Source organism: Hoplias malabaricus, chromosome 2, assembly GCF_029633855.1.
Source record: "Hoplias malabaricus isolate fHopMal1 chromosome 2, fHopMal1.hap1, whole genome shotgun sequence".
Classification (NCBI taxonomy): domain Eukaryota; kingdom Metazoa; phylum Chordata; class Actinopteri; order Characiformes; family Erythrinidae; genus Hoplias; species Hoplias malabaricus.
Genome location: NC_089801.1, coordinates 30576102 through 30697997, shown reverse-complemented (window position 1 = coordinate 30697997; position 121896 = coordinate 30576102). Strand labels below are relative to the sequence as shown.

Sequence of the window (121896 nt, the reverse complement as noted above, 5' to 3'; positions counted from 1 at the left end):
GGCGTCAGTGACCGTGTCCTCTATTTTAGAATTTTTTTTTGCTTTTTTATTTTTTTCAACACTCGATCTTAGGTTCTCTGATTTTACTGGGAGCTTCACTTTTCAGACATGACTACCTTCACATTTCATGCTGTTTTGTTTCTTTATCTTGCTCTTTGTCTCCTAGTCTCTTCATCTGAAACTCTTCTAGCGTTCTCTGAGTTTCTCATATTTTTCATCTCATTATCAGCTTTGCTTTTGTCCTGCTTTCTCTCCAAGGTTTCATTCCTTTGTTCACATTTTATTCTATCTTCACTACTCCAGGCTCAGTGGAACTGCTCTTTAATACAGCAGAGGCTACAACAAAAGGCCGTCATCCCTCCTCCCTCCATTTCTTTCCTTTAAGTCCTGCCTCCTTAGGCTATGATTGGCTGGATTTCTCCCGCGTTCCGCACCGATAGGCGGCATGTTAATTAACATGAGCCACTGTCCAATCATAGAGCAGGATAAACAGATTTGTCTGGGCTGGGGATAGCTAATACTTAGAGAACAGGGATTTGCAGAACCTTTTTTTCGCCGCTTGATGGCGCTGGGAGCAGCGTTCCTGACAAACACCAGAGGCGCATCAACGGCGGCTCCGCGCCTTGATCTCTTTTAGTGATCAGTTACTGAACCGACTCATCAGAACTGACTGTTATTTATTTGAATGACCCCATTCAACGATTTGATCAAATTTCAAATCGAGTTTCTTGTCTCACTCATGAAACATATAGACACTATTTGAAAATATGTGTAAACATAATTTGTATTTAAGTTTGATTATGCTCATATGCTAAATTGTTCTGTGTGATTTCTCAAATGAGGAGCCAAATGTTTTGAAATTTTAGTTTAATACTGAAAATACTGAAACAAAAAATAATTTTTACCCAATATAAACCTATATAATTATTGTAGAACTATACTGAAATTTGTGTTTTTACTAAAACTGCATTAAATTATTTCAAAATGTGATTGAAAATAAGGAACAGGAATCTTCTAATGAATAGATTAGTTATATGGCACTTTTGATTCAGTTGAATATGTGAATCGGTTCAGCAGATTTGATGAGTCTGTTGAAGAGAATGACTCGTTTAGGAGGCGGACATCGCTGGTCTGGTCTGGCTCTCCACCACAACTGAAAAAGACAGAGAACCAGGCACAGCTCTTCTGTTGTCTGCTCGGGTTTTTAACGTTAAACTCTCGGTCACCGCACTCTTTACACCATGCCGTCTAACCAGAATGTACAAGGTAAGTGTGTAGACAGTATTTCGTTATTCCCTGTGTATATTGTTGCAACGGTCGTCTGGTTCCTCTGGAATGCTGCGGTGTGGTCTCTCCATAGCAAGTGCACCAGAAAAAACGACAAAACACCTTAAATATGTTGTAAAATGTCATTCTTCTGCAGGAGGGAAGGCGTTTGGATTACTGAAAGCACAGCAAAGAGATAAACTGGAAGAAATTAATCAGGTAAAGTATATGTGTCTGAATATTTCATTATTTCTTTTCACTCTGAGGTGATTTTTTTGAATGGAAAGTTAAGCTAACGGTAGCTACCCGGGCCTTGACCTTTCTTTATGTGTTTAATAATGCGGTTACATTCGCAAAATGCCCCGAAAATAATCCCCGAAATGACCGCTGAGCTAAACAAATCCTCGCATTTCAGTTGGCCGACATTTACTGTTAGCTTAAGGTCTGGTTGTAATGATTTTCTATTAAATATGTTTATAGCTTTCGTACACACTAATACTGCGTATTATGCCGTAAGAGTAGAGCACTCAGAAGATTAATGGGTGTGTTGCTCACATTTGTTCCAGTTCCGCTCACATTTGTTTCACATTTTTTGCGTCTAGAACTGCAATAGAGGTTTCACTGTGATCACAGTAACACTCCCACTCTTCATGAACACGAGTTTTAGATGGGCGTGTAACCCCAGGAAAACACGAGCAAACGTGGGTTATTTCTTGCGCAGGAATGAGCAGCACTACTTGCTGATTTACTTGCTTGCATTCTCAGTTCCCACAAACTGGCCAAATTCAGGAGACAAAGATCTATTAAGATGCACTGATCATGCCTACAGCTTGGGAGCCCCACCCTGCAATTTCACAGAACTGGTTTCTTAGGTTTGTGATAAAACAATATACATTTTTTTATTTGAGACTTCATTTGGCACACAGCAGATAAACAGTGCAGATGTTCAACCGTGGTGTTGACTGTTTATTTTGCTGATGAGACGTCATATAACATACAAACCACAACACACTAACACACTTGTTAACCAGGTACAAAATGTATTTATTTTTTTAACAGCAGGAGGCCTTTAAGATCTTAGATGTTAAGAAAACAAAACTCCCCAAATGGCATAATTAAGATCTCAAAGATTCTAAACATTTTACAATGACGCCTTGTACGGAAGCTCAAAATAGACCTTACTGAGTCATTAAAATATATTGTTTTTTATAGTTAAATTCTTATTTTTGAAAGTTATTTAAGGCTATCGCAGTATGAAATATGTATTTTCCTAAACAGCACTAGAAACATTCTATAAATCTCAAAACACACACTAACAACATGATAAACCTGAGATCAGATTAAATTTTTCTTCATGGTTTACCCATGAAAAATTTGCCATTGCTTTAATCTAAGGATGTGAATGTAATTCCTGACATTTCACACCCTCAAAATAAACAGAGTTTGTTCCTCAGTAAGTTGCCACTTAACACTCATAATGGAATACACATGCTTCTAGTCTAGTGAGTTATACTAAGATTAAAGCCCAAATATGCACTATGTACAGTTCAAATAGACATCAGGCATGAGCTCAAAAGTACTGTACACCTTTATCTGTTTTTGTTCTCTCTTATAGTTTTTTTTTTATGAGCACCTAAATCGATCATTTGTTGTTTGTTTTCTCTAATGTTTTGTTTTCTTGAGATTTTGGGTAACTGCGTGTCGTGATCTAAATAACAATCATCAGATCAAATTTATTTTTATAGTGCGTTGTACAGCTAAAAATGGCACAAAGCAGCTTCACAGAATTCCAGTAAAGGCTAAGTTTTAACATAATAATCTGAAGAAGACTGAAGGCAGGGTAAAGATGCAAATTCATAATTCTTGGCTTTGATGCATTGGCTCTTTAGACTGAAAATTACAAATTGATCTTCCTAAATAAAGTATTCAAGTCAAGTATTTTTTTTTTTTTAATTCTATTTAAAGATTATATTTGAAACCAGTATGCTGATCAGAGATAAAGAGATGCCCTTTCTTCTCTGGTTCAGACGGGAAACAGGTGGCTGCTGGACCCAATGAAGAGCCCCATTGTGTGAGAATTTCTCTCCACCCCACACTTGGACTGGCTTTCTGCCTTTCACTCATAGCCCCCACTGCATCAGATTGGCACTGTTTTTGGTCACGTTAAATCCTCAGAAATGTAACAAAAAATAGGGCATTTGTTTTAGTGCTGATACACCATATGTCCTGAAGTACCCTGTCACCCGTTCAGCTACTTTAAGGAGCACCCATTGCTGGCAGTAGCATTCAAATGTACAAGCAGAGCTTAAATTAATACAATGGAAAACATGGGCAACAGTATGGCAAAAACTCGAGCAGCTGCACATGAGCCTATGGTCTATGATTGAAACTTCAGTCTGGTAAAACCCCTGGAATCAGAAATATTAATGGTTATGTTAGTCTTAGTTATACATGTTTGATAACGTGACTGCTGGAGTCAGTACAAATCTGGACATAATAGTGATCCATTAGATATACTGCATTGTTTGCATAGAGGATATTTTCACAATTGATGCTAACCTTTGTAAAAAAAAAAAAAAAAAAAAAAAAAATCTCAGTCTGCTCATAATAAAGTCACTCAAAACAATGAGGTTGACATTGGGCATTTTCACATTTTTAGAATTTGTTACGGGAAGAAGTGTGGCATACATTTTGTTTGTTCTCTGAGAATATCCTGTGTATCCTAGTTCATGTAAATTATAGGACTTATTAATAGTTATGTGTTGCTAAAATAGCTTCTAAATAAAGGGGAGAGGAAATGAGCAGCTTTTTTAAAACAGTTGGTTAAGGTGGTAATTTTAAGGGCATATACAGGAGGTCCTCGGGTTATGTCAGTCCTGAGCTACGATGTTTCGTGGTTATGACACTTCTCCCATTTACTGTATAAATCCTTGTTTCGACTTAATGGTTTTGCGTCGTAAACGTCGTAATGCGAACTTAATGTTTGGTGTGCGCGGTGGAAGAATACACACTTACGCAGCTTGATAATCAAGCAGCGTAGTGGATAAGTGCTTACAGTATGTTATTTACGTACAGTATGTATGTATGTTCCAACTTACACCGAAAATCGGTTTACGACGTGACGTAGGAACAGATCAACGTCGTAAGTCGAGGACCTCCTGTATTGAGATTAACCATACCCAGCTTAGATCTGTATTTAGATTTTGGGACATTTTCTTTTCATGGATGTAACGTCAGGAAACTCCAAGACAAGTGGTAAGACTGGGTCCCCAGTATCTGTTACCACCAAGGGCATGTTGAATAGTTTTGAAGTTGCTGTTCAGTTTTCTTTACACTTGCTAATTTTTATGGCTGTATATGCGAATGGTTTGTTTTAGGGTCACGTTAGTATTTGATCCTCCCCATTTTGCATTTTTTCCCCTCTTAGCAAGGTAATACTGAAAGTAGAGGTATAAACCTGATCATGCCAGTTTGCCCAGTTTTACAGTTGCATGCACTTAACAGAAAAGAAATTAGGGATGACCCAATACCGATACCTGACAGTCAAGTATCTGCTGATACTGATACCAACCCCATCTAACTTAACTACACAATAGGTGCCTATAAATCTTAGTATTTACAACTTCCACATTTTATAGATTTTATTTGGGAAAAGCATAATCTTACTCAACAGCGTTACAATTGTTCATGAAATTCACATTTCAGAGCAGTGAAATAAAAATAGCACAGTTTAGAAACTGAAAATACTTTTGAATAAACTCGATGTGGTTACAAATAAACATTTAGTTCACAGGTGTTAAATTAAGTGTGAGTGTTACATTTAGCACTGACAGTGTTGATTTAACAAGGGCAAATTTGCTGTGATAGCAGTGAAAAAGTAACAACATTCCATTAAATGCATCTGTTTAGTGGTACTAAGTACCAATGAGTGTTTCTTTACAAGGTGTTTAAAATCATGTTTGGTTTAAAAAGATTTTACAAACAAAAATATATATGTATACAGATATTAAATAAAATAATCCTCTAAACAAATGCCTCCAAAATCTATGTTCATTTGCTGATATAATGTGGAAAAAATATTGGAAACATTTCTGAAGTTTCCTTTTGAGATTTTAACTTTGTAAACATGGGTGTTTCCTACACATAGGTTTTTACAGCTTTTGACTTTTTTCTTCTAAAGTGTTGCAACTTTGAAGTGACACTACTTTCAAAATCTGCGGCTTAGTCATTAAATATTTATGACATAGGTGTTAAAACACAAGTCAGAGTTTTCTTCCTTGCTGTCAGAGGTAATTTCCCATTAGCTTTGCCCCCTACCTACACACACATGCCAGACAGTCTAACTATTATTACCAGTAGATTGACCAGAGGAGGATTGGTCACTCCTTGTGAGCCTTGGTTCCTCCCAAGGTTTCTTCCTCAGCTGGGGGAGTTTTCCCTTGCCACTGTCGCCCCTGGCTTGCTCACTTGGGGTTTTTTACATTTGTTTTTACATTTCATGTCAAATCTTTGTCTTACTGGAATTCTGTGAAGCTGCTTTGTGACAACATCAGTTGTAAAAAGCGCTATACAAATAAATTTGATTTCATTTGTGTACAAAGAAAAAAAGAGTATAAGACATTTTACAGTTTATTAATTATGGTGTATTCAGGTTAATAATGTCAAGCTTCAAAACTATTTCTTTCTGTGTGAAAGCAAAGGTTGATATCCCACTCTTCACATATCCAAAGTGTATTTGCTTTATTTTCTCTGCATTATGCAATACACCCAGGTCTTTCAACAAGCACTAGCCCAATTGAAAATTTGTTTGTTTTTAGTGGCTTAACAATGATACACTGTTTTTAGTGCTTCATACACACAAATATGAGCTTTTAATTAGTATTTGAATGTGGCATAAAATTTTTGAATATTACTGCCTTTATTTCTATTTCAGTTGCACTCTTGTCATTGCACAGCTGAAAGAGCTAAAATATGCTAATGTACTACATAGCATGAAGGCAAATAGATTTTTCTTACTCATCACAATCCTTCTTGCGATCAAGTCAGTGCTTGGTGCATAAAAACAGACCAGCCATGTGTTTACAGGTGTTCTCACTGTCTCCCTGCCTACAGGAGTACTGACTCCAGAGAGTTAGCGACATCAGTAACTGCTTCATGGTATCAGTGCCTTCTGTAGCTGATACTGGTACTTTTGATATGGTATCAGCATTGGTGCAACACCAAAAATCTAACCAAAAATCCCAGCTTTATATCTAAAGCCACATTCCTAAAACACACAAACATGCACCACTGTTGGAAAGCTACACTGACGTTTGCCCTCTGGCATTATCAGGCCTCTTTTTGTTGGAAGCCATTTCTACCTCTCTCTTTCTGGTCTTTAGCAATGCAAGCATTTGTACATGTCACTGTCATTATTCCAGCCTTTAGCGGTGCGTGTGGTTGTCTAAGTGTGCGTGCATGTGGAGGCTCTGCACATCTGCACTTCAATACTTGTACACGCAAGTAAATTGAGCAGGGTAATATAGATTGATACACAGGTAGGTAAGCCATCCAATCATTCAGTCTGCTTGAAAAGATTGGACAGGTTTTATGCAGTCTATTAATGTTGAATGTTTTTAATTTACTGATGGCTGGATGTAGTGTTTCCAGAATATAACAAACTGTTTTAAGGCAAATCACCTACTCTGCCTTTGTGTGAAGCTGTGAAAGATTTCACGGACAGACAATTAAGATCTTTGAATATGTTCTTATTTAAAGGCGCTGATGTTCAGTTGTGCTGTGAGTCATCTGGTTGACACGTCTTCATGTGGTTACATTTTTTTTATTTTTTTTTATTTTTTTTTAAATGTTGTAAAAATATTCATCATGAGGATGTGGGTGTGGACAAATAGAGCTAAAAGGTTACAGCCAAATATGATTAATAAGCATGCATCAGCATTAGTCATGTAAACATTGTTTACATGAACTTTCCCTTCAAGGTTCTCTAGCCCATAATCTTTGTGTCCAGCCATGCTTACTCAGCATGCTGTAATTGGGTGATTCAAAGATGAGTGTTTTGGTTGTGATCTGCTACGTGTAGTCACTCTCCTTTTTTTCCCCTCTAATCGATTTTCCACTCATTGTTCTGCTTACGGGCGTGCAGGCTACTACAGACAGACACTTATTGATTCTCTAGTAGTTATACGCAAATGTCCAAGTAGACTGTCACTGGGCAGTGGAGCTTTCGGTCGACACATGATTCTGTGTGGAGAGAAACATCAGCAGTGTCTTATAGCCCTCAACTGTCAGATTGAATCAGTCTGCCATCATGGGCATAAATACATATTTGTTTACACACACTCCTTCATATATTCACATACTTTTGCTTTATGGAGTTAAATTTTCTTGCTTATTTACAATACTGTGTGCAGATTAATTACATTATTTAATTATGTAACAGTAAAAGTGTAGAGGGCACACAACCTGGGAAATGTAACCATTTGCCCACCAAATCTTTTTGGGTTGAACTTTCAATGGGAAACAAACAGCAAATTCTTCTAATTTCACCCTAAACTGTGTTAACGCATAATTACTGCTACTCTGGGGGGGGAAAAAAAGAAAATATTTTTGGGGTGTATCTTTTCCATAATAAAATCGTTGCCTTAAATTGAGGGGAAAAAATGCCATGTATTGAGGAGGATGTCATTTGATTATGCATCTGTATCTGTCTGAAATCTCTTATTTATTTTAATTATTTATTTATTGTTACAATTATATAATGCCTTTCTAGCTACCCAAGAACACTTTACAATCAGCACTGCTCACACACCTACACTGGCGAGAAGCAGCAGTAAACTCAGTGTGTCCTCAAATGCTGTTCATCCAAATAAATTTATGCTGAATTTATATTGCTGGGTTATAATATATTTGTTTTCATTTTTATTTATTTGGGCTGGTTTGTCTTTGTCACATGTTTCTGAATGTGTCCATTACAGTTGTAGTTTGTTCTCTGTTCATTTTATCCTTGAACCATTCTCTACAAAAGCAGCTGTTTACAAATGTTTAAGTCACCCGCCTACTATGAAATCATCTGAAATCAATCCAATATGCCTTACTGTCTCTTTCTCTCTGTGTCTGTGTAGGAGTTCATGGAGGATCAGAAGTACAAGGACGAGGAGGATTTGGCAGAGAAGCTGGATTCCTTCAAAAGTAAGAACCGCAGGGGCTAAAAGCTTGTTAGGAATCTCTTAGGATATGAACCTCCTATGATGGCATCGGGGAAGTGGAGGAATGTGATACTTTTGTATAATATTCATATGTGCGTGACATGGTGTTTATACAATGGTAATCGATGTCAGCAGAACTCGTGTGTAATGGAGGGCGTGTGATTTAGTGGTCTGTGGAGGGGCTGTCTTGGCGTGGTCTTGCAGGAATCCTTCCTTGTCCTCGGACTAAGGATTTTTGGAGAATGTGTTTTTGCGGGGAGTGTGTGTATGACAGTGAGAGTTCGAGTGCAAGAGTGCAACTAAAAGCTTTCTGCCTCAAAGCTCTAAAGCCAACTATTTTCTTCTCATCTTTGAACCCCTCTCCACCCCACCCCCCTTTCCCCTTGGATGACCTTTCAACTCTAAACCCAGGGGCTTTCCTCTTCTTGACTTGTTTACCATCCAGCCAAATCGTTTTTGGGTGCATGTGCTTATGCAGGCATGAGGAAAGAGAAGTGAAAGATGCTACAAAGAAAATTTTAGAGAACAAACTTCAAAAGTGCAATTGCTGAGGAAAAACAAAGTTGGAACAGAAGTGTGTTGGAAAATATAATCAAGGCTGGATGGAGAAAATTGAAGCGCTTCTTCTTTTGAGTATAGTTTGTAGAAATGTGGTCTGTCCTGCACTCTGATTCTGTCTCAAGCCCTTAAGCTCACCACTGTGTGTTCAACCCACATGTGAGTGTGAGTGAGAGAGGGAATGAGGAAACATACCCTTGAGAATTGCAAAGGACAGCAGTTAGAGATAGAGAACCTTTGTTTTCCACTGTGCCAAGTAACAGGTTTTGAAATACTTGCTACTTTTTGTCTCTAGTTTCAGAGAGTGAACTTTTAAAACAATTTTAGCAGCATTGGATTTGTCAGCCTCTGTTTTATGCTTTTTCACGTGAACTCTGGAGAAGTCTACAGAAACTCCAGAGTATCAGGCCCGATGATGTCCTACAACTACAACTGTATTGTTTTAATTTTCACCATATTTGACAGAATAATAGTTCATTCATCTATTTTTATAGATTTAGTTATATTTTCCCCACACATTCCCTGAGCCTTTAAGCTTGGATTGAAATCGATCTGCAGTTATTCTCTCTCTCTCTCTCTCTCTCTCTCTCTCTCTCTCCCCAGCTTTGCTGTGAATAGTCATGAGTTTGAGGGGCGGGCACTAACAGCGGGACCATTGTAACCCTCTCCTACCCATGACCCCTCTCTCACGGAGACACTGTTACTAGAACTCATGGCCACTCCAACAGAGCCCTCTTTGTGAGACAGAAGCAGTCACCAACAGACGGATGAACAGAAAGCATAAACATGAGGCTGGATGAAAAATCTGTACCTTCATTAAACCACAGAAAATTGAGTTATGATGCACAAAGGACATATAAACCTTTAGGCCTGGTGTTCTGGAGAGTTTACAGAAATTAGAATGCATTGTATGTCCTCATCATGGCATATTTCTAAGTGAAACAGGACAATTGGGTGGGATGTAATATGGTTTAGACATTTTAAAATGTCTGATTTTAAAGATTTTAAAATGGTGGTTTCAGTATTTAAACGGAGAGCCTTGGCACAAAAATGTTGCTGTTTTCTGATGTATCTAGCCTCTAATCTAACATGTTACAAGTTTGGTTGTCCCCATGTAGTAGTGCTAGCTCTGCACTTTCTTCTTGGATACAATGAGTAGAAAAAAATGAATCTGATTGGACAGTTTCTTTGGCAAATGCAAGAATTTAACCCTTTTTTTTGTTTGTTTGTTTTGCTTTGTTTTTGGATTAACCAAAACAAATTTAGCTGAAATTTACCCCATTCTTGTCTTCAAAGAATTCATTATATCTGCTTTTAAGGTCTAGAAGGCACACTGGTTATTTGTAACAGAACTCTAAAATCACAATAGTGATTAAGAAGCAATTTGATGTGCAGCCCTAGTACCTCAAAGAAGAAATGAAAGTGTTGTGGAAACTAGTGAAAAAGGTCCTCCAGTTGGTTACCCAATACAGCCTGCACAAATGCATAATACAAAAGTACTATCCCTACTACTGAAGTTGAAACCAGGCTGACATCTTTCCCCCTGCTGTGGCCTGCTTCCTCCTGTCAGGCCCTCAGCTGTCTCACTAATGACCACTTTACTCTCACATTCACCTGTTGTTGGCAGCTGCCTGTGTGTGACTGAGAATATGCATGATTAGAAAAAAAGCTCAAGCCCTTTTTTAGCATTTAATGAAACACATTTTTATGTTTTTTTTTTGTTTGTTTTTGTTTTTTTCAGATAAATATGCAGAATTTGACCTGAACGACAATGGAGAAATTGGTAAGTCTATGCATTATCCCCATGTGTAGTTGACTCTGTGAGCATCTAGCTTTTGTGTTCATTGTGAAGTTGATACTGTAAAGAACAGACATGAAACCTGAAACTTTAAGCACATGCAAGCTAGGGAAACACAATAGACCTGAGAAGACTATTGAGTGTGGCTATAGTTTCTGTAAGAAATCATTGCACACACTGTATGACATGCTTCCCAGTCCATATCATGGAGTGCTTCTGAGCTGTTTATTTCTCTTTTCCTGCTGCCTCACACCTAATGAACAGCTTGTTAATTGCTAAAGGAGTTAACTCCCTTATGTGGGGAGTTAACTCTGTTTTATAAGGTGTCTGTGCCTTAATTGCTTCTGGCCCTGTACAGTAGCAATATTGAACTCCTGCTTTTTTTTGGACCTAAAACAGAACAGTTTGATGTACCAACATATTTATCAGGAATTTTCCACTATTTGATTTGAGGTATTTGTTTTGTTTCAGTAAATAAGTTCTTTCAAAAGTAGCATATACATGTAGCTACACATCTTTCACTAATATTTGTAGATAAAGTGATATAATTCCCATGGACTGTTTACTAACAGGTTATGTTTTTAAAATGGAATACTTTTTCCTTCTGTTGTCTTGGTGGACCTCCTTGAAGTGCTGGGTCTTTGCTATAGTGGAGGTCATTCATGTATTTTATTTTCCTAATAACCAGACATTCTAATCTCAAGATGCTCTATCCATATGTATATAGACATACCGATAACCTGGCTGAAATTGTTCATATCAGTTCCAGTTCATTTCAATTGGCTATGTTCATTGAACATTGAACATGTTTCTAAATGCTTTTCTGTGATGTTAGGTGTTTCTGTCTAAAAAAAAAAAAAAAAATTAAGGCAGAGTTACATTCTATAAAATACATACAGGAGTAGATTTTTATATATGCATGACATATGATGACCTGATTTAACTTTATGCTCAAACCTACAACCACACAAACAGCAGATAACGGTCTTATGCTTGCACTGTGTGAACACATGATGCAGCAGCTGCAAAAGCCAAATGTCCATGTACATTTGGTTCCATAACACCTGAGCTCTTCATAGTGACCCTCGTTTTAATGCTGGTGCTCTACTGTGAGTCTTCACAACACTGTTCAAGCACTTTTGGAATGTCTAAACTAGAGAGCAGTGCCTCCTTTTTTGGTGCTCTTTCATTCTTTGGTAAACCTTCATTTTTGGCTGCTTTAATAAATGAATGGTGAAAGTTTTTGTTTGTCACAGTTGCTCTGTGGTCAAGACTAATGTAAAATGCACATTTTAGCACTAGTTGAAACACAACAAGCTCTAAAGATTTCTGAATAAATGTTTCTTAAATGTGGTTTCTATTTCAGAATTCATACGTTTGTAACTGTTGTCTAACTCGGGAAAATGAGATTGAATAAAATTGATTTTATTTAAATGTTTGTTTCAGAAACGCCAATGAAAGCACGAATCTTTGTCTGATTATTACAGAACATGCTCACTGCCACATGTTGGCTATAAAGCAATGCACTTTGCTATAATAGTAGTTGCAGAAGTAATGGATAACTTTCATAACTGTGCTAGGACCTACAGATTGCAACATGCAAGTGTTGAAGCAGACCACGAGCCTGTACATGTGCATAACATAATGTTGTGTCTGTTTGGTAACAGATATGATGGGTCTGAAGAGAATGATGGAGAAACTGGGAGTGCCCAAGACACACCTGGAGATGAAAAAGATGATTTCAGAGGTGACCGGTGGCAGCAGCGAAACCATCAACTACAGAGACTTTGTCAAGATGATGCTTGGCAAACGCTCAGCTGTGCTCAAACTGTAAGTTTCTGGTTGTGGGTTCTTTAATAAAATGTGTTGCAAGGCCATCTCATGTGTTGCCAGGACCTGTTCAATGTGACTATTTTTAGCATGTCTGTGTGCTTAATCGTGTCAGCAAATCCACTGCAGCATATCTCTGCCATTATCTCTCAGTAGGGGAGAGGATATGATGTGACAGTGGGTGTCATCACCACGATCACATGACATTCCTGTAAAACCTTAATTACAGTAAGCTGTAATTGGGCAAGAGTCATTGTGCCTTCTGTGTTATAGACTGCACCTTCAGATTTTTTTATTTTTTATTATGACATAAATAGAACCAGTTTTGGGATATTGACTACTGGCATTACTAATATTACAGATGTCTGCAATATGCAAATTGGCCTACAAACTAATCTCAATGTAGCTGTTAACTTGCAATTTTTGTTTTTGGTTCATATAGTGCTGTCTTAATTTTTAAACACAAAACATCAGTTGACTAGTTTCAATTTTCCTGTTTAAGACACTAATCCATAATCATATTTCAGCTTTCAATCCAAAATCATCCACTGAAAACATGCAGCTTGTCCCACATTAACCACTGTGTCTTCATAATCAAGTGCATTTAACATTTCAACTCTAGAAAGTTAAGATGGCAAAAATCTTTTTCTCATGTTAATCCTTCCATAATCTGCAACACACTAATCATCTGATGAAAGGCAATGCTTCAGCTCCAATAATTATGTATTTATTTAATTATTTTTTATTCCTATTCAGTTGGTTCCGAATATTAAGGCAGAGTTAACTATTACCCAATGATTCAGTGGTGGACTATGTTTATAGTTGTTTATTTGTCGCTGACTTTTAAACATCACGAAAAAACAAAAATGGTTCTATGAGCTTCGTAATAGAGGTAACTTGAATTAGTCTTTCATTTCTGGCTCTGTTTCACATGCAGTAAATAGTGTACCTGATAACATTGGGGAAGTCACTTTAGGCAACTGGTATAACGCCAAAACTGAACTTCCCTTCATGTGCATGTCTGCAGTGTAGGCCTATAGATGTTAGATTAGATTAATGATTTTTCCTGTTTTCGTTTACAATCTTAGCTTTAATTGGAAAATGAACTGTTTATGACAAAGAGAAAACAATGTCTACTGCATCTGTAGTGACCAAGTGTACACAAACATGCATGTGAAGGTACATGTCGATACCTGCCGTCTAAAGTGATATTCTACTGTGTTCATCCAAAATTGATGTATTTTTTTGTAGTTTACAGTACAAATTGTGTCCTAAATCACCCTAAAAGGTCTGGGCTCTTTTAAGAAGGTATGTCTGCAGTTAAAAGACATGTTTTTACACAAGATTTGACTGTGTGAGTGTAGCTCTAATACTAAATTAAAGAAGTAACATTTGGAAGTAAACTAGGTTTTTCAGACCATTCCTTTAAAGGTTATTTACTTGACTTTACACCCTTTTGAGAATTCCATAGCCCACATTGCTTTCCTCAACAATATTTACATCTTTTTGGCCACTACATAATTGTTTAGGTGTTTTTGTCTTAAAATGAAAAAAGCATACAGTGAAGTTAACCCCCACAGCTTTAGCCTCAGACTCCAACCTCTCACACACACAGCTCTTTAAGTTATGTATGCTGCCATGGATGTACTCCAAGTTGGCACAGGATTCCCAAATGCACCCCTCCCCTCCATTCTTCTGTTTTTCTTTCCCAAGGGGAAAATGGAGGAAAAGAATAAGGTGGAGACAGAGAACAGAAGCTTTAGTTCCCCAGTTTTGTTTTCCTTGGTGAAAGGAAAAAAAGACTTGGCTGAAATTAGTCAGGGAGGGAAAAAAAATGATGAAGTGGTGCCAAGGTTCATATTGTAGCACTGCTTACTGTTGCAAGTAACAGTAAGAGGCTTTTGAAGTTAGTTTTTGCTGCATTCTCAGACACTGACTGACTTTGAATATATGGATATATACACTTGCAATTTGCTAACAAATAAACAGATTTAATTGTGTATTTAAGAAAGAAAAAGTCTTTTTGAAAACTTACTTTAGTTATTGAATCAGGTGGAGTATGACTGGAAAGGATGAACAGAATGGTGTCTTAGGCACCTTGTCTTGCTGTTTTGTTTTATTTAAAGATCATGATAAGAGACGTGATAAACGTGCTTGATTATAAATAGTTATTCTGGCAATGGTATTAGCTCAGGTCTGCCTGAGAAAACTGCAGTCCAGACTGGAGTGTTGGTTTCTGGTGCCGTGGTTCACCACCTCATCCACTGGAGGTCTTGTGTCTAAAGTCTTGGGTAATGCACTGTTGCATTGTTTTGGTTTATTCAGGATGTGAGACCTCAGGCAGTCAGGTGGTTTATAGTAACTCACACAGTGAAACTGACTAATACACTATATTTTTCTTTTAGCTGTTTAAACAAGAGTAGTTTTCCTAGTCTTTATGAAACAATTTATTCTGAAAGCAAAGCTGTTGTTTTTTGCATCAAAATGAACACACCTCAGTACTTTAAAACTTTTTTTTAAAAATAAAGCAAATGCATGCAAATGAGGTAGGCAAATCAAATTATTATTCATACCTTCCTCTCCACATCACTCTTGAAAACCATTTTTTCTAGTTTAGTAAATGTTGGTAAGCTGGGGTTCTGCACATGGCTCATTCTAATTGGTAGCTATCAGCTTTCTTCTGTTACTACTTTGAACAGTTTATCCCTTTAAGTATAAGCCAATAAGATAAGGACTGACCACTCATGATACTGGTAGCTCCTTCTCAAATTACTGATGCAAGAGTGAATAGATTCATTTATACTACACCTCTACTACTTAATGATTTCCAAATTAATGATTTACCTTTTTCACAATCAGTCCCCTGGCCCATATTTGGGGCCATATAGTATGTCAGATCACACTGTAAGCAGAGTGAACTGGGGCAGAGAGGTAATTTAGGACAGCTCTAAGTAGTCCTGCAGTGCTGGAGGGCAAGCAAGCAAGACTTTTCATCTATATACAGACACTGACACCAAAGCTACTCTTGCGTGCAAAAGAAATGCCACTATTGGCAGTCATTTTGACGTTTTAATGGCTTCAGTTCTAGAAATACTAAACTTGTCACAGCTATTTAAAAGAAAAAAAAGTGACCTCACTATAAACCATTTCCTTCAAAATTAAGCCCTGATTATAGCTTTAAATTTAGACCCAGCCCCTCAATGTGCTAAGCTCTGGGGAAGTGACCCATATACTGAAACCAGTTAAAATACATCAGTGAGGTTTTTGCAAAAGAGAAGTAACATGCAAGGGTGGTCCATCATGCCCCCCCCCCACAGAGTCCACAAAGAAATGACATGTTTAAATGATATGGGAAGTGTACAAGGTTTACATTACACATATATGATATTGAAGTTATTGGTTATTTATTTATGATACCATTCTCTAAATGTGTCACAAGTTTACTTGTCTGTTTGCCTTTTTCTTTTTAAATTTGGTCATGCTCTCAGCTCTGTCCTCCATAATTTTGCATACTGTGTGTTGTTTTCATGTTTCACACAGTCCTGCATTGTTGTAAATATAATTTCATCCACAGCTCAACCATTTTTATCTATGCACTTAATTTTACAGTGGGCAGAAAATGTTTCAATTTGTAGTTGCATGTTCAAGTAAAAAAAAATAGTCATTTTTATTATCAGCATACAATTATTTTATTGATTAGTGGTTGCAGTGAACTAAATGTTGTGAATATGCTGCTAGCCATTTGTCCAGATCAGGCTTCAGGCTTGTTAAGAGCTTAACAGATTTGTAGAGGTTACCAGGAAAGACAAGACAAGACGTGTCTCGGAATAGACCTGTTAGGACTTCTTCATTTCTACCCCCTCATTGACTTCATTTCCTTTCTCACTATTTATCTTTAAAAATGTTTTTACTCATATGTCCTTTGTGTTTAGCCAGAGATTTATTTTTTGGTAATGACTCTTTCCACAGACCTTACTGTCTATTGTCATACCAACAGACTGTTGTTCTGTCTTTGCTTCCCCTCATGTTATTTCAACATTACTTTCTCCTATTTGATTTAGTGGTTCTTCTGCTAATTTCTGTGGTTTGGGTCAGTGTTGCAACATGCATCCTACTTTAAGACCTCTCATGTTGTCAGTCATTGTAGGTTCAATGTGGAAAAAAAATTAAATGAAGTAGGGAAGCTTGGACTGTGTATTTAGCAAGGAGATCATTTTCCTCACCTGAAAGTCTGAAGAAACAGCTGACTTTGGCTGGGTTCCATTCAATGCAGAAAGGAAAACAAACCCTTTTCCATTTTCCTTCACCCAAATTAAGAAGTAATGCAGAGATAAGATGGCAGGGGGAAAATGGTTCACACACATTAACCCCTTTTGTTTAGTGTTGCGTTCAACCTTGATAAGCTTTACTCCCTTCATTAAAATGCAGCAATCTAGCAGCAAATTAGTTTAGAAAATGACCCATAATATCATGCTGGTTCTAAAAAAGCTGGTTTAAAAATCCTTTGAAATTTATATAATGTCTATCTTCCCGTTTTTAAGAAATTTCTAAATAGAATAATTGAGAGAGAATTTCTTCTGTCAGTCTTCATAATCACTTAAGACCATTTACTACAGTGGGATCATAATCTAAAACATGTAATTTCCATTTGCCATGGCTTAAAATATTTTGGCGCTCTAATTTTGAAAATGTTATTTGCAGAACTACTTTGGCTTTTGTTTCTGAAAGGTATATTTTAAGCATTAAGATTAATATCAAAAGAGATGTAAAGGGCTCCTTGTTCATCCTGTACTGTACTGTAACAGACTCTTTGTAATTTGGAATCAGATTTGTTTAATGTTGGGAAATACCAGATTTACTGATAAGTTTTACCTGCTAAGACATGTTTGTTGTCCAAAAATGTGCTTCTTTACTCGACACAGAATTACACTGTGACAAGTACATGTTCTCGCCAAAATCTGTGTCGGATTGTTAAATAATTTTAGAGAGATAAATTATACACATCCAGTTCATTACAATGTTTAATACTTTAGAAATCCCAAGGCAAAAGAAAGAAAGAAAGAAATCTGTTTATTGACAATGCTTGACATAAGAGGAATATTTTTGTACATTTTGATTTTGTTTACCCGTTTGACCCTAGGCTCATTATTCAGTTTTAATGTTGATTGTTTAAAATCAAGGCTCAGTGTTTAGCTTAATTTAGGAAATTATATTCAGAATCCACACTCTTCCTACCTGCAGCCACCAAAATTACTGTTTAAAAACTACACCTCAGCGCTAAGGTTGCTGTGGCCATTTATGATCTGATCAGCAACCAGCTATCCTTAACAACTACGGTTACTCATTGACCCCATCCCATTAGTATCCAAACCAGCCATTGTATCACTAGCTCTTCACAGGGGTCATCAGGTAGGCACCTCCTCTTGTTGGTGTTTTGCCAAATTAAGCCCACAGCACCTCCAGAAGGCTCAAGAGTGAAGTCTAGCATCCTAGACCCACCCCCTTCAAGCCAGCTTTACAGTCCTACCTTGCCCTTTACCATCAACTGTAAATCCACACTGGCCCCTCTAGTGATTAAGACTGTACCTAGCCCCACTGGCACTGTTAATGCATGCTCAGTGCCACCAGTTCCATGTGAACTTTACATGTTACATCACCAACAATCTCAATAGCACCTCTACATTTCCACAAGTAATCTGTGCTCTCTTTATCCACAACCACTGACTAGACCTTTCAGCTGTTTCTAATAACTCCTTCACAGCTGCCCTTAGTGTCCGGCCCCTAATGCCGAACTGCACAAGCAGGGATGTGGCTGATTTGGCTACAAATCCCCTATCTCCGGTCTTACATTTTTTCCTCACTTCAGTCGCATAGTTCAGCTTCTTCCTTTTGAATGCTTCATCTACTGCATCCTTAAATGGAACTGTTAAGTCTATGAAATAAACTATCCATTTACTCTCCGAGTAGAGCACCATGTCTGGCCTCAGTGTAGTTAACACAATACACTCTGGGACTTGCAGCTTTTTTCCTACGTCCACCAGCAATTTCAAATCTTATGCTTCACCACATCTACCAATTGTTGTGGCCTGTGCACGTTTTTAAAAACATTCCCGCTCATGCACAAACCTAACTATTTATTACTACAGCTATTTGTCAATGCATTAACCTCCTAGCCGTCCAACAAACATGCTAAAACACTTAGCACCTGATTGTCTCCATGTATACCTCCCTTGTGACAAGCTAACCTCACAAGCTGATAGAATACGCTTCAGCATGCCAACCCCTGTACCTAATCCACAATCCACCAAAAAGTGGAAAGTCTTCAGCTACCCACTGTCCCATAATTTTTGGAAGGATGTCATAATTTACCCCAGCAAAAACTTAATACCGTGTTTCCCCGATAGTAAGACACCCCCGATAGTAAGACGCAGTGTGGGTTTTAGGGGGGTCGGCTAATGTAAGACGTACCCCGAAAGTAAGACATAGTAAACTGTACGTTGGAAAAATATAAGCCATAGTACCGGTACCTTTTGCTGCATTAACTGCGGAATGAGCGGAGGGATGTGGAGGCCGCGGGAGCAGCAGTAATGTTGTCCGTGGTCCAACACGCAGCCATGGTTGTCATGGAATAAATCTGTTTTATCTTCCAGTATAACATATTCAAACTGTTCGTTCTTACCGTTTTTCATTGTTTTACATGTTATACATGGAAATACCGTCATGATACGGTTGTAACAAGACATTCTTGGCACTTGCTTTTATAAAACTGTTTTTTTTGGTGAATACCATACTGTTCAGGTTGTTAATTTTATGGTTAAAACAAAAATCGACATTTTTTACCAATATAAGACATACCCCGAAAGTAAGACATAGTGGGACTTTTGGGGGTAAAAAGAATGTATGACACTGTCTTACTTTCGGGGAAACACGGTATGACTCTTGCCAGGATATCTTCTGCTTCTCTAGATTCTTCCATTCAGTACCTACTATAAAGCTAATATGTAAGTTATAAGAATAAGCCTGTTAACAGCCAATCACAAGTCTTTCCTTTATCTTGTTTCAGGGTAATGATGTTTGAAGACAAAGCTAACAGCACCACCTGCAAACCTGATGGTCCACCACCCAAACGTGACATCGCCAGCCTTCCATAGAGAACTACCGATTTGCCATCCTCGCCCAGTTTACTCCGAGGGGCTAAGTGTACGATAGCCTTACCCAACATCTTTTGCTAGGGCCCATGGGAAGAAAATCAAAATCTGTGCTCCAGACATTATTGTTGGACAAAAACATATAACTATATATATATATATATATTTGCTGTGAAGAGGTCAAACTGCAGAGTAGCTTTTTATAACTAAACAAATGTATATATTTATATGAAAAATAGGTCTTTTTTGTTTTTTAAAGGGCTCATCCCTTTTAACTGAATCGTTTCATACAATGAACAAAAGTGTGTGTTTGGTAAGAGTCTTCACTCTTACTGTGAGTGAAGTAACAGTGAAGTGCAGTGTGTAACTTTTAGACGTGTATTAAGTGGTGTGTGTGTGTGTGTGGGATGAGACCTTTTTTTTTTCATAAATGTCTTAAGACGTTAAAAATTTTAATTTAGGAGTAATGTATGTGTTTGCCCTCCCTCCACACCCTTCAGTTTTGAGTGCTTTTTGCAGTAGCCAGATAAGTTGACTTAGCTTGAAGCATTTAGTCCTAAATTCCCACTAACCTTTTGTGGCAGTCAATACAAGTGTGCATTAGTGTGACGTCAAACGTGGGCAGGGCTGCTTAAGACAATGTGTTGAGTTATGACCTATTCCAATATTGTGATGAGAGTGTTGTTTAATATTGGGCATTTTCTTAGTTTCTGTGAGTGGAAGTTTGTGATGTGAATTCTGTTGACAGAATCAGAGATTGCAAAAGCGAGCAAGGAAGGAAGTTCCATGGGCTTTTTTATTTTCCTGCAAGAGCAAGTAGAGCAGTTTGCATTCCTTCTCTGTTAAATACCTCATAGGCCTCCCACACGCCGTCTTTTTTTCTTTCTGCTTGTTTGTTTCTTCATTCCTTTTTTTAAAAACATGTGGTTGATTTTGTCCCAGTAAAAAATGTGACTGTATAGTGCTTTTGGTCCAGATTTGACTACGGGCAGTGTTCATAAAGCTATGTGACAAACAAACACACACACACACACACACACACGTCCTAACAAGATGTGTCATAGAAATACATAAATGTAATGTAATACTTAATCCGAATGGAATTTGGAGGTGACGTAACATCTATCTCAGGTGACATTAGGGTTAGAGGTTTATTAACAGGTTATTAGCAGGTTTATGCCAGTTGTGTAGCTTTATGAACACTGCTTTACAGTAAATGTTTCCATGCTTGTATAGTACAACGCACTGTTAGATGAGCACAAACCACAAGAGATTATGGTCTGTTTCTACACATCTAGGGCTTGTTTTTGTGTAAGTCTAACTGAACACTTGGGGGGGAAAATGTTTCTTTGAGTACATGCGTAGTTTCACTTGGGTTTCAGGACACCTGTGCATCATTATTGTTGCACTGAGCTTTCAGCATCTGCGCACTGTAAATTAATATGAAATCAGTCTTTCCAAGTGCCTCACATACTTTAATGTAGCAAGAATAACACGCCAGATAGTTTGTAAATGAATATGGTGTGAGTGTGTTTGTGTGCTCATGTTATTGTATTAGTGAAGAGTTGCTTTAGGGCACATTTCTGGGAATTTCTTGAATGCTGCAGTGTCCTTATTTTTTGCTTCCTTTTTCTCCCCTCCCCCAAATGCAGCTCAGTCTTTTTAATGTTCCTTAGTGCTTTTTGGGTCTACATCAGAAATTTCCCATCCATCTCAGTCTGTAGAAGTCAGTTGTGTTCAATCCTATCACAGAACTATTCTACATGGGTCGTGTTAGATTGTTTTATGGCCACAGTGCTGTGTTGTAAAACGTAGATCACAGAATTATAAAGGGGTTATTTTCCAGTGAAGAATTTGATCCTGTTTCTTTAAGTTCATTTCTCATCTATTTCAAGTGTTTTTCAGTTTTATTTTCTGGTAGAAAATGTATTGTGTGCCTCTTTACTTTTTCTGTTCTATTTGCTATAAAACCATGAAATAGCAGCTGCACTATATTAGGGTATTTTAATGAGACATTTGTATAAATTTTAGTTGGTTCTTTCCACACATTAATTAATGCAGGCATTTTTTAAGGTATAGACCATCTGTGTAACTTTTTTTTTCTTTCTTTTATCTCCTTTTTTGCAAACACCAAAGGAATAAATATCTTACACAGAAACCTTTGTGGGTCTCAGTTCTTTTAGTTTGAATTGATCTGTCCATGTTCCATCAACAAAGGAAGAAGTCTATAATTAATGAAGAAGGAACGAAGAAATCCTGACACAAATGGGCCAATACGGAAGTGCTTCATATCAGTGACAATAGTGTCATTAATTTGACTCGTTATAGACTGACAGTACATGACATGCATCACCAGCTTGCTTCCAACAATACTACACACACTGCCCTGATGTCTCAGCCTTATTATATATTTATTTTTCTCTTTTCTCATCCAGGACAGTTCAAATAACCTCATTCAATATCGAACATTTAAAAAAAAATAGCCATACTTTGAGACCATCTTCTTGTTTGGAGCCTGAGGCATGATCAAGAAAATTAATATTGGTATTTAATTATCTTATTTTTATTATTTTTGGAAAGGGGAAGCCCCCTGTAAGATCTTACTTGATGGCACAGCATAAGCTTACATTGATTTAAACCAACCCTGTGGAATACAATGATGATTGAACATAAGGATGAAGTATGGTGACCTATTTTCTCCTCACGTACATAATGCTTATCCAAACACATGCACACATGAATAGCTGATGGCATTAACTAGCAGCCAATACAGCCAGCTCACCCATCCCCACCCATATGCTCCTGAATAAACACTGCAAATTGTTACGCTGCAGAAGGTAAACATTTTCCTTCAAATTGCCCTCTTGCAGCTGTTCTAAGTTATACTTTCAGATATTTGTCATCATTTTATAGAAGATTATGTCAACGTTTGTCAGAAACCATTACAACAAGTTTAATAGCTTGAGGTTTTGTTGAGGCCAGGGCCATTTGCATAGAGCTAATTGGGCTAAGCTAAGCTACCATTGCTTGTTAGCTACATTTGGCTCTGTGCTAAAGAACTACAACCAAACTTGGCTTTTTAACGCCATTTGGTGTTAGGGACTAACTGTTATGTTGTTTATAACTTAAATATTCCAACTGAAATTTCACTAGCCAAAAAATTTGTAGAGATCAAAATCAACTAATGTTACTTCAAAGTACTTGTATTGTGGACACATTCAGTTGCATATTCATAGCTTGTATAATCTCTCTAAAAAAACAAAAAGAGCAGCGGCACACAAGTCTAAGGTCACAATTCCCACTGCCAATTGTTCGCTGGAGGCGTATAAAATCCCTCTGTATTGGCTGTGGAACATTGGAACTGTTATCTGGGACTTCTGAGGGAAGTGTGAGTTGGCGTGGGAAAAAAAAAATTATATATATATATATATATATATATATATAAACAACAATAATCCTAAAATGCCTGCTTGACATTAAAGAATACCTTTTTCATTCATGTTTACCACTTTTTATTCAGCATCATTCCATATAAAAATGTTCACAAAACAGGTTCAGTCATATTGGTTTGGCCTAAAATGGCTGCTGTGTTGTGGTCAAGACTCAGCACTCACTCAATGTCATAGCAAACTATTAAAGCGAAAATATTCTAAAATGTTTCCACCAGTGAACCCAGTTCTGGGGTCATGGCATGCATGTCTATAGAATGCTTTGGCCAAAGTACCACAAGGATCAAACATAACAGCAACATTATCCCCCAGGCTTAATCATTTTCACTCAGTCCTCTTTCTTCTCTTTTGTCATATACACCATATGTAACCGCTAATATTTCTACATTTTAATTTGCTCTGTTTAAGCTCACATATGAATTTACACAGAACCATTCATTGCTGATTGCAGCACAAAACCAGGACACACTTTTCTGACTTTAGGTTTTGTTTCACAGTTTGTGGTTTGGAAGGCTCCAGATCCCAAACTAATGTGCACATGCTGTGAACAAGTGATTTAGTTTTTTTGTAAATCATTTCTCCTGTCTTTCCTGTGATGTAAGCCTTGACATTGACATGTATTTAGCCTTATTTTTTTTACACTATGCTGTAGAATCAGCCTTGCCCCCTAATAATGACCATTCTTTGTTGTTTTCTGGCCGCACTTCTATGACTGGGGAAAACATCTTCCTTTTGTCTTATAATTGAATTGTAGGTATTGTGACTTCTAGTTCCTCACCAGCAGGTTTCTCTACAATGAGCCATTTTACATCAAAACACTCTGAATTACCTTCTTTTTACAGTTCAGCGACATTACTGCAGAACATTTTTAACTATTCTTCCTTAATTGTTCATGTTTATTTGCCTGTGTTTGAGGAAGACAGAGAGACTGTGTGAGTCAGAGGAACAAAGGGTGAACGTTTAAACCACAACTGAAAATCGATTCACCTTCGTCCCTGGAACAAAACAGTTCTACCTTTGTAGATTTTCTAAAAAAGGAATCCCGTGCTTGATCATTTTTTTTCTGTTTACAGAAATATGACCTTGTGATGTTTTGCTTGTGGGGGCTATTTCCTAAATGTTGCTGCAAAGTGGACATTCATGTACTGACCTCTGTAGACAGCAGACTTCCTCTTTTCATTTCTGTATTGTACTTCATGAAGGTGTTTGAACTGTTGAGAAAATTCCAGTGTGTTATAATCAAATAACAATGGTTCCTGTGTCTCAGTTTATATTTTAATACAATAACTGTGTGCTTGTGCATTAACTATACATGTAATACCTGTAACTACAATGTAACAATACATGGTGTAATTACTGTTAAATTACAGAGTTAAAGTGGTACAGCTCATGTAAATATGCGCATGGCCATTAGCTACAGTTGTTACTTTTGTAATTATGCACATATACATTATATAACCAAAGGTTTTTGAACGCTTGCTCAGCTATAATTTGATGGTATTTAGCTGTAAAAGCATTAGTGCTGTTAGGTGGTGATTTTGGATGATTAGTTATGAGTCACAAAAGACATTCCAATCATATGTGATTGTGGTATCACCTTAGGTGAAGGATTTCTGACTGAGCAAGTTTCTAGGCCGCACAGAAACTGCATACATGTTTTCAGCGATAACATTTACAGAGACAAGATATGCTATTTCAGGTATCAGGATATCCTTGTGTAATAATGTGACTGAAACCTACTTATATTTACTTAAGCAGTTCTTGGGTATTTCTTTTTTTTTCAGGGAATGCATACAAAGTTGTTGCAGTATTGTACATTTGTAATGTCACAGTTATTACAACCATGTCATAATTAATTGGCATTTCTAAAAACAAAAAACATCAGCAAAAATCCATATTCACATAGTCATGTGAATGAGAAACCAATGTGCTGTGACTGCTCATGTTGCACTGGGGTGTGTAAGTGCGCTCTTGCATACTAAGAAGCATCTAATGTGTGTTTGTGTTTTACATTAGTTTCCATGCATCAATTCTGCATCAGTTACTTCAAGGGCCTCAAGGTTCCACAGAGAAACAGAGTCATAAACAACACTGGAGATAAGATAGGAAGGAAAGCATCTCATAAATTGCCTTTGGGAGGAAAGGGGGGAGGGAGGGGGCTGGAGGTTAAGTGAACAAGAGTGAGAGATAGAGGGAGAGAGAAGTTAAATAGAGAAATACAGGGGGAAGTTGACATCCAAAGGTAATAATATACAAACCTCAATTCTGCAAAAAAAAAAAAAGGACATGCATTGCCAAATGAAGATTTTGAATTTCTTATTTTACAGTGCATATATATTCTGGGAATCCAGAGAAATCTCTGTGAGCTAAATGCTAACAATTTATATTAAAAAAATATTTTTTATAATTATAAAATAATAATAAAATAAATCCAGGACATTTAATCCTTCAGAAACCACAGCAGTAAACACCATTATATGTCTGTGATGAACATTCCCACACAAACATAAGGTAGACATCAAACAGTGTTTTAATTCTGTTTTGAAAGTCAATAGAATTTTCATCATCACTGATTTCAGTTTACATTTGCATTTCCAACACGGCCATAACTTGTTCTGGACCTGGGTTTGTATATGAATATGTACCAGAATAGGTATCAGATTCTGTTGTTTCTAGGTAAGCTTGTGGTTTCATCAGTGGATTTATGCCTAATTGTTTATGGACACTGAACCATAATCTAGTTTGACACATGTAAACTGTGCACATTACTGTGAGTTGTGAATAATGGTGTAAGCCCTCGACAACCTTGTGGACTGAAGGGGAGTATTATTTTTCAGCAATGTGCATAATTGTATGGATTGAATGTAAACAAAGTCATCCAGAGGGTTTTGACGTATCCAGTCTGAACGTAAAGTCTGCATTGTTCAAAGAGTGGATAGAAACCAGACATTTGAATAGCTGAATGCATGTAAAGAACCTTACGGATGGCTGTAACAAGAATGGTTACAGATATGGTGCCTAAGGCCTAACACATTGTGGGGTCAAAGGAACACATTAGCAGAAAACCTACGCTGTGTCTGAAACTGTGCCGTATTTACTAGTGCATTATTTTGTGTTTGCAGGCCTAGTGGTGTCTGAAAACATTGTGCAGAGTTTTAAGTGCACTCACACAATCCCACAATGCACCGCAATAACATGTATAACTGATATACCTTAGCAAATAGCTTAGCAGATACCCATAATACACTGCGTTGTTTGGTGAAAACCCACAAGTGTCAGAAGTTGTTCACTATCCTCCTGAATTCAACAACGAATAATGAGTAATGTTAGGAACAGGGAGTCACTATGAGCACAGCTTAGATTTTGATTAAGTTGATTCCAGGTAGGCTCTGGACCCCCCGCGACCCTAAATTGGATAAGCGGTTACAGATAATGGATGGATGGATGGATGATTCATTTTCCCAATATTACCATTATTATATAAAACGTGTGCTGGTCATTCTGGATAGTAAATAAAATGGCTGCATTTATGTTGTAGACATTCACCACATCACTACTGTGAATGAATTTGTTTATATTTCACTGTTAATGTTTAAATTTGACAGTATTGGTGTCAATTTCCTGTAAATTAAGTATATATATATATATATATATAAATGACAGGAAATGTGACACAGTTTGACAGTTATAAAACAATATAATGTGTTGTTTCTTTTAGCGGTGTATAGTACTAAATATCATTGAGGTGCTGCCCTCTGCAGGTCGATGGAAGGAAGCGTACGTTCTCAAAGCCATCATTGTTCTCTGATCAGAAATTTCACGCCAGTTTCTTAAAGAGAAAGCGAGTCCTCGGTTTTATTACTATATTTACACATTTGTCCCTGAAAATGCCATAGTCTAAGACTTGGTTTAATGGCTTGGTCCATAATGGATGAACTGATTTAATTTGTTGAGTTTCTACATGAGAATGACAATTATTCATTGATTCATTGTCTGTAACAGCTTATCTACTTCAGGGTCGCCGTGGGTCCAGAGCGAACCCAGAATCACTGGGCACAAGGTGGGGCCTTCACAGGGGGACACACACTCACACCTATAGTCACCAATCCACCTACCAACGTGTGTTGGTTTTTTTTTTTTGGAATGTGGGAGGAAACCGGAGCACCTGGAGGAAACCCTCGTGGACAAGGGGAGAACACACTAAACTCCTCACAGACAGTCACCTGGTGCAGGACTTGAACCCACAATCTCCAGGTCCCTGGAACTGTGTGACCGCTGCGCCACCATACGGCATGAAAATGACAATCATTTGAACATAATAACATTTCAGGGAGTAATATATTATGCTTAATATTTAGTACTTATTAATAAATAAAAGGCTTCTGAGACATTGCTACTTGTTTTTTTGTGTGTGTGTGTGTTTCTTTTGGTTTTGGTTTAAAAGTTTACAAAAGTTTAACAGGATTTAGGTCAGGCCTCTAATTGAGTCACTGCATGGTGTTCACCTCACTGTTTATAACCGAAGCTGTAAATGGGTTTTTGTACACTGTTGCTGAAAGATTAATTTTCAGACCAGGCTGAGCTTTCTAAATATCCCACACTGCCACACCTTAGAATTTCATGTAAACTCCAACTGATTTTTGTTACTGTGCCTTTAAGACTGATGTATGTAAATGACTTGACTGTCTCTCCTGTATCGTGCTGAAAAGAAGCACAGGCTAAAATCTGAGTCATATGAAAGAAATATGCTTCAGCTTCTACTTTTTGGAAGGTGTGGATCCTGTGAAAAGTTGCTTCCTGTCAGACATGAACAGCACATTTAATGGTTTATCTTCATAACCCCCAGGTAAATTACAACATGCTTCATTATGTCAAATACGAATAAAGCATCAGAAATGCAACATCACATACAAGATTAACTCGAAATGGTCTGTTTTGTAGCTAGGTTTCCATATTTATGAGGACTGTAGGAGTTAATGGTACATTTTGAAAATTAAACAATGCTCACATACTACATCAAAGTTTTATTTTATCATCAATATGTGAATACGTGCATGTCCTCCCTGGGCACGGCATATCTCAAGTATACTGAATTTTGTGGTGTCACAATAAACAATTAAAAGTGAGATTCACCTGCCTTTTGAGCCTTTTTACATCTCAACAACACCTCTCTCAGGTAACCTCCTGACCACTCCTCCTCACATTAACACATTCCTAACTATTCTGAGTTTCACTGACAGGTCTTTTGTCCTACCTGTAGCTCTTACTGACTGGAGGATGGTCTATCTGTAGGCCACTTGTAAGGGTCCTAATGTAAGTTCTCTCATACTACAGGATTGTTTATGCAAATAACATGCAAAGTGAGAGGGAAATGGATAAAATAATAATAATAATAATAATAATAATCATCATCATATGTGGAAAAAAACCTAATGTATGTGAATGTAACTTGATATTTAGTAGGTATTGAGAGCCTGCATTTAAAGCATTTAGCAGACGCTCTTAAATAAAAGAGTATGAAAAAAAGCTGATTTTGGTTCCAGGCAAGCTACATTTTTCTGGTCTCCTATCTAATCTACTTTTAGTATGTTTAAGGGCTATTAATGAATACATGTTTTTAATCAATCACTGAGTGTAGCTCATCTCCTGCTTCACAATTTAACAGCCTCCATCTACTCCATTCATCAAATGAAAGGACTATCATTGGACAGTCTTAAAGAATCAGGGTCTTTCCAGACTTTGAGGCTGATGTCTTCCATCTGCAGACAGTTCAAAGCAGGTTCAAGATCTGCCAGTAGCAGCACTGAAAGGAGGAGTTAAAAAGGACCCAATGTATCTAAGCTTTTTAAGCAAAAACAGTACATCATTATCATCACCAAAAACCATACTCACAATAGGCCTGGACGATATGGTCAAAACTTATCATGATATCATTTCTGGTCGTTACAATATAATTCCAATAACATTATGTACAATACCCATTGACTTTGTGAATATTAATATTTTTAAACTAACTCTAAAATTAAGTGCAATGAACTGCTTGCAGCGCCCTGTAGTTAACGTCTTTGACAGATGCTGTGAATAATGCATGTTGAAATATGGAAAATGTGTTTTAACATTATATCATTGTTACTGAAACATTTTAGATTGTGATACATATTAATAATTACAAGTCAAAAGAATACTGGAGAAGTAGACACAATATAAAGATGGTTTCCTAACCTAAATAAAAGAAAATAAACCTGTTGTTCACTGCTGCTTTTGCCATCTTTGTGAGATTTTGGGAAGCCTTGTCTTAACCTGCGTATTTAAATCAGTAAACCTGTGTCCATCTGAAATAAATCTGTGAGAGTAGATTATGAAACCTGAGGTAAAACCAAGTAAAGTGCAGACCTCTTTTTGTAAATAAGGTTTACACATCAACTCAGTTGACGTATGGTAAAAGTAACACAATGCACCCAGTTGAATAGTGTAAAATAATAAACAACTGCAGAAAACATTTGATTTTTAGATTTTGATTGATTAAAAAATTTAAATATACATTTTTGAAGAAATGATCAAAAGAGTATTTGAAACCAGATCATAAACACCACACACTTCATCCATCTTAAAACATAGGATTAGGCTGAGGATTTGATTTCTAGTCTACACAGTGTCGCCTGTATATTGTGTTTGCTCCTCTGAGTTGTTACCTACTTGTTTGGACATGGTGGGAGGTTCTATAGTGCAGAAAAAAACAGGCTCAGGCACCTCCACTCCCGCCAGCACCAGACTGCTGCTCTCTCGACCCGAACCTCTCTGAGCCTCCTCAACTCCATTCTGAGCCTCCTCAACTCCTCTCTGAGCCCGCCGGGCTGCAGCTACTGCTGAGGCTTTGGATGAAACAATGGTGTCCCCCGTTACTGTCTGAGTCAGAGAAAACACATCACACCAATTTATATAATACAGAAGAGACCAAAACACAAGTAAGAATAACATATGCTTCTTCCTATGTTTATGTATAATAATAAATAACCAATATATTTATTATTTAGAACCAATTCAACCAGTTTTGGCCTGGTTTTTAAAGTCAAGCTGAAATGAAAATGGAACTTTCTTCATTCACTCATTCATTCACTCATTCTTTCATACTCTGTAACTGCTATATCCAGTTCAGGGCCACAATGGTTCCGGTCCCTGCCAACATTTTTGGGTTTTTTGGACTGAGGGAGGAAACCCTCACTAACACAGGGAGAACACAGCAAATTCCTCACAGATAAGTCACATGAGGTCAGTTCTGAACCCATGCAAATAATTTCAAATGATATTTTCCTGCTCCAACCACAACCCGATCAATCAGTGAAAATACTGCACTAGTTTGTAGTCAATACATTGACGAATGTTTGAGTCTGCTCATCACAAGATCTAAAGGATGTGACAGAGAAGTGTATTTGGTAATTTACTACCAATAATCACGACTGCTTTTAGGGAAAACACCACGAAAATCAAACAGGGGGCTCAGAGAACAGTCTTTACAATGTCATGCTTGAGGCATTTCAGGCTGAACTGATTAAGAATCACACTGCACATGAAATGTGATTCACCTGAACACTGTCTGACAGATACAGCACACAGCTGGAGACACATCTGTACTACAGGGAAGTGGGGAAAGTTATAACTGAACTAACACTTCAGAAGTTCTGTGAATATGTTATGAGAGTTCTTCAAAATGAAACTGAATCAGTTGAACCAGACATATGACTCCTTTAAATGAACAGCTCAAAAGAATTGATTCAAGAATATGAGCCAAATGCTTTCAAAAGACCAGCTGTTCAAACTCTAATCAATCTCAGTGTATGATTCACGTCATGTCCCACCCATTTTACAGTCCTGTTTCAGTCTTTAGGTTCAGACAGAGACGTTTTAGAATGTTCTTTAATAGAAATCAGCACCTGTTTGAGTCCCACAGTGAGGGCTATGTTTCCTGCAGAAAGTGAGGGGATTTCAACATGGCGGTCTGCAAAGGGCAACAGCACTCGGCTAATTCTCTCTCTGCAGCACAAAAGAATGATAACGTTTGGTGCAATTTAGCCCTTAAATTGTCTGTGTGTATTGTGTATAGTCTGTCGATCAATGCCAGTGATGTTAGACCTACGTTCCGTTTCTGTTAATGTTATAAACAGATGACTGGGGTTTCAAAGAGCCAGAGTAAATCCTGAGAAACACCAGAGGCCCTCTCTGCTTGTCATGGACCACTTTAAATGCCAAGGCACACAAGTCGTCCTTATACCAGCGCCTAAGAACGCACACGCAGAAGATACAAAACACATTCATTACTATGTCATATTAATAACTGCATCTTATTGTAGTCAGTAGACGTAGGTTCATAATATTTTTTAGCCCTGTTTAGGTCTGATGTACACTGAAGCATGAGATGCCACATTAAGCTGAGTAAATAATTATTGTCTGTTGGTACAATTTAACAAGTTGGTGGTTATTAGCATTATCTGAAGTTCAATTTTACTACATTCCTAATGCCATATTTACTGATGTGATATTTGCTAGCCATCCCCAGATGCTGAAGTTTTAACAAAAAACAGGACGTACACCAGGTCGTGGTTCCTCTCATTGGGAGCAGGGAGATACTCTGTGATGGCATCCAGCAGCGGCTGAACACCTTTATTCTTCAAAGAGCTGCCACACAGCACAGGAACTGCTTTACGGGACAGTGTCACTCTCCTCACAGCCTCTCGCAACTGAAACACAAAGATGTTCAACTGTGTTTACTGTACAGGGAACCTAAAATATACAAACCCCTCCACTTAGCTGAGATAGTGTACCTAATGCTTACTTTTTCAGCAGGCACTGCATCAAAATTGTCTCCGTATTCTCCCAAAAGCAGCTCTGCAAATTCATCATCCACATCTGCTAACTGCAAAGAACATGGGTAAGCTTGTAAGTATTTGTTAATAATGTTTACAATGTTCAGAAATATACAAATGCTTTGAAAATAAAAACCTCCTGTTTAAAAAATAAAAAAAAGCACAAGAACAGTACGTGGATCAGACACATTGTATTTTGGCTGACCAGCGTATTTGCTCAGGTGGCCGAAAGTTTGGGGACACCATCTCTTCCATGACAACTGTACCTGTTCTAAAAGAGCTCCTCTTGCCTTGTTGGCTTCTTCCCACAGTTCTGGATCATCTGTGGACTGGAGGACTCTGCTCTCAAAGACACGACCATCATCTTCGGAACAAGACTTCCCCTGCCACATCATTCGCTGCTTGGTGATCAAGTCCACCAATCCCGTGAAGCCTTTTCCAGAGCCAATGGGAACCTGTCAAAGTCACTCACAATTACAACGAATCAATGAATGGTCCACTTTTGTTTAGAATGGGAGTTAATGGATCAGTGGGTAAAACTTTACCTGAAGAAGAACAGGGTTGGCCTTCAGTTTCCTCCTGATGCTTTCTAAAGAATAACTCAGGCTGAGAAGAAAATGTAGAATGTCCAAATAATTCAAATGTTCAAATAATACAAGAATAACCAAATAAATAAATAAATAAAAATGAAAAAAAAATTAAAGAGATCTTGCTAAACTTGCTAGATAACAGAGTTCCTAATTCATTATTATACTTTCGAAGGATGTTGATTTAAAATAATGTGTAATAATAAGCTTAAACTAAACAAGCGATACATGCTTAGGCTCTTATCTCCCTATAACAGGTCAGTGAAGCATCATAGCCATTTTGAAGCTGTAATTTTAAGATAAAATATTACATATTGTCGTGTAACTTATACGTGTAACTTATTTGATGTACAAATGATTGTTATTATCATGTAAAAATAAATCAATTAAACCGAGTATAAGACTGCGACATTTTCAGGGATAATTTAGTAATAAAACGGAGGATTCGCTTTTTCTTCGAAAATCTGCCGTGAAATTTCTGATCAGATAACAATGAAGGCTTTGAGAACGTGCGCTTCCTTCTATCGACCTCTAGAGGGCAGCACGTCAAAGATGTTCAGTGCTATACACCACTAAAGGAAACTATTGTATTATTTGATAAAACTGTTTAACTGTGTCACGTTTCCTGTCCTTTATATATGAATACTTATACATGAATACATATAATTAAAGGAAAGTTACACCAATGTTGAATCATTAACCAATGAAATAAACATTCACAGTTTATTTATCCAAAATGACCTGTAAATCCACATGTTTTATATAATAATGGTAATGAGGGTCAAATTAATCAACTTGAAAATCTAAAACTGTAAAATGTACTGTCTTGAAACCTTGGCATACTACAGGACTCAGTTTTAGTAGCCAGTTACCAGATCAGCACTTTACCTTCTTAAGAAATTCAGTAAAATTTGAGATTTTCTGAATAAACCCGACCTGGAGAAACATATCCATGCTTTTATTTCTAGCAGGATTAATTCCCTCTTAACTGGACTTCCAAAAAAGACCATTAAACATTAGACTTATAGTGTTACTGGTCTATAAATGTCTTCATGGTGTAGAACCAGCGTATTTATCAGATCTGCTAAAGAGATATGAGTCGAGCGAGTCATTTATAGACCTGCCTCAGCATTTAGCTACAATGCCGCTCTTAAAATTAGATTAGATAGAACTTTATTAATCCCTTGGGAAGGCTCCTTCAGGGAAATTCAGTTTCCAGCAGCTCTCTCATCAAGAAACAAACAGTAGCAGCCTACAGGATAAGATACAATTAAAAAACTAACGTTTACTTAACAAAGATACAATGAAAATTAAAAGATTTAAGAATATAAACAGAACCAGCTGACTGAGAACATTAGAAGAGGCTTTAGACACTTTTGGTCATAAAATTAGAATATCATTAAAAAGTTGATTTATTTCAGTAATTCCATTCAGAAAGTGAAACTTGTATATTATACTCATTCATTACACACAATGTTATCAAGACAAATATTTCAAATGTTTTTCTTTTATTTGATTATTATAACTGACAACTAATGAAAACCCCAAATTCAATATCTCAGAAAATCTGAATATTGTGAAAAGGTGCCACACTCTAATCAGTTAATTAACTCAAAACACCTGCAAAGGCCTTTAAATGGTGTCTCAGTCTAGTTCTGTTGGCTTCACAATCATGGGGAAGACTGCTGACTTGACAGTTGTACAAAAGACGACCACTGACACCTTACACAAGCAGGGCAAGACACAAAAGGTCATTGCTAAAGAGGGTGGCTGTTCACAGAGCTCTGTGTCCAAGCACATTAATAGAGAGGAGAAGGGAAGGAAAAGATGTGGTAGAAAAGTGTACAAACAAAAGGGATACCCACACCCTGGAGAGGATTGTGAAACAAAACCCATTTAAAAATGTGGGGGAGATCCACAAAGACTGGACTGCAGCAGGACCACCACACACAGACATTTGCAAGACATGAGTTTCAGCTGTCGCATTCTTTGTGTCAAGCCACTCTTGTACAAGAGACAGCGTCAGAAGCGCCTCAATTCCAAAAAGGACTGGACTGCAGCTGAGTGGTCCAAAGTTATGTTCTCTGATGAAAGTAAATTTTGCATTTCCTTTGGAAATTAAGGTCCCAGAGTCTGGAGGAGGAGAGGCGAGACACAGAATCAACATTGCTTGAGGTCCAGTGTAAAGTTATCACAGTCAGTGATGGTTTGGGGTGTCATCTGCTGGTGTTGGTCCACTATGTTTTCTGAGGTCCAAGGTCAACGCAGCTGTCTACCAGGAAATTTTAGAGCACTTCATGCTTCCTGCTGCTGACCAACTTTATGGAGATGTAGATTTCATTTTCCAATAGGACTTGGCACCTGCACACAGTGCCAAAGTTATCAGTACCTGATTTAAGGACCATGGTATCCCTGTCCTTAATTGGCCAGCAAACTCGCCTGACCTTAACCCCATAGAAAATCTATAGGTATTGTGAAGAGGAAGATGCAGTACGCCAGACCCAACAATGCAGAAGAGCTGAAGGCCACTATTAGAGCAACCTGGGCTTTCGTAACACCTGAGCAGTGCCACAGACCGATCGACTCCATGCCACACCGCATTGCTGCAGTAATTCAGGCAAAAGGAGCCCTAAGTATAGAGTGCTGTACATGTTCATACTTTTCAGTTGCCAACATTTCTAAAAATCAATTTTTTGTATTGGTCTTAAGTAATATTCATATTTTCTGAGATATTGAATTTGGGATTTTCATTAGTTGTCAGTTATAATCATTAAATTTAAAGAAATAAACACTTGAAATATATCAAGTTTAACTGTTTGAAGGGAATTACTGAAATAAATCAACTTTTTCATGATATTATAATTTAATGACAAGCACCTGTAGACATAAATAAAATCAAGAAAACAGAGCACATCATTTTATGCTCACAAATGTAAGTTTTTATTGTGAACAGAAAGAAGCAAGTTTTTTTTTTGTTTTTGTTTTTTTTTTTTACATGGGAAATACACAATTACATGTGAGAGGAGAGAAGAATTAAAGAGATTCCTCATGGGATCTCACTAAGGCTATATATTAACACAGGGATTGTTAGTATGTGTGTTTTGTGGCTTTTCATAGTGCACGGGCACACATTTATTGTTATTAACAAGGTTACAGGCCACACCTACGGGCTGATCATTAAGCGAAACCAGTGAAATATTATTACAATTTTGGTCTTTAGTTTTATCAGTGATAATAGTCACTTTAAATTTTTTTTTGCTGACACACAGATTCTCTTTCCAAAAATATCCCCCATCTTTGCTGCAGATTTTGTTAATTTCTTCTTCTGTGCCATGGATGAAAGTTTGGATTTCTGTTCTTCCACAAAGACCTTGAGGTTGTAGGTGTCTTATCCAGTCTTCAACACTGTTCATATTTCCAGGTGGAGCTATATGACGATTTTTGAAATTTTCATGTTGATTTTGATCTGAAGTAGCTTTACAGGGCTCGGCATATACATTAGAGTGGTAAAAGTACAGCAGCGTAAGGAGAACAACAGTCTTCATCCTAGAAAAAAAAAGCACCAGCATCATTTCACGTCAAGACTTAAACTGTGTAAACCACGAGACAGACCTGAGAGCTCTGCCTGGATCCAGCACTTCTATCTTCTTCTAACACTAATCACAAGAAGAAATATGGCCAGATGTGTGTAGATGCCGCCTTATCTAACAGTTCTTCTGAAATGAAGGATATTAATTGGTTATTTGCTGCCTTTGTGGAAGTCTTCAGTTCTTCTGCAAGTTGGTGAGATGATTTCTAACAGTGCTATAAAGTTAAGTCCACACTCTATTACATAGTAATAACTGAGGGCAGTTACAGTTTTTGAATAGTTATGACTGACCAACATCACTCCAGCTAATCTTTGAGGTATTTTCTTGAGCTCTGTCACACCAGAGAACACAGTTCCAGTGCTCCACGCCCTAATGCTGGGACACCTATAACACTTGACATTGGTCATTGCAGCCAGCCTCTTTATGGAGATTGTAAAACTGTGGGTGCAACTGGACATCAGTGTAAACCCTATGGACTATATCTATATAGCTATTTTGCTATTCCGGTTTTTTTCAGTGCCTCTTTCAGTTGCATTTAAACAGTAATTATGTGACATAGCCATATTCAGTATGTTGTTTTATTTTCTAAAGACACTTGGCTACTCAAATATGTAATCACTTGAGGTTTACATGCTGACATCTGGTCATGTTTTGACCAAAATTTTACCAAACGCCTGTGTTTTTTTTTTTTTTTTGCATATTTCTCAATGTACAGCCTTGAAATCATATTCCCACCTCAGATATTTTGCACAGATTGCTAGTGTGAGGTGTCCGTTAGTTGAAAAACTAATTTATTACATGACATATTACTGTGACAAAATAAATTTGTAGCATCAGACGGACTTATTTTTCTTGATATTCTAAACGCTGGGATGTATGACTGATAAAGCTCTGATAGTCACAGCAGGCCCAGACTTTCAGGAATTTAGTTCGGGGCAAATATGGACAATATCCCAACAAATTAAAATTGTTTTGATACTTTGGCAGTTTTCTCAGCTGCTTATAATAATAACAATTATGACAAAATATGAACATTTTGAAGGAGCGCCTTGTTTTTTAGGTGATTTTTCACACTGAATTACTCCCAGAGGCTTCACAGCACTGCAATGAGAGCGCTATTTTTAGAAACGGTAGGACCTGCGCTTTTTAACGGCATACGGAGCTCACAGACGCATTCAGACATTCAAGAATTATAAAGCTGAGAATATAAGTTGTGCTTTTTACCCCGCTAAATGTGGGGTTCGGGTTCTTAACAGTCTTTACATTTACATCTTTTAGTGATACTCATTAGCCATTAGAAAGAGTCACCAGTAATTTCTGGCCATGCTGAAATTAAAGCAGCGCAGTCCCATGTGCGCTGTGTGCATTTCTTTGCGTTTTCAAATTGTAATATATTCGGTTCTACTCAAATGTGAGGGATTGAATCAAATGTAGTTATTTACATTTAATTCCTGGTTCCTTTTTGATTGGATTGAATTTCATTCTTTTGTGTTGGTTCAGCTCTTGGATGGGTTTACTGGAGTTGTAGTGTTAAATTTTAGGCCACATGATATGAAAGCAGAAGAATCAAGCCTTAAACTTACATTTCTTTTTATTTCACTGTGGTCCTGTTGAAGAGCTCACTCAGAATCACAGAGGAAACCGCTGAGAGTGCTGACAGACTAAAACCCAAAGAAAATTGCTATGAACACGAGGATGAATCACTGAGATAAATTAAAAGGAGTAGAAACATGAATAAAAAAATCCTGAAAAAAAGCAGTAAAAATGACTGTATTACTCTGTACATTCAAATTCCACTTTAATAAAATCATAATTTATCATCTTTACCTGACCAGATGAACAGCAGACAGTAAGGTGAGCAGTGAGACAGATGTCCAAAAAAGAAGAGTGAAGACAGATGCACCAAGGAGTGTAATTTATACAGTTTCCAACAGAGCAGGAGGAACTCCACATCTGATAATGACACCGGAGTATCACTCATTCAAATAATGCAACAGAAGTTTTATGGTAATTAGAAAGGAAAGGTTACCACAGTTTGAACTGTCCAAACAATTGTACTGAGGATCGGGAGTTTAACTTGCAAAATAAAAGGCAGATTTCTTTCCCTTAAAATATATGTTGAGATTAAAAAAAACTCTCTTCATCTAAGATGAGAAAAAAAACCAACAACAAAGTTATTTGTGGGTATATGTATATAATCGTTTATTCATGGATTACAGGTTTAAGGAAAGACTCAACAATTACTATTACTATTTTGAAAGATACGCATTTTTCACTGGACAGAGGCAATATGGAGTATGTTCAACAATTTCCATATAAAATAAATATCAGATTAAATACACAGGACTCTTATGCAAAATATATTTTATCTCTTTTTATATTTGAAATATTGATAAGTATGTAAATCTCTACACACAGGTACAAACCGGATTCCAAAAAAGTTGGGACACTAAACAAGTTGTGAATAAAAACTGAATGCAATGATGTGGAGGTGCCAACATTCATTCATTCATTCTCTGTAACCACTTATCCAGTTCAGGGTCGCGATGGGTCCAGAGCCTACCTGGAAACATTGGTCGCATGGCGGGAATACACCCTGCAGGGGGCGCAAATCCTTCACAGGGCAACACAGACACACACATTCACTCACACACACCTATGGATACTTTTTTGAGTCGCCAATCCACCTACCAATGTGTTTTTGGACTGTGGGAGGAAACCGGAGCACCAGGAGGTAACCTACGCAGACACAGGGAGAACACACCATACTCCTCACAGACAGTCACCCGGAGCGGGAATCGAACCCACAACCTCCAGGTCCCTGGAGCTGTGTGACTGCGACACTACCTGCTGTGCCACTGTGCTGCCCCGAGGTGCCAACATCTAAAATTTTATTCAGAATAGAACACAAATCACAGATCAAAAGTTTAAACTGAGAGAACGTATTATTTTTAGGGAAAAATATGTTGTTTCAAAATTTCATGGCGTCAACAAATCCCCAAAAAGTTGGGACAAGGCCATTTTTTACCACTGTGTGGCATCCCCCCTTCTTCTTACAACACTCAACAGACCTCTGGGGACAGAGGAGACCAGTTTCTGAAGTTTAGAAATAGGAATGCTCTCCCATTCATGTCTAATACAGGCCTCTAACTGTTCAATCGTCTTGGGCCTTCTTTGTCGCACCTTCCCCTTTATGATGCGCCAAATGGTTTCTATCAGTGAAAGATCTGGACTGCAGGCTGGCCATTTCAGTACCCGGATCCTTCTCCTACGTAGCCATGATGTTGTGATTGCTGCAGAATGTGGTCTGGCATTATCTTGTTGAAAAATGCAGGGTCTTCCCTGAAAGAGATGACGTCTACATGGGAGCATATGTTGTTCTAGAACCTGAACATAGTTCTCTGCATTAATGGTGCCTTTCCAGACATGCAAGCTGCCCATGCCACAAGCACTCATGCAACCCCATACCATCAGTGATGCAGGCGTCTGAACGGTGCGTTGATAACAACTTAGGTTATCCTTGTCCTCTCTGGTCTGGATGACATGGCGCCCCAGTGTTTCATAAAGAACTTCAAATCGTGACTCATCTGACCACAGTGCAGTCTTCCATTTTGCCACACTCCATTTTAAAAGACCCCTGGCCCAGTGCAAACGTCTGAGCTTGTGGAGCTTGCTTAGAAATGGCTTCCTCTTTGCACTGTAGAGTTTCAGCTGGCAGCGGCGGATGGCACGGTGGATTGTGTTCACTGACAATGCTTTCTGGAAGTATTCCTGAGCCCATTCTGTTATTTCCTTGACAGTGGCATTCCTGTTTGAGGTGCAGTGACGTTTAAGGGCCCGGAGATCACGAGCATCCTGTAGAGTTTTACGGCCTTGACCCTTACGCACAGCAATTGTTCCAGATTCTCTGAATCTTTTGATGATGTTATGCACGGTTGATGATGATAACTAAAAAGTCTTTGCTATTTTATGCTGGGTAACACCATTCTGGTATTGCTGCACCATCTTTCTGCACCATATAGTTTATTATTATTATTATTATTATTTCATATGAAATTACCACCATGCTATATTTGAATGTTTGTCCAAATATTGCACACACAAAAATGTAATTGGATCACAGTAAATATTTTTTTTTTTTTTTGTAAAAATGAATTAATCATCTATGACAGCAAAAATAGCAAAACATTGCACCTAGATGCTGACACACAACAAAACCTTTCCTGGATGACCTGCACCAAAGAGCAGGAGTTTGCTCCTGTGATTATTATTTTTCATTTTTACATACCATACTTTAATTGGTAGCTACGTTGCTAATTGTATCACAGTGGACATTGACTTGAATGTACAGAGTGGGCCATGGAGAGAAAATGACACATTTGCTTGGTTTTAACATAACTTTATTCTTTCATGAGTTATTTACAAGTTTCTGACCACTCATAAAATGTGTTCAACGTGCTGCCCATTGTGTTGGATTGTCAATGCTGTAGTGCGATATGATGGTGTATTAATTCCTAATAAAAATGTGACGTTCTGAGATGTGATTTTAAATACCCAAACTTTAGCTGGTTTTCAGAGACATCCCCAAGCCACACCAAGCCAAGATTGGAATTTGAGATAAGCTTTTCAGAAAGAACTGGCCCCAAATTGGTGCCTGAAGGTCTGTGTCACAGAGTCTTAAAACTGACACTATAGGACCTTTTAAGGGAAGTTTACGCAGGGTCAAGAGAAGGATCTTTTGGGAGGCACTCCTGAGGATCAGTTTATGCTCTGTATAAAGCTGCTTAATGAAGAACTTCTCAAACTATACAATCAAACTTTAATTCCCATTGGTTTAAAGCAATTTGAAGTTACATATGTGCACAACTGTTTGTTTGATATTAATTCCATTTTGACAATCAAAATGGGTGGGATTCATTTACATGTGTTTAAAGTCATTTTTGTTTTATATGAATTTATGTAGAACCAAGGTAGCCACATATTATGAAACATGATTGTCTTAATGATATGACTTTGTGTTAACATATAATCTTTAATATTGCAAAGTATGATTCAGAATCCTGGGACATTAATTCAAAAAGGGATGGTCTTCATGCCTTGGCCATACATTTTATGTGATGTCACTATCAAAGTACAGGAAACAACCAATCAGGAGCAAGAGAGGCTCCAATCTTATCCAATCAGGGTTTCTGATTAAAAAGCCAGTGGCGCCAAATGAGAAGGACTTTTTCAGAATTTCAAGGCTTCAGACACTTGAGGCTTCTTCTTTCCCCACACATTCGCTTCATTTCACACTTTTTCTCTTTTAGTCTTTTACAAGAGGAAAATGACTCGGGTTTTAAATGATTCTGCAGGCTCCTCTGCAGGTGTCAGACTCATGGCTTTCTTAAACAGTCTTGGGCCCCTCAAGCGCGGTCCAGATAGAAAACTATAAATTAAGAAAAGCTATAGTTTAACTCTAGCAAAAATTCAACGCCACACCCAGAACATGAAGGAAACCTTAGACCTCTGACCCTCAAAAGGATGACAAAGCTTCCGGACCGGCAACCAAGAAGATGGGCACACTCACCCTCTGAATGACCTTCTGAGATGAGGCCCAGGAGAGACCTGCTTGGACTGTCTCTTACAAGGCAGCAGATCAGCAATGACAGAGAATCCCCACAGAGAACGGAGGGGTCCCCACGACGGAGGGGTCGCCGTGTCTGAAAAGGGGGAGAAAAAAGCCACCTGCGACTGCAATGCTACAAGGCCCATGGCGGAAAGCCCTTGCCGGAAAGCACAGCGCATCAGCGACATGATCCCAGCTATCTCCAGTCTCCAGCATCTCCCAGGATACCTAAGGTCACATGGTTTTATTTTTTCATTGCTCAGAAGTGGTGCTGAATACTTGCTGGGATAAACGTAGCCTTTCTAGAATTTAGGGTAATTATCATAGAGAAATTCTCTAATATATTAATCTCCTTGTCCCCTCATGTATCGCTGTAATCCATTTCATTGTATGAATGTGTAATCAATATTCATTATTTGACATTACAATGAATAAACCAGTTGTGTGATAAAACCAGTCCTTGGTTATTTGTTTGTGTGTGTGCACCTTTTTTGTATAGAATTATTATTTCTAGTTCAGATTCAAGAACCTACGACGGGTCAATGAGCATAATTCATTATTAATTGTCAGGGCGATATGAAGGGGCGGACTGACGGAGGCGGACGCACACGCTACAACACAGACGTTTATTTAGAAAAAAATAACAATACAAACAGAAACGAACTTGAGGGCAAACACCAAGCGAGGAACTGGAAACAAAACGACTCGCAATGGGAACCGCACAAAACAACATGACTTGGAACATAGCAAAACAATATAAATGACCGATCCCAGGAAGTGACAAAAGGGGACTTAAATACTAAACACAGACAAGACGCACCTGAGACAGATAATGAAAGGGCAGGGTAACAAATGAGACACAGACGAGGAGGTGGAACAAAGGACTAAGGCGGAGACATGAACAATAACAGACAGGGCCATGTGCTGAGAGAGCACATGGCGGGGAAAACAAACAGGACTGGGCCAGGATGTGACAATAATGATAAATTCTAGCTAATTCTACTGTATAATATGTGTAGATGGCCTACTTGTCCAAGCTAAAATTGGACAGGTTAAGACACTATATATTTTTTAATATTAATAAAATAATAATTAATTATCATTGACTCTGCAGTGGGCGGCACAGGGGCGCAGCAGGTAGTGTCACAGTCACACAGCTCCAGGGACCTGGAGGTTGTGGGTTTGATTCCCGCTCCGGGTGACTGTCCCAGTTGGTGTGTTCTGCCCGTGTCCACGTGGGTTTCCTCCGAGTGCTCCGGTTTCCTCCCACAGTCCAAAAACACATGTTGGTAGGTGGATTGGTGACTCAAGTGTCCCTAGGTGTGAATGTGTGTGTCTGTGTTGCCCTGTGAAGGACTTGCGCACCCTCCAGGGTGTATTCCCGCCTTGCGCCCAATAATTCAAGGTAGGCTCTGGACCCACTGCGACCCTGAACTGGATAAGCGGTTACAGATAATGAATGACTCTGCAATATAGTGCTTATGCCACCACAACGTGTGCATGCTATTTCCACTACAATGCAACCCTCCTCTCCCACTCTTTACCCACTGATAGCAACACTGCAGGAGAAATGCTGGCACAGGCTTCCAGTATCTGTAGTTTCAGGTGCTGCACATCGCATATCTTCACAGCATAGACAATTGCCTTCAGATAAAAGTCTAATGGGGTCAGATTGGGAGACCTTGGGGGCCATTCAACTGGCCCACAGTGACCAATCCACTTTCCAGGAAACTGTTCATCTAGGAATGCTCAGACCTGACACCCATAATGTGGTGGTGCACCATCTTGCTGGAAAAACTCAGGGAAAGTGCCAGCTTCAGTACATAAAGAGGAAGACACATCATCATGTAGCAATTTCAAGGCCAGTGGCCATTGATGAAGAATGACTGACTTCAAAATGGCCACCATGGTCACCACCCATCTTGAAAAACTTCCCCCTCCCATATACTAATGTGCCACAAACAGGAAGTTAATATCACAGACCATTCCCATTTTATTAAGGTGTATCAATTAAATGGCCCACTCTATACATTCAAGTCAATGTCCACTGTGATAGAATTAGCAACGTAGCTACCAATTAAAAAAGTATGGTGTAAAAATAAAAAATAATAATCACAGGAGCTACAGTCTGGCTGCTGAGGTACTTTGGGCAGAGAAACAAACTCCTGCTCTTTGGTGCAGGTCATCCAGGAAAGGTTTTGTTGTGTGTCAGCATCTAGGTGCAATGTTTTGCTATTTTTGCTTTCATAGATGATTAATTCATTTTTACAAAAAAAAAATGTTATTTACTGTGATCCAATTACATTTTTGTGTGTGCAATATTTGGACAAATGGGTTTTGTGGAGTGCCAACTACCCGGCCATACTCTAACCCAGAATAGACCAAGGTAGACTGGAAGCCATCTACATGAAGAAGTTGTTGGGACATGTAATAGCATACTGCCTGCATGCATACAAAAGAATGACTCTGGAAATGTGTAATTCCACAATGGTGCCAAGACTTACATGTTTCTGTAATAAAACATATTTGAAGTTTTCCAATACTTGTGGGGTTTAATTATTATATTATAGTGTGTTGGCTATGCTGACCTTGTTGAAAAATATGCTGTTCAAAATGGAGTTCAGAGTTGACAGTAAAAATGTCTGATAATAAGTATAATAAGTGTATATGCTAGACTCACATTCTATAGCATGGTGGTAATTTCATATGAAATAATAATAATAATAAACTATATGGCGCAGAAAGATGGTGCAGCAATACCAGAATGGTGTTACCCAGCATAAAATAGCAAAGACTTTTTAGTTATCATCATCAACCGTGCATAACATCATCAAAAGATTCAGAGAATCTGGAACAATTGCTGTGCGTAAGGGTCAAGGCCGTAAAACTCTACAGGATGCTCGTGATCTCCGGGCCCTTAAACGTCACTGCACCTCAAACAGGAATGCCACTGTCAAGGAAATAACAGAATGGGCTCAGGAATACTTCCAGAAAGCATTGTCAGTGAACACAATCCACCGTGCCATCCGCCGCTGCCAGCTGAAACTCTACAGTGCAAAGAGGAAGCCATTTCTAAGCAAGCTCCACAAGCTCAGACGTTTGCACTGGGCCAGGGGTCTTTTAAAATGGAGTGTGGCAAAATGGAAGACTGCACTGTGGTCAGATGAGTCACGATTTGAAGTTCTTTATGAAACACTGGGGCGCCATGTCATCCAGACCAGAGAGGACAAGGATAACCTAAGTTGTTATCAACGCACCGTTCAGACGCCTGCATCACTGATGGTATGGGGTTGCATGAGTGCTTGTGGCATGGGCAGCTTGCATGTCTGGAAAGGCACCATTAATGCAGAGAACTATGTTCAGGTTCTAGAACAACATATGCTCCCATGTAGACGTCATCTCTTTCAGGGAAGACCCTGCATTTTTCAACAAGATAATGCCAGACCACATTCTGCAGCAATCACAACATCATGGCTACGTAGGAGAAGGATCCGGGTACTGAAATGGCCAGCCTGCAGTCCAGATCTTTCACTGATAGAAACCATTTGGCGCATCATAAAGGGGAAGGTGCGACAAAGAAGGCCCAAGACGATTGAACAGTTAGAGGCCTGTATTAGACATGAATGGGAGAGCATTCCTATTTCTAAACTTCAGAAACTGGTCTCCTCTGTCCCCAGAGGTCTGTTGAGTGTTGTAAGAAGAAGGGGGGATGCCACACAGTGGTAAAAAATGGCCTTGTCCCAACTTTTTGGGGATTTGTTGACGCCATGAAATTTTGAAACAACATATTTTTCCCTAAAAATAATACGTTCTCTCAGTTTAAACTTTTGATCTGTGATTTGTGTTCTATTCTGAATAAAATTTTAGATGTTGGCACCTCGGGGCAGCACAGTGGCACAGCAGGTAGTGTCGCAGTCACACAGCTCCAGGGACCTGGAGGTTGTGGGTTCGATTCCCGCTCCGGGTGACTGTCTGTGAGGAGTATGGTGTGTTCTCCCTGTGTCTGCGTAGGTTACCTCCTGGTGCTCCGGTTTCCTCCCACAGTCCAAAAACACATTGGTAGGTGGATTGGCGACTCAAAAAAGTATCCATAGGTGTGTGTGAGTGAATGTGTGTGTCTGTGTTGCCCTGTGAAGGATTTGCGCCCCCTGCAGGGTGTATTCCCGCCATGCGACCAATGTTTCCAGGTAGGCTCTGGACCCATCGCGACCCTGAACTGGATAAGTGGTTACAGAGAATGAATGAATGAATGTTGGCACCTCCACATCATTGCATTCAGTTTTTATTCACAACTTGTTTAGTGTCCCAACTTTTTTGGAATCCGGTTTGTACCTGTGTGTAGAGATTTACATACTTATCAATATTTCAAATATAAAAAGAGATAAAATATATTTTGCATAAGAGTCCTGTGTATTTAATCTGATATTTATTTTATATGGAAATTGTTGAACATACTCCATATTGCCTCTGTCCAGTGAAAAATGCGTATCTTTCAAAATAGTAATAGTAATTGTTGAGTCTTTCCTTAAACCTGTAATCCATGAATAAACGATTATATACATATACCCACAAATAACTTTGTTGTTGGTTTTTTTTCTCATCTTAGATGAAGAGAGTTTTTTTTAATCTCAACATATATTTTAAGGGAAAGAAATCTGCCTTTTATTTTGCAAGTTAAACTCCCGATCCTCAGTACAATTGTTTGGACAGTTCAAACTGTGGTAACCTTTCCTTTCTAATTACCATAAAACTTCTGTTGCATTATTTGAATGAGTGATACTCCGGTGTCATTATCAGATGTGGAGTTCCTCCTGCTCTGTTGGAAACTGTATAAATTACACTCCTTGGTGCATCTGTCTTCACTCTTCTTTTTTGGACATCTGTCTCACTGCTCACCTTACTGTCTGCTGTTCATCTGGTCAGGTAAAGATGATAAATTATGATTTTATTAAAGTGGAATTTGAATGTACAGAGTAATACAGTCATTTTTACTGCTTTTTTTCAGGATTTTTTTATTCATGTTTCTACTCCTTTTAATTTATCTCAGTGATTCATCCTCGTGTTCATAGCAATTTTCTTTGGGTTTTAGTCTGTCAGCACTCTCAGCGGTTTCCTCTGTGATTCTGAGTGAGCTCTTCAACAGGACCACAGTGAAATAAAAAGAAATGTAAGTTTAAGGCTTGATTCTTCTGCTTTCATATCATGTGGCCTAAAATTTAACACTACAACTCCAGTAAACCCATCCAAGAGCTGAACCAACACAAAAGAATGAAATTCAATCCAATCAAAAAGGAACCAGGAATTAAATGTAAATAACTACATTTGATTCAATCCCTCACATTTGAGTAGAACCGAATATATTACAATTTGAAAACGCAAAGAAATGCACACAGCGCACATGGGACTGCGCTGCTTTAATTTCAGCATGGCCAGAAATTACTGGTGACTCTTTCTAATGGCTAATGAGTATCACTAAAAGATGTAAATGTAAAGACTGTTAAGAACCCGAACCCCACATTTAGCGGGGTAAAAAGCACAACTTATATTCTCAGCTTTATAATTCTTGAATGTCTGAATGCGTCTGTGAGCTCCGTATGCCGTTAAAAAGCGCAGGTCCTACCGTTTCTAAAAATAGCGCTCTCATTGCAGTGCTGTGAAGCCTCTGGGAGTAATTCAGTGTGAAAAATCACCTAAAAAACAAGGCGCTCCTTCAAAATGTTCATATTTTGTCATAATTGTTATTATTATAAGCAGCTGAGAAAACTGCCAAAGTATCAAAACAATTTTAATTTGTTGGGATATTGTCCATATTTGCCCCGAACTAAATTCCTGAAAGTCTGGGCCTGCTGTGACTATCAGAGCTTTATCAGTCATACATCCCAGCGTTTAGAATATCAAGAAAAATAAGTCCGTCTGATGCTACAAATTTATTTTGTCACAGTAATATGTCATGTAATAAATTAGTTTTTCAACTAACGGACACCTCACACTAGCAATCTGTGCAAAATATCTGAGGTGGGAATATGATTTCAAGGCTGTACATTGAGAAATATGCAAAAAAAAAAAAAAAACACAGGCGTTTGGTAAAATTTTGGTCAAAACATGACCAGATGTCAGCATGTAAACCTCAAGTGATTACATATTTGAGTAGCCAAGTGTCTTTAGAAAATAAAACAACATACTGAATATGGCTATGTCACATAATTACTGTTTAAATGCAACTGAAAGAGGCACTGAAAAAAACCGGAATAGCAAAATAGCTATATAGATATAGTCCATAGGGTTTACACTGATGTCCAGTTGCACCCACAGTTTTACAATCTCCATAAAGAGGCTGGCTGCAATGACCAATGTCAAGTGTTATAGGTGTCCCAGCATTAGGGCGTGGAGCACTGGAACTGTGTTCTCTGGTGTGACAGAGCTCAAGAAAATACCTCAAAGATTAGCTGGAGTGATGTTGGTCAGTCATAACTATTCAAAAACTGTAACTGCCCTCAGTTATTACTATGTAATAGAGTGTGGACTTAACTTTATAGCACTGTTAGAAATCATCTCACCAACTTGCAGAAGAACTGAAGACTTCCACAAAGGCAGCAAATAACCAATTAATATCCTTCATTTCAGAAGAACTGTTAGATAAGGCGGCATCTACACACATCTGGCCATATTTCTTCTTGTGATTAGTGTTAGAAGAAGATAGAAGTGCTGGATCCAGGCAGAGCTCTCAGGTCTGTCTCGTGGTTTACACAGTTTAAGTCTTGACGTGAAATGATGCTGGTGCTTTTTTTTTCTAGGATGAAGACTGTTGTTCTCCTTACGCTGCTGTACTTTTACCACTCTAATGTATATGCCGAGCCCTGTAAAGCTACTTCAGATCAAAATCAACATGAAAATTTCAAAAATCGTCATATAGCTCCACCTGGAAATATGAACAGTGTTGAAGACTGGATAAGACACCTACAACCTCAAGGTCTTTGTGGAAGAACAGAAATCCAAACTTTCATCCATGGCACAGAAGAAGAAATTAACAAAATCTGCAGCAAAGATGGGGGATATTTTTGGAAAGAGAATCTGTGTGTCAGCAAAAAAAAATTTAAAGTGACTATTATCACTGATAAAACTAAAGACCAAAATTGTAATAATATTTCACTGGTTTCGCTTAATGATCAGCCCGTAGGTGTGGCCTGTAACCTTGTTAATAACAATAAATGTGTGCCCGTGCACTATGAAAAGCCACAAAACACACATACTAACAATCCCTGTGTTAATATATAGCCTTAGTGAGATCCCATGAGGAATCTCTTTAATTCTTCTCTCCTCTCACATGTAATTGTGTATTTCCCATGTAAAAAAAAAAAACAAAAACAAAAAAAAAACTTGCTTCTTTCTGTTCACAATAAAAACTTACATTTGTGAGCATAAAATGATGTGCTCTGTTTTCTTGATTTTATTTATGTCTACAGGTGCTTGTCATTAAATTATAATATCATGAAAAAGTTGATTTATTTCAGTAATTCCCTTCAAACAGTTAAACTTGATATATTTCAAGTGTTTATTTCTTTAAATTTAATGATTATAACTGACAACTAATGAAAATCCCAAATTTAATATCTCAGAAAATATGAATATTACTTAAGACCAATACAAAAAATTGATTTTTAGAAATGTTGGCAACTGAAAAGTATGAACATGTACAGCACTCTATACTTAGGGCTCCTTTTGCCTGAATTACTGCAGCAATGCGGTGTGGCATGGAGTCGATCGGTCTGTGGCACTGCTCAGGTGTTACGAAAGCCCAGGTTGCTCTAATAGTGGCCTTCAGCTCTTCTGCATTGTTGGGTCTGGCGTACTGCATCTTCCTCTTCACAATACCTATAGATTTTCTATGGGGTTAAGGTCAGGCGAGTTTGCTGGCCAATTAAGGACAGGGATACCATGGTCCTTAAATCAGGTACTGATAACTTTGGCACTGTGTGCAGGTGCCAAGTCCTATTGGAAAATGAAATCTACATCTCCATAAAGTTGGTCAGCAGCAGGAAGCATGAAGTGCTCTAAAATTTCCTGGTAGACAGCTGCGTTGACCTTGGACCTCAGAAAACACAGTGGACCAACACCAGCAGATGACACCCCAAACCATCACTGACTGTGATAACTTTACACTGGACCTCAAGCAATGTTGATTCTGTGTCTCGCCTCTCCTCCTCCAGACTCTGGGACCTTAATTTCCAAAGGAAATGCAAAATTTACTTTCATCAGAGAACATAACTTTGGACCACTCAGCTGCAGTCCAGTCCTTTTTGGAATTGAGGCGCTTCTGACGCTGTCTCTTGTACAAGAGTGGCTTGACACAAAGAATGCGACAGCTGAAACTCATGTCTTGCAAATGTCTGTGTGTGGTGGTCCTGCTGCAGTCCAGTCTTTGTGGATCTCCCCCACATTTTTAAATGGGTTTTGTTTCACAATCCTCTCCAGGGTGTGGGTATCCCTTTTGTTTGTACACTTTTCTACCACATCTTTTCCTTCCCTTCTCCTCTCTATTAATGTGCTTGGACACAGAGCTCTGTGAACAGCCACCCTCTTTAGCAATGACCTTTTGTGTCTTGCCCTGCTTGTGTAAGGTGTCAGTGGTCGTCTTTTGTACAACTGTCAAGTCAGCAGTCTTCCCCATGATTGTGAAGCCAACAGAACTAGACTGAGACACCATTTAAAGGCCTTTGCAGGTGTTTTGAGTTAATTAACTGATTAGAGTGTGGCACCTTTTCACAATATTCAGATTTTCTGAGATATTGAATTTGGGGTTTTCATTAGTTGTCAGTTATAATAATCAAATAAAAGAAAAACATTTGAAATATTTGTCTTGATAACATTGTGTGTAATGAATGAGTATAATATACAAGTTTCACTTTCTGAATGGAATTACTGAAATAAATCAACTTTTTAATGATATTCTAATTTTATGACCAAAAGTGTCTAAAGCCTCTTCTAATGTTCTCAGTCAGCTGGTTCTGTTTATATTCTTAAATCTTTTAATTTTCATTGTATCTTTGTTAAGTAAACGTTAGTTTTTTAATTGTATCTTATCCTGTAGGCTGCTACTGTTTGTTTCTTGATGAGAGAGCTGCTGGAAACTGAATTTCCCTGAAGGAGCCTTCCCAAGGGATTAATAAAGTTCTATCTAATCTAATTTTAAGAGCGGCATTGTAGCTAAATGCTGAGGCAGGTCTATAAATGACTCGCTCGACTCATATCTCTTTAGCAGATCTGATAAATACGCTGGTTCTACACCATGAAGTTGATTTTCAAGTTGATTAATTTGACCCTCATTACCATTATTATATAAAACATGTGGATTTACAGGTCATTTTGGATAAATAAACTGTGAATGTTTATTTCATTGGTTAATGATTCAACATTGGTGTAACTTTCCTTTAATTATATGTATTCATGTATAAGTATTCATATATAAAGGACAGGAAACGTGACACAGTTAAACAGTTTTATCAAATAATACAATAGTTTCCTTTAGTGGTGTATAGCACTGAACATCTTTGACGTGCTGCCCTCTAGAGGTCGATAGAAGGAAGCGCACGTTCTCAAAGCCTTCATTGTTATCTGATCAGAAATTTCACGGCAGATTTTCGAAGAAAAAGCGAGTCCTCCGTTTTATTACTAAATTATCCCTGAAAATGTCGCAGTCTTATACCCGGTTTAATTGATTTATTTTGTTGAGTTTCTACATGACAATATCAATCATTTTAACATCATAACTGTGTGCTGGGGTCGGCTCCAGGCTACGTGAGTAGTGGGGGCACCACACCCCGGACACCCCAAGTACATATCTCTGCAGGCCGGAGGCCCACAAGTGGGCGGAAACCAGCAAGTGGGAGGGGCGTACGCAGCAAGTGGGAGGGGCGTACGCAGCAAGTGGGTAGAAACCAGCAAGTGGGGGATTTAGATGTTTTGGGGGAAGGCGAATGTAGGAAATGCAGCCTTTGTGATTTGAAAAAAGAGCATAGTTTATCTCTAACAGAACTAGGTACCCACTACTAGTTATAGTTTAAAACATTACGTTTCAGTGAAAAAGAAATACGCAGCACTTCTGATTATGGTGTGAACTGCAAACTTATGAAATCCATTAGGTCTCATGTCTACAATCATTATTTTGATTTGATTACAGAATTATAGGACTGTATTATTTGTTTTGTACTCAGCACAGTATTGGATTATAATCAGTATAAATGTGTAACCCCTTAAGTAACACTTATAGACCACTTAAATATATTTAGCAGCTCCTTTCCATTTTTTAAATATAAAATATTTAAAGCAGCTGCTTTCCATTAATGGGCATGGGAGAAATGGTGCTAATAATTTGCAAATAATCAGTCATAGTGGATGTATATGACAATAGAGTCAGTGCCTGTAGCTACAAGTTAGGTGAACTTAATAAGATGGAAATTCACTGTAATGTAGTTATGATTTAATGAATTCCAAGATAGTGGTGCAACCTTTCAGGAAATTTGGCTCAATTAAGAATATAAACAGACATTCAGAGAAGTTCACTGTACTTCATTTAGTTCCTTTGCGTGATTTTAAATGATTCTTTATAGAAGCATGTCCTTGTTGTAGAGTATTATGTATTACTCTGTGTTCAGATGATCACATATGCTTTGATTTGGCATCAGAACCAAGTCCTGGAACATCCTACTCATTAGTTGAATCAAGTTTGTTTGAACAGGTAGAATAGGATCAGAATTAGATAACACTGGCTTAGACTGTCAGAAAGCCTCCCTTTATTATTACCTGGATTGTGTATGTGAATTTGTAGGACTATCATTCATTCATTCATTGTCTGAAACTGCTTATCTAATTTAACTCCTCACAGACCGTCACATGGAGTGTGGCTTAAACCCACAACCTGGAGCTGTGTGACTGAAACACTACCTGCCTCACTACCGTAGCCAAAGGGCTATAAATTTATTTTAATATAGTTCATTTATTCAGTTTAATTCATTTCAGAAATACACCATATGTACAAATATTTGAGGACAAATTTGTATTGAATATATTCTACATTAAGTTGCAACCGATCCCTGTAGAGAAACACTGACAATAGAATTGGATTCTCTGGAGTAGAGAAACATGAACCTAATGCCAGGCGAGGAATATATAGCACCCCAGCACTGAGCTGTGCTGATTAACCCATATTTACTCTCATGTCTTTTGTCAGGAGGTGAGTAGTAAGCTATATGTAAGCAAACATTATCATTCTCAGTACATGTGGTCTCAGGTAAATGGTTATTCTCTTTTTATTGCAAGAATTTCACATATTAAGCCAACCACAATCAAGTCTGTAAGTCACAATGCTGATGTACTCCATATAATGTACTTAATGTTTACAAGGTACAATATTAATACTGAAAACAAAACAGTTATTACATGGTCACCAGGCATAGAGCTGTACTACAAAATACACAATAATCTAACACTATCCCAAAGAACTCACTGACATTCTCTTAAACTTCCAAACAATGCTCAAACAGAGCAATCTCAGCTGTATTAGTTATGGAAAATTGTTAGAAGAAAGAAAATAACTAGGATACTTATTTTGTGCAGGGCATTTTACGCAAAGCAGGACATCACAGTTAACCAAACAGCCTAGGTTTCTAAAAGTATAAGACTATACACACTGTCTGAACTGTGGTGTATAAGGTGCCCTGCAGTCTAATATCTGTGCCTTAAGGATAGAGGTGAGGGCCCTACAGTCCAGTTTACTTGCCTTAAGAAAATTCTGGGGTGAGGGGCATGGCGTAACCACAGACATGGCATTGACCCTGAGACCCTGCTCATCAACACAAGATTTTAGAAACAGCTCCATAACAGCCCTGTTTTTAAAAACAAATAAAAAAGGTTCTTTAGCCTCTGGGTCGTCTCCAGAGCCTTTACAACAACTACATATCTCGAAGCCAGCAACGTGCTTGAGTCGTGCTTAAAAATGTTCTTCCGCGCTCACTTGGAGTTGTACCGCCCACTTGGAGCTGCCTCCGGCCCGCAGAGATACCCTTCTCGGACACCCAAGGCTAACACTGTGCACAACCACGGTATTCAATACATCAACTACGCCACCCCTATATTATGGGACAGGGGACCCCTTGCTAGGCCACTCAACCGAATGAGTGTGAGGGCCAGACAATAACACACATGTATCAAAAAGAATGCCAAGTCTCAATACAAATTTTATTTCAGTTAATTTAAAAAATGCACTAAGGAAAAAAAAAAAAATAAAAAAAAAAAACAAAAAACAAAAAAAAAAAAAACACTTAATACTGTAGATACTCTTAAAAAGCTGTATGGGGTTTAAGCTGATATATATATATATATATATATATGACACCAACATGATAACATATCACAGGCCAACAGAATATGTGGCCAAGGAAGTGCCCAACCCACAGAACCCTTTGATTTGCACACTAGTCATGCAGTCAATAACACTACCACGCAAAACCAATATCAAACCACGGTCATCAAAAGCAAGATGACAGCACCAAAGAGAGCACGACCAGAGCACCTAGGGTGACCCATTCCTTGACCACAAAACAAAAAGAAAACTAAAAACAACAAGCACCTTCCTGGGTGCAACTACATAAAAACGGCCTATGATATGCTATCACAAAACATTATAGCTAGCAGCATTAAGGCCTAAACCCCAAAACAGTATTAATAAAACCTTTTAATTTGTAAAATGGTAAGCAGTGGCTCAGCTAATACAATGCTCACGTATGTTAAAAAAATAATAATAATAAAAATAAATAAAACACAATACACAGGGGAGAGAAAATCAGTGGCCCGCAGCACTTCTGGCTGTAGTCACACTCTATAAAAGAAATCACAAAATATAATTCAGTACTAATACACACAATCACAAACATAGCCAACAGTGTCAGTACGTCACCTTAAGCATATGGCCCACACCCATACATACAGTGCTTGTGACCATATCTTTATACACAATATCACCATTTCAATTTTTTATTGCCATACACTAATCATAATAATAATAAACCATATCAATAAATCCACACATGTAAACCCATATGCCATCACCACGGTACCCCAATATTAAATGACATACCTGAATAAAAAGACACTGCTGTTGTCAATATGATTGATATACCAACAATCTATAGACACAAAAATATATCAGTAGGTGACAGTCAAGCAACACAAAGGCGCTCCGACCTGCATGATACATAGACACTGATAAAACAGACGAACAACAACGGTAGGGAGCACAATAAACCTAAGTGACATACAAGCGGCATTAGCCCAGCACCAGTTAGCCGCTGCTAATGTCACTGCACACCAACCTACACCAAAGTAGTCACATTCACCCACAGCTTAAGAAACTCTCACCGGATAGGCCCCATTTCCCAACAGCTGCATTCAGCGCGAGCAATAATAGCCAGCGACCTACCGTTGATTCTGCTACCTTCGCTTCTCTGTTTCTCAAGTGATTGGCTCCAGCCACCAGCACACGTACACAGACCAGGTTCCCCTAGTAGCTGCCGCAACGCACCAGACAACTCCCGCCGTCCCGTCGTTTAAACAAAGTGGAAGTGAAGTAACCTAGGTATGCTCCCTTTTATCTTTCCCTGGGGATCACACGCTCCCTACCTGGGTTCCACCCACTCTACAGTGGGTGTGTCCCTATAAGACCTCTACTGGTCTTTAAAAGCTGCAAGAGTCCATGTTATCTTATACAGAATTATTAGGCATTTAGCCATACCACAACTGTTTAGTGCATAACACCTAATGTTACAGGTATTTATTCATATATAATTAAACTGGACTGTGAACTTAAATTGTACTGTGGACTTAAGGAACAGTATGTAATATTTTACCTTAAAATTACAGCTTCAAAATTGCTGTGATGCTTCACTGACCTCTCAGGGAGACCAGAGCCTCTGTCGTCGCTACCCAGACAGTGAGCATATATTGGTCCACTGGTATAAAAAGGCTGTCACACCACTGACTGTAGACCACTGCTGGTCCATCATCGGACCACTCAGATTACTGTCCTGTACAGGATATAACTTATTTATAATCTCCTCAAACAGACTTTATTTTCACAGAGACAACTCTGAGAGATATAATAATGAGTATAAACCTGATATAAAATGATTATGCTAAATATGTTGACACTGTGCTGCATTAAAAGTATTTACTAATCTTATTTATAAACAATAACAAAAGACTCTGTACCCACCACGACCATTAACAGGATAAGCGGTTACAGATAATGAATGAATAAATGAATGAATGAACAAAAGACCCAATGAAGGAAAAAATTGGACTGTGAATGGAAAAGTGCTAAAATGTGGCATTTTGTCTAAAAGTTTGTTTAATCACCAGCGGTCTGCCCAGAAAACACTGTGCAAAACACTATCTAGTGGAACTCCGACTTACCCCTCAGTGACCGCGGTCACGCCATCTGCACTTCGCGAAAACGCAGTCACGCCATCTACACTAGGATTTCTTGTGCGCTTCTACATCACAGTTTACGGTAGAACGTGTGCGAGCGGGAGGGGGGACTCGCAGAAAAGCGCAGATATTGAAAATTCATAAGAAATTAATTTAAAACATAATTCAATACAGTTAATATTAAAAACAGGCCTGATTGGCTAAAAGAACGGGTTGTTACCAGAAAATCTCACTGTTGTATTGAAAAACATGTCCTCAGGTACACAGGGTATAATATTTATGTGCATTTACTGTAAGAATTAGAAGTAATAGGCTTGAAAAAAACTTCAAAAAACCCTATGGATATTAAATTCCATAAAATGGTTAAATCAAACTGTTACCAGACCACTCCACTGCATTCTTGAAGAGCATGTTCTCAGGTACTCATGGTATAATTTTCATACATTTTTACTGTAGGAATATGAAGTAATATTATTTGATGATGTTTAATTTACATATATGGACAATTTTGAGTTCTATTAAAGGGTTAAATCAAACTGTTACCAAACCATTCCACTGCAGTCTTGAAGAGCATGTTCTCAGGTACCCAGAGAATAATTTTTATACATTTTTACTGTAGGAATTTGGAGAAATATCATTTCAAACTTATAAATATGCTGTTTAATTTACAAATATTGCAAAATTGTGAGAGCTATTAAAGGGTTAAATCAAATTGTTACCAAACAACTTCACTGAAGCCTTGAAGAACATGTTCCAAGGTACCCAGAGAATAATTGTCGTACATTTTTACTGTAGGAATTTGGAGTAATAATATTTCAAATCTCATTAAAATGATGTTTAATTTACATATATGGCAAAATTGTGAGTCCTATTAAAGAGTTAAATCAAATTGTTACCAAACCATTCCACTGCAGCCTTAAAGAATATGTTCTCAGGTACTCAGAGAATAAGTTTTATACATTTTTACTGTAGGAATTTGGAGTAAGAGCATTTCAAATTTCAGTAAAAATGGTTAAATTTGCAAATATTGCAAAATTCTGAGAGCTATTAATGGGTTAAATCAAACTGTTACCAAACCACTCCACTGTAGCCTTAAAGAATATGTTCTCGGGTACTCAGAGAATAATTTTTATACATTTTTACTGTAGGAATTTGGAGTAATATCATTTCAAACTTATAAATATGCTGTTTAATTTACAAATATTGCAAAATTGTGAGAGCTATTAAAGGGTTAAATCAAATTGTTACCAAATCACTTCACTGAAGCCTTGAAGAACATGTCCCAAGGTACCCAGAGAATAATTGTCGTACATTTTTACTGTAGGAATTTGGAGTAATAGCATTACAAACTTCATAAGAATTTTGTTTAATTTGCATATAAGGCAAAATTGTGAGTCCTATTAAAGGGTTAAATCAAACTGTTACCAAACCACTCCACTGCAGCCTTGAAGAACATGTTCTAGAGTACCCAGACTATAATGTTCATACATTTTTACTGTAAGAATGTGGAGTAATAGCATTACAAACTTCATTAGAATAACAACACAATTCTATAAATTGCAGAATTCTGAAGGCCATAAAATGGTTAAATCAAACTGTTACCAGACCACTCCACTGCAGCCTTGAACAACATTTTCTAGAGTACCCAGGGTACAAATTTCATACATTTTTACTGTAGGAATTTGGAGTAATATTATTTCAAATCTCATAAAAAATGATGTTGAATTTACATATATGGCAAATTTTGAGTGCTACTAAAGGGTTAAATCAAACTGTTACCAGACCACTCCACTGCAGTCTTGAAGAGCATGTTCTCAGGTACCCAGAGAATAATTTTCATACATTTTTACTGTAGGAATTTGGAGTAATAGCATTACAAACTTCATAAGAATAACAACACAATTCCACAAATTGCAGAATGCTGAAGGCCATAAAATGGTTAAATCAAACTGTTACCAGACCACTCCACTGCAGTCTTGAAGAGCATGTTCTCAGGTACCCAGAGAATAATTTTCATACATTTTTACTGTAGGAATGTGGAGTAATAGCATTACAAACTTCATAAGAATAACAACCCAATTCTATAAATTGCAGAATTCTGAAGGCCATAAAATGGTTAAATCAAACTGTTACCAGACCACTCCACTGCAGTCTTGAAGAGCATGTTCTCAGGTACTCAGAGAATAATTTTTATACATTTTTACTGTAGGAATTTGGAGTAATATCATTTCAAACTTATAAATATGCTGTTTAATTTACAAATATTGCAAAATTGTGAGAGCTATTAAAGGGTTAAATCAAACTGTTACCAAATCACTTCACTGAAGCCTTGAAGAACATGTCCCAAGGTACCCAGAGAATAATTGTCGTGCATTTTTACTGTAGGAATTTGGAGTAATAGCATTTCAAATCTCATAAAAATGATGTTTAATTTACATATATGGCAAAATTGTGAGTCTTATTAAATGGTTAAATCAAACTGTTACCAAACCACTCCATGACAGCCTTGAAGAACATGTTCTAGAGTACCCAGGGTACAATCGTCATAGATTTTTACTGTAAGAATTTGGAGTAATAGCCTTGCAAATTCAGTAAAACTTTTTAATTTGCACATATTGCAATATTGTGAATGCTATTAAAGGGTTAAATCAAACTGTTACCAGACTACTCCACTGCAGCCTTGAAGAACATGTTCTAGAGTACCCAGATTATACTTTTCATACATATTTACAGTAGGAATTGAGTAATATTATTTTAATTCTCATAAAAAAAATGATGTTTGATTTACATACATAGCATTTTTGAGTGCTATTAAAGCGTTAAATCATACTGTTACCAGACTATTCCAATGCAGCCTTGAAGAACATGTTCTAGAGTACCCAGAGAATAATTTTTACTGTAGGAATTTGGAGTAATAGCATTGCAAAATTCACTAAAATATTATGTTTAATTTGCACATATTGCAAAATTGAGTGCTAATAATGGGTTAAATCAAAATGTTACCAGATAATTTACAAGAAACTGTCCACTGTAGTCTTGAAGTACATATTTTCAGTTTCCCTGGGTATAATTCTCATAACTTTTTACTCTAGGAATTTGGAGGAATAGTATGGTAAAATTCAGAAAAAATTATAATTTAATTTTATGAATCTCGTAATGTTTAAGACCGTAAAAAGTTTATAGTACTAGGTACTAATTACCAGGGTTATGTACTGCATTTACAAAGAACATGGTCTCAGGTAAGTATGTTTTTTTGTTTTTTTGTGTGTTTAAATGTTTAAAAATGTTAAATTCAACAATAAGACAATAACTTTCAAACTTTAAAAGCTCTTTTCAAGACTACAGACATGATCTCTAGCATTTTTTGAATTTAACATTTTTAAACATTTTTAAAATTCTATTATAACTGTCATTTTCAGGAAATATGAATTACTAGCAGGAGATAATCATTAACTGCTTTTACCCACAATACCAAAACTAAACGATAATGAAATCGTATGCACATTGTACCTAAGAAAAAAGGTTTTAAAGACTGCACTTGGCTCCCTGGTAACACTGCAATTGTATCTAACCATAATTTTTAGGGAAATTTTAAATATTACTATTCCGAACACACAAAAAAACAAAAAAACATACTTACCTGAGACCATGTTCTTTGTAAATGCAGTACATAACCCTGGTAATTAGTACCTAGTACTATAAACTTAAAAATAGTAAAAAATAGTACTTAAAAATAGTAAAAATCTATGACGATTGTACCCTGGGTACTCTAGAACATGTTCTTCAAGGCTGTCATGGAGTGGTTTGGTAACAGTTTGATTTAACCATTTAATAAGACTCACAATTTTGCCATATATGTAAATTAAACATCATTTTTATGAGATTTGAAATGCTATTACTCCAAATTCCTACAGTAAAAATGCACGACAATTATTCTCTGGGTACCTTGGGACATGTTCTTCAAGGCTTCAGTGAAGTGATTTGGTAACAGTTTGATTTAACCCTTTAATAGCTCTCACAATTTTGCAATATTTGTAAATTAAACAGCATATTTATAAGTTTGAAATGATATTACTCCAAATTCCTACAGTAAAAATGTATAAAAATTATTCTCTGAGTACCTGAGAACATGCTCTTCAAGACTGCAGTGGAGTGGTCTGGTAACAGTTTGATTTAACCATTTTATGGCCTTCAGAATTCTGCAATTTATAGAATTGGGTTGTTATTCTTATGAAGTTTGTAATGCTATTACTCCACATTCCTACAGTAAAAATGTATGAAAATTATTCTCTGGGTACCTGAGAACATGCTCTTCAAGACTGCAGTGGAGTGGTCTGGTAACAGTTTGATTTAACCATTTTATGGCCTTCAGCATTCTGCAATTTGTGGAATTGTGTTGTTATTCTTATGAAGTTTGTAATGCTATTACTCCAAATTCCTACAGTAAAAATGTATGAAAATTATTCTCTGGGTACCTGAGAACATGCTCTTCAAGACTGCAGTGGAGTGGTCTGGTAACAGTTTGATTTAACCCTTTAGTAGCACTCAAAATTTGCCATATATGTAAATTCAACATCATTTTTTATGAGATTTGAAATAATATTACTCCAAATTCCTACAGTAAAAATGTATGAAATTTGTACCCTGGGTACTCTAGAAAATGTTGTTCAAGGCTGCAGTGGAGTGGTCTGGTAACAGTTTGATTTAACCATTTTATGGCCTTCAGAATTCTGCAATTTATAGAATTGTGTTGTTATTCTAATGAAGTTTGTAATGCTATTACTCCACATTCTTACAGTAAAAATGTATGAACATTATAGTCTGGGTACTCTAGAACATGTTCTTCAAGGCTGCAGTGGAGTGGTTTGGTAACAGTTTGATTTAACCCTTTAATAGGACTCACAATTTTGCCTTATATGCAAATTAAACAAAATTCTTATGAAGTTTGTAATGCTATTACTCCAAATTCCTACAGTAAAAATGTACGACAATTATTCTCTGGGTACCTTGGGACATGTTCTTCAAGGCTTCAGTGAAGTGATTTGGTAACAATTTGATTTAACCCTTTAATAGCTCTCACAATTTTGCAATATTTGTAAATTAAACAGCATATTTATAAGTTTGAAATGATATTACTCCAAATTCCTACAGTAAAAATGTATAAAAATTATTCTCTGAGTACCCGAGAACATATTCTTTAAGGCTGCAGTGGAGTGGTTTGGTAACAGTTTGATTTAACCCATTAATAGCTCTCAGAATTTTGCAATATTTGCAAATTTAACCATTTTTACTGAAATTTGAAATGCTCTTACTCCAAATTCCTACAGTAAAAATGTATAAAACTTATTCTCTGAGTACCTGAGAACATATTCTTTAAGGCTGCAGTGGAATGGTTTGGTAACAATTTGATTTAACTCTTTAATAGGACTCACAATTTTGCCATATATGTAAATTAAACATCATTTTAATGAGATTTGAAATATTATTACTCCAAATTCCTACAGTAAAAATGTACGACAATTATTCTCTGGGTACCTTGGAACATGTTCTTCAAGGCTTCAGTGAAGTTGTTTGGTAACAATTTGATTTAACCCTTTAATAGCTCTCACAATTTTGCAATATTTGTAAATTAAACAGCATATTTATAAGTTTGAAATGATATTTCTCCAAATTCCTACAGTAAAAATGTATAAAAATTATTCTCTGGGTACCTGAGAACATGCTCTTCAAGACTGCAGTGGAATGGTTTGGTAACAGTTTGATTTAACCCTTTAATAGAACTCAAAATTGTCCATATATGTAAATTAAACATCATCAAATAATATTACTTCATATTCCTACAGTAAAAATGTATGAAAATTATACCATGAGTACCTGAGAACATGCTCTTCAAGAATGCAGTGGAGTGGTCTGGTAACAGTTTGATTTAACCATTTTATGGAATTTAATATCCATAGGGTTTTTTGAAGTTTTTTTCAAGCCTATTACTTCTAATTCTTACAGTAAATGCACATAAATATTATACCCTGTGTACCTGAGGACATGTTTTTCAATACAACAGTGAGATTTTCTGGTAACAACCCGTTCTTTTAGCCAATCAGGCCTGTTTTTAATATTAACTGTATTGAATTATGTTTTAAATTAATTTCTTATGAATTTTCAATATCTGCGCTTTTCTGCGAGTCCCCCTCCCGCTCGCACACGTTCTACCGTAAACTGTGATGTAGAAGCGCACAAGAAATCCTAGTGTAGATGGCGTGACTGCGTTTTCGCGAAGTGCAGATGGCGTGACCGCGGTCCTCAGTGGTCCGCCGTCTCCTTGCTCAGCAATGCAGAAATTGTATTAAGTAACTTTCGAAGGAGGGTAGGAAACCACACTTCCCCTCCCCATTGTTTTCAGTACAGTGCTATAAAAATGAAAAAGCTTCGGGGGCAAAAATCGCCAAATCTTACGTAGTGTTACTTTAAATGTTGCGTTTAAATGAAATTGTTGACGAGTTTGTGTCAGACCTTTTAACACGGACCACATTAAAAGTACATTCTCTGTAGAGGAGGTGTTCTCTGATGATTTGGTTAAAAATGAGCAAAAGGCTGTAATAGAATGTGTGCCCAAACTTTTGCACTTACGTGCCACAGACGTTGAAAGCGGAACCCTGTTTTTATGCTTGGTTTCTGGGGGAATGTTTAACCATCGCGCGTAGGTGTATACATCCCCACATGAACTCAATGGAAAGTTGTATTTAATATAATTTTAGGCCCCTGTGTGTAATATAAAGAGCACAGTTATTATTTTGGGAAATTATAGATTTAAAGCCGCAGTGTTCACTCAGTAGAGAAGAAGGCGGTTGTGTTTAATATCGGCTCCGTGTAAGTGAACTCTAGCAGAGGACACAGGAGCTCTGGCACTTACGACATGAACGGTGTAGAAATGGATTATAATGGGATTTGTAGTTTTATATAACTGATAAATCTAGACTTCTGGAACTAATTCAGAAATGCAGTTTGCAGCGGGGGTTATCATCAGAGCGGTAAGAGTCCGTTCTAAACACTTTATACCTGTGTATATAAATAATAGGATAAACAGTTTACAAATGCATCCATAACCATGCAGCTATGCTGATGAACATTAACACATAATATTTAACAAGACAACTAACCAATGGCTTTATCCAGATAGTCGTATTCTTTTACAAACACCAAAAACAATCATTTAAGATCAAACTACAAAACTGTATCACTGTAGTGAAATAACGTTCAAGTTACTCATTTACACCAGAAAACTCCTGTGATCATGACAGGATTTCTCTCTAAATGTCTGATTGATAAAAAGGTGCTGTATGTAATGTAATTAAATCCAGTCACAGCCTCATTAGATATGTTTTAACCCTGCACTCTCAGGTGTTCTGGCTTTAATAACCTAGTGATTTAGCCTGTTTTTATAATGTTTCATAATGTTAAAGCTAAACAAACAGCTGTATGGATGAAGTCTTTAGAAAGGTATCAACAGATACAGTTGCACGAAAAAGTATGTGAACCTTTTGGAATTTGTTATTTCTTTTGCATATATTTGTTATAAAACGTGATCATCCAAGTCAAGGGTATTGACAAATATAACGAGCCTAAAATAATAACCCCAAGAAAAACACGATCTTTCAGGTCTTTATTAAACACACTCATTTAACATTCAAAGTGGTACTGGAAAAAGAAAGTGAACCCTTGTAATTAATAGCTGGTTGACCCTCCCTTGGCAGTAATAACTCCAAAAAGTGGATTTTGTTATTCATAAGCCATTCTGCTGTGGACTTGCTCTGGGGTTTTGGGTCATTATCCTGTTGCATCAACCAACTTCTACAGAGTTTCAGCTGACGTACAGACACTCTGCTGTATTATCCTGTATCCTTTTGATACTCTTGGGAATTCCACTTGCCCTTTAGTGATTGTAAGATGGCCAAGACCTGATGCAGCAAAGCATGATGTTCCCTCCACCATACTTTACTTTGTAGCTCTACCCCACACCTCCAAACTCCATTAACAAAACTCCAGGTATGCTAATACCTGACTCCAATTAGCTTCTCTGAGGTCATTAACCCAAGGGTTAACTATGAGGTTTTTATGGCTGTTCTCAATGAAGACCTGAATGATCAGATTTTTTGGGGGGTTATTATTTTAGGCATATTCTATTTGTCCATACCCTAGATTTTGATGAGGATCACATCACATTTTATGACAAATTTATGCAAAAACCATGAAATTCTGAAAGGTTGCAACTGTATGTCCAGTGTGTTGGTGTGTGTTATACAGACAAATGAAATGACTTTCAGTTTTGAACACTATAGATCTGAAAATGAAATGCTCATGGGTCACAGAAATGGCTCTAGAGATTATGATCATTTATCCTAACAACTTTCAAAACATTTCTCTTTGAGACTTTAGTAACCCCCTATAATGTTGAGTCCAGCTCAGCTGCACACTGTAGTGAATGGTAGCAGTAGTGATGCACACAGCTGAAGGGACGTGAGGCGCAGTGAGTCAAAATTCTGCTCTCAACTCTCTGACCTTTTTTTATACACTGGAATCCTCACGTCACATTTTCTCACCCTTCAACAACATCATCAGAGTCCACACTTCAGGCAAGGTCTCAGACCTTAAGGAGAAGAATTGGGACAGAGGAAAACAGCAGACAGAAAATATTCAGAGGTTCAGAAATCCCGACTGGACACATTATTTAAGTCCCAAAAAAAAAGAATAAGTCTGAAATAAAGAGGACATATGGTCACTTGCATATATCCAAATGTTTGTTGACACTCCACATAATTGTGTGAATTCAGCATTGCTCGCACGCACAATGTATGCCTTGCAAAGACTGCCGTTTTTTGGCTGGGGAGAACTGGAAATTGTCATACAGAAATATATCATCAAAAAACTAGGCTATTGTTCTACAGAGATGGATTTCAGAATTAGCTTGATAGCTTAGGCCCAAAGGATTATCCAATGAGAACGCCGATCAAGTCTTTTCATATCGGACAGGGTTGTTTCAGGGTTTAGGTTTTCAGGCTAAACTGAAATATCCTGCTTTGTGGAATACCCCCAGAACTTGATCTTGCCAATGTTTATGTGGTGAAATACAAACAAATCCTGATACTGGAGCAAAGAGTGGTAAATTCACTTTGAAAAGATGTTTGAGAGAAAATGTTGGTCAAGCAGGTGTCCACAGATGTTTGCCCATGTAGTGTAACTGCTAATATCATCACAGGGCATTGTATATATAGAAAAATAGAATTTGTTCTGCTTTTATGAGAACTCGTGTGTTTTTAGTGTGTACAACGCTGCAGAAGCTGTTCTTCCCAAACCCTGGGGTGGAGAGTACAGTGGAAAAGGAGCTACAGCTTCCTCAAAGGTGAGCTAGAGGTGCTAAGTTATACAAAACTATAAAATAAAGATTTGTTTAATCATCCTTAAATGGTGACACTGGGATTTATCATTCATATGTTTTGCAGATGATGTTAAATCACTTCGAGCCGTGGCCAACCCCGACGTCTCAAAGTAAGCCATAGTTAACTGGACTCTATATGAGGTCTGTGTTGTATTTTAAAAGCAGTCGATATGTGGATCAGCACCAAGTCTGAGACCATGGTTGTCTCCCAGAAAAAGCTCAGGATTTCTCTTCATTCATGTAACAAGCTTTTGCCGTTTATCAAAGATTTCCATGTAGAGGAGTAGTGATGAGTTTTGAAGACTCTGTTTTTCTGCAGAGTTCCATGTTTAAACATAGTGAGATTAACCATAGAGACAGTAGTGGGAAAGAGGGAACTGAGCCATAAAGCAAGGCTCTTAATTTACCAGTCAATCTACATCTCCACCCTCTCCTGTGGTCATGAGCTTTGGGTAATGACTGAAAATACGAGGTTGCGGATACAAGCCGCTGAAATGATTAGTCTCTGGTGGGTTGCTGGGTGTTTTCACCTTATAATATTATCAAGACTTATTCCTATTATAAATCTCAATTACATTTTACATTTTTGAGGTAATGATCTTAAATGTCAAACCTCCCAAGAGCTTGCGAACCAAAGTCATAATGTTTTTTCAAGGAGCAGCGAAAGGCATATACCACCTACATTAACCCTTCATCTTCAGCACTGTGTGTACAATGACTGTTGAATAAATATGTTGATCACATCTGATATGTTTTAATGTTTAGGATCCGGAATATTGGCATCATGGCCCACATAGACGCTGGGAAGACCACCACCACAGAGAGGATGCTGTATTACTCTGGCTATACTCGGGCACTTGGAGGTAAAACCTGTGGAAAAACTGCATTGGATTTCTTTACTTTCTATACATACCCTATAGAGTTACACTTTATAGATTTACAGTTACTGACTGAAGCCCATCAACTAAAAACATACAGCCAACAGTTTGCTTTGGTCAGAAACTGACCCATGACAAAGTGCTGGTGAAAGCACCATAATTGTAACTTTACAAGATTTTTCCAACAAGGTAGTGGCCACAAAGTCATCGTATTTCCTTTTCTGCAGATGTGGATGATGGGGACACTGTAACAGATTATATGGCTCAGGAGCGAGAACGAGGAATTACCATCCAATCAGCCGCTGTTACCTTTGACTGGAAGGAGCACAGGGTTAACCTAATAGACACACCAGGTATGACCACACACACATACCTGCTCGTATGATTATTTCCATGTCTGTCTGCAGGATACAAAGAATTTGCAAATAAATAGTGCTCAGTTAATATAAATTCAGTCATCTCTAATAACTTTTAGACACGGACTCAGAGAACATTTGTTCTGTTTTCAGGCCATGTGGATTTTACGCTGGAAGTTGAGAGAGCTCTCCGTGTGCTGGATGGAGCTGTGGCTGTTTTTGATGCTTCAGCAGGAGTAGAGGTCAGTTAGATAACGGGACTTTGGTATTGTTAGATGCCCAGTTGATTAATCATTTATACTTTCAGGCTGTACATACCTAAAAGCTTGAACGCAAGTAAACAAACATTACTCACTGCTGCCCTCTAACAGAGTGTGACCATTTGCACCTGATCTTGTTCACGTCTGGGGCTGGGCTTCGGTGCAGGGAATGCTACCTCCGAGTTGAACCTTAGGCAAATGAATGCTACGGCCACATTGCAGTTAACCAGTCAGGCATGAACAGACCGTACCTCGTCTGGTTCTGATTGGAGCACAGCAGATTTTTTACTTTTTACTTCCCTGTGGCTTCAGTGAAATGCCCACACAGAATACAACACAGTGAAATGTGGCAGGATACTGTTAAGGTGAACTTATCAAACATCAAAACATCAAACTGTACTCACTACTGCCCCCTAATTGAACATTTGGTTTGTTGTTATCTACATACATGACAGGAAGCATAGCATTTAAGTGTTATTTTTTATTCATATTTAAGTATGGAACAGATTGAATGTGTGTGTGTCTTTTTATAAATTTGCAGGCGCAGACTTTGACAGTGTGGCGACAGGCAGAAAAACACCAAATACCATGTGTGTGCTTCCTAAACAAGATGGATAAACCAGGTGCCAGGTAATTCACATACACACTTTGATACACCCACTTCCACTTTAGTTAAGTTGAGATTCTAATCATACACCCTCAGAAAAAAAGGTACGTTAGAGGTACATTGTTGTCACCAAAGGCACAAACAGTGTAAATGTAGCTTTAAAGGAACAGCATTGGTGTTAAAGTCCATTACATTAGGTACATTACATTCTCCTCTCCAGAACGAGAGGTGAATTTTGTTAATCTTATCTTATAGAACTGTGTAAAATAAAAGAATATAATATAAGTCCTGAAAATTAAATGGGGAGTATGAAATCAATACATTTTGAAGCCTTGAGGGTACCATCAAGAGACAGAGTTTTTCTGACAGTGTTATTGTGGATGCCTTGGCTGATGTACTGTTCTCCATGTATCGCTTTTTAGTTTAAGCTCATTATTATGCATTATTTTATCAATTAGGAACTGCATTATCTAGGAACTCTGTCATGTAGCAAGTTTAGCAAGATCTTTTTTATTTTTTAGTTATTCTTCTACTTATTTGAACATTTGAATTATTTGGACTTTCTACATTTTCTTCTCAGTCTGAGTTATTCTTTAGAAAGCATCAGGAGGAAACTGAAGGCCAACCCTGTTCTTCTTCAGGTAAAGTTTTACCCACTGATCCATTAACTCCCATTCTAAACAAAAGTGGACCATTCATTGATTTGTTGTAATTGTGAGTGACTTTGACAGGTTCCCATTGGCTCTGGAAAAGGCTTCACGGGATTGGTGGACTTGATCACCAAGCAGCGAATGACGTGGCAGGGGAAGTCTTGTTCAGAAGATGGTCGTGTCTTTGAGAACAGAGTCCTCCAGTCCACAGATGATCCGGAACTCTGGGAAGAAGCCAACAAGGCAAGAGGAGCTCTTTTAGAACAGGTACAGTTGTCAAGAGATTGTGTCCCCAAACTTTCGACCACCCGAGCAAATACACTGGTCAGCCAAAAACATTTTTTTTATTTCTTAAACAGGAGGATTTTATTTTCAAAGCATTTGTATATTTCTGAACATTTTAAACATTATTAACAAATACTTACAAGCTTACCCATGTTCTTTGCAGTTAGCAGATGTGGATGATGAATTTGCAGAGCTGCTTTTGGGAGAATACGGAGACAATTTTGACGCAGTGCCTGCTGAGAAAGTAAGCATTAGATACACCATCTCGACTAAGGGGATGTGTTTATATATTTTAGGTTCCCAGTACAGTAAATGCAGTTGAACATCTTTGTGTTTCAGTTGCGAGAGGCTGTGAGGAGAGTGACACTGTCCCGTAAAGCAGTTCCTGTGCTGTGTGGCAGCTCTTTGAAGAATAAAGGTGTTCAGCCGCTGCTGGATGCCATCACAGAGTATCTCCCTGCTCCCAACGAGAGGAACCACGACCTGGTGTACGTCCTGTTTTTTGTTAAAACTTCAGCATCTGGGGATGGCTAGCAAATATCACATCAGTAAATATGGCATTAGGAATGTAGTAAAATTGAACTTCAGATAATGCTAATAACCACCAACTTGTTAATTTGTACCAACAGACAATAATTATTTACTCAGCTTAATGTGGCATCTCATGCTTCAGTGTACATCAGACCTAAACAGGGCTAAAAAATATTATGAACCTACGTCTACTGACTACAATAAGATGCAGTTATTAATATGACATAGTAATGAATGTGTTTTGTATCTTCTGCGTGTGCGTTCTTAGGCGCTGGTATAAGGACGACTTGTGTGCCTTGGCATTTAAAGTGGTCCATGACAAGCAGAGAGGGCCTCTGGTGTTTCTCAGGATTTACTCTGGCTCTTTGAAACCCCAGTCATCTGTTTATAACATTAACAGAAACGGAACGTAGGTCTAACATCACTGGCATTGATCGACAGACTATACACAATACACACAGACAATTTAAGGGCTAAATTGCACTGAACGTTATCTTTCTTTTGTGCTGCAGAGAGAGAATTAGCCGAGTGCTGTTGCCCTTTGCAGACCGCCATGTTGAAATCCCCTCACTTTCTGCAGGAAACATAGCCCTCACTGTGGGACTCAAACAGGTGCTGATTTCTATTAAAGAACATTCTAAAACGTCTCTCAGTCTGAACCTAAAGACTGAAACAGGACTGTAAAATGGGTGGGACATGACGTGAATCATACACTGAGATTGATTAGAGTTTGAACAGCTGGTTTTTTGAAAGCATTTGACTCATATTCTTGAATCAATTCTTTTGAACTGTTCATTTAAAGGAGTCATATGTCTGGTTCAACTGATTCAGTTTCATTTTGAAGAACTCTCATAACATATTCACAGAACTTCTGAAGTGTTAGTTCAGTTATAACTTTCCTCACTTCCCTGCAGTACAGATGTGTCTCCAGCTGTGTGCTGTATCTGTCAGACAGTGTTCAGGTGAATCACATTTCATGTGCAGTGTGATTCTTAATCAGTTCAGCCTGAAATGCCTCAAGCATGACATTGTAAAGACTGTTCTCTGAGCCCCCTGTCTGGTTTTTGTGGTGTTTTCCCTAAAAGCAGTCGTGATTATTGGTAGTAAATTACCAAATACACTTCTCTGTCACATCCTTTAGATCTTGTGATGAGCAGACTCAAACATTCGTCAATGTATTGACTACAAACTAGTGCAGTATTTTCACTGATTGATCGGGTTGTGGTTGGAGCAGGAAAATATCATTTGAAATTATTTGCATGGGTTCAGAACTGACCTCATGTGACTTGTCTGTGAGGAATTTGCTGTGTTCTCCCTGTGTTAGTGAGGGTTTCCTCCCTCAGTCCAAAAAACCCAAAAATGTTGGCAGGGACCGGAACCATTGTGGCCCTGAACTGGATATAGCAGTTACAGAGTATGAAAGAATGAGTGAATGAATGAGTGAATGAAGAAAGTTCCATTTTCATTTCAGCTTGACTTTAAAAACCAGGCCAAAACTGGTTGAATTGGTTCTAAATAATAAATATATTGGTTATTTATTATTATACATAAACATAGGAAGAAGCATATGTTATTCTTACTTAGAAAATTAAATTAAAGTGTGTTTTGGTCTCTTCTGTATTATATAAATTGGTGTGATGTGTTTTCTCTGACTCAGACAGTAACGGGGGACACCATTGTCTCATCCAAAGCCTCAGCAGTAGCTGCAGCCCGGCGGGCTCAGAGAGGAGTTGAGGAGGCTCAGAATGGAGTTGAGGAGGCTCAGAGAGGTTCGGGTCGAGAGAGCAGCAGTCTTGTGCTGGCGGGAGTGGAGGTGCCTGAGCCTGTTTTCTTCTGCACTATAGAACCTCCCACCATGTCCAAACAAGCAGGTAACAACTCAGAGGAGCAAACACAATATACAGGCGACACTGTGTAGACTAGAAACCAAATCCTCAGCCTAATCCTATGTTTTAAGATGGATGAAGTGTGTGGTGTTTATGATCTGGTTTCAAATACTCTTGATCATTTCTTCAAAAATGTATATTTAAAATTTTTAATCAATCAAAAGTCTAAAAATCAAATGTTTTCTGCAGTTGTTTATTATTTTACACTATTCAACTGGGTGCATTGTGTTACTTTTACCATACGTCAACTGAGTTGATGTGTAAACCTTATTTACAAAAAGAGGTCTGCCCTTTAATTGGCTTTACCTCAGGTTTCATAATCTATTCTCACAGATTTATTTCAGATGGACACAGGTTTACTGATTTAAATACGCAGGTTAAGACAAGGCTTCCCAAAATCTGACACAGATGGCAAAAGCAGCAGTGAACAACAGAGGGCAGTGTGGGTTTATTTTCTTTTATTTAGGTTAGGAAACCATCTTTATATTGTGTCTACTTCTCCAGTATTCTTTTGACTTGTAATTATTAATATGTATCACAATCTAAAATGTTTCAGTAACAATGATATAATGTTAAAACACATTTTCCATATTTCAACATGCATTATTCACAGCATCTGTCAAAGACGTTAACTACAGGGCGCTGCAAGCAGTTCATTGCACTCAATTTTAGAGTTAGTTTAAAAATATTAATATTCACCAAGTCAATGGGTTTATGTTTGATAGTGATGTCATGTTTCTTGTTTGTTCTGACTTGATATTGTACGTAATTATATCAGAATTATATTGTATCGACCAAAATAATGAAATATGTCATGATCAGTTTTGACCATATCATCTAGGCCTACTTTAGGGGATGGTTTTTGGTGATGAGGATGATGTACTGTTTGTTGCCCATACCTTGGGTCCATTTTAACTCCTCCTCTCAATGCTGCTACTGGCAGATCTTGAGCATGCTTTGAACTGCCTGCAGAGGGAGGACCCCAGCCTCAAAGTCCGGACAGATCCAGACTCTGGACAGGTGACTATCCGCTTTTCAGATCATTTGATTTATTTTTCTCTAAGGTTTGAGGTTATTTTACGATAAATTTTGAAAAATGTTTAATGAAACACCTTTAACAAGTGCCCTTTCTTGTTTTTACTGACTCTAGCCCACTTTTTTTGTGCTATTTATCTGCTGCCCTCTGCCCTGTCCATCAGTGGAAAGAGACCACCACAGGACCTCTGTTGACCTGAAATTATTAGGATAGTCATCGTAAACTAGAGAATAGTCCCACAACCAAGGCTGCAGGTCATTCAATGATAGTCCATTTAGTTTGATGAATGGAGTAGAAGGTGGCTGTTAAATTGTGAAGCAGGTGATGGGCTACAGTCAGTGATTGTATATATGTAAATTGAATCGAAATAGAAAGTGTGCTTGATAAAATACTTTGTGGGTTTTTCTTACTAATTGCAAACTATCAGATCCTACTAAATCGGCCTCTGATGTCCAGTTACATTATTATACATTGCTTTGTTTTTATATTTTATCCATTTCCCTCTCACTTTGTGTGTTATTCCAAAGACTATCCTGTGTGGTATGGGAGAACTTCACATTGAGATTATGCACGATCGCATTAAGAGGGAGTACAACATTGAAACTCATCTGGGCCCTTTACAAGTGGCCTACAGAGAGACCATCCTCCAGTCAGTAACAGCTACAGGTAGGACAAATGACCCGTCAGTGAAACACAGAAGAGTTAGGGCTGTGAAATTCAGTATACTCGAGATAATGTTGTGCCCAGGGAGGACATACACATATTCACGTATTGATGATAAAATAAGGCTTTGATGTAGTATGTGAGCATTGTTTAAATTTTGAAACATACAATTAACTTCTACAGTCCTCAGAAATATGGAAACTTAGCTCTGCAAAACAGACCATTTTGAGTTAATCTGACATAATGAAGCATGTTGTAATTTACCTGGGGGTTATGAAGATAAACCATTAAATGTTGTGCTGTTCATGTCTGGCAGGAAGCAGCTTTTCACAGGATCCACACCTTCCAAAAAGTAGAAGCTGAAGCATATTTCTTCCAGATGAAACTTGTGATTTTAGCTTGTGCTTCTTTTAAGCACAATACAGGACGGACAATACAGACAGTCAAGTAATTTACATACATCAGTCTTAAAGGCACTTTAACAAAAATCTGTTGGAGTTTACATGAAATTATAAAGTGTATTGTAATATTAATGTGAAATATGAATACTTTTGCTAAATAAAACCACACATATATAAACTCCATTCAGTGGATTTCAAGGGAAAGAAGAAAAGACACAAAGAATGTGGCTTGTTTGGATATTTATATAAAAACCTGGCCTGAAAATTAATCTTTCAGCAACACTGTGCAAACCCTTTTACAGCTGTGGTTATAAACAGCGAAGTGAATGGCATGCAGTGACCCAGTTAGGAGCCTGACCTAAATCCTGGTCAATGATTGGACCTTGAGGCTCATCAAAAACACTCAAGAAAGTGAGATAAAAAAAAAAAAAAAAAAAGTAAGTAGCAATGTCTCAGAAGCACGATCATCTGTCAGAATTCCACCTTCTGTATAATCCCATAATCCCAGATGGTGTATGCTTGGCATTTTAAGTGATAAAAATGAGTTATCTATTTTTATCTATTTTACAAGTGAAAGGAGTTTCATTATAACGGCACACAGCAAAATAGACTTCTCCAACAAAACACAGAGGTATTCTAGAGCAGAGGTCTTCAAATCCATACCTTTGATCCAGGTTCCAGGCTTTACGGGATTTAGAGTGGTGAGCCAGGATGATGCTGTACCTGGTCAGTTAGGTGCATCAGCAGTTTTTAAGCTATTGCATCATACCAGTCGGCCATTTTAAAATCCCGCCCAGGACCCTGGATCCAAGGCCTGGATTTGAAGACCGTTCTAGAGTTTCCTAGCATGGGAGTTTAAAGGCTATAAAATGATTCCCAAGGAAAGTGTTTAATGGTTTGTAATAAGCTATTCTACCGTTTTATGGTTGTGATATGAGTTAATAAATCCTGCCCTCTCAGTAAGTTTAAAGCTAGATATAGTACCAATAAACTATATGAGGTAATACAGGGAATAATAACCATTATGTTTAAACCACCAGGACAACAATATTTAATTGGATTATTCAGCGTATCCAATTAGAGCTGGAACTTTTTTCTGCAGTCTGAATGTCCAAACACCACATGATATCAGACTTTTTCCCATCAGAAATAAGCCATATTTTAAGTTTAAAATCAAAATCAGGGCGGTAAATGAATGAAGTCTCATTTAAATCCGATCTCGAAAGTTTAATGATGTGTTTGTGTTGTGTTTCAGACACTCTGGATCGTACACTGGGCGAAAAGAGACATATAGTAACTGTGGAGTTAACTGTGAGCCCCTGGGTGGAGTCTGTTACCAGCGCTCAGTGTAACATCGCTTATGACGGCAACATTGAGACTCAGCTTTCAGCAGAGGTCAAAGAAGCAGTAGACAATGGTGTCCAGAGCGCCTACCTCCAAGGTGACCGGCTGCAAAGTTTTCACCTCTTTTGATCTCAGAAAACCCAGACTCTCTGTTTACGTCTCTGTGTGGTTTGTCTGGAATCCAAAGGTTTGTGAATGGTCTTAGTATTTGGTTAGACTAGAGTGGAGGGGGGGCAGCACGGTGGCGCAGCAGGGACCTGGAGGTTGTGGGTTCGTGTCCCGCTACGGGTGACTGTCTGTGAGGAGTTGGTGTGTTCTCCCCGTGTCCGCGTGGGTTTCCTCTGGGTGCTCTGGTTTCCTCCCACGGTCCAAAAACACACATTGGTAGGTGGATTGGTGACTCAAAAGTGTCCGTAGGTGTGAGTGTGAGTGAATGTGTGTGTTGCCTTGTGAAGGACTGGCGCCCCCGTGACCCTGAACTGGATTATCGGTTACAGATAATGAATGAATGAATTAAAAGATTGGATGGTTGTGAGTGGGGAAGACAGCAACTCTGAGCTGAAACAAATCAACCAAGCATTCACTTCATCATTGAGGACACTCCAGTGGGCATCAAAATCTGGTGCTAATACCTCAGACGTACAAACGTGTTCGTGAGAACCCTGGAGTTTTCTAGGAGCACTTCAGACACATTATTCACATATAGTTTCTATTGCATGTTTTTTTTTTTTAGCCATTTGAATGTACTAAGCTCTTTGGACCCCCACAAACTGCCAACATCCACCAGCTCAAACACACACACACACAGCCACATAAACAGCAGCTTAAAACTAACTTTCTGTCAGATGTCAGAGACTGTCAGATGCTCCCTCACTGGCTTCCTGCTCACTCCACAGTTGTCTTTTTGAGTGAGGGGGTCTTTTGGTGTTTTTATTAAGTGCTTTGTCTTATTGTTATAATTATTGAAAATTTTACACACCTGCTGTTCTCCTGTGCAGGTCCGGTGCTGGGTTACCCTGTGCAGTGTGTGAGCACAGTTATCCAGAGTGTGTGTGTGGAGCCAGGCTCTTCTCTGGCCATGGTGTCCGCCTGTGTGTCCCGCTGCATGCTTAAGGTACTATTTTATTTAGTCACTCTGCATCATAAAATCTCAGACCTATACATAAGAGTTCTGTTATGTCACTTTCGAGAGAGAGATATGGCTTTGTTGGCAGAAACAAAGGGATGTTATGGAATAGTACATTTATAATGCCTTTCACTTAGTGCGTCTGTTTGTAGGCCCTGCAGCAGGCAGGTGGGCAGGTATTAGAACCTGTGATGTCCCTGGAGGTGACCGTTGGGGAGGAGTACCTGAGCGCGGTGCTCGGTGACCTCGCCCAGCGCAGAGGATCAGTACATGACATCCAGAGTCGCCATGACAACAAGATGCTTCTGGCCACAGTCCCTCTGGCAGAAATGATGGTGAGTGGAAATGCGTTTTTCTGGGTTTGGCAACTTGTACATTTGGAGTGTCTAAATGTACACACAGCTTTTATAACTTTTATAACATATGACAACCAATAGTACAATCTGCACATTAACACACTGTAGAAAACACGTGGTTTTGAGCACAGTGAGTTTAAGTGGAACTGCCTTCTTTAAATACAGTACTTCCCTGGTCACTAATAAAAAGTCCAAATCTGTTGAAATGTATACAATTATCTAAATTAGTTGTGAATATATGTAGCCAATAACTTTGTAATCACTTGTTTAATACTCCAGGGCTATTCAACGGTTCTGCGCACTCTGACCTCAGGGAATGCTACATTCTCCATGGAGCTGTCCAGCTACGAACCCATGAACCCTCAGGCCCAGAACACACTGCTCAACAAGATGGCTGGACTGTCCTGATGGCACTTTCTTTACCTTTGCACACAGACTCTTGGGTGCCTTTGCACTTTTCCAACCTTCAAAGAACAATGTCCACAAGTCTTTTATTCAGATGTAGAGTTTCCCTTTTATTTATTCATTTCTAATAAAACATTGTCAACATTAAAAACAGAAATAGTTTGAGTTTTGTCATTAGGGATCACTGATACAAATTGTATTGAACCCCTTTTAAAAGCTAGTGTGACAAATAGACTACAGTCAAGAGGAATTTGCAGTTATGTTCATCTCAAATGGATACAGCAACAAAAGTGTGTATCTGAGTGTGATACACTGTCTGAAACTGACAGCACAAATTCCAAATGACAAATATACTCCCAGGAGATTCCCTCCTACAGGTCGTATAACAAAAACATTCAAAAACAAAGTGCTGCATTTATCCAAATGCATACATTTTTCTTATCATTAATTTTCACATTGAAAATATTCTCCAAATTGTCTCAGTGCATAATTGTGCTGTAGTTGATCATCATTTATTTTTGGTGATAATTCCACTGGTCCCATTCTGAACTCACTGGCCACCGTATTCATGAGGACAAAAGCCTATATACAGAGGCTCTGCAGCGATACCTCTCCTAAAAACAAAAATAAAATCATCACAATTTATGTAAAATATGTAAAAGGATATTTAATACAGCGAGTAAAATGTAGTTAATCAAAGCATGGGAAGAAGCCCACTTGGGCCACAGTATTTGTAGCTAAGAAAACAATAAAAAGCATTGCTGCCTTCAATAAGGACTGTGCCCAATGTCCAAAACACATTTTAGTGTTAAGATCGTCTTGACAGGGAGAGAGAGTGTTCGCTGTGTTGCTCACTCTACCATTTAACAATTCTTTGTTCTAAGACAGGGGTGTCAAACTAGATCCATGGAGGGCCGTGTGGGTGCAGGTTTTCTTTCCAACCACGCAAAAGCCCCACACTACTGAAAGTCAAGATCTCATGATTAGATCCTATGATTAAAAACAGGTGGAAAGAAAACCTGCACCCACACGGCCATCCGTGGATCTAGTTTGACACCCCTGTTCTAAGATGTACTTAGGAAACCCAGCCCTTTCTCCCATGACTCTCCTTCTCGTTATGAAACAGCCATTACACTGACACCTAGTGTCAAATAGAGGTATTGGGGCTTCAGTCCGACGAGGGGGACAGCAGTGAAAACATACATACGCATACAAGACGGCTTTCACACCCACCTGACCATGCGGCAGCGGTGTTTTGTTAGACGATCGTAGGCGCTGCCCACGTCCTTCACATTCTCATCACTCCACAGCCTCTCACCTACTGCACTGGCTCGAGGCCTGTGAGAAACACACACACACAAACCTCACACTTCAGCTCTTTTCACTGTTACTCAGCATGTATCAGCTTGAGGTTGTGAACTTCACATTCTTCAGACAACAGCGTCTACTTTGAGGACTGAAGAAGAGATACTGAGAGTGTTACGTGCTTCCGATCTGAGAACAGTAGTTCTCAGCAGTAGCAGTAGTCTTCTTTCTTAATACAGAATTGAATGGGGTCACACTGAGCTGGACCACTTCAACTTGGCCCGTGTGGATAATTTATAGTTGATTGTTACTCACTGTACCCCAAACATGCTACTAGAACTATACAGAACGATGGACAAACCCAGAAAAAGCTGGGGATGCTGTGTAAAATGCAAGTAAAAACAGATTCCAATTCGGTGCAAATCATTCAAAAGTAAAAAGACTATTTTAAATCCTGAAAATGAGAAATTATATTATTTTATTTTAAAAATATATGCCCATTTTACACTTGAGATGCAGCAACTAAGGGCACTGTAAACAAACAGGTGCATCATAAAATGAAACACACGGTGAAGGAGACCTGAAATCTTTATATTTATACAGTGTTGTGTTGCTGGCATCAAATTCAAAACGAGTAAATATTTTCTAAAAACCAATAAACATTCTCAGTTTCAACATTTAAAACGTTGTAGTCTTTTAAATGAAACATAGGTTTAAAATAATTCACATCATGCTTTTATTTACATTTGCCACAAAGTCTTAATTCTTTTGGAAAAGTGTTACGTAGGCTTCGAGATTTCTGCTGCTGTTTTTAAACTCTGCAGATATAGTTTCCCCATTGGATAACAATGCCATTGTATATTTGAGGAGAGTATGTCATTATTTAGGATTATGTAGATCTAGGTTAACTTCAGGGCCAATCACTGTGAAGTGTCATACCAGAGTCGAGGGGTGAGGTTGGTGGCGTCCACATATTCTCCCCAGAGACAAGCCTCTCCACCAATCACAAGCTTCTTCTGCTCTGCCGTGCCTGTGGAGTTGAGTGGAGAATGATGGAAAAGTCTGTTATTCCTCATTTATAACAAATACATCAAGGTCTTTACTATAGAAATATTGACAACCTTTCACAGTTGGCTCTATGACAATGGACACAAACTTACATCGTCTGTTGTCCTAACACTCTCTAGGGTGAAGCACACAACCTACAACAAGACTCTTAGAAATGTTATTGCTTCACTCAACAGGCCTGTAACATAACCACACCCAGACAATGACCCGTGGATTCAGCACATTATTTTGGAATCAAAATGGTCGCCATTAAGTCCACAGTGCAAAGTTCTGCAACATTACAGAATGAAGAAGGAATCCCGACAACACACGCCTATCACCTGACTGAATTAGATAAGCTACACCTGACAAACAAGTTTAAGGAAGTAAGCCAACAGGTACAGTAACTTAGAGGAGGGTCTGTAGATTTCAGACAGAATTTAGAGGCAAATGCACAGTATTCACTAAAGCACTAAGCCAAAAATGTCATTTAATCATAAAGAAATTCACACACGAACACCAACTGGCAAGTTTCAGTTTGTGAAGCAAAGCACATCCAACACTAATCATTAAATGCTCAGTAAATATAAAATATTGTTTATGTTTAATGTTCTGTTATGATTTCTCAGGCCAACTTCCAGTGTTCTGGGTTAGTTCTGTTTTGCTGTATCTGTGCATTTGTTTTCTAAAAATAGAAATCACTTCTCCAAATACAGGCTAGTCTTCAACTATGTTTTATGCAGAAATTGCGAAACGTAACAATACACGACGGCCTTTTCACTACATGCCATGTGCATAAACGTTTCTCTGAGGTTTGTGAACGGTTTGGACCAGGTATTATGAGAAAATATAGCAGTGCCACAGTGAAAAGTCAGATATTTGCAAAAATAATCTATTTAAGAAAGAACATAACTGCAATCTTTGAAGCAACTGGTAAAAATAAAGATCATCTAAAAACAAGGCCATGCCATAAACAGGTTGTGTTTTTACTGGAGGGAGTGTCACAAAGCAACAGCATTTTATGACAGCAGCCTTGGGTTCAACATCCAGCATGAGCAGCAACACCATGTTATAACAATAAAAGTCAGTGTGCAAAACTGCCAACACTGCGTTCACCTACTTCAGTAATATGACTCAGTTGTGAACCACTCCGGACCAAAATGTGCTGTATTTCACACTCCATTTACACTCTCTGGACTCAACCTAAACCATCGGTAACTGTATTTACTTTTGTATCTCTCACAAAGCCACACACCATTGAAGTTCTGAGGGTCTGCTTTGTAAGCGTCTTGCCAGTCTTGGCCGAAGGTGATGCGGTTTAGGTACCAGGGCGAGGAGAGGAGGGCATGGAACCCAGCCGCTGTGATCCGCGCCATTTCATCCTGGTACTGTGGCTTCACCTTCCACACGTGGAGATGCGTGTCTGCTTTCAGCTACGCACAGACACATACACAACAACAGTCGCAGAGATTACAAAGACGCATGCTTCTCACTCACAGGGAAACCACTGGAGTGCAGTAGGGTGCGCTAATTCAGAATGGTGCTTTCTGATAAGAAAAAGGCACATTCACACAAATGTTAATGCTGGAATGTTGTGGTCTTATGGTGCGTCTAATTCTCCCCACGCTTTTGGGGGTATCCTTATGTTCTAATATATGGGCTGAACACTTAAAGGAACTCTGTATTATATTTTTAACTTATAAGTACAGCTTCTAATTCATTGTGATGCTTCACTAACATGTAATAATGAGAACAAAGCCTCTGTTGTTGCTAGTCTGGGCTCAACACTGTAGAAACTGCACTACACAACTCCCCACTGATTTCTGTAGTGCTATAAAAATGAATTACTCTAGAGGGAGCTCTAGGAGCCCAAAACCTAGATCTTACCTAGTCTTACTTTAAGTCTTATTTCAATATTATAAAATATAAATTAAAGATTTAAATCACTACTGAATACTCTAAGAATAACATAACCATAAAAAAATGTTTCATACTCATATATGCTGCTCAAACTTCAAACAACAACCATGCAACCTCCCCAGCATCACACACAAGAACACTGTCCATGAAGTATGTGCTATACTTGTGTTAGCAGTAGAAATGAACATTTAAAAGCTGTGCCATCCACCTGTTAGAGCAGAGCTGAAAACCACTGTTGCTGTTTTCTCCATCAGAGCTAACAGGGGTGAGATTTGTTACAGCGCCACCCTGTGACAGAGCAGTGCTTCTGCGATGATAAGTTCAGAAAAATGAAGGCAGAACTTCTCCATTTCAAGTGCAAAACAGACTAAAATAATTATTTTCTCGCTGAATTCATGTTTATTTTTGTTGTAAGCTGTTGTTGCAAAGGACACCCCCAAAAATATTTTGTGGCTTGACTTTTGCACCTTGTTTGTATGGAATTGATGTTCCAACTCTTCAAATATTAGTGTATTAGTCCACAGTACATATTGAACACCTATAGCTTGAGCGTGAATATGCCTTTAAAAGTTTTAAAGGAGTTTTCCGTAGTGACAGAAACATTGTGCCTTAGTCTCAGGCTGTGAAATGCAGGCAACATACAGTGAGAGAGAGGGGAAGTCACACATTCAAGAGTGAGTAGCGCAACCTTAGCCCACACTGAAGTAAGAGTGTTGTTACCTCTGGGAGATTATGACAGTGACTTCAGTAGAAGTGTCTGGGGCAGTTAGACATTTTAGTTGGGAAAGCACAAACATGCAACAAAAGAAAGCACGTCCAAAGGCCATGTCCAAACAACAACTTACAAACCAAATCACGAGGCAGAGGTTAAAACGTCTTAAAGACCAACAGCCGAGGCACAGTTACTTTTAAAATGGAAAAGCAGGTAAAAACCTCTCTGTGTGCTCCTCCTTTCACATAAGTGTGGTTTAAAATGGAAGTCTGAGAGTGAAGCATGAAGTGCACACACACACACACACACACACACACACACACACACACACACACACACACACACACACACACACACACACACACACACACACACACACACACACACACACACACACACACACACACACACACACACACACACACACACACACACACACACACACACACACACACACACACACACACACACACACACACACACACACACACACACACACACACACACACACACACACGTCTACTGTGACTAATTCAAAGCCTAACAAAACAATTTTGGGATTTTAGCAATGCCCAAGCATTCAACATCCATGACTGTCCATTAACATCTATTCAAACCTCTTCAGCTAGTTCCATTCGAATAATACATGTAATCATCTGCCATAACTCTCTCTAGCACAAACACAGCTATGTTCATCTGATCACAATTAATTATAGTTATTAGTTATTAATTTCACTTTCTACAGTATTAATATGTAACCACACACATCTTATTTGCATGTGTGAGGTTTCTTTTTTAACGTTTAAATGTCTATTATATTTTTGGGTTGCAATATTTTATTCCTATGATAAATAGCTCAGTCCTCGAGGTCACAGGCCTTTCACAACACTAAGCATTTTCAATGTTAACTAGGTTTAGCAAAGACTGCAAACCTCAGTTATTTGTTCACTGCATGTAAATAAGTGCTTCGTAACAACAGGTCAGGTTATCTGATGGTTTTTAATTGATCAGCTGATCACCCAGTGGAAAACGCTCCTGTGTCAATAGGTAATGTTTACTATGTCTGTGTAATGCTACACACTTCTGCTGACAGCACTTGTTTCCTGGTAGCCTAAGGTTGTGGATTTAGGACAGGGTCTTAAATGCAGATAGATATGGAGCACAAACATAAAGAAACTCTTTCTGCATAATTCCAAGTTCTCCTGACTCTTCTTTGCTGGGAAAATTTCCAACTTTATGCTATGTTTAATTAAAATTCAGGTAAATTCTATAGGTCTACAAATATGTTTTAAAGCTTTTTTTTGTGTGTAATATACAACTGTAATTCAAAATTCAAACATTCTCTTGCTTTTTGTCATTTTATAATGACTGTTGCCAACTGTTGTCATTTTACTCAACAAAAAATAACCTAAAAATGATGTGGAATGAAAATGGCGAGCGAGAAATGTTGATCTGTCACTGCATTCATTAGAAGTTACACCATGTTCATGTGACTTTTGATTTAGACCATTTAAAGATGGTGGTTTTTATTATGTTAGCGAAAGTAGCGTGTTATTATTAATTAATTAATTCATTCATTGGGCACAAGGCAGGAACACACCCTGGAGGGGGCACCAGTCCTTCACAGGGCAACACTCACACACTCACACCTATGCAGGCTATCGCCTATCCACCTACCAACGTGTGTTTTTGGACCGTGGGTGGAAACTGGATCATCCGGAGGAAACCCACGTGAACACAGGGAGAACACACCAAACACAGACAGACACCTGGAGTGGGACTTGAATCCACAACCTCCAGGTCCCTGGAGCTGTGTGACTGAGACACTATCTGCTGTGCCACTGTGCCGCCCCGTGTTAATATTATTATTATTTTTTTTTAACAAAATTACAATTTTAATTTTTAAATACTACACAGCAGTTACTATCAAATGACAAACGTGTAGAATAATTTTTGGATTTCAAAATACGACTATACAATAAATCCTACAAATGCTTTAAAACCTATTTGTACATGTAATTTATCGACAGCTATGGATCACTTGCAAATATTTATTTTTGAGCATAGGCGCTGAAGATATTACTGGTAATAACCAAATTACGCTAACGTAGTAAAAACAAACTACAACCCAGTGCCTTTGTTATCCACTGGGTGAATAAATGGAGATGATTCATTGAAGAAACCAACCATCAAAACTGAGCGGCTCGACCTTGTAGTACTTCTGCCAGTCCTGTCCATAGCTAATGTAGTCCAGGTACCAGGGGGCCGAGAGAATGGTGGTGAAACCAGACCCTGTGACGTTCTGAAGCTCCTTCTCCACATTGTTGTTCATCCACACTTCCACGACCGTGTCAGCCTTCAGCTGCAACAAGCACACAACTTTGTTGTTGGACAAAAGGCCTTTTTTGCACAAGCGCAGATGTGAAATTTTGAATATGCAGCATGAAAGGTTAGTAAAGCAGCAAGCAAGGGGTAACAGTGGAAGTCAACAATTACTTCCAAAGGTCAGCATAGTTAGTAGAACTCAGAGTAGTAGAATAACTTCATTTAAACAGAACCTCAACTCAAATGATTGAGGATCTATTTATAGGTACACAACAAATACATATCATCACACGATTCCTTGCCTCATCATCTATGATCTCAGATTGTCCAGCACAATGCCACCAGTATCTTACCTTAACCCCATTGTCAAAGACCTCCTGCCACACCATGTAGCCTTTATTGGTGGAACTCACAATGTCAAGGAGCCTGTTATTAGACACATACCATACATTAGCTACAAAATAATTAGATGCTTTGGCCCTTGCATTTACTTGCATTGCATTACTTACCGCTGGATGTAGTAGGATTCAAGTTTACTGTAGTCCTGGCCAAAGCCCTGCTTGTCCATGAACTTCTGAATGTCGGGGTTGGACTTCCTAGTGACACAAGAAATCAGAAAGCCTTTTTTTTCCATAGGTGAGTGCAACAGAGCTGTAACTACACTCAAAAAGGTCAAAGGAACCTGTGCTTAAACCTGCCATTTGAGTGAGTATTGATGGTGATGCATAAAAAAAATTATATCACAGCAAGAATTTGACAGATTTGTTTAAGCAAAGTAAAATTACAAAACGACTACTGTGTGCTTGTGACACAAAGTGAATCAAAATAATCAATGAATTTTGAGCTTTGTCAGAACACATTCTTTACACTAAAGCAAAAGGCTACAGCTCTACTTCCAAAACCACAGGAGATGCCCTGCCCATTATAAATCAGTAAGCATATCAATTTCTTCATTAGAATCTTGTCTCTCACCAGCAGGAGAAATCCACCTCATCTCCCCCCAGGTGGATGTAGGCATCGGGGAACACAGTGCTGACCTCTTTGAAAAAGCGTGTCATAAAGTCATATGTGGTGTTCAGGATGGGGTTCACTGGGCCGAAACTGCCTGAAGGACTGCTGCCAGAGTAGCATGGGGTCAGAAGATCAGTCTGACCTGTGCAAACAAAGATGGTTTACTGGTTATTAAATATATAATGATTGACATTTCTAAATGTATATATTTCTATCATAAAAATAATTGGCAATTATAAATGAATGCATGCAAAGACTTTGGAGCATTCTGCTACATTTACACTGAAAATTGAAGGCTGTTTTGGGTGTATGTTTGGCTGTCTGTAGTAAATGTTGGGCTGAATACAGAATTATACCATAGAATGTTGGCCAGAACAGTTCTTATAACTCTTTTAAAAACGTAACATTTGGATGTTTGGATAATTAGCTACTAAAACTCTAGCTAGCTGTTGTTTGTTTGTTCTGTTATTTTAGCCCACTATGAAGTAATGCCCAATTATATATTCTGTAATTATACATAGCATATGAGTGTGTCTGTGTACCAAAATACCATTCTCTCTGATTTGTTTACATTCAGAATGCAGCATCTATTAAGGTGGAACAGTATGTTTGAGGGGGAAAAAAACAACTGTTGTACATGGCTGAAGTATAACTCCAAGTCTTCATTTACTGTTTGAAGTACTACCGAAACTCATTTGTAACTCGAATTGTTTAGTTTTGTAGCTCTTTCAGTCACCATATTTTACCCATATCCTCATCTTGGTTCATGCTTTTCAATGTTTGGTGTTCTCTCCATTGTCTAAAAACTCGAGATGCCTCTGCCATGAGAAAAAAAGCCTAGCATACTGGATTGAGACAGTTTGTTTTTCACTCATTTATAGACACTGTAACTTCGTAAACAGATTAGACTGTTTTTGTGGCGCTAGCAAATGGTAAGAAAACTTCTGAATTTTAAAAAATGTTTTTTGCTTACAATCATGAACGTCCGCTTTAAATAACAAATGTATTCCCTCATTCTCTAGCCAGACTAGTATCTGCGAGTGAATGATTTGTCTGAATGTGAAGGATATGACATGTGTAATTACAATCAAATGTTCATCACTGACCTTTTCCCCATGACTGAGTGTGTCCTGGAGTGTCAAACTCTGCAACAACTCGAATGCCCCTCATGCGAGCGAACTCAATGACCATCTTCACATCAGATGGGGTGTAAACGTGTGTGAATGGGTGAAAGGCTCCCTGTCAAACCACAAAAATACAGGGTGCGTGTTTGTTACTGGGATAAGGTAAGCTAGGCCATAATATCAGTTAACGTTTTAAGTTCATAAACATATCTTAATAAAAAAAAACACACATATAAAGTAGTATCACCGTCACTTGCACACACATTTAATTCTACATAGCTAGCATTATGCCATTAGAAATGTTTTTCACCGCCTTAAGTCTTAATGTCCTCTCATAATTTCTTATTAATTAACTGAACTTGGGAACATGGGATATGGAGAAGGAAAACCAGGGAAACACAGGACAAATATAGTAACTACATCTATGATTTTATTTGCCATTCTGCACTTTATGTTTGACTTGTTTCACATACCTGCTTCTCCCAAGACAGCAGGCAGAAAGGATGACAAAAGGAAGTCATTTTTAAAAATCAACAGCTGGTAAATAATCTGATCATTTATTCTATCTTTAACAATTAAACTGTTCTTCTATAGGGACACTATATTTGTATGGATAGAGGTGTGTCAATTCTTGTTGGGTTAGAGGTACACAGAGGCACACTCCAAATGGAGTGTTATGATACTTTTCCCAGAATGCCTTGTAAAACACAGAACAATGGCCACACGAGCATTTATAACAACAATTTTATATTCTTATTTAAATATTTTCTTATTTTAATATAGTAACATACACTAGTCACTTCAAAGCAATGTCTCAGTAGTTAGCTAGTAAATATCCATTTCCACCTTAAATGGTGAAGCAAGTACATGCTGGCACCGTAGCTGCTGCAACATTTAAGGATTAATTAGAAGGTTTGAAGAAAAAGCTGCAGAATAAGAAGCCGAATTTAACTTAATATAATAGAAGAGTTATGAGTGGGAGATATGATTGTTAAACACTTCTGAAGGCACATGGTGCATTAAATTTACAGCACTGCACTGTACGACTCCTCTGATATCACTGCAGACTGATGTGTCAGCAGAAGCTCTGAAAGGGTGTCACATTTCACAGGGGAAGATTTAACCACTACACTTTGTAACTAGTTCCAAGGGGCAAAGTGAAACTCAAAAACTAGATGTATTCGTAAAAATAAGAAATTGGATTTGGCCTTAATCTTGCAACAAGGTTTGTATCTTATTACAGCTACTTTTTACCTCATTCATAGCAAGTGGCATGATTTACTTGTAAAGGATAGCAACCTACACAAACCATCTTACTGAACAACTGAACAGGCAGAAGGAGGAAATGTACAACTGCAACAATACAGGAAACAAAAGGAGCCCACAAGATTATCACTGTCTGGGAAAGACAGTAAAGTATTTCAGTAAATATAGCTCACCTTGTGACTGAGATCAGGGAAAGTCCGACTTTGGAAGGGGAATGAGTGATCGTCTACAATGTGCCAGTGGAAAACGTTAAACTTGTTCATCGCCATGGCTTCCTATTAAAAAAGCATGAGAAATCTGGTTACAAGGAGAATATATTAAGAAAGTAGCTCTGCTAGTTTTAAATGTTGTGTTATCAGAAACACTACAAGGCTTCACATGTCTCAGAGGAAGCATCTGCTTTCCCTCAACCTCCCAGTGTTGGTGGCATTGTATGTGACTGGGGGAGTGTGTGACCTATCTCATTACAATCAAGGGAAAAAAAAGGAAATAGCACAAGGCACCTGTATTTTTGCCCATTTTAGATATAAACTAATTTAAGACCCTAAATTCAGAAGATTGCTAACTGCATGAAGCAAGAACTAAATGCTAAAAAACTAAACAACTCTAGTTTTTGTGGTAGATGTTTCCTTTCTTTTCCGCCCCAGACAAAACACCATTTAATGTTCTATAGAGTTTTGTCCAGTGTAAAGTCCAGGGCTTGTTTCAATGATAAACATCATCACCTCAACCAGATCTTATGATGTACTTCTTTTTTTTTTTTTTTGCTAGGTCATGAGGACTATTGTACTCTGACAGCAGAGGAGCTGCACTTTTCTAGTTATGCGAGTAAAACCACTTCTCTGAACTGCTGCTTCTTTTTTTTTTATTCTCTGTCTGACAAAGAATGTATACAGAATATCACACACCACAGAAAGGAAAGCAGAGGCTAGAGGCCCCTGAACGTAGGCAGGGCTGAAAGTAGCGCAATCTAGAAGGTTAATGACAGCACTTCACCCTTATGAATTCACTATCTGTGAAGATCAATTATTAAGTATTTCACACTACAACTACAAACTCCATCAGCCTCTTCAGAAAGATGTGGATGGTGCAAAATGACTATGTTAAACTCCCTAAAATGTCTGATGTAAAATCAGCAGTTTTTCGTAAATCCAATTCAATATTTACATGGCATCGAGCTTACCAGATTTTCCAAAATGAATCTGAGTGGCAGGTAGTGTCGGGATGTGTCCAGTAGGATGCCTCGATGGGCAAACCTTGGGAAGTCTGAAATACTGGTCTTGTTGACATTGTGCTAGAACAAAAAAGAAGTCAAAGGTCAAATTAATATTATATCATTTGCCAAATGTAAATATGCTGATACCAATAGAATTAATTGCAAACAAACCCAAAGGAGTAAACTCACCGCTCCATAGTCATCCTCATACACCAACTGACTGAAGGTTTCAAGTCCTAAGGAAAACAAAGTCAGGAACAAGTTAATGTCAGAAAATATGGAACTACATTTCTAAAAAAAAAAGCACTGTGATTGCAGTTAGGTGAAGGTTTCAACTCATCCTGGCACATGATTGAATAAGTGTCGTATTGTGTCATAAATCAATATACTGTAGAGTCATTGTGCTTTATCATCTCTCCAGGAATGCATTATTGACAACATTATGCAACTTTAACAGTGTGTAACACATAAACAAATCCAATAAATTTAACATTTAAATGGGTGTTGGATCTGCTAGGCCTTGTGCTCAGAGGTGTTAATAAACTGCTCACAAAACCTCACAACAGAATTTTTTTCCTAGCTGAAGAAAGCTTTTAAACTCATTAACATATTTAAATTGTGTAAATGCAATACATATTTGTGGTCACTGGAGATTCTGCCTGTGTGGGTAAATGCTCGTACAGTACAGCTATCCTCACTGAATCTGTGCTGATAGCACCCCTTGTGGAAAACTTTCTATGTGCTAAATGTGGCTTTATAATGAGGTTTATTTAACTCTTAAGACAGAACATTCAATCATACACAGAGTTACTGTATAAATGGAGCTATCTTTTTGTATAACATCTATAAAAGAAGGGAATGTTTCTATTGGTCTGTTCATCATGAAATTTTCCACACGTGATGGACAGCTGCTGTGTTCATATATAAGTAACTAAACATCAATTGAATGAACATACACTTTACTTTGGACAGTAAATATCATGATCAACAAGTATTAGACTGTTTGTGATTAAATGAGCGTACCTCGCAATGCTCCCCACACATTTGCAGCTTTAAGAACTGCTGCAGGTTGGTCCACCTCAAGACTGTCTGCACAGAGGAGAATGATTTGGGAAAGGTTGTAAAGCATGGCACTGCAGCGTTAAGTAGTTCCACAAGATTAAACCTGTCCAACAAGACGCCATCTGTGTAAACCACTGTAACTGATAGCTGTTTCAAAGCTGGAACTTCCAACTGCCAGTACGACTCCAATAATCACGTCCTGCATGACTAAAGTGTTGCAAGATGCACTCTGAAACAAACTAGTCCATGTGACAATCCAAAAACTCTGATCAGTTGGAATTTATACAAGTTTTAGACCGCATAGAGGTGGTGAGATTTATGTAAGACTACAGTTTTCAAGTAGTAACAGGCCAGTAAACGATAAATGGTCAAAAAAAGGCTACTTGAGCTTTCCATGGTCTAAGAAAAAGTAACCTACAAGAAGGTTAAGGCATTTAAATTCAGATTATCCTTGTCCAGAAGCAGATGTCAGGTCACATATTGGATTACGGTAATCTCTGCTCTTCTGTTGATGTTCCGCTTCCAATTAACAGATTACAGGGGGCTCTGAACACAGCAAGGAGGAACTCACATGACTCGTCTGACTTAATACTGGGGTAACCATCACACTCCGGGTCCGCAGCCGTGATCAGCACCTGCAGCTCCAACACATCAGAGTCGAACACGTTGTTTAGGTTCTTCCCATGTTTCCTCACATCCCCGAAGATGTAGTTGTAGTACCTGGGAGACAGGAGGTTAAGTGCTGTTTAGGGATTCCGATAGGCCCAAAACAGCCAACCAACAGTGTCTGTTGGGCAGTGTCATGTGACCATTAGCGAAGTACGAGCACAGTGGCCCCGGCCCATCTCCAAGAACCCTACAGATCTTACTTCCAAACACCACTACCTTTTATTTCCAAACTTGTAATTCATACAAAACTAGTGAGTGAATACAAGACAGTGTGAAGTTGCTTGTAATTTGCATGTACAAACGGGGTTGTCCATGCGCTTCACTAATTGCAGAAGTGACTACTTGAATTCCGATTCCTCTGTTTGCTGCTCTTAGAAGAGAATGGCCTCTGGCTGCCCCTCCCTCCCCTGGCTTCTTCCTAATAGTCCTAAGTAGTTTTCAATTCCTTCCATTGTCTCCCTTTGTACATTAGAGCTTTTATGTTCATAAAGGAACTGTAACTGAACAGGTTTGGTGCATTTTAAAGTCCCTGTACAGTCATCAATTAAATCCCCAAAAACTTTGATGGCTTCGATATTACTCTCCACATTCACATATGATTATGTAATTAACCCCTGACCTCATAATTTGATGTGGTTTGATCCTTAGGTGTATGTGAGAATCTGAATCTGACTGTGTGAGACTGTCTGGGGTTGATACTTCAGTTTCAATTTAAAAAAATAATAAATAAAACCAGATTTGACTGTTTATTAATGAAACACATCATTAAAAATGGTTACTTTCGATTGAGAGGTTCTTTAAACGCTTCTCCTCTTAACGAAAGCACTGTAAACACTGTACTTCCTCATTATTTTCCTCACTGCCATGGCTACTGAGATTCGCCTGAAGCTGTAACATTAACCTAAACACCTCGGAGTGTAAGTTTACATTAAAAGAGCGCAGTTACCTTCGGAAAGCGTTCTGGAGGAGGCTGCAGCTCGGCCCCGCCGTGGACCCTTTGCCGTGGACGATTTGGAAGCTTGTGGCGCTCAGTCGGAACGCTGTCCCGGAGCTCTGGACCTTCTGCGGCAGCGGCCACAGCGCCACTTCGTCCGCCTCCCGGCGCCTCTGCTCCCCGAAACTGTCAAAGAGCCAACCGTTACACACGGTGAACGTGAGGAACAGCGCGCAGAGCCTCAGGAACCGGAGAACACCCATAGCTGACACCGCAGGCTGTTCTTCACAGTTCAGCTCAGCTCTGTCAGCAGAGTCGAAGCAGCGCGGGACAGAGTTCTTTAGATTCGCGAGGGGCGGGCCTCGAACTAAGCGGGAATCACGAGACTGCGGCTGTATTCCAAATAGCTGCCTCCTGGCGTTGAAGTGCACAAGTGTGTATACTAGGTTACTTTATACTTTACTATGTGTACGGTCGTACGAAACGTATGGCTTTTGATGATTTTATGAGTAACACTAAGTACACTAAGTACATACATTTAACACTAAGTACAGAGCACAAATCGACCTTGGTTATTTATTTATTTATTTTGTTGTAACATTGGGGGGAAAAGTACAACTAAAACAAAATGTGTACTACGTAAGAGCTATTTCACAGTATATTTTGTGATTAGTTATGTGTCTTCCACTACCTTCCCAAGGACCCTAGCAAACAAATGTCACCACAGAGGTTCTTCCTTTCAAGTTCAGAATCGTAATGGGGGGCTTGTGTGCTTTTAGGTCCTTTACACCTTTATTTGCTACACAAAACATGGGAATCTCTTCTTTGTTTCGGCATAGCTGCTCGAGATGAGGGTAGGGACATGAGCTTTGCCTGACATAGACAAGGACTACTGACGTGCAGACTGACCAATTAAATGTTTACAGAGAAGGTTATCGACCAATAACGGTAGCTCTACAGTCAGAGCGTCCAATCAGAAGATTTTAGGCTACTTCACCACGCCCCCTTCTCACTCAAGCGAACCAATCGGAGTAGGGGAGGGCGGGACTAGTTTGTGAAACGCTTCTCGAAGTTCTATGTAAGCTCTAGAAAAACAAAATCCCGGACGTTTGTGAAATTCCGCCCGGACATTGTTTAAGTCTATAAAAGAGAAAATGTCCGGGTAAAAGAGGACGTCTGGTCACCCTAGAAGTAATGCACTGAAGTGGACAAGAAAGAAAAAAAAATTTTGATGACTGAAAGTAAAAGTTTTGGTGACACTCATTTTGTTAAGTGGGATATTATGAAAAAGGACATAAAGCAGCTGCTGGCCTTAGCAGCTAAGTCTTTTTTTTTTTTTTTTTTTTTGCAAAATATGAATGGGATAGGGAGCAGGGGGTTGTTAGAAATGTTGTTTCATGTGCAGACACCTGCGCTGCAGACTTTTTCAGTTTCAATCACAATGACAAAAAATACTTCCTCAAAAAGTCAATTCATATTCACATGCCACTTTTCATCATCACTTTCTCACATGTGACATGGAAAGCACTTCAGAACATGAGAGGGCCCACATGGGGACTGCGTGAATGCCTCAGTGTTCCTCTCTGTGTAGCTGTGGACAGACTGGTCTTGCTGACACAGTCTAATCATGTCCTGAATTCACATTCTCAGTCACCTGTTTGACCTCAGTTTCTCTATTTACTGTATTTCCTGAAGTCTATCACATGGATCTAGATGAAGAGGCCATTCATCTTCAAATGACTGAGGAGAATAAAATGTGAACTTTAAATGAGGAAAACTGACAAAAATAAAAAACCTTTCCAACACAAATTAAAGGAACACTAGGTAAGATTCAGTGGTTTCCAACCTGCCAGAGTTACATAGTGCAGATTCTGCAGTGCTGAGCCCAGAGTAGCAACAACAAATGGTCTATTCACCCTACTACAAGTTTTGGAAACATCACAAAAATTTTGTAAGTGTAATTTTAAGGTACAAATAGTACATGGTGTTTTTTTAAAAAAGAAAACCACACATATGACAAATATCATCATGCTTCTTATCACAAAGTCTAAATTTTAGAGGCCAAAGGTGGCCTCATAAATACTGAGAAATGTATATATTATGAGTTGTCACAGTGTGGGGGAAAAACGTGTTTACACACTGACATTCTGGGGACTTGTCTTCCTTGAACAGAAGTCTAAGTGATGTCCCCACAGTTCACAGATACAAGATTGTGCATTTAAGTGTGTGTGGACAGAGGCATTAACCAGACTTTAATATTAACAAATTAAAAACATTAATCATCAGAGCACACACACTGGTTCTCCCCCAGATAGCCACCTTCCTGTCCAGACAATGATGCAATAGTGCATTTTCATTTTCCTGCATCTCTTGTCCTCAGCAGCCAGATGGGAACATTTACTGTATTCCTAGTCCACATCATGAATACAAGGTCTCCAAGGTTTGCTATATTTTTTACACCACCGGAAAACCACAAATAAACCGATATTCCATTTTCACCAAGTAGATTTGAAACCACTAATTATATTACAAACCACCAATTATACAGTAAAAACATATAGCCAGGGTCCAATTGGGAGTTCAGAGGGTTGTAACTGGGTTCAGTGGAATCAAATTGCAATCTATCTGCTCTGAATCTTATTCCAAACTGACATGTGCAAGCAATGAATCTCTTGACATTGTCAGAACACATTCCGCTCTTTTAAATGATGAACTGAAAAGTGGTCTAACTAATGTTTACATTAACATAACCTTTATAATCTCATGGCTCCACCCAGTGGTTGCAGTAAGACGATGATAGATCTGCACTTCTAGATGTTGGGGTACTTCAAATATCATAATAAGTATACATTTATATTTACACCAATTGGCAGACACTACTAGGGTCCTGGACTCCTAAAGTCCTGGGGTCCTGGTTTCAATCCGTGCCTCGGGTCACTGCCTATGAGGAGTTGGTCTGTGTTACTTTCCTCCATCAAAATTGTTCACATGTGTGAGTGAATGAGTGAGTGAATGAGTTTGCCACAATTATTCAGAGTATGTTCTATGATCCTGATCTGGATTAAGTGCTTATAGAAGATGAATAAATGAATATTGCACACTCTTATTATGTTATACACATAGGGTAATGTAGCAGAAATTTTCCCTATTAACTCTAATTGGTTTAGCACACTGCTCCCAAGCTGGGCATCGAACCCCAGTCTGCTGTGAGGAATGCAGTGGCATTACCCATTTGCACTACACCAACCTCAATACAACTGACAGAATTAAACAGTCACTGCAATAAGTGGGTACAGGCAATGATTGAATGACTTAAACAGTAAGAACCACTGTTATGACAATAGCTATTATTGCTGCTCTATTGTTGCTGTATTTTGCCAAAACTATCACTTAGATTTAATGAAAAAGCAAGCAGATGCGCATGCTTTAAAGCAACAATCGGCAAAATATTTGCCTATAAATAACAGCTTTGAATGCTTTACTGACATGTAATAGCGAGAATAAAACATCTGTTTTTGCTACTCTGGCTTTAGCACTGCAGAAACTGCACTATGTAACATTAGGAGGAGAGTAGGTGACCACTCCCTCCCTCCCTTCCTCCCTTGATTTCAGGACAGTACTGTAAATATGAATTACTCATTGCAACAGTGGAACTATAGGGGGAGCCCTGGTGCCAAAATACTTCAATCTCAGTGCTGCTCAATTGAATGCTGATATACAGACCTTTCACAGTTTATGAGAATGTAAGAGCACTTACAAAAACCCCTAATACGACTATTTATGTATTTATTATATTTTCTCCTTGGCTCTCAGTCATCAACAGCTGCACCCATTTACTTAGGACTCTCCCAATAATACAGTGCCACCAACCCAGCAAGGTAAAGACATACACATGCACCCATTCAAGACATGTAAACACTCCTCCTGCTTTTTTTCAAACTGCTGCTAACACAACTTTATTGGAAAGTCCAACTCAACAGAGAAGACACATCAACTGCCCGACTGCTGGTAAGACTCCAGCACTGTGCTGGTTTTATGAGGGGAGAGGGGGGAGAGGGGTATCCCCCCGACACACACAGTGAGAGGAAAACATTTTAAAGCCATGTTTTGCTCATTAAATATGCAGAAAGCTCACACAGCCATTTAAAACACAAAGTACCTACAAACAACACTGGCCTACACTGCACAGCCAAAGACCAACGCAGTCACAGAGAAACGAAGAAATGGTCACCAATAGGATAAAAACAAGCCGAATACACCTAGGATTTTAGGATTTAGACTACATGCTGTAATGTGTAATTAATGTGTTATTATCTATATTTCTTTATCTATAAACACCTGAGGGCCAGACAACGGAAGCGGTAAAGGTTTTCAGACTTTGTGTCCAACAGAGGGCGGCGTTACACTGTAAATCTTCCTGACTCTGACTCTGAGTACACAGCAGCTCAGGACCGGTCCCTCAGTTCCATATTGAACAGGCCAGTACTTTTAACTAATAAAGACTAGTATTTATGTCCAGTAATATCGCTCCTAACATTAAAACACTTTTACTGATAAAAGATATTAACACCATATATTTAAAATAATAAAAGGCGCAAGGAGAACAACAAAACAAAATAATCAGGGACTGGGTTTCAGAGTCATAGGTAAGCAATTTGAAAGAGGTCAGTCTGCAACTGCTAACTAAGAGACAGAGGCAGAGAATGGAGATGAAGAGGAGTTGGGTTCCTGAGTAATGGCCTGACCACCAACACTGTCGAGACTCGAGGGAGGAGCAGGGAGAAGGAGAAGATAACTTTGTATAAACAAAAAGACCAGAAATATATTCATTGTCTGTAACTGCTTATCCAGTTCACATTAAGTTCATGGAGACTTACATTTACCTGAACCCTTAAACATATCTTCACCTTATAATTCAATGATTTATACTGTGGGAACAACTTACTGTTCCCAAAAGCAAGAAAAACAACCACAATGTGAAACTTGGCACACACAATTTTGCTTCAAGGCATTATGGACATTACACTGATTACATTCACTTCATGGAGACCTAGGCTAAGTAAAGGAACACTAGGTAGTATTTACCTGAAAATTACATCTTCAACACCATTGTAATGCTTCACTGACCTGTGATAGGGACAATGGAGCCTCTGACAATCACACTCTGTGCTTACCACAGCAGAAAATGAACTCAGTAAGTTTTGGACGAGGGTAGAACCCCTTCCCTCCATTGATTTCAAGACTGTGTTGTAAAACTGAAGTACACCCTGGAACTATATGGGGAGCCCAAGAGCAAAAATACCCAATATTTTCTAGTGTTTAATTTAACTGTAACTACTGCCAAACCCTACCTTCGCCCCGATGTCAACTCTAACAATAACATAATCCCAAACGTCCCTCTATATTTAAATAATGTCTTCAACTTAAAATGTAAGGTGTATGACGTGGGGGGGGGTATTCCCCACAGTATACAGGTTTATGGTTCCTACAGTGTGTAAGAAAACAAATAACAGGTTACAGTCCCCAAAAATGAGGAGAACCTGGAACACACACCATCTCAAACACACACACACACACACTCCTACGCCTGTGAATAATTTCCCAGAGTCTGCCGCATCTGCACTGGCTCCTCGATCATCTTCTTCAGTCTCGAGCTTCCCGCCCACCTCGGCCCCGCCCCCTTCCTCTGCTCCCCTTCATTAAAACAGCTCCTCAGCAAACAGTCGCACTCACACACGCACCCGCAGACACGGCGTCCAGCACCACAGCCTTAACACACGGACAGTGCTCGAAAACTTCGGCGAACTCCTCCGCAGACTGACGGTTCCCCCGCGGAGTGTGGCGGCTCTGGAGTCCGAGGAGGAGCGTCGTTGTCCGGGCACTCACACAGAGGCGCCTCGCTGCTGCTCGCTCCGCGGAGAATGCGCCTGTTCGAGCTGTAAACGTGGATATGTTTTGAACTCCTGCTTTCAGGTAAACAGCTTTTCATTAAACTCCACTGTTTCCAGACGCTTTAGTCTCACAGCTTCATTCATCAGAACAATGAGGTTTGCAAAGGCGCTATAAGAGGCTTCAGTTAGTACCTTAACCACTAACAGTGACTGTGTTGAGCAGGTGCTGTTTATCTGTTTAAAGACAGACTCGATACAGAAATGTGTTATTAATGACATGACGTGGAGTTCAAAATTGTTAAAAAAAAAAGTTATCTTCATATATTGTAATATATATGTTTTTGTTGAAAAATCCTCTGCAAAAGAGCTGCATTATATTTAAAGAAAATAATAACAACAACAACAACAACAACAACAATAGTAATGATTATGTACATTTGTACACATTTATAAATACTTTTTTCTTATGGAATTGTAACCTGCAACCTTTATAACACAGAGATGCTCCTATTGACCAGTTATATTTATTTCAAACAGTGTATCGGTCTTGACCAATATAGCTATAGTATATTTCACTTTTAAAATATGCAAAATGTACCATTAAAACAAAGAACCAGAGAGAGCTCTGTGGGTGTACTCATGCAGTAATCAAATTCATCTTCATTATATTAATGTCAGATCAAAACCTCACCAAAATAATGACTTTTCTTTTAATGAAAACGAATGATAATAAACAGTCATTTGTTTTAGACTCAACCTTCATGAATTTTTCTCCCATTAAAAAGGGTTAGATACGGACGTTGTTGATATTTATATGGCAGACGTTTCAAAAACAGATAGGTAGGTAACTAGATAGACAGGTACATTTCCCGACATATAGAAAGACAGATAAATGGAGATAAACAATAAGCAATTTCAGCAGAAATAAGATGTATATGTGTTATTTCGCTATATCGCAGATATCTGAATGTATCAGATGTTTGAGGCACCATGGAAAGCCTTTACACTAGACTGCTGTAAGGAGCAGTGCAGTGGAATGGTTGGTAGTGTGCCAGCCCTGTGGTTTTGGCTTTGGTCTCTCACAGTAGTGAGCGATTTAAACGAATGATCGGATGGCATCAGGTGCCATGTATCACCTTCGTTTGCTGTTATGCATTTAGTTGGGGGTAAGAAGTACATTTGGGTCTGCACGGCATTAGGGGGAACCCAATTAAAGGCGCCCCACCGGGACGCTGACATCCAGCAGGGGCCGAGGGAGGCGTATCGGTTACATGGAAATTACGACTGATTGGATTTGAATGCGCTTTGCACAGGCGAGCAGATGGTAGCCGGTGACACTGACACACTTACTGTTGACTTTGAGCCCAGTGCGCGTCTCTTTGTTGGTTTTGCCTTGACTGTGCAGAGTGCTTGTGGTGTTTACATTTAAAAGTTCTTTCCTCCTCTTCTCCCTTCCTTCCTCCCCTCCTCTTTCCCCTCTTTCTTGTCCGCCTTTAGACACCTGGTAATGATTAAACTGGCTCGCATTCCAAGCGGCTAGACATCAGAGACTGATCCAGTGGGTTTCCGATGTGTGTGAGTGTGTGTTTGCAGAATGACATCATGTTCAACGGTCTGTCTTTGCCCTCTGTGGGTTTTGCTGATATTGATCGAACCCAGTGAGTCACATGTGACTAACCCTAAACCTATCTTGTAACTATCTCCAAACCAGGAGACCACAACAGTGAGTAGTTTGCACTTGGTCAGATTGTTCTTAATGTACCTTGTCCTGTGGCGGTACGATTAACAAGGATCTGAGTGCTATGTGAAAGGTGCACAAGCACCTTTTGGAGTGGGGGGTGGGGGGAGTGCCAAATGCAGTGTTAGTAGCGAGTAAAACCAGTAAACAGATAATGAAGCTAGAATAATTGGCATGTTACTTGAACATTTAGAAAATTCAGAATGCAGTAGGTTATAAATACACAGTATACCCAAAATCCGGACACTCTTTCTAATCTGTACATTCAGATGCCTATAAAAATGAAATGGGATGTTCTGAAGTAGCTACACATGACCTTAAATTAACCACACTCCACCCCAAGCATTTCCCAGAAAGGTATAAATCCCCCAGCACTGAACTGGGCTTCAGTAAAACTGCATTCTCTGAAGCAATAGTGCAATGTCAGATGAGACACAGTGGTGCTGCGATACAGAACTAATGTTCTTGTGGCTGAGTTCTGTCAATACACTTCCGAAAAGAGTAGAAGCTGTTACTGCAGCAAAGTGGAACAAACTGCCTATTATATCCCTTCATGTCATTAGAAATATTGACGAGTAGTTGTCTATAAATGTGGACGTATTGTGTATATATTAAGAAGTGATATGTGACTGAACCCCATTCTGATTGAATGTGTTGCTTCTCCTTGTTTGTTTCTAGGATTCAATGAAAATGTCGGTCTGCGTCCATGAGAACCGCAAGTCGCGGGCCAGCACGGGCTCCATGAACATCTACCTGTTTCACAAGTCTTCGTACGCTGACAGTGTGTTGATGCACCTGAACGCGCTCCGGCAGCAAAGGCTCTTCACGGATGTCCTGCTTCACGCGGGCAGCCGTTCCTTCCCTTGCCACCGGGCAGTGCTGGCTGCCTGCAGCCGCTACTTTGAAGCGATGTTCAGCGGAGGGCTGAGAGAAAGCCAAGCCAAGGAGGTGGACTTCAGGGACTCTATTCATCCAGAGGTTAGGGCTGCTCAGTTATGGCAACAATCATAATAACTGTAATTTTAGGAATATTATATCTACACTCACTGTCCATTTTATCAGCTCCACTGACTTTGTAGTTCTAGTTACACACTGTAGTCCATCTGTTTCTCTGCATACTTTCTTATCTCCATTTCACCCTGCTCTTCAATGCTCAGGACCACCACAGAGCAGGTATGATTATGGTGGTGGATAATTCCGGATCATACATAATGCATTGTCGCTTTAAAATTTAGTTTGGTCGATATTAATATGGTCATTTTGTATTCAGTTGCTTAGTATAAGAGGCTAACATCTGCATCATTCCGTCTTATCCAGGTGCTAGAGCTTCTTCTGGATTATGCTTACTCATCCCGCGTAGTCATTAACGAGGCCAATGCAGAGTCACTCCTGGAGGCAGGGGACATGTTGGAATTCCAGGACATCCGTGATGCCTGCGCTGAGTTTCTAGAGAAGAATCTTCACCCATCCAACTGCCTGGGCATGCTGCTCCTTTCGGATGCTCACCAGTGCACCCAACTGTCCCAGCTCTCCTGGAGCATGTGTCTAAGTAACTTCCCTGCCATCTGCAAGACAGAGGAGTTCCTTCAGCTGCCCAAGGACATGCTGGTCCAGCTGCTCTCACACGAAGAGCTGGAGACGGAGGACGAGAGGCTGGTCTATGAGTCGGCCCTGAACTGGGTGAACTATGATCTGGAGCGACGGCATTGCCACTTGCCTGAACTGTTGCGCACCGTGCGCCTTGCCCTCCTGCCTGCCATCTTCCTAATGGAAAACGTATCCACGGAGGAGCTGATCAACTCCCAGTCCAAGAGCAAAGAGTTGGTGGACGAGGCCATCCGATGCAAGCTACGCATCCTGCAGAACGACGGTGTGGTCAACAGTCCTTGTGCCAGGCCACGCAAGACCAGTCATGCCCTTTTCCTCCTGGGTGGTCCCACCTTCATGTGTGACAAGCTGTACTTGGTGGACCAGAAAGCCAAGGAGATCATCCCAAAGGCAGATATTCCCAGCCCACGAAAGGAGTTCAGCGCCTGTGCCATAGGCTGCAAAGTCTATGTGACGGGGGGCCGGGGCTCGGAGAATGGCGTGTCCAAAGACGTTTGGGTGTATGACACCTTACACGAAGAGTGGTCCAAAGCGGCTCCCATGCTCATAGCTCGATTCGGCCATGGCTCGGCCGAACTCCGCCACTGCCTGTATGTTGTTGGAGGTCACACGGCTGCGACTGGCTGCCTTCCAGCATCACCATCTGTCTCTTTGAAACAGGTGGAGCAGTATGATCCAGTTGCCAACAAATGGAGCATGGTGGCACCTCTGCGTGAAGGCGTCAGCAATGCGGCGGTCGTTAGCGTTAAGCTCAAGCTCTTTGCCTTTGGAGGAACAAGCGTGGCCCATGACAAGCTGCCCAAGGTCCAGTGCTACGATCCGGCGGAGAACCACTGGACTGTCCCAGCGTCTTGCCCTCAGCCGTGGCGCTACACAGCAGCTGCCGTTTTAGGGAACCAGATCTTCGTAATGGGTGGTGACACAGAGTTCTCGGCCTGTTCCGCGTACAAGTTCAGCAGCGAAACCTACCAGTGGACTAAAGTAGGAGACGTCACAGCTAAGCGAATGAGCTGCCAGGCGGTAGCCTCGGGCAACAAACTCTATGTAGTCGGCGGCTATTTCGGAACGCAGCGCTGCAAAACTCTAGACTGCTATGATCCTACGTTGGACGCCTGGAACAGCATAACCACTGTACCCTATTCCCTAATCCCTACTGCCTTCGTCAGCACCTGGAAGCATCTCCCAGCCTGACAACTGCATGCCTTGGCTGTCCTGTGACTTTCCTCCATCCTGTGAGGTAGGTATGCTGACCTTAAAAGTGATTTCACTGCCAAATTCTCACGGCAAAGGTACAAACATCCATCAAATATTGAAGTGCTTTCATATATTCACTATATTCAGGAGCAGTCTGATGGATTTACGGGAGGTATATAATCAGTTTAACTTCAAAAGGTACTGTGCAGCTCAGCCCTGTGTACAGCTTTTATGAATGAGTCTTGAAGGAATTACTACTCTCTGAAACTTGAGGGAATTCCAGGAGGACGGTTTAATGAGACGTGCCAAGCCGCTGCCAATTAAGGTCACAGACCTGTTAAGATAATGTCTGATAATGACTTGTTTTAAAGGCTTAATTTTTAGCTTCTGGCTGGGTAAACTGCATGTTCGCACAGAACCTTGTGCTCGTAATAACAGCTGGTGGCTGGCATGGTGATGTTTATCTATGATTTTACTATAAATCTCGGTTTCTGTTTTGTCTTTCCTTTGGGAAGTGTTCCAGAGTGGAATGAAAAATTTAGGCCAAGCAAGTAGCGGTTACCTTTGTTTACATTCACGAGTAATTCATTTTAGCTTTCTCTGGCTTCTGTGTACAAGGACAGGGATGCTTATTAAATCAGGAGTAAATTGAGTATTGATAGAGTAATTAGATTCCTCCACAATTCAGCAAGAAGTCGCCACGTGCTTGGAATGTCAACCAGGTTGTACATTTCTGCATCAGTTTTGCTCCCGCCATGAGATAAAATGAGTTGTTCTGATGAGACTTTATAGTCGTTCCTCCTCCTCAACGAGTCTCCAGTTACAGTGTTTGTGTGAGAGCGCACAGATAAGTTTAAACGGAGCGTAAACAAATTCAAACGAGCATGGAGAAGAAGAGAACAGAGCACAAGTGGCTAAAATCCAGGGCTTCCATGCCCTTTCACATCGACATGTTATATATTTGGCTTGGTGTTGCTATAGCAACTTTCAGATAACATATTGCTTAATCAATATAGCTTTAAAATCAGCATGAACCCGCAATCGCACTCTATCACATTTTTCTGTATCGTGTCATATTTCTAAGCCACAATATCCTGAGCTCCACCTACAGTTGCAGAATATAATTCACGTTTACAGCACTGTCCTATAATCAAGGGAGAAGGGGCTTCCTACCTCCCTCCAGAATTGACAAAGTTCAGTTTCTACAGTGCTGAGCATGGAGTAGCAATAGCAGAGCATCAAGATGATTGTAAAGCTGTAATTTAACAGTAAAAATATTGCCTAGTGTTGCTTTACGGTGAGTCTCTGAGCTACTTGAGCATATTCGCTTGATGATGCTGGGGTAGGTGTAAGAACTTATTATTGGTTTATAGTATGTTTCCCTGCTCATCTGTGAACTGTTGTCATAAAACTTCAGATATTTTTGGGGTAGAGTAGGTAAGGGAAAAATAATCATTATGAAATGATTTTAATAATCAATTAAATAATATGATGAAACATGCTTAATATTAACAAAGACATAGCACACAATTTTAAACTGATTATAACCCTATTAATAGGTGTTGTGTTTTTTGTGAACACACTACAAAACCCTAGTGTCGGCCTGTCACAGCCATGAAATTTAGTTGATGAATAAATGTAAATGCAATTAATTTTATTGGTTTTTAGCTATTTCACTTATTAGCCTCTGGTAGCTACAAACTGACCAAAGAAACAAACACAGCTGCTCCCTAAAGGTGTTCCCCATTCATTCATTCTGTAAACACTATCCTGATCATTGTCACAATGGGTCCGGAGCCTACTTGGAATCCTTGGGCAGAAGGCAGGAACACACTTGCCCAGACTTGGACAGGTCACTAGTCACAGGTTACATTGAATGGCATCATATACTCACCCATTCACTCACTCTCACACACAGTCAAAATGTTACCAACAAACTTCAGATAAACAAACCTAACTCAGCCTTGCATCGAAACAAGAAAAAACTGTAGCATCAACCCAAAAAATAAAAACATTTATGTGAATGAAATATCCTCAGGTTCTGATTTACAAATTGTGGCAGGCTTAGCTTCACACGTATTTTCCTGAGCAGCGGAATGCCTGTGAGTTTGTGTCTGATTGCCCCTTGTGTGTCTGGATGTGTATGGGCTGGCTGATACAGCACTGTATCTGATCTCCCTGCAGCTTTGAAAGCCGACTGCGTGTCTGAGACAGAGTGAGGGAACGGAGATGAGTGATATCTAAAGCTTCTCAGAGCCTGAAAGAAGTCCCATCACCCGAGATTTGGCTCTTTCTGCTGTGACAGACATCAAAAACCGCCCAGCGCTGTGCTGTGCAATTGAATTTTGGCTTGTGCTGGGAAAGAAAGGGCCAGTTACTGTACGTTTTCGCTCGGGAAATGTAGATTGAGTGTGTGTTTTGGGAGACGTCTCGTGGGATGTCTGGTTGAGTTATGAGTGTGCAGCGCGGGGCGTAACACGAAGGGTAATTGAAACGGAATAGAAGATTTTTATTGTCCCTGAGGGGGAAATTTGTCTAAGGGTGGGGAGGGGAGGGAAGAAAACAAGCGAGAATAAGGAAGGAGGGAGGGCTAAGAGAACACAGAGAGAGAGAGATAAATAGAAGGGATAATTAGATCAACAATATGCATGACCGTGCACTAGCATTAAGACTGGCCTGGATAATCGGAGTATTGAAAATGCCTCGTTATGTTGGTGTTCATGTCTATGTTTAGTGTAAGCTTATTGTGAATTGTAACCATAAGTAGATTTCATCAGCAAAGGCAAAGTACATTTGAATATATTAAAAATAGGTTACATGAAAATTGTATGAAATTACATTTTTTGGCCAAAACTGAACAAAACAAGATTTGGCCGAAAGATGAATACCAAGTACTGAGCATGTTTTGTTTTGCAGGTTTTCAGTCATTTTGGCACTGTTTCACATTTACATAAATTGCCTAAATGTATTTTGCCTTGCTTTTCCAAAAAAAAAAAAAAAAAATTAATAAATAATAATAAAAAGAATTAACATCCCAGCAAACCAACAAAGCTCACCCTCTACTAGTTCTTCACGGTGTCTATTCTGGAGCTGAGAGATCTGAGCCGTACAGGGCTACAACAGTAGCGTTAGCTGAGAAAACTTGACCATAGCATTTGTTTCTTTACCAAAAGACTGGCTGCCTTCCTCTGTGTAAATCACCAGTCACATGTGATCTACTGTGGCTTCCTGTGTCTCAGTATGGCTTTAAATTTAATGTAGTACTGTCAGAATTGGCAGCGCTGAGGAATTCGGGGATGTCCAGGATTGTAATCAGAAAAACACTTTTTATACAATTCAGAAGATATTTCCTCACCGTTTGCTAGCTCTTCAGTCTGTTTGCGTGCTGAAAACTAGTCTACTGTGTTTTCCGAAGCATGTGAAAAACCAAAACAAACTGTCTCGTTTGATATGCCAGTCTGTGTGTTTTTTAAACAATGGCGGGAACTCCAAACGTTGAAAAGCATTAACCAAATTGAGGATAGTGCTGTATTCCTACTCCGCAGTTGGGCAATGGGTGGAAATGTCTCCAAACTCAGGAGACGACTAACTGCATTACTACAAGTTCTACAAATCTAAACAATTTGAGTTACCAATGAGTTTCTGTAGTAACTCAAACAATGAATAAAAACGTCAGTTACATACAAACAACAGTTTTTTTTTTAACTCAGACACACCTCTCTACCTTAAATGAGGCTGCACTTCTGAATGTAAACAATCAGAGAGAACTGCTTTTCCCACAATCATAGATGCTCTGTTTAACCTGTGCAGTGCCAGTGTGTATGCCTCCATTATAAACAATGGCGTCCAATTTTTAGACACGGGGTATGCAGCCAGTGGGGGACTGGCTTTACATTAGTTTGCAAATGTTCTTTACAACTGTACAACCTAAATTTGTCCCTCTGCTCTCATTGTTCTTTTCACTTATGTGGCCGAAAAAGTTAAGTGCTTTTTTTTTTTTTGCCATTTCTAGTTGAAGAATTTCGGTTGCCAAATATTTCGTACATCCCTAAACAGGTTTATTTTCTACATTGTCTCACCTGACCACAAATAACTGTGCTACTTTCCTCACAACTTCTGAAGCCAGAACTAAAATACACACACACATACATACACACACACACACACACACACACACACACACACACACACACACGCACCCTTCATTACATAGTAAATGTGTCCAGAAACGTTTGGTCAAGCATTGTAGATAACATAAGTGGACAAACAGAGGCCACTGTCCTGGAAACCATGGCAATGGAAATAAAAGTAAGTAGAAAACCAGCATGTCAAGGAAAGCATGTTAGTCTGAAATGTACTAACTATGGCCAGACACACTTAGCTTCACACTTTTTTTTTAGAAGCCAAACATTTACATACGAGCCCTGAGGTGATGTAAATTTAAAATGGACTGTGCGCAAGGCCAGTGAGAATCTTCTAGAACAGCCCTGTTTTTGTAGCAAGGCCAGAAGCTGGGAAGGAGACTGGATATCAGGCTTCATATTCCAAGCCTGGATGTGCCAGGTCCATCTGCAGTTAATCAAAAAAGGAGGGGAACGAGATTAAAGAGAAAGGGATGTGAGGGAACAAGATAGACAAGGCATTTGCTCTTATTCAGCAAAACATCCTCAAGGAGGTTCACTCCCATGGCGTCTGAGCGAGCCATGTTCTTGGGGAAAACATCTGGGAACATACACATCCAAGAGAACGCGTATTAGGAAAATAGTGTCTCTCATGATTCACAATTGGCTGAAGATGTCAGTCTGGGTGTTAACCCCTTCAACAGCGAGAGATGGTGTGTGACCTCGTTGTGCAGTTCCACCCAAATAGTTCATACCTCTTGCAGTTCAAGAGATGTGTTTTATGAGAATGTTACATATCTTCCTATTTCCAGTACATTTCCAAATGTATATTAGGTGTCATAACAGTTCATGGAAGATTACTTCAATATATGGGACACATAAATCATTGGTACTGGGGTTCTTAAAACCCAAGCTGTTATGAGTGTGACCTTGATTTAGATGAGGTTGTTTAACAGTACATTCTTTTTTTGATGTAATAACTAAATTTTAGGAGTATGACCATACCCTAACTCCTCCCCTCAGCCCTGCAAACTCATGTCATTTCTGTGTTGGACAAAGTCGCTCCCATCTCCATACTTTCTTTTGTATTATTCCATCCAGCGGGACTTTACACACATTCCGAAGCTTTCTATAACAGGATTGAAGCCTTTTATGAAATTGTGCATAAATGCAAGGCAGACTGACAAATATCTTTTTTTTCAGTGGGTTGTGTTGAATCAACACAGAGCCTACGCCAAAGCCTGCGCAAGTGCCCTATGCAGTTGTGAGTGTTTATACTGGTGCGTTGGTGGGTCTGCTGCACCCTTGCCATTAAACGCCACCAAAACACTAGGGCCGAATCTCAAATATGTTTCTCCACCGTATGTAGGTCATAAATGAACAGTTTCTGTATACAAAAGTGGATTGGATTTAAGATCATTTAAGATTCAAACTGGGCTTTAAGCTTAAACTCACCCTGTCTATTAGAGTGGACTGTCTGCGTGCAGTAGTATTAGTTTTATTATTAGTGAAATGCACCATGTAGGGATATGTAGGGTGTTATTAGGGAACAGAGCATAGTTTGCATGTGGTGCCAACATTTAAAGCAATAAAACATTTCTTATTATGATTTTGAATTTTATGGAATGGAAAGCCATCATTTTATTGCTTTGCCACATTTTTTATGAACCAAATTAAACAGGAAATATGCAGAGCTGTTGACCCAGCATGAAAATCAAATGCAAATGTAATTAGTTGTGTGTCTGACTGGTTACAGATATGTAATTTCAGTTGAATAAGTGTAGCTAAATGAAATAATAATTCAAACTTTAAGGGGATAAAAGGGGAGGAAAAAGAAGGAGTGTGAAACTGCCAAGCGAGATTACTCCATTCCTTACCCCCCAAGGTTCAGCATTCATCTTTGCTTCTTAGAGGCATGGTGACCAAGTCTGTAATTGTGTGTGTGTGTGTGTGTGTGGAATGCCTCCCACCACGAGCGGGCAGTTAATTTCAAAGTGGAGGTCCCTTTCTTTTGTCCATCGGGACATTCCTATGCATTTAAATGGCCATGAAGTGTTCTTAGCAGCTGACCCCCACCCCCAACCCCAAACCCTCTTTTTCCCCTTTGTAACAATGAGATGGCTCACCGCTGGCCAGAAGAGTGGGAGGAAAGAGTGCCGAGAGAGAGAGAGAGAGAGGGGGGGGGGGGGGGGGGGGATGAGAGGGAATAGAACTGGAGGAGGGAGAGAGGGTAAACAAAGCATTCTCTCCCGTGTGTTTTCCCCTCATTGCCGCCTTTTCTCATACTCCTCTCTGCACTATCTCTCTCCCGTGGGAGCTTGTTTCCTGCTGCAGAAGGCATTGCATAATTCATACTGGCTCACACTGTTCTGCTTATACACTGTGGATATGACGGGTCACACATATGTCTGTATAGGAGGAAGGAAATAAAAAGGTTTTTAAATGAATGTATGTTAATGTAAAAAGACCTTATGCTGAGGTTCATTTGGTTCATTTGTTATGAAATATATATGCAGTGTAAAGTATAATGTATAGAAACTAAATAGGGTGCTGTGGAGCAGCTGCACATGAGCCGTAGGTCTTCCAGTGCCAATTGTAGGCTAAAGGAATACAAAGTAAAACAGTCTTTTAGTTGAAGGGATGTTGATGGGCTTCTCAAAAACAGTTTCCTCAAAGTAACAGCTACCTACAGAAAACACTGGGTGTAATTAGCTGTGCTGACCTACAGCTGTGGGGCAAAGCCTTCATAGCCACAACACATGGTAGAAAATGTGCAGCTGAGTGCACAAACCAATCATCTCCCTCGGCTGCTTCTCCATATCAGTGTGTGACATCCTGTCCGAAAAGAAATGAATTCCAAATAATATTAGCAAAAAACCTGTTTACCTTATTTACTGGACTCATTAAAAAAAAAAAAACGTGGTGTTTACGGCATTGTTTGACAACCATAAAATTGGGCCTATAAGAAGCTTTGAAATTGTTAATTATATATATGGAGTTATGAAATCAATTTTGGAAGAAGGTCCATGCCCAAACACCTTCTCTCCATTATTACGCACCATATACAATAGCACCCCTCCCCACAACTTCTTGTGACAACTTGTGCTTAGACTTTGCTCGGCCAGGCGGGGTCTGGCTTCAAATCTCATCAGCTGAAGCTGCCCAGAACTCCAGCCCAAGATTCTCAAAGTTCCCGTTCCTTGCCCCAATCCACAAAAATAAATAAATAAATAAATTTTCCATTGTTCAATGCTTATGAAAGAAAACTGATGAACCTCCCAAAGCAGTCAGCTTCAATGAAGAGGTCCTCATTTTTATCTGTAATCTAGTGTGAGAGTGTGTGCATGCACGAGTGAGTGTATGCCAGGCATGCAGCCGAGGTCATTAGTCCAAGACCTGCCCCATTGACTGGCCGCTCCATGCTGTCTTCAAGCAGGACTCATGCTTCAGGGAGCGCTTTGTGTCCAGCAGAATCTTCAGGAGACGTTCCTCCCAGCTGGACACTGCATACTGAGCTGGACAATGAACGGGTCATTGGAGTAATGGATTGATGGACAGATTTGATGGACGGCTTGAGTCTTGCTTCACTTTTGTCTTTCTTCTCAGGCTCTTATTAGTGTGAACGCTTGCTGCTGAAGACTAAGCTTTGACTACAGGGCCCAGCTAGCTATAGCGCTAATGGGAAGTCATTTCTGAAAATGGGCAGTTAGAGTGCGAGAGAGAGAGAGAGAGAGAGAGAGAGAGAGGCTTCTACTGCTATCAAACCTTGCCTCAGGAGACAGAGAATGAGAGCGAGCAAGAGCGGAAAAACCAATGAACTGATAACCGCTAAAGCTCTTGTAGCCAACAGAGCCCCCGAGAAGCGCTATATGATCAGCTGTAAACAAACAGCTTCCAGAATGAACCGAAGATAAATAAAACATAAATCATGCTCTCCAATGTCAACATCCTGTCAAATATCGACCTGGAAATCGACTACTGTAATCAGGACTTGTTGAAACAGCACCTAGCTGCTAGCTTCCTGGCCTGAAATGTTATTTCCAGGGTTATTATAGGCCCACTCCACAACCTAGCTGAGTAACTGAACACTGTCACTGGCCAGGTACATTTGAGTGCCCTGGGGAACAATGGAAATGTACTCTTAAAAGTACATGGTCCTTAGGAGTGCGATGTGCACCTTAAGTAGGTTTTCAAGCTTCACATCATTCACGTTTCTCCAAGAAACATCCATGTGTCTACATTCTATGCTGCTTGTCCAACATTTCCTCGGACATGAGTGGTATTAATATGAAGTGTGTCCCCCATTTTGCTGCAGTTCCAGCTTTTATGCCTCTGGGAAGGCATTATACTTGATGTTGGAATATTTCTGTGAGGATTTAATAGCATTCAGTCATGAGAACGTGAGAGCGGTCAGGTACTGGCATAGGAAGATTAGTTCTGGATCACACACTGAAAGGTATTGGATCGCGTACCATTAGGTCCAAGGATACAGTACTATTTTAGTACAGGTCAATGCTGGTGGGGTGGGGGTAAGGGGGTGGACTTTATACCCCTTTATCCAATGATTGGCATTGAGTTTGCAATGTTTGCATGTTCCTAAATAGTAATGGTATGTTATATCATTTTTAGTAATTTATCTAAGTTTAGTAAGATAGAATGTGTGGACTAAATTTTGCAGATTTGCAAAATATTTGTAAAAGTTCATGTTCAACCTGGACATGACTGTAGTATGACTGCTTTCCTGAGCATTTCTGTGGCAGAGGAATACAGTTTCCCAGCTGCTGGTGAGGTTGCAGAGTGCGGACAGTGAGGATGTGCCCCCTGCTTTTGCCTGGGTCATGTCTTTGTCCAACAGGTGTTAGCACACAACCCGTCTGTTTTTCTTCGAGGACGACAGGAAAACAGAGAGGGAGAGAACAAATGGCCAGGCTTAAAGAGGGAGCGTCTGGATATGATCTTGCAGACTTGTTATTCTTTCTTGGAGCTTCAGTTATGTCTGTGTGTGTGTGTGTGTGTGTGTGTCTGAAATGAAAGCATTTTTGAGAAAATGTGTCTGCTCTACATTGTTTACTAGATCTGTTAGCAGAAATTTGATTGGGGTCTGTCGGGGGACGGTAGTTGTCATGCCTTAATAGGAAAAAGCAGCATGTTCCAAAAGTCTTGGGTTCATATCCAGTAAATTGTCCTTCAGTAAAATATAGTAGACTTCAGAGTTTAGTTTGAGCAGACCAAGTATGGCAATAAGCTGGAAAAAAACCCTGCTTTGAAGTCATGTGATGTCACAATAGAACAAAACATATGTAAATGTTTTCTCCCAACCACTGTCACTGAAGTTATAAAGTGTGTTTCAGTCTGGACTGAGTTCCAAGAATACAATCAAGCAAAATACTAGATGGAAATATATATACTTTTTAAAAATAATATATAAAAAATTATAATTAATTAATGCAAATATTTAATGGTGCACCTTTTTATTAGCATTCATTACATAAATGAAAAACAATTTAAACACGGTTTAGTTGTCACTTTACAATCTACAGCAACATTATTTCTCCGCATTTAACCCGATCTTGACAGTGAAAACACACACACACACACCAACGCTTAGATCACAGCTGCCTAAATCCAGATAGCATGAGGAAGTTGTCTACAGATTTGTAGGCACTCTTAAAGGCACAGTAGCAAAAACAGGCTGTTTATTTCTTAGGGATAAGAGTTTGAAACAGGTCCTGTAAAAATGAATATATTTTTCTTTAAAAAACAGCATGTTAACATAGTTGTCTCCATCTCTTTCCAGATCCCCCCTTCCATCGTTGTTGATGTCTACTGGATTCCAACTGTGAAGATTTTCGCCATCCTGTGCAATTTCATCGAAAGACATTTTCTTCCATTTGAAGCTCAATCTTGATGTTTGAGATGCTTTTTATTTTGTGCTTAAAGATCTCACTGCTCTGGGATGTTTGCTTAGACCTTGCGACATCACTCTTTTCACTCTTTCATCCTTGTGGGACCTTGGAAGGTTTGAAGTGTTTGCCAAGGCAACCAAGCGAACCAGTCACTGCACATGTGAGAAAAAATAAAGAAGACCATTCGGCGTCCAGCATGTTTCGGTGTCCTGTCTGTCTGTGTTGGTCCGTGTCATATGATACTTTATGTACGAAGACAATGGTGTGTAAGCTACATGTAGACTCTGTGTACATCTGACAACAAGCCTCGCTTGAAGGAGCCATCAGGAACCATAGGATGGAAAGACTGGATGAGATTTGGCACATTTCTTGCCCCACTGTCCAGACTCTTTAAAGTCACTTAAAACGACTGAGATGTGGGAAGAGGCCTTTGAAACCCACGGAAAGGAAAACGGCGCTATTTTCACATTTGTAAAAGGATGAAAGCAGGGAGACAAACAACTTGTTTGTCCCTCATTGCCTCTGTTTGAACAGGAAATGGAGCTGATGCTGGCCTGTTCCCGACAAACAGACCCTGGCAACCTGGTGTGAAACTGGCTGTCAGAACACATCCTGAGGCGAGGCACACACCAGCTGTGTATGAGTGTGTGTATGTGTGTGTGTGTTTAGAGAAGGTCAGCATGTCCCAGCATGTTCTCCTGAGAGAGAATCCAGCTGACAATACTCTAATGTCCATTCTTCTCCCCACCCCCTCAAAAAAGACACCAAAAACATAAGGATGGAGCATGCCCACTGTGGACTTGAACGGACAACTGGACGACCAACAAACAGAGACACTGTCCTTTTCTCAGTGGCTTTTGTTGCCCAGAGAACTTTAGAGAATAAGACTGAAGTTAGGCTGCTTATGATACAAGCCTAGCCTTGTTATGAGGTGGCAAGCGCTTCTCTTCTAACACATATGGCCTGAGTAAAAACGTGAAAGACAGCGACAGAGAGGGGGAGTGGGGGAGAGAGAGGTGAGAGTTGTTCTGTCAGCTGGAGAGGGAATGTAGTCTCCATGGCAACAACAGCAAGAAACCTGAACTTTAAAAAAAAAAACAGATGGGAAAAAAAGTGTGAATTTTTCTTTTTTCTTGCAAAAAAAGAAACGCTGTCTTAAGACCCTTCAGTGTCGGTTCATAGTCTTAATTTATGATTTTTTTAATGACTGTGTTTGCTTTTTTATTGTAAAGTTTTCTTTCTTTGGACGCTGTGTATTTTTTTGTATTTATTGATAATATGCTTGCATACATATCCGGATATACAGAAGTCGGCGAGTTTTTTGTGCTACGCATGGCCCACGTTTGCTCTGTGTTTCCTAAAAGCTGCTCTTTTGCACATATCTAGCTACGTCATGCCGCTTTTTTTGGGAATTCGTAGTAGTCAGCAACTTACTCGGACCTCTGGCTTGTCCGGCTTAAAATTGGGGAAGGGGGCATGCTTGAGGTCGTAGGGCTTTCCCTGGAGGACAATGGCAGGGATGACGTCAAAGGATCGGATTACCCAGAGAGCAAAGGTACAGGTCAGCGGGTGTACGGGGTGGTGGGAGTGTGGACTACAAGGGCGAAGGGTCTGGAAGGGTTTGGAATTGATGCCGTGAGCCAAAAAAACAGTAGTTTTGATCGCAAACTCCAGTTCCTGGCTGCTAATGCTAAAAACAAAGTATCACATAAATATGGAATCCCAAGCGGAGTTACAACTTCCCAGCAGACTTACAAACAGACAGTTGAACCTAACTGTCATGCTAACATGCATCATCATTTCTTCTTACGTGACTTAAGTGCTACCACTACTAATACTGAATGATTTGTACTATGCTGATTAGCTTACTGGCTAATGAAAGATGCCAAATGAAAACATGAAAGATGCCAAACTAGCTGTGTCAATCTGCAATCTTTCTAATACTAATGCTAAAACAAATCAGCTGGAGGATCTAAAGCAATATCCATTCATTATTTGTTAGCTACACTAGCACTTATATCTGATTTATCTGCTAAAGTGGCTAACAAGCAATGGTGACTAGTAATGGCAATTGGGCAATCTGAAAACTTATTCTAATCTACACCACTTAGCCCTTTCAGTCTGCAATTATTCTAATGCTGATGCTAAAAACAAAGCTGGAAACTAAAGAACTATTTCCAGTGCATCCTTGTTAGCCAAGTTAGCTTATGTTTGGTTGAAGTATCCATTTAACACCTGTAGCTGACAAAACTTAGCTGACAGCAGAGTGCTAAACAGGGTCCAGAATGGCCTCTATCTGACCCTGCTAGGTCAGTCCCTCTGGCAGTTCTCAAACAAGGACTGACCCAGGGTCAGCGTGAAGGCTAAGGGCCCTTAGGCGCTATGTGAGAAATGTGGCATCTGCGGCTGCTCCCAGAGGAGCTTGAAATGTCACAGTGTGGAAGGTGTGATTGGCACTTCAGGCCAATTTATGCTTCTGTGTTGATTCCAGTTACCCTACGCTGTAACCTGACATGCACCCTCCCTAAAATGTAACTAAATGTCAATTGTGATTGGTCCACAGCCCAACGAACATGAGTCAAGTTGAGGAGAGATTAACTGAGGAAGGATATGGCGTAGGGTACGGTGTAGACTCTGCATTGATTTGATGCAAATGCATATATCAGCCTTAAGACTCATGCTAAGTGCCAGTTCTCCAAAAACTGGCTTCAGAACAGTTGGCAAATGAGCTCTGTCACCTACACCTGCAAACAGAATGAATCGCCTATCTATAGAAACTGGACTGCAACACATTCCTTCTCCGGGTGTTCTGCACTGCCAGTCAAAGTTGATATATATATATAATTATATATGTCCAAATGTTTATAGACACTCATAATTAGTGAATGATCAGCTGCACAGAGCATCTCTTTAGAAAAGCATGGGGTCATATATGATATGATGGATGATGATGCTAAATCCTATAGTGGTTTTTAACCAGTGCCAAGGAGTGCAAATTGTGAATGCAATGGTTCTCAGTTCCAACTCTTCCAAACCCATAGATGAGCAATGAAGCCCTGCAGAAAGGACCGGTGACATAGCTAGACGTCTCATGCGTTAGATATTAGGACAACTTTGTTTAACACCTTTTACATGGGACTCCCACAAGAGCAAAAATGTTGCGACCGCGATTTGCAATGCTGTGACTCCTCTGACAACAAGCTATATAACAAGCTAAGCACAAAACAAGCTATTGCTTATGCTTTAGTGGATTGCTCAGATGCTAATGAAACCCTGAACCCAGTGCTTGAACAGTATGCTGTATGCTTTATTCATCAAGATAAAACTGACTTCATAAATCTACTTTATTGTAAAAGCAATGGCAAAGTTTAGCATGCGATTCCTTACAGAATGACCTTTGAGTATCAGTTAGGGCAGGCTTGCATTAATTGAATACTCATGTGTTCATTTGTTATGTTTACAGACACAGATTAGAGTACTCCATCCAAGCAAGCCCTAGTAATAGTGGAACCATATGCAAACTGAAAGAGTGTGAGGAGTAGAGAGTGAGAAAGGGAGGGGTCAAGCTTCAGCATTCCTTCCCAGACCCTGCTCCCCTTCCACCTACACAATTCTTCTACAGAGTGCTTTCAGGGAATTCCTGCTTTTACCCTGCTGCCTTTGAGGATCTCACATCAACCCCTCATCTTAAAGCCCCCCCCCATGTTCCCAAGACCCTTTTCCACAAGGCTGCACATATCAACCTCCAGGCGGCCAATCAGATAGCCACTTCCAGCCTTTCCCGCCCCCTTCTGTAGCACTGTTGCCCAGGCGATGGTCAGCAGTCACTCCTTCATCAACCCCCTTCATTTAAACTAGTGGTTGTCAAGGGTTTTGTTTTTCTTTTCTTCCCCTTCTTTATTTTTTTCTTTTCCTGACCCTCTCCTGCCCAAAGTGGAAGAGTGACCATCAAGTAGTACATAAGCATCAAAAGGTTCTATGTACCCAAAATCGATTTTACGTCACTGGATTCAAAATACAAAACAAGCACAAGCTGCAGTCAGGGTATTGCAGCTAGGGGGCGCTGTATTTGGAAAGAATTCAGGCATAAGCTGGACAAACAAGACTAAATAATATCTGTGCATCCTCCAACAGTGAGTTTTTTTTCCTCAACGTGGAACAACGTTCCTCATCTTGATTGTTGTTGTAACTTTTGGAATAACAGCAGATCCCGTTTTCCAACCCTTTGATTTATTATATTACTATGTACAACTTGCAGTGTTTTGCTTCGGATTTGTCATTTGTGTTTGCATACTTGCCTGGGATATGTTTCTGGCCTTAACCATCGTATGCCTTTTGTCAGTGGACGCATCGCTCGGACGCTGTTGATGTTGGGCTGCACCGTTCTTTCCTGTTGGTCTTACTCTGTTGCGTTGTTCTGTTGTTGCTCTATCTCAACCATGGCGGTTAACGTTATTTTGTACAAGTGATTTTTTTCACAATGTGAAATTCATGGCGAAATAAACATAAGAGTTTTTTCCTCTTAATTGTTAAAAAAATTCATGCTGTGTGTTATTCATTCTTTGTTGTGGTCTTTACAGGCCCAGTGTGACCTTTGTGGGACACCCAAGCATTTTCACACAACTGCCTTACACCAAATTCCTTTTCAAACTGTTTCACTGAAGCAGACATATTTCCAAACTCAGAGTAAAATCATGAGGGTTTTGCTAGCGTTCCAGTCATACTGAGCAAAAACGACACACATTTCTACACCTTTTCCACAAGTGAATACAGTTCTGGGTTCTTAACTGAATGTCTATTACATGCTTTGGTCAGAATATGACAAGGATCAAACACTACTGCTGAATCCTCCCACTGTCTAAACAGCCCTGTGCAGAACGACTGGTTTTAGTGCCTGTTCTTTTAAATGAGAATGAGCCACAGATCAGTTCAGCATGAGAGCCCAGGAGTGAGGATCGAGGAGAAGCCCTGTATTTTAGCCATTGGCGCTCTGTTTTATTCTTCTCCATGCTCGTTTGAGCTTGTTATGCTTCGTTTAAAATTATCTATGCGCTCTCACATAAACACTGTAATTGGAGACTCATTGAAGAGGAGGGACAACTATAAAGTCTCTGAACTCTACATAAGAAGCAGCGTAACTTCAGAACAACTCATTTCATCCCATGTTTTCTGACTGGCAGCCCACAGGAAACTGACTGTATCATCATGTTTTACAATTCGTGGGTTGGTAGTCCTCAGATGCCCAATAAATGTGAAAAGCCCCAGCATTTGCAAAGACATACGTGACTAGAAACATCTATTCTTATCATTTTAGATGTAAGAGGGTGTTAGTTTCTAGTGTGTGTTTAGCAAAACACAGGATAGCGCAACACACTTGCAGGAGAACATCTACTCAGTATTGTTGGATAACCAATGTCAGCTCAGAGGTGCTCAGTTAAACATTCGCTGGTGTAAATAATGGCACACCTATAGATGTTAATAAGAAATGCAGAATGTAACTCAGGTAGCCAATCAGCAGGCTAGGTTTTGGGAACAAGAAAGCGTATTGGCTCATGTATTATTCAAATGGCTGCATAGGTATTAAACAACAGGTTTTTTTAGATACTTCTTATTGACCATACATTTGGCACAATACACACATTCAATTTCAAATCCTGGCCTTAAAATTAAATACTTGCCTCACCCTGCATGTGCATGCACACAAACACACACACACACACCCTAAAGCAGGAAAAGCACAACAGTTGTCCATTCCAGCGCGGCCCAAAGACAAGCCAAACTCATTAGAGCATTTCTCACATATCTGCTCTGGCTCTCCACTGGGGCAGGAGCCCTGGAGTCTGCACGGAGCATTAGAGCGGGAGTGTGCTCTTAAAGGCTTTGCTTAAATGTGTAGGAGAGACTCAAATCATCTTATCTGTGTGAGTCTGTGTGTGTGTGTGGCATAGGATGAACCGCCCCTACATGGCCCATCAGATACTTTTCCTTTTACACTGCCGTTGCCGTGGCAACTCTTCCCTTTATCTTCAAACTGTGGGGGCTGATTTGGAACAGGAGCATTCAAAAAAAAAAAAAAAAACTCCTTCAGTCATGCTCATTTGCTCTTTCCTTTCTGTCTTTCTTTCTCTCTCATTTTCTCACACTATATTTCTCACACAATTCACTTTTTTTTGTCTTTCACTCACTTATTCCTTATTCCTCTCCCTCTCACTGGCTGACTTACTAAACTAGTTTTTATTCTCTCTCTCTCTCTCTCTCTCTCTCTCTCTCTCTCTCTCTCTGGCTAAATACAGCTGTTTTTTTCTCTCCATCTTCCTCTAGCACTCTATAGCTGATATAATGTTCTTGTTTTCTCTATGTACTGTTTGAGTTTTGCTCACCTATTACTCATTCATTTTCTCACTCATCTCCCTTGTCTCATTCTCTACTCTCACTTATCTCTCATTTTTCTTTTTGTTCTCTCTTTAGTTTCTCCATACTCCCTCTCTCTCTCTCTCTCTCTCTCTCTCTCCCCTGTTACCATATTATCAGTCATTTTCTCACTTGCTGTCTATCATTTCCTACTTATTTCATTAACACATTAACATAAACACACACAAAATGGCAGATGAGCAGGCGTTAAACAAATTTGCGCATAGAGCCTGGTGTAAGTGAGGCCTGTGGTTTTCATCTTTGTCCTGTACGTGTCGGCAGAGGGAAGTGTGCTTCCTGAGGAGATGGCTGTTTACATTCCTGCGTTAAAACAACTCCCTTTCAGCAGGTTCTTATACACCAGTTTAACAGGCTCCACACAAACACACACACACACACACACACACACACACACACAAACACACAAGCTACATGTTACAAAGCAAACACATACTTTTCGTGGGAAGAAACTCATTTGAGTCACACAAAGCACCCATTGCTATGTAGGGCACCAGTGTGAACACCTGATTAGAGCTGGAGATTCTAAGAGGAATAAAAGATTAAAAAAAAGAGGCCAATAATGGACACACAATTGTGGTGACCTCTGTGGTCAAAATCAGTGCCAATTTTATGTTTTCTTTTTTAGGACTAGTGTAGCAGAGGGTTTGAATGAGCAGGTGTCTCTTTACTTTTGGCCATACCATGTAAGACTGCTATGTCCCAAACACCCCATCATTCAACTTTGTCTTGTTAACCTGATTAACTTGATTGATTATTAATAAATCTGTTGGTGGTCTGGGTCATGTGGATAGGGTGAAGAAAACTCAAACCTGTACCGGGAACACTGGGAACACTGGGATTGGGAATGCTCGGATAACTGGTCTCCATATCCTTCTATCATCCCGCCATTTTTAAAACAAACTTATAAAAGGTCTTTGGGTCAATCCTCTCTACAGGTCTGTGAGGAGGTTGGCGTGTTCTCTCTGTGTTTGTGTGGGATTCCTCCAGGGGCTCTGGTTTCCTCCCACAGTCCAAAAACACATGTTGGTAATGTGTGAAATTGTCTACAGGTGTGAGTGTAGGAGTGGGTGAGTATGTGAAATTTTCCAAAGAAGTGAGTATGGGAGTGACTGGGTGAGTGTGTGAAATTGCCCGCAGGAGTGAGTGTGTAATGTCCTGTGTTGGACTGGTGCCTTGGTATGTCCCTGCCTCATGCACAATGATTACCAGTAAGCCCCAGACCCAGCATGAGCCTGAAAGTATGATGTGGTTATAGAAGATGAATGAATGAATTAAAAAACAAATGAATTAACAAATGGCTTGTCACTCACTCACTTACTTACTTTTAGGAACTACACCACAAGGGGGTGCAATCCAGTGCTTCACATGTTTTTCAATATGCTCACTAGTGTCTTCTTAGGTCCAAATAAGGTCCTAGAACACAAACTTCAACAAGTGAGATCCAACTGAAAGTCGAATCACTCACTAAAGCATCATGAATGGACTCTTGCAAGGGGACTTGTCAAGTCCATTTTTCATGTAGCCTATGGTTAGCTTCTCATTAGCTGCAAACTCCATCGAGGAGGCCCATTTCCATTGATGGGTTTTTAAATAGCTCAGTCATGACAACCCTGGATTAACTGCAAATAAGATGAATGGAGTGAACGGAACTGAGTTCTTCTATGGTTTCATTCCAGAGAACGTTTATTTCAGCCGACTTTGTACATGGGCCACTTTCACAGAGCTGTGAGGATGAAAAAGACTCAAAGGCAGTAAACACACACACACACAGACACACACACACACACACATACACACCAAACTTACACATTAAAGCGGCACAATATAACACAAGCTGCTGTTGCTAGGCAACATGTGTGGCGGCTCTGCTAAGTTTGGCACGCGTTCATTGCTGTCCTTTAGATCCCCTGAATTATTTCGCTGTCACTCAGCCAATCACAGGGGGACGTTTTGCTAGAGCTCAGCCAATCGCAGCAGGCACCTCAGCATTAAAGAGATGTCAAAGCTGCCAGTGAATGGTTAGCGTAGCGTCTCTTAATCACACACATACACACACACGCTAATACCTCTTCCTACTCTCTTATGCAAGCGCTTAAGGTGGCTTGATAATATTATATATTTATAACCTTTCAGATCCAGCATTTCTATAACACATGCAAATGCTAATAGCACCTCTGTTTATTTAAATGCATGTTTGGGTTGGTAGTGTCTAATGAATCAGCTCATGTTCACCTGTTTATTCATTTTAAAAAATGTGATATATATATATATATATATATAACACATTTTAGGTTGTTGTTGTGTGTTTAGAATCATTGTCATGTTGAGAAATCCCTTGCTAAGTGTATACTCAAGCATTTATTATCATTTATAAAAGTCTTTCCAAATACACCCAATAAACCTACACAAGATGTTTCTATATTGAACCATGAGCACATAAAGAATCCTTTGCATGATTAAAGTATTCTCTGCCCTGTAAAGGGGTTCTTTTAGATTACGCTATCAAGCTTGTTACAACAGAAGAACTGGTTTTGGTGCCGTACAGAAACTGTAGCAATGGCACATTCTCAATCAATCTGAGGGTTCTAAACACAACCATTTCCTTTACTAAAGAACCCTTATAGGACCATCATTTTTAAGTGTGTATACAACCTTTGAACACTACCCTCCCCCGAAGTTTCACAGATGCCACTATATATCACAGTTGTAGACTAAGTTTTGTAAAACAACATGAAAATAAGCCCAATGATTACTGAGACAGACTGAACTTGTTTGGATCAGATGAGGTACAGCATGTTTGGCATGGGCCGTGGTAAGGCAACCACAAAGTTTGCATAATGTCAACAGTGAAACACTGGGGAGGTAGTGTATTAAAATAATAATAATAATAATGTTTGTCAGATGAGCCAGTGTAGGGGAAATGGTCTTTATAAATGGCATCATATAGATAGCTAATGTTTACCGTACATTAAGGTTGAAATTATATTAGAATACTGACTGAAAGGTGATACACACTTGCAATATGTTTGTCAGAATGATACAAATACAAAAAATACGGTTGAAATTGAAAACTACCTGACCATATCACTTATGACCAATTTATGAATATAAATGTGTAACTTTGAGGCATGGAACTCATATTTTTAGGAGACAATAAATGCTATAGTTCCAAAAACATCTAGATGGGGGGATGGTGCCCTGGTACTAAACAGCCATGCGTATGCTTTGTTACAGAGGATTTATGGAAGAATAACACTTACTGATGTGTTTTCACCTAATTCATATAAGTCACTGAGACCACACACACACACATATATATATACAGCCACTGGCCTCATTGGCCTCTGTAGAGCCTGTTTGTGATTGAGCACACCTGTAGTACATTAGCAGATAAGAGAAAGCAAGGGCATAGAAAAAAGCATTGTAAACAGAGAGAAGAATGGAAGCAGAGAGAGAAAGAGCAGTAAGGAAGAGGTGAGTCTCAAGGGGCTTGTGATATAGACCACACACAAGACCCTCGGAACGTTTTCCCTCTTTTTTCCACTTCATTTTTCTCCAGTGTCCATTTAAAACCTGCTTTTAAAGCATGAGGTAACTGCAGGGCTATTTCTCCCAAAGAAAAAGTAGAAAACACTCTTTGCTTTTATGACAGCTCCCATTCTTGTTGCAGCTTGGTCTCAAAGTGAGTTTGTACAAATTTGAGCAAAAGAATTTGTACTGTGTGTACAAAATATAATTGCCACTCATAAAATGTGTACTAAATACATGCAGCAATGTTCATGTGAATTTCTGGCAACCCAGTGTAAACATGTTAAAC

The 121896-nt window shown here is 39.1% G+C and overlaps 5 protein-coding genes and 2 long non-coding RNA genes across 9 annotated transcripts; 4 read left to right on the top strand and 3 right to left on the bottom strand.

The window, feature by feature from the left end:
• The first annotated feature begins 1108 nt into the window (after window positions 1-1108).
• Window positions 1109-21955, top strand: aif1l (allograft inflammatory factor 1-like). The gene is made up of 6 exons (XM_066660727.1): window positions 1109-1266; window positions 1424-1485; window positions 8388-8454; window positions 10771-10812; window positions 12495-12657; window positions 19721-21955. Exons 1-6 carry the CDS (start codon window positions 1242-1244, stop codon window positions 19806-19808), a joined length of 447 nt encoding a protein of 148 aa, XP_066516824.1. The 5' UTR covers window positions 1109-1241; the 3' UTR covers window positions 19809-21955.
• Window positions 21956-24142: 2187 nt separating this feature from the next.
• On the bottom strand, window positions 24143-55437 carry LOC136673323 (ribosome-releasing factor 2, mitochondrial-like). Its single transcript, XM_066648729.1, has 9 exons — window positions 55375-55437; window positions 32661-32721; window positions 32382-32570; window positions 32085-32165; window positions 31841-31989; window positions 31389-31529; window positions 31186-31285; window positions 29951-30160; window positions 24143-24465 (listed from the first exon to the last, which is right to left on the bottom strand). The coding sequence occupies exons 3-9, from the start codon at window positions 32508-32510 to the stop codon at window positions 24361-24363; spliced, it is 915 nt and encodes a 304-aa protein (XP_066504826.1). The 5' UTR covers window positions 32511-32570; window positions 32661-32721; window positions 55375-55437; the 3' UTR covers window positions 24143-24360.
• Window positions 35656-38198, bottom strand: LOC136673960 (uncharacterized). The gene is made up of 3 exons (XR_010795982.1): window positions 38120-38198; window positions 37876-37953; window positions 35656-36248 (listed from the first exon to the last, which is right to left on the bottom strand). It is a non-coding gene; the product is annotated as an uncharacterized lncRNA (long non-coding RNA).
• On the top strand, window positions 46745-49287 carry LOC136673980 (uncharacterized). The gene is made up of 3 exons (XR_010795986.1): window positions 46745-46823; window positions 46990-47067; window positions 48695-49287. It is a non-coding gene; the product is annotated as an uncharacterized lncRNA (long non-coding RNA).
• A 7632-nt stretch (window positions 55438-63069) lies between the features above and the next one.
• Window positions 63070-76694, top strand: gfm2 (GTP dependent ribosome recycling factor mitochondrial 2). Its single transcript, XM_066658521.1, has 20 exons — window positions 63070-63409; window positions 65697-65778; window positions 65879-65924; window positions 66580-66677; window positions 66920-67045; window positions 67202-67290; window positions 67850-67938; window positions 68496-68556; window positions 68647-68832; window positions 69014-69094; window positions 69190-69338; window positions 69650-69790; window positions 69894-69993; window positions 71039-71252; window positions 72211-72287; window positions 72831-72969; window positions 74623-74808; window positions 75710-75825; window positions 75990-76172; window positions 76473-76694. Exons 1-20 carry the CDS (start codon window positions 63377-63379, stop codon window positions 76599-76601), a joined length of 2325 nt encoding a protein of 774 aa, XP_066514618.1. The 5' UTR covers window positions 63070-63376; the 3' UTR covers window positions 76602-76694.
• A 16-nt stretch (window positions 76695-76710) lies between these two features.
• Window positions 76711-91539, bottom strand: hexb (hexosaminidase B (beta polypeptide)). Of its 2 annotated transcripts, none has more exons than XM_066658522.1 (14): window positions 91202-91539; window positions 90158-90306; window positions 89548-89613; window positions 88714-88760; window positions 88492-88602; window positions 87482-87583; window positions 86025-86157; window positions 84880-85060; window positions 84417-84503; window positions 84261-84333; window positions 80206-80383; window positions 78843-78933; window positions 77832-77936; window positions 76711-77212 (listed from the first exon to the last, which is right to left on the bottom strand). In XM_066658522.1, exons 1-14 carry the CDS (start codon window positions 91450-91452, stop codon window positions 77149-77151), a joined length of 1638 nt encoding a protein of 545 aa, XP_066514619.1. In that variant the 5' UTR covers window positions 91453-91539; the 3' UTR covers window positions 76711-77148. The 2 variants fall into 2 exon arrangements, with proteins under 2 accessions (XP_066514619.1, XP_066514621.1); XM_066658524.1 differs by lacking the exon at window positions 80206-80383 and adding an exon at window positions 83770-83944 and having other exon boundaries at window positions 76714-77212.
• Window positions 91540-96931: 5392 nt separating this feature from the next.
• On the top strand, window positions 96932-116153 carry enc1 (ectodermal-neural cortex 1). Of its 2 annotated transcripts, none has more exons than XM_066659104.1 (4): window positions 96932-97162; window positions 99497-99796; window positions 100136-101663; window positions 111539-116153. In XM_066659104.1, exons 2-3 carry the CDS (start codon window positions 99503-99505, stop codon window positions 101615-101617), a joined length of 1776 nt encoding a protein of 591 aa, XP_066515201.1. In that variant the 5' UTR covers window positions 96932-97162; window positions 99497-99502; the 3' UTR covers window positions 101618-101663; window positions 111539-116153. The 2 variants fall into 2 exon arrangements, with proteins under 2 accessions (XP_066515201.1, XP_066515200.1); XM_066659103.1 differs by lacking the exon at window positions 111539-116153 and adding an exon at window positions 103805-103938 and having other exon boundaries at window positions 97030-97162.
• Window positions 116154-121896: the final 5743 nt, after the last annotated feature.

Coding starts and splice junctions, on each gene's coding strand:
- LOC136673323 (XM_066648729.1), bottom strand. CDS start 32,510: ATGATGTGGCAGGGGAAGTCTTGTTCCGAAGATGATGGTCGTGTCTTT. Junction 31,286..31,388: donor AACATTAACAGAAACGGAAC/GTAGGTCTAACA, acceptor TTTGTGCTGCAG/AGAGAGAATTAGCCGAGTGC. Junction 24,466..29,950: donor CTCCCACCATGTCCAAACAA/GTAGGTAACAAC, acceptor TTTTCTCAACAG/TTCAAACACCTTCATGAAGT.
- enc1 (XM_066659104.1), top strand. CDS start 99,503: ATGAAAATGTCGGTCTGCGTCCATGAGAACCGCAAGTCGCGGGCCAGC. Junction 99,797..100,135: donor GGGACTCTATTCATCCAGAG/GTTAGGGCTGCT, acceptor CGTCTTATCCAG/GTGCTAGAGCTTCTTCTGGA.
- hexb (XM_066658522.1), bottom strand. CDS start 91,452: ATGGGTGTTCTCCGGTTCCTGAGGCTCTGCGCGCTGTTCCTCACGTTC. Junction 88,603..88,713: donor ATGAGGATGACTATGGAGCG/GTGAGTTTACTC, acceptor TTTTTGTTCTAG/CACAATGTCAACAAGACCAG. Junction 80,384..84,260: donor TCTTTGACAATGGGGTTAAG/GTAAGATACTGG, acceptor GTCTGTGCGTAG/CTGAAAGCAGACACGCATCT.
- gfm2 (XM_066658521.1), top strand. CDS start 63,377: ATGCAGTTTGCAGCGGGGGTTATCATCAGAGCG. Junction 66,678..66,919: donor CTATACTCGGGCACTTGGAG/GTAAAACCTGTG, acceptor CCTTTTCTGCAG/ATGTGGATGATGGGGACACT. Junction 76,173..76,472: donor TCCCTCTGGCAGAAATGATG/GTGAGTGGAAAT, acceptor TTAATACTCCAG/GGCTATTCAACGGTTCTGCG.
- aif1l (XM_066660727.1), top strand. CDS start 1,242: ATGCCGTCTAACCAGAATGTACAAG. Junction 1,267..1,423: donor GTCTAACCAGAATGTACAAG/GTAAGTGTGTAG, acceptor ATTCTTCTGCAG/GAGGGAAGGCGTTTGGATTA. Junction 8,455..10,770: donor GAAGCTGGATTCCTTCAAAA/GTAAGAACCGCA, acceptor TGTTTTTTTCAG/ATAAATATGCAGAATTTGAC.